The sequence below is a fragment of the Colletotrichum fioriniae genome (assembly GCF_027942845.1).
Source record: "Colletotrichum fioriniae strain IMI 355084 chromosome Unknown scaffold_1, whole genome shotgun sequence".
NCBI lineage: Eukaryota > Fungi > Ascomycota > Sordariomycetes > Glomerellales > Glomerellaceae > Colletotrichum > Colletotrichum fioriniae.
This window is the reverse complement of record NW_027076837.1, coordinates 3,824,980-3,946,875: the sequence shown is the minus strand read 5'-3', so window position 1 is coordinate 3,946,875 and position 121,896 is coordinate 3,824,980. Positions and strand designations below refer to the sequence as shown.

The window sequence follows — 121,896 nt, the reverse complement described above, 5'->3', positions numbered from 1 at the left end:
AGCTACGTAGTCTACGTCTACGGACGAGCGGCAACTGCCGTCCGTCTGCCTTTGTTACGGATCAAAGTGCCGAGCAGACAACATGGCGACCCACGTGCGGATACCTGACCGTTTGCAATCAAGCCTCGCGAACGTTTGACGTAGTTATCACTTGAGAACGAACTTTCCTCTGCAGCCCACGACGCTCTGTGAAGTTCTAAAATAAAAAAAAGTAAGGCTTACTGGCTATTATCACTGAAAGATAAGGAGCTACGGATATGTCCATCTTGGCACCTTCAGTAAGCCTCGAGGCTTCTGGGCTTCACACTGACGTGGATAGCTGACTGAGGCAGTACCTGCACAGTGATCGAAACATGTCTACTTAGTCAAGCCAGCCGCTTCGGTTGTTCGCCGTTGTAGAGCCAAGCCGGCAGTCGATTTCGGGCGGCGTGGTGTCAGCGTGATGTGCCGTATCCGTACCGATTTGGGGGCCAGGAATAGACTTTGACAAGCATAATCACCAGTCCCGAGGCTTAGTATCCCGAACCGGAAGCACTGACGAGTTCTCAAATAAAGTTTACCGCGTTTCCGGGTCAGGGAACGAGGACCGATGGAGCGGCCGTCTTGGGAACGGGCGAAACGGGGATCATCATGGATCAGGAGGCCGGAGGAGCTTGCGCGGTCGCCGTAAGAGGCGCGGAAGGCCGGTAGAGCGGGGCGGAACTGGATGCTTTCGTCGCGGGGGCGGTGCCGCCGACGAGTCCCGAGACTCAGCCCTGCCCACATTACGGCGCACACGTCAACGGCAACACCGGGTAATTAATATCGATCATGGCGATGTGCAAGCTTGCATCGGGTTGTGGCGTGAACCCTCTTGTTGAGTGGATGCTTGGCGTCAGCTTTTCGCCATTGCTGCCCGGGTTGTGTGTCGTGTGAGCGACCACCCGTTTGAGGACAATGAATTTTTAGTCTTCTTGCCAGTTGATGATAATCCAGGTTGTTCCTTGGATCATGGACCCTGGCCGAGAGCCTCGAACTGACCCTCACCCTCTGACTATGATGCTTATCTGCATTAAAGGCGAACCTTGCATGACCGGTGGGGCAGATGCGATGAGTGAGTGTACTTGTATGTAAAGACGCAGACGCATTCGCATGCCTACCCAAAGGCTCTCCACTTCCAACAATGTCCAGGCCTCCAGGATCTATTCGTAGCTCAACGCGCCTGTGGCCTGAGGCTAAGTCCAAAGTCCTGGTGAGTGGAACAAACGGTTGATGAAGAGCATTCTCTAGTGGCGGCGGGAATAGAAACAATTTGGGCGACAGCGTCTCGAAGGATTCCGTCAGTTTGATTCAGGCATTCCTTCTCTTCGCCCGACGGTTGGAAGACTGAGACAATTCGAGGGCGTGTGTTCAGTCGGGAGCACCGGCAGCCGGCCAAGACAATGCCAATTCTCCCACCACCAACCATAACGCTTTGCGAGATCCCCAGCCTTTTCTTGTCTGGATTCTGGAGAGTGACAGGGTCATCTTGCTGACGGTGTGGAGAGAGAGAGAGAGAGAGAGAGAGACCGTATCAAGGTATCACTGCATCGCTATGTGTAATCTGTATTTAGATAAGGATGAGCATGGCAATCCGTACCAAGGCTGTGGTAGTTTGTAGTGGTTTGTTGTTGATCTTGTTTGGCCGGTTCGGCGCCGAGGCATGCAGCGACAATGGAGTGCAGACACGAGTGCGGACATCGGATTGCTTCCTCATTTCACTATGATTGCCGCCTCCCTCTTCTGCTAGTAAGTTCTGAGCGATGCTTCTCCAGGCTGAAAGCCACAGCTGTCTCCCGACCGCAAGTTGTTGTCCCCCTCGGCAAAGGATGCCGGTTGTCGACGCCAACCACGCGGCCAGTGACGAGTTGCCATAGTTGACAGGAGAAACCTGAAACCGGGGGGCCACGAAAGCTTCTGTTGCTAGCCGCCAAACTTGTGTTGACTAGCGACGACTCCATGGACGTGCCGTGAGCCGTCAAGAGAGAAACGGTCAGTCACAGTTGGTAACACAGCTCTGGGTCCAACCAACAAACGATATCGGACCGGCGAGGACGGGGAGGGGAGACGGACGATGGGCGGAGCGGAAGTGATTGAGCCACAAAGAGCGGAGGCATGCGCCACGGCTTTCAGCATCATGCCAGTGTAACGGAGTATGGCATCTGTAGATTCGTAGTCCTGGTGCTGTATTATGCATCTAAAAAGAATCATCAATGGGCAGAAAAAAAAAGAGGGGACAGCGGCGTCTGGTTCGACTGGGAACAAGAGTTGCAGACAGCCGTTGTCGCCAAAAGGGATAAGTGGCAGGGGTGTCTTGCAGGGCCACGCGTCGCTGTGGGGCCACCGGCGCCAAGTGCCAATTGGAGCGCACTGAGGATGGTTGACCAGCCGAGACTGAGAGGCGTGAGTCTGTGAGAGCGGAACGGTGGAAATGGAATGGTGAGGTTGTTGGTGCCGGGACGTTTGTCTTCTGGAAGGGGAAAGGAGTCTTTTAATGGGCCCTGAATATTTTCAGCTTTTAGCCATTCCACTGAACTCTGGGCACAATCTGGTTGGGTATCGTTTGATCTACCTAGTGGGTTCGGACGGACGACTTGAGTCGTTCATCGTGTCTTTCTGTGTCAGTCGTGTCAGTTTGGGACGTTTATTCTCCATATCAGACGTCGCGCTGAGGCAGAGCCGCTGATCGCCATACGCGGAGCGGATTGATCCTGGACATGCTCCTGACAGCCGGGGCGAGGGGTGTAGAATTAGATATCTGCGGATAGCAAGTCGTTGAGCACTGAATGAGGCTGTAGTAGGCTTTTTGGCTCTTCGGTCGCAGTTCTGAGCCCATAATCATGATTGGACATTCGCGCGATACAGAGTACGGATATGGTCTGGCCGGATCCTGTGTGCCAAGTAGCGGAACGGGATTCATTGTGTTGCCCGGCGCGCATATCGCCAAAAGGCCCAAAGACGGCCAAGGTGAAGCCCCGACGGAGCGGCTTCACGTCATTGGACGGGAGGAGGAAAAGCTGAATGGCGCCAAGGGGGCGGGCGCGTTGAGACTTGAGAAGTTGAGAGTGAGACTCCTAGGGAGCCAAAGCCGCGCCAATCTGCCCATGCAAGCCATGGTGCGCGGGTAGGAAATGGGGTCGTGCCGTGTGTGCCTGTGTAGTGTAGGTCCTCAGCTGTATGCCAAGTTGTTTGATCCGATGCCAATTAAGGTAAGGTAAGCCATGTGTGTCCGTGTCCGTCGGGCGCAGCAGCGGATGATGACCTTGGCTGCTTCAGTTGTTTGAAGCCTTGAAGGCAAATATGCAGATTTCGGGGGGGATCAACAACGGATGAAGGATGACTACCTTACCTTGCCTAGGACATTGTACATACCTTAGTAAGAGAATGATGGGAATCTCTGGATCGTCAATGGGCACGCGACACTCGACCTCAGTGACTTGGCCCGGGACTCGCCTCATTCGCTGTGCACCAAATCGCCCCGTCATCGATATCTCGGTCCCGCGACCGTGAAATTGGTGATTTGGGGTATCATGGAAGGAACCGCCCAGAATCTGGATGTGTGCCCCCCGGGTAGGTACTAAGAAGTGGGAAGTACCTAGCAGACAGGGGCACCTTCCACCTGGATGGGTCCATGGTACCGGGGGAGGGGGGCATTTGGGGAGCACTGGTAGGTTCCATTGTGACGTTGGTAGCTCCGATAAGGAAGGATCACAGTTCCCATCGTCAGGTGCTCTCTTGCCGTTTCGGCCAAACGGCGATGGCCTATTGTCCCCTCCACCTCGGCATTCGCTTAAACGAATTCGCTTAGATGCATCCCCTTTTCTTACATTTTCGTACGAGGCCCTCCTGAGTCCTCGTGAGATGATGACTTGAGATGACTGCAATTGACTTTGCGGCTGACTGGACTGACTGGACTGACTGCCACTTCGGACTATGCTGCTGATATCAGATTGTCAAGACAACCTATGCCAGAGTGGGTTGCTAGTTACTACGAGTTACCCGGCCCGCCGGCACACTCGGCACTAAGCCCAGCACCGAGCAAACGGCGGTGCATCACTGCATACACAATGTGATAGTCAAGGGCAATAAGGTATCGAAAGACTACCTCCATGGAGACAGGACTCAAGAGATCAAGGCAGATATCGGCTAGTCGACTATGCCCCCTTAGCTCCGCGCAAGTGGCGCCGGCGCTGACCTTGACGCTGGAGCCACCCCTAAATTGTGCCAAGCCCGTTAGCGGCTTATGCGGCGACTGGCAAGTCTGGGAAGTCTGGGACCACCTGCACCTCACTCGCGTTGCAAAGACGGCAAGAACCTTCACCAAGGAAGGAGAAGGAGCACGAGAGCAAGCAGAAAGCGAGCAACAGCAGGAAGGAGCACACGACACACGACACTCGACACTCGACCCCCTCCATAACGCTCTTGTCCTCCCGTCCCAATGGGAAGAAGTACTCCATAAGGTATCTTAAGGCTTACTCCGTACCTACGGATACCCAAAAACCCAATGGCAGGAACCCCGTCTCCACCCCTACCGTTCCGAGCTTGGAGCGAGAGTCAGAGGGCAAGTGCCAAGTGCAACTGCAACTGCGCAACCGCAACGCAACGCAACTGCCAACTGCAGATTCTGATATTCCGCCCACGCTCCAACGTCTCCTTTCTCTCTCTCTCACCCCTGCTACCTTGACCCCCCGTCTTTCCCGGACCACACCCACCGGGTCCCATTTTGCTCAAGCTTCTTTTTTGAGATTGTTCCCTACGGAGGAATGCCCCTCTCCTCGAACCCTCGCCAGTCTGTGTTGATTTTTGTTTTTTTAATTAGCCTTTAATGGATCCTAATGGGCCCTTGTCGACGGAGTACGGTCTGGCTACGAATACCTACACACTCACGGCATGAGCAGGCGCAGCAGCGTTTAGTACCACCGTAGGACGCGGCTTGTCACCCGCTCCCGGCCACCGGCGACAGCCCGGGCCCTGGCCGCCCTGCCTCCATCAACTCCTTTTGACGCGGGATTACGTATGCCGCTCAAACATGGCGCATACGCGCAAACCCGCCAGTCTCAGTCCCTTTCCGCCTCTCTCGCAAAGGAATGTGGGTGTCTGTCTGCTTCTACCACCGTCGTACGTACGCCCTCTACGTAGTACCTAGTAGAGCTATTTTATCCATAACCCATACTCCGTACCCTACTGCTACTACGTACCGTTACGTGCGACCCAGGCGGCTTAGACAGCGGAACGGTTGAAGGCGAGACGTAGTAAGTGGTACCCGGGGAGGGAGGACTCGGGAGGAGTCCCTGAGGTGTTCTTCTTCGTTGTTATTCTTGTCTTCTTGGCTCTGTGGGATTATTCAAGAAAGGAACAGTTAAATGCGAGAAAGGAGACCCCTCGGAAAGACTGGAGCCTGTAGCAGCATTATCATCTTGGCAAAGAAACCGAAAGCTGCAAAGAAAAAAAAAACACCTCCAAAAAAATCCAGTTCCATAGGTGCTCCATGGTCTGCGTGGGGATTCTTTGCCATGGCGGGACTCGGGATGCTGCACTAATACCATGACCGGGATCACCACACACCCTCCACAAGCCCACTCCCACACCCTCACACCTCTATCCCTCACCCGTCTCCCGTCACCACACGCCTCTCTCTCTCTCCTCTGGCCCAGTCTCTCAATCACACTCCCATGTATGAATACACGAATCCCACTCCATCCACCTCCCACACATCCATTCTATGTACTTACATATTAGCTCCTCCTGCCCTGCCGCGCATCCCTAATGTCCGCTCCGGTCTTCTTCTCTTACCTCTTACTTCTTGGCATCTGCGTGTTTTGACATCCTTCGGTAACATAGACATAGACCTGACCTCGACATCACGGTCTGAACACCTGCAGCAACAAATTTCATCATCACTTCCTCTGCTTCAGAGTTGTCCACCTCGCCTCGCCCTTGGTCCCGTCCTCTGGAACTCGTCTTATATACCGCCATCGACTGACCAGCTCTAACGATACCCATAAACCCGCTCCCTCTCTGTTTTTGATCGACTCTCTAGAAATCGAAAGGATTATTCTACGCTTTCTCTCGCTTATTCTAGTCGCTGCTATTCCCCATCGAACTTGATTCGAGGCAGTCAACAAACAAACAACTTTCATCGGCTCCTCTGGCTCCTGTCACATCCACCTTCACCTCCCTCCTGCCTCGCATCGGCCACCTCCCGAAGACAACCTCTTGGCATTACGAGGCCTCCAGAAGACTTGACAAACGACTGCATCCCGCCATTTTTTTGGAACTTGGGGATTCTTTTTGCCGTCATTGCTACCGACTACTCATACATCATTCTGGACCTCGATATTCAGAATACCGCCCAAGTGACACCAATAACGCATCTAGCCAAGATGCGCTTGAACCTTATTTTCCCCTTCGCCGTTCTGGGCCTCACATCAACTGTTCTTGCGGCACCTCAAGCAGCTAGAGACGTCAGCCAATCCTCACCGCCAGTCATCCAAAAGCGCGAGGACACCAAGTACTTCCACGAGCCCTGCTGCGGCGAAGAGCTTGGCCACTACGATATCCGTTACTTCAAGCAAGCAGTGGGCTACGACGACCACCGCGTTGTTCTCCGCAATCTCGTCCGCTCGTACCTGACCATCACCAAGAAGCTCAAGGTTGAGACATGGCTCGCCCACGGCACGCTGCTCGGATGGTGGTGGAACGGCAAGATCATGCCCTGGGATTACGACCTGGATGTTCAGGTCTCGACGGCGACTCTGTACTGGATGGGCCAGAACCTGAACCGCACCGAGCATGACTTCGACTGGACCGACAAGGATGGCAACGCCAGAAAGGAACGCTACCTGCTCGACGTCAACCCCCACGGCACTGACAAGGACCGCGGCGACGGCCAGAACATCATTGACGCCCGCTGGATCAATATGGCCAACGGTGCCTTTATCGATATTACTGGCCTTGCCGAGCGCGACCCCTCCGGAATGCCTGGTGTCTGGAGTTGTAAGAACTACCACCGCTACCGCACCACCGACCTTTTCCCCATGCGCGAGACCGAGTTCGAGGGCGTTCCCGCCACCATTCCCTACAGCTTTGAGCGCATTCTTTCTGAAGAGTACGGCACCAAGAGCTTGGTGACTACCGAATGGCAAGGGTAAGTTTAGCGATCTGCGTTGGGATCCATGCTTTTTTACCCCCCCAAATAAGCTTTGATCCTGGCGGTGGAATTCCGACTCTTATTTTCACGACTAACACGATATGCAGACACAAGTGGGAGCCGGAGCAAAAGGAGTGGCTCAAGACGCAGCAATAGCTTGAAGTGGTTTCCTTCCACTGATTGCGAAATCGGCATGATTGGAATTTGGATTGGTTCAAGCGATGGCTTTTCCAAACAGCAACACAACTTTTTTCTTTTATTCCGATTGGAAGCAAGAAAACATGGGCATTTGGGCGACAGCAATTGGCGTCGCCGTACGCCGACATGCATTGGCGGCGTTTCCGGACATGGCATAGGCATGGCATCAAGGCGTTCTAGGAAAGGGATATCATACCGGGAGGACACTCGGACGAGGTCACTCTCTTTTTTTTTTTTTTCTTTCACAGCATTCATGAGAAAGGCGGCATTTTGTACGAGTAACAGCATGGCTCACCCGTTGGGTAGAAAGATGTCATCAACTTAGATGAACCATCGCATTGAGGGCTAGATGGTCATACAAATGAGTATGACGCGAATCACAATGCTAGCACCTACTTGGGCACCCATTGTTTTTAAGAGCGGACATTCATCGTGATAGAGTTGACTAACGACTCCATGACCATCGACGTCAATTCATGTCCCATGTTCAGACCTCCGCAACGCCTGCGCAATGCTTAATCCAGAAAAGCAAAGGGAAAAAAAAAGAGAAACATCGGACCGACGCTTCAGTGTTGCTCCGAATACCATGCAATCCTTTACGAAGAGGGGCCAGAGTCAGGCTTTCCTCCGTCCCTCCTCTCCATGTTCATCTTTTTTGCTCTTTCCTCTGCGGCCTTGGCAAGGATCTCTCGTCGGCTCAAACCAGCGTTGCCACCACCGCTTCCTCCCACGACGAAATCGCCGCCTTCCCAACCGCCGTGGTCCTCGACGTCCTCCTCCTCGTCTTGTCCCGGCGCATAATACGAAGACCCTTCTCCGACCGTGTGCCCGCCATGCTTCCAGTCCGCCGCGTCGACTTCGCGCTCAATCTGATGGCACAAGTCCCAAAAGTTGCGATCGTGATCGCTATGCACGTTGTGCGCCAGCTCGTGACACAACGTCTTGCGAATGGTCTTGTAATCTCTGTAGCCGTCGTGTGCATCCGTTCTCAGCCTCAGCTCGATTGCTTCGCCGTTATTGCGGTTCAGACCGAGGAGTCGAGTCGTCCCCTCGTGGTTGGACTGCGTGTTGGACAGAGGCTCCATTTCCGTCAAGAGGCCGACGCTGAACTTGTGCTTGCGCATGGAGGCGCGGATGCCCGGGTCCTCCTTCAGCTTCTCGAGGAGCGCCAGAGACCTCTCTGGACGCGGAAGGCCTGCTAGTGGCCGGACGGAGAGGAAGGTGTACGTGCTATCCGCCTGCGCGCGCCCCTGGTCTCTCCTCCTCGAGGACCGGTTCTGTCTGCGCGCGGCGCTGCGGGCAGCGTTTCGCTTCGCGGCGAACTCGGATGCGGCCTGGAGGGAGGCGACCTCTTTTGCCTCGACGCCCATGAGCATGATCTTTTTGTTCTGTAGGTCGACGAGGGACATGTCGGGATCTTTGAAGGGGGGTTTCAGGAGGCCGAGTTTCGGGACAATGAACTTTTGATTTGAGGCGGGGATCGAGAGGGTGTCTTCGACATCTTCGGACAAGTGAGTGAGTGTTCCATCCGATGGAAATTTGAAGGTGTGTGATGTGTTGCGGTGGGTGAGTGTGATGGTGATGGCTTCATCGGCGGAGTCGTCATAGTCGGACTCGCAAGAGTGTGGTTCGGCCATGGTTGGTGGGGGTTCGAATTGGTGATCGTAGTCGGGTTTAGTGTATCCGTATCCGTAGAGCTTGGTTTTTTGCTAGTAGGGAAGTACTACGTAAGGTTAGAGATGTGCAGGGTTGCAAGGAGTGCGCCAAGTTGTGCGTCTATATACAGAGGTGTGTGGCACTCATGGAAATGTTGGGAAGCACAACGAGTGCGGGTTGAGGCGCAGATGGCCACCCCGTGATGGGACTCTCGGAGGTTTGTCATTCAGGCAGCTTTGTAATACGTCACATCTTGGCGCACCTGGGAACTCCCCGACCTCCGTCGCGTTCGGGGCAGCGGCCTGGACTTAAAAGTGGAGTCCGCGATTCCCGTAGCGCAGATTCGGGGATTCCGCTCCGATTACCTACCTTACCTAAGACGCCTCTCTACTTCGACGATTACCTCAGCATCTGTCCATGAGTCTGAGGTGCTGCACCTTGCTGAAGGACCCCCCCCCACAGCGGGTAGGTGCCTTAGTCTCCAGGAACGAAAGAGCGCAAGCCTGGAAGTGTCTCATCTTTTCGTTGCGTGCCTTACCTAATCTAAGCCCCTGCCAATCTGTTTCGCATTAGGTAAGGCGGACAACAGCTCCCGTGGCCGCTGGCCAGTCACTGTACCTTATGTTACTGCGTAGTGTTTAGTTGTGTGGCTCGAGTGTTCGGTTCCAGCTTCCAGTGAGCTTGCAATCGCGTTCGTGTCCTTTCGACCTCCTGGAAACCCAAAAAAAGCTGCCAGCTGTGCCAAACGCAGTCTTGAAGCTCCCTCCCCAGCAACCCAAGAATTCCAACGTCACGACGCCAAAACATCGCGAACCCAAACGAAACGACACGTCACGAAGACGCTTGACGACGACGAAGAAAACCGCTGGCGTGCAACACGATCTACGCCCGCTTGATTACAACCATCCGATAAGCCGCGCGCGCGCTGTCACTGGCAGCTCCAAGCTCCCTCCGAGTTGAAGCTCCCTCCCGCCCCAAATCGTCAATCGCGATCCATCGCCTCGCCGCAACCAATCTATCACGATGCTCAATCTCTTCCGCATTGCCGGTACGTGTTGCCAAGATCCTCGATACTACGACTGCTTGCTCCGGGGACTAACATGACGGGTTTGCAGGGGACTTGTCCCACCTTGCCAGTATCGGCATTCTCCTCCACAAGATGGTGCAGCTGAACGTGAGCTTTGCGGATTCCCGCCATGTCGTCACACCCATGACCCTTATCTAATTCTTTCTCAGAGCTGTTCTGGTATCTCGTTCAAGTCGCAAGCCCTTTACTTCCTGGTGTACATCACCAGGTACCTTGGTAAGCCCCCTTGTGCCTTCTCTTCCATCTCTGATTGACCTGAGCTAACCGGCGCTTGTTTGTCTCCCAGACTTGTTTACGACCTCTAGTCTATGGAATCTCGTTTTCAAGATCCTCTTCATCTCCTCCCAAGGGTACATCGTTTACCTGATGACGACCGCATACAAGCCAACCAACGACCCCAACCAGGATACCTTCCGCGTCCAGTATCTGCTCGGCGGAGCTGCCGCCCTGGCCATCATCTTCCCCTACTCTTACACCTTCTGGGAGATCTCTTGGACCTTCTCCATCTGGCTCGAGGCCGTTGCCATCTTGCCTCAGCTTTTCATGCTTCAGCGCACTGGCGAGGCAGAGACCATCACCACGCACTACCTCTTCGCCCTAGGTATCTACCGTGCCCTGTACATCCCCAACTGGATCTACCGTTACTTCACAGAGGTGAACCACAAGGTTGACTGGATCGCCATCACCGCCGGTATCATCCAGACCATCCTTTACAGCGACTTCTTCTGGATCTACTACACCAAGGTGATGAAGGGCAAGAAGTTTAAGCTGCCCGTCTAAACGACGTCTTCAACCCCTACCCACGACGTCTCCTACGGCTTTCGACCGAGTAACAACCGCTTGGTTGCGGGCGCCGCGGAGAGCAGAGTCCTGGGTTGTAACAAAAGCTACGAATAAGCGCTGGAGCCAAATGGCGGACCATGACCTTGTTCTTTTTTCGTCCAGTCTCTCAACAAATATTGGGATTTCCTCAGGCACACAACGCAAAATCAGAAGGAAAAAAAAAGAAAGGGGTGGCCTCAGGCTGGAGGATAGGGAATATTCTCCGCGATGGATGGATGCATGGCTGGCGTTGGGAGATATGGTTAGTTTTTTTGCATGGACGGCCAGACAGCCAGGAATCCAATCCACGCACAGATGGATGTGTTGGTTGAGCTGCTCACAAAGTGCCCACAGATCGACGTGATCGAGAACGAAGAGGAAAAAGACCAGGACACCCACTGGTATATAGATGGTCAATGTGAAGAACGTTTCCAAATTTCCACGACCCTCACGCTCGCGGTCGCGCAACATGTTTCCCCCCACCCATCCACACTCACCTTACTCAACGATCTTCACAAACACAAACACAACAACTTGCGCACACACACATTTCAGCGGCTATGGCACGCGTTGGGCGACTCGTTCTTTTCGGTTAGTTCGCCGGCTTCCGAAATCTTGTTGCAGTTCTTGGGACGTCGAGTGAAGGTCTGTCCCTGCTGGCTTATAAGTTTTCGTTGCCTTTGCCTAACTTGGAGGGGGAACCAGACCCTGAACAAGGGCAATCTGGTGTGGTGGCAGTCGGCGGACGATTCAAGGTAATGAATGTCGCCATCGGTTCCTTTTGGTTCCCCCGGCCACCCCGACCTTTTCACCTGGACCGGGTCCGAGTCAAGTGACCCTGGACAAGGATATGCGACACCAAGGAGCTTGAGGATCGACACTGTTGGAAGACGATCCCGCAATTGTAATTCTTCTCCGCTTGGGAGCCTCAACGGACCAGGGATCCAGTCCAACTTTGGCTTTTGAGACAGCACCAAGCTCGGAACGCAGCCGAAGGTTGATGCCGCTGGCGCAACAAACACCTCCCAACTGCAGGCATAAACTTTTCTGTCGTTTCTGTCAGCGTGCTGTTTCCAAATTCACTTGTGAAACCATGCATGCATTACAGCCAACTGGGCTCTGGGCGTCTGACCGAATAAGAAGATGGGACGGTGGCGCGCTAATCTGATCTCCCCCAGTCGGCGGCTGCTACTATCGTGACGAAAGAAGCCGCCGTGTGGCCCCGTCCCTCAACCATCCTCCCCAGGTCCTACTCCAATGAAGCCGACTGGATTATCTGGGATGTGATATCGGTGAGGAGACGGGGTCAACGAGTCTCGACCCGCGCCGGCGTTGCCCAGGTAGGCTGAAAGCCGTGGGGCTATCGTTGTTCGACGGTTAGGATGAAGCGGGCTCATGGGCCATAACATGGGCGAGGGCCGCTGACCGGGCCGCCTGGAGCCTGTCCTTTCCTGGTTTGGTCTTTTTCTTGTGTTATTCTTTTTCAGTTCGTTTCGAAGTACTCTTGCTGATTATTAGTCTTCTTGTTAATGGTGATTTGAGAATTGCTTCTTTCGTTCGGGCTACCTACTACGGATAATATGAATACTGTGAAGAGGAGGAACACATAATTCGACGACAATGAAATCATGGTGAAGGCTTGCCTCCCACGAATAGTACTGCTCTGTGTTCTGGCCTCCCTTGTGTTGGCGGCAGTCGCGGCGGCGGATGAAGGAAGTGGGCGAAGAGCAAGATGGGTGAACAACGGGGGAGACCACAGGTCACCGGCGGAACCTCAAAGGAGGAGGAGGGCAGGCCATGATCTGGTCGAGGACTTATTGGGCAAGAGGGTGTTGCCGCCGACGGCATCAACAGACGACAACAAGCCAGTCCGTCTCGAGGACCGCGTCGTACTAGCGGTGCCGACACCAGCGGCTCTCTTCGGGCGACAAGTAATCGGCAACCCCATTGACGCCATCAACTCGGCATCTCGATCAGCACAGCAAGCCATTGCCTCGGCGTCTCAGTCTGCTCGGGAAGCTATTCAACAAGCAAATGATCAAGTGAGACAGGCTGGAGACCGACAGAGACAGGCGGAGGAACAGGCGAGGCAGGCCAACGATGCGGCCACCCGGGCCTCGATATCGGCCAATAATGCCGTCGTCCAGGCGCAGGCGAGCGCTAAGGAGGGGATTCTCAACGCCCAAAACGCGGCCAAGGAGAGTGCGAGTAAGCAGGTTGCGGACAACTTTGCTATGGTCACGGCGAGTGCGCAGACGCAGCTGGCTTCTCAGATTGCGAGCATCCAAGCCAGTGCTAGCGCAAGTGCTGCACAAGCCATTGCTGTTGCGACGCAATCTGCCAGTGCGGCTATATCGAATGCACAGCAGCAGGCACAGCAACAGATTCAAGCTGCGAGGGTACGTGGTTCTTTCATGGTCACGCCGTGGTCGTGTGTCATTCAAGATCTCTAATCTTCAGCACAGGATGATGCAAACTTACGTGTATCACAAGCACAAGGCGCCGCGGTTTCGGTCACACAAGCGGCTCTCGCCGTCGTGGGAGCCATCATCGGCTCATCGCTGCTCACCATACTGGGCTTCTACATCTTTACTCGATACCGGCGTAACAAGCGCAAGGACCAGACGGCACGGGAGCTTCGTCGTGAAATCAGCTATCCGAAGCAGAATACTCTCATGACGACCAACGCACTGGCTATGAACAACGGTTACCCGCAAGACGTGAAGCGTCCAATATCACCGACTCGTCCAGAAACAGCACGTACGACGGGATCATCTGGAGGCATGGGCTATGCGGTCAGTGACTTTGGTGATGGGCAACCAAACTTTTCTCGACAGACGACTTTTGTGAGCAGTACCGCGCCGCAGATGGGCATGGGTACGATACAGAGGGAGCAGTCGGTGTCGAGGAGGCCGGTGCCACCTTCGCCCAAGAAGCCGCCCTATTCTCTATTCCCGCCAAGGTCTAGGGATGGTCCACCGGCGACGTCCTTGCCTGCCACCCCGGCCCCTGCTCGAGATCGAGAGAAGGAGGCTCCCCCTCCTCTCACGATAAATCCAGGTACAGGCCCACCACCTGCGTCAGTACAAGCGCAGGCACAGGCTCCGGCAAACAATGAAAAGCTGGGTAGGGTGGACGAGGAAAGCGATGAGTTTGGGGAGGGCACGAAGAACTGGCTAAGACGGACGCAGACCGTGAGTCCGTTTGGGGACCTGGCAGACACCCCGACAGGGGAGAAGGATCCAAATTGGCCGTTTGCGAGGTCTAATTCGCCGCCTCCGCCAGCGAGGTGAGAGCGATGGGCCTAGAGGCTCGCGGGGTTGGAAATGGTCCAGGGAGGGAGAGCCACAGACGTTGCATCTGAAAGTATCCAATGACAGGTATCAGAAAAGAAACGGAAACTTTTTAATGCGCTCAGAAATCTCTGAGTAACGTTCATTATTACATTGTTCTATTATCTATTCCTCAGGGTCATGATACCCGAACTTTCATATTGTTACTTGAATTATAACACACAAATGTATTATTATAGTCTGACATTCATGCGAGACGAGAGATGGAGGTCGTCAGTAAACGCCCATCTTCTTCCGCCTTACGATAAGTGAGAGAGAGAGAATGGTGTGTGTGATGTCTGTGTGTCGTCCTGGTGTGTTGGATCGAAGCTTGGCAACAGAGAGTTTGGTCTCAAGTTCGAGGCCGCCTCCACAATAGACTATCGTTGCCGACACCTTTTCTGCCTCGACTACTTTTACCGCAGTTGTTGACGAGGGTGTGTTGTCGAATAGTCGGGCTCGTATCTCCGTCACTTGTTTCGTTGGCTTTATCCGATGCCCAGAGCCGGCAGCACGTGGGAGAGGAGGATGATGATGAAGAGGAGGAGGAGGAGGAGGTTGCGGCATCCGCGCCCGCGGGCGAACCGGTTTCTATGCAACTCTGTTAGAGAACTGGTTCCCCCTCTCTGCTGTGTTTGATCGACGGTTGACAGGTGGACATGACTCTGTATTTCTCCCCTCTCTTACATCCTCTCACCCGCGCCACCTGCAGTCTCTCAGATTTTCCCTGGTCTTGTATGTGTGTGTGTGTGTGTGTGTGTGTGTGTTTCTGTGTGTTGTCGCCATCCTTTGGGTTTCGCTCAAACGCCTGATCGCTTACCTCGATGCCCAGAGGTGGTATCTGACGAACGACCAGAGGAACTGAGGCAAAGCTTTTGGTCAAAGTCTATCGCGATGCCCAGGATGGACGGGAGGGAAGCGTCGATCTGCACGGCCTCTAGTTCACGTCGTAGATGATCAACGTCCCTTTCATTGTGGACATTGTCGTCACCATCGCCATCATCTTCACAGCAATCCTCCTTTTGTGCTTGACGCTGGCTCTCCGCTGCTTTTAGTCGGAGGACGGCGATCTGCTGCTGGAGTTGCCGCGCGAGATGTCGATCCATCTCGCTGGGCGACGAGGACGTCACTGAGATGGCGCCCCGGCGACGGGGCCGTCTTGATGTGGATTCCGGGGGTAAAGAAAAGGAACGGGGCGCGTCATGACGGGTGAGGAATAGGCCGTCTGGTACGGAGTGGCTCCATAGACCCGATGAGGAGGTTTTCCGTGATGGCGGCCGAGGCGGTGTCCAGAGCCATTGGAAATAGGAGATATCCTCCGCGCGACTTCTTTTGAAAGGCGAATCTTGATATTCCTCTTCATCCTCCTCTGCATGGCGCTTCCGTCGCTGGCTTGTTTGTGCCATGTTGGTGGTTCATGCAAGGACCGGGGTCCTCGCTTTCGATGCTCTCTGTTGACTAGGGAGGCGATGACTATGAGAATCAGGTACCTCTAAGGTGGAAAAGCCAATCTTTCAAACTGCGATTTCAATGAGACTAAGTAACGATCTGGTGTAACGATGCTAGAGCTTCAAATGAACAATGCCCGATTGTGGAGTTGAAGAGGTGAGATGAAGTGAAATGAGGTGACGAGACCGTAAGTGAAGCTGTGTCTCGCTGCCGGTTCGTGCGCTGGCGGGGTAAAATCGACGGTCCGCCGCCTGGCGCGAGCTTCACGTTCCGGATCGAGCTAAATGGGTTCTCCCAGGGAAACAAAGATATCCATTCCATAAGTCCGTCTAACCTTCTCAAGGCCCATAGTGACCGCTTTGCATGATTTCTCGGATCTTTGGGACGTAGTATGAAGTTGGGTCCGGAAAAAAGATGAGACCTGTCATCTCGGTCTCTTCGGAAGCGTTCTGGTATAGTTCCCTCTTTTTCCATATCATTACATATCCACACCATTATGAGGAGGGACTGGTGTCGTCGGTGCTTCGTCCCATCTTTTCTGTTGCGGATGAAAGTTTCAGTCGGTTCGCCAAGATTTCGCAGTGCAGATGAGACTGTAACTGCCGGGGGGCTTTTGTCCCGTCTTCACCCCAGCCAGAGCTTGCACCATATGCGGCCTAAACTTGAAGACGGGATGCCCCGGTGAGGTGGACCACGATGCGGCGGGTGATTTTATGAGCTCGGGTCACAACCCGACAATAGTAGCCCTACGTAAGTCCACTCGGTATTAATCATGCGGGATACAACATCGCCCCCTGTCGCTAGGAACCCGAGAATGTCGGTTCCAGAATGATCTGTGCTTCGAGGCTCGTTTGCCAAGTGCGCTTTAACCACTGAGAGAGTGACTCTGTCTTACTCTTGCTTACCTAGACCGCATCTATCCCAAAAGGGCGTTCGTCGCTCATAAGCAGACTCATAAGCAGACACAGGATCATTTGAGCAATGCAGATGTTGGTAGACCACACCCTATACCGTCTCATCTGGGTATGATCACCGGATGGCAGGCCCGATCTGTCGAAACGCTAGGTCTGAACTCTCGGCCATTGATGCAATGTTTGTGATGCTATTGCCCGCGCAGAACTCTTCACATATAATACTAAGCTGGCTATAGATTATGCACTAGTTCTCCGTCATTAATCTGTGAACCCCGTCAACCGATTGTGACCAAAATCTTCACCTAATAGTCTATGAGGTGACCTCTGCCATCTCGCCTCTGTTGTCGCCCCCAATACCCAGGCGGTCACCCGAATGCGCAAGCCTTAGCAAAAACACTGAGCATGAGATCTTACTGAACACCTGCCGCACCGGATCTCGCGTCTGAGCTGACGAGCCTCATTCGGCAACCTCTACCCTCTATGGCCCAGTTGGCTAAGGCGTCCGACTGTGAATCGGGAGACCCCTGGTTTGAGCTCAGGTGGAGGAGTTCAAACGCTGTTGCGGGTGCTTGCTTTTGCTTTTGCGCTTCCCTGGGGCATTGCAGCAGCCTGGACCAGCGACGATATAAGGTGGTGAGGTGGGGAGCCAAGGGACGGCGGAAGTTTTGCGGGGAATGAATGTTTTTCGAACGGTGATAGACAATGTGAGATGCTATGCTGGGTGGGTATCGAGCGAACTAATCATACAACAAAGAACATAAGGAGGGCTGGCAGGGAAGCTCCCATACACTCCTTCGAAGAGCCAACCTGTCCTATTAACGACGACTCGCTGAACTCCATTGCCTATCCCATTGCTCCATCTGTCCAGCTACACGATTGGGCCTGGTCGACGACTGGCCTGTGACCCAGAATCTGTCCATCGGGTCGGATGAGCGTGAGTAGCTTGTGGTAGTATATGACGCTTGATTGGCAGGTGTATCGCGTCTCTGCCCGCCGGTGTTTGCAGACATGGAGTATTGAGAGTAGCTGGCAGGCGTTAGGATTGGTCTTACAAGGTGCAAGGGAAGAGGAGAGATTAGCCGTCGTACCTCGGAACGGGACGCTGGTAGTAGCTGGATCCTGACATATTGCGTTGTGGAGGGGCGGGTATGATGAGGTTGGTGACAAATGTGCAAGATAAGTGAGTGGATGTTGGTTGTTAGGATCGTGAAGATGATGTTGGTTTGGTCTGGCCTTGAAAACTACACGACAACCCAACAGATCAGGCCTTTTTATAAAGTATGAAAGGATGTAAGTGAGAGGTGGTCTAGCTTGAACTTGGGAATAGGCAGCTGTATCGCCTACTGCAAATACAAAACGCGAGGAAGTGGACAAACACATCATAGTAAATCCTTTTCGAAACGATACGAGTTGGTATTGTGATAAAAACAGACCTAAGGGCACTGGATATCATGGTGGAATTAGGATTGAAAGGGAATAGTTAGGAATTACAATCGGAAATAATGGAGTGGCCATACACTAGAGCATGGCTGTGATGCTACGGAGAAAATCGAAGATGGGCTGACAGGGAAGTAGCTTAGCTCCGCAGTCACTTGACAGTAGAGACTGACATGGGAACATTGGATTAGGAACGTAAACCTTGAAGCATTGGCTGGTAATGAGCGATGGCCTCCCTTCCCGACCTAAAGAACGATAGACTGCCGGCAATAATGCTTGATAGCAATGTTGAAGAGTAGAAGTCGGAATAGAGAAAATGCATCTGGAAAAAAGACGGAGGATTGGGGACAAGGGGAGGGTTGATCCCGGTTGGGACTGGCCAGAACAGTCGCGTATGGAGGGAGCTTGGGTAACTTTTTTTCGAAGCTTCCATGCATCGCCAAGTAGGTAGTTTTGCCACCTCGCGTGGATCTGGGATGGCTTCCGGGAGATAGACGTGCAGGGATGAGACATCAGACAGACGCCCGCTTCTTTCAGAGGTAGGAAGTAATTACTTAGTGTGATAGGTATGCTGGCGGGCTGGCCGGAGAGGGCAGAGGTTGGCGGGCGGGACTAGTTTGCGAACGAAGTGTACTCCGTACGAATGGAATAACTACTGGCGACCGGGACTGGGTGCGCGGAAGATCTAGACTATGACACTGGCCAGAGGCCTAGCGCGGGATGGATGCGAGTAAGAGGGTCTGCGCTATATTCTCGTGTCCGTGGAACATTCGGGGAAGACTTACACTAGGAGGCATGGGGGCACGCAGGCTAGTCTGGGCTGGAAGAGCGTTGCGTAGGTATCGGAAGAGCCTGGCACACTTGGTCAAGCGCCAGAGTTGAACAGAGGGGCGCGGTGAACGGGATCTAAGCTTCACTTGACCTTGACGAATAGCTTGGCAAGCGTGGATGGTGATTTGCAGGAGGACCGCCAGGCGATCGCCACCATCAAAACCCTCTTCGCCTCGCCGTTTAGGGGCGGGGCATATTGACGTTGTGGGAACTGGGAACCAGGCACGCGGGGAAGGATATGCGTCGTGGAGATGAAATTCGGTGACGTGAAGAGAGAATAGACAAAGCATACGAGACAGAGACAGAGAGGGGGAGAGGTGATGGGGAGGCATCCGGAGCTATCAACGGCGCAGACTTACAATGTTCAACTTGACGCTGTGGCTCAATTGCAATTCATGTCAAGTTCAAGATCACTCGAAACATGTCATACCGCAAAGAAGAGTTTTGGGTTCCTCGAGGCCGCCGATGAGTTGTCCATCTGCAGCGACTGTTGGTGTTGAGTTACATTACAATACCTAGGCGTTCAATCTGATGCATCACACCCACACACCTCTCTCATCGACACTAGGCAAGGTATGGGTGTGGCTTGGGTTTGTGGGCGGTGCTTCGCGGCGCGATGGAGCACAACCGAGAGGCGTAGCATATCGTGAAGCATTTGAGCCGAGAATTGGCTACATGCTATGGAGTAGCCAAGCGGTGAATGAAGCATTGCTGTGTTGTCACGGCTCATGGCAAATTGCTCTGTGTTTTGCGAAGAAGGGAATTACAACTACTTTCATCATCGTCTTTTCATTGCTTCAAGGGCCATAGATTCAAGCGAGGTGCTCAGTGTTCGCTAAACCCCAACTTAATTTCAGCCAGGTGTAATAAGGGATACACAACCACTATTGCCGACTTATCACGGCAGGATAGAAAAAGTTTGCGACAAATTGTCGATTCAATTACGTTAAAGCTCAAGTAGGGGATCTCCCCCTCTCCCTCACAACTCACCCCGGACTGACAAAATATTCGATCAAACTACTTTCCGTAGCCATAGGAGCCCAGAGAAGTGCCTAGGTAATAGTAGCCGCATCTCAATCTTCGCACGTCATTTTCCCGTGCTGTTAGCCTGCGGCAGCGCGAGGGCTACACCAACTTGGCTCAGCCACACAACCAGTCCCTCCCTCTCAACTCTGCCTGACAGGGCATTTTCTCATCCCCCCACTCACTCACTCACTCATTCGCTCACACACTTGGTTGCTCACAATGTTTGCTGCTGCGGTTCACGGTAGCAACTCGAATCCACTGCGGCCCGTCCGAGTCCCTCTTCCCTACCGATACGCCATCCGTCATTGTGCGACCCGGTCACTTTGTTTGGGGTGAAGCCATCTCCATCTCATTGCGCTCGATTCTTCTTCCCTCGTGGAAAGAGAGAAGACAGTCGCGGATAGCGGCTTCTGGCGCCATTGTAACCGCTGACGCCGAGAATGGATGACGGGGGATCGTTGCCAATGGGCGCTTACTGTTACTGGGATTCGCTCCCAAAGTGCTTCTAGCCGAGCAACTCAAAGTGCCAGTAATTCCGTTGCCTAAATCCAACACTTTATTGAGGGAACTTTCTATGAGCTGACTGAAGCTGTCTCACAAACACCCCTTTGCCCGTCAAGAACTGGCACGAAACATCAAATTCCCTACTATTCGGAAAGCACATGGATATTGAGAATCCTCCTCATCCGTCACAACAAACTTGGCCAAATACTGCCCAGTCTGATGAAGCCCGGATGCCCCCCCTAGGCTCACAGCTGAGCCTCTGTCCCCTGCAACCCAGCCGAATGGCGCACCACCATCATTCTTCTACTTCATAGCCATTGGCTCCGCCAGACCACCTTCGAGACCTCCTCCAGGCTGCCAGTTTGCTGTGCTACCAAACCCCGGCTGCTGCTGAGGGCCCAGTCTTATCACGTTCCCACGCTTAGATCGTTGGCGTTAGCTGCTTGTTGACCCTTGCTCTGTGCCGGCTCCCGTCTATTCTCTGGGGCCGCCCATTCCCTCCCTCCCACCCTCTCTCTCTCGCAGCAGCAGCACGGCGGCGGCGCCACGGCGAAAGGCACCATCTTTCAGCCCATTGATAGCCTGGTCGTCCCCCTCACTTCATTGCCAAAAGTACTGGTCTATCCTCCCCGTTGTCCATCATGTCTCTCGCTTCAACCTGAGTCTTTTGCCTCAATTTCTCGTCAGACACTTGGCATTTAACAGAACTCACCATCGATAGGGCCAAGTTCCCTTACCCACCTCACTTACACGCTCTACGACGCTCTACTTGACGAGGCTGTCGCAGCCAGCCTCCAACTCGAGCTTCATGTCAGCTTCACCTTCAAGTTCGCATGCGACCCAGACCGGTCGCCCTTCACTTTGGAATGACTCGGCCGAGCGCAGATTAGCTAGGCTCTATGTCTACACGACCTTACCCCTCACCAAAATTGTCGAAGTCGTTCATAAGGTGACTCCGGGAAAACGAGACTGCCCAGGGTAAGCTTAGAGATTGGTTTGCGCTGGCGCAAATGCGATTGCTGACACCAGCGCTTGCTTACTAGAAAGGATTCAGCCAACAAGAAACTGAACTCAATTCTCGACAAAGAGCCGCGATGGCTTCACCCACGAACCCGGACGGACATGGACCGGCGCATAAGCGCCCTCGATAACTCCCCAACTCGCCAGAACACGCCCGAGAACGCATTTTCGCCGAACTACTCTCGCTCAATTTCTTCCGGCGCCCGATCGCATCTGAGCGTACACCCCGATTTCAAATACGAAGGCGGCAACAGCCCAACAGTCAACGACTTTCAACCCTTTCACCATTCGCGATCATCTTCCGCTGGATGGGGCCCGCCGGCACCGGGGCCGCTTCCGACATTGGTGACCACCGATATTGCGTCCGTGCCGCCGCCCGAAGCCGGAATTCACCGGCAGACCACGACACAAACCCTGCAGGATGTGCTTTCACAGTATTCAACTGGATTCCGTCACCAAGTCAGTAGACTGTTGAAGCGCTACACGATGCCGAGCAACACGATGATGAACCAATCACCGACGGACGATGACCGGCCTGGCACCGCCAACTCTAACCCAGCATCGTGGATATTCGAATACAATGCGCCACAGAGAAACTCGGAATCACAGGCTGCACCCCTGCCCGGCGACTACCTCAACCTACCGTATCACCTCCTCAAACAAGGCTTTTGCTCCGAAGGGCTTGCGGAGCATGATTCGCGATCATGCTTCTGCCACGTACGAGACGAGCTCCCGAATGATTCTTGGGTCACCGAATCAGGCCCAACTCCGTTTGCCCAACACGTCCTGCATTGTGGAGAGCCTCCGAATCAGGATTGGAACACTCGCGATCCCTTCGGCCACAGTATCTTGCACCTTCTTGCAGCTGGGAACGCTCACCACGCCCTCTTATTTAAGGCAATCGAGTCGTCCCCCAACCCCTCGGTGACGAATAGCGCCGGCCAGACATTCCTACATCTGCTCAACGACAGCTGGTTTACACAACACGCTGATTCTCTCTTCCAACTCATTGCTCGTCTGAAGCGATCCGATTTCGACCTGTATGCTCGCGATGTCTACGGGCGCAACTTTTGTCACATCATCCACTCAAAGAAGCCGAGCGTTTTGAGCCAGGAGATCAAAAATGCCCTTCTTAACCAGTTTAACCCCATGGCCTATTGCTGCCGCGACGCATTCGGCAACATTCCCGAATCTGCCCCTATCGCACTGCCAATCCGGAGAGCCCATACTGCTGCTGTCGGGCAAGAGATGTCCTCAACCTGGGATTCACATACGTTGCGCAGGGGTCCATCCCCCATTGAGGAACAAGCACAACTTCTGAAGCTTGTCAACGAAGCACACACCAACACCCGAGTGCAAGACACACAAGGACGCAATGGTCTGCATTGTCTCGCCGATGCCATTCTCAGTCAGGAGTCATTGTTCGCCAGATTCCCTCAGCATCTTGCGCAGGCAGCTCCCGCAGGGCATGCTGGCGGCAGCAGCCGCAAGCGCAAACACAACAAACCCAGCAAAACGCTCACAGACTCCTCAAAGGAGAGACTCACTGCCAGGGAAAAGGTTGTGAGAGACCTCATTGACCTCGGTGTTGATGCAAACCACTACGACAAATACGGCAACACCGTACTGATGGCTTTCGTGGCCCAGCTACCCGAAGACGACGACTACAAGAAGCCCGTCAATATCTTGGAGGCTCTCATAGATGCGGGTGCCGACGTCAATGCCCGCAACAAGAACGGCGAGACCGCGCTCCATGTCGCAGTTCGCAGAGGCAAAAAACTTGCCATGCGTACACTTCAACAACACAACGCAAACGTACAAGCCCGAGACGTGGAAGGCCGAAGTGTGCTTGATGTCGCCGACCGAATGGTGACGTCGTATAAGCAGAACCCTCACTTCTCGCACTACGAGGCTTGCCATGCTTGGCTTTCGGGGCAAGCCAAGGCAGTTCAATACCCAACAATACACCAAGAATGGGAATTGCGAGACTCTTAAGAATCTTGGCGAGAGGACGAATGGTTGGTGAGTGGAAAGATAGGGGTACACAAAAATTTGACGGGCGCTGCCCCGAATTTCTTTCTTGTTCGCGTAGAAGTCTGTGGTGTTTGGCGTTGCTGTTGCCTTGAATGATGGAGAAACGAATAAGGGGTGGTAGATGGGAGTGTAAGATGGTAACGACAGAACATCATTAGATACCCGAGTCCAGAGTTGCATTGGTCGTCAAGGCTCACTCGAATTCATCACATTTGACAACCAAAGAACGTTTTATCCATGTGAAATTATCAAAGTGTTTGCCAACGTTTTCTTCATTGGTGAGAAGTAAAGATATGTTCAAGGCCGAAGCCAAGGAATACATATGTACGGGAAAAATAGGTACAAGAAATCGCCTGCAGATATAGGCGCAATTCCAATAGACTCTGCGTGGTAAAGCTCATGTGAGCAATCTCTCGCCAGTCTCGAGAGAAGCTATGCTCATGTAAGCGTCTAGGCGTTGGTGCTCGTGGTCTTGCCAACACCAGCGTTGGCCTTGACCTTGGCGGGAACATCGGCAACGCCAATGTGGCCGATGAGCGAGGACTTGAAGCCACCCAGCTTAGTGAGGGCAGTCGTGCTGGTAAGGCTGCTGACAACACCAGAGTCACGAGCACGATTCCACTCGCAGATGTAACCCAAGTAAGAGGTGCAGCGAGAGGCTTCGTCGACGGTGTTCACGATGTAGATGTTGCCTCCGTTGGTCAAGCTGGCAGGAGTGACAGGAGTGGTGACGGCATCAAAGTAGTTGCCCTCAAGAAGGACCCAGGTATTGCCGTCAATGTCAAAGGCATGGCCGCCAACGTTTTGGAAGTAGTTGTTGACGCCGTGGAACAGGTTCTCGCTGCCGGCGGTGTTCGTCGTTCCCATGTGAGGGGAGCGACCAGAGACGTCATGTAGCCAGTTACCGGAGAAGGTGTAGTAGTCTTTGGCGCCGATGAGGAGGGCGGTCCAGTAGTGCTTGCCGTTGCAACCGGCAGACCATTCCGTGTTGCCGTCAAACTCGGTGTTGGAGATAGTTACCTTGCCGGCAGCTCCCCAACCAGAGACGATGAACTGGCGGCCGATGAGGGAGATCTTGACGTGGTCGATCCAGATCTTGTCGGCACCGTCAAGAGTGATCGCATCGCCTCCCCAGACGTACTGAGGGTTGAGATTCTACATACAGTCAGCTACACCGGAAATCACCTTCGCGGCAAAAGCTTAGAAACGTACTGTAATGTGGACGTTTTGGATGATCTGAAGGGTCCTCGATTAGTATCTTCACTCTCAAAACTAGGTGATGCTGGTAACACAACTAGGAAGACTCACAACATTGCTCTTTCCACCACGGACACGGAATCCTTTGCCAATAATGACGCCCTTGGTGCCAACGCCAACAAGACTCTTGTTGCTGTTGATATCAATGGAGGTTTTCGCAGCGTTGTCGTAAGTGCAGTCAACCCAGGTGCCACTGGCAGCATCGCAGGTATCCTGGATCCAGGCCTGGCCCTTGGAAGTACCACCGGGACACTTGGTCGTGCGATTATCACTGCAGCACTTGCCGCTGGTCGTGCCCTCAGTGTTGCGAAAGTCCCAAGTGCGATCGATCATGATGGTTCGGGCCGTGCTGTCGGTAAGCCACTCCTTAAGTCTGCCGAAATTTAGTCTCTGGACCCTGTGTTTTTTCGTCTATGGTGAAGGCCAACTTACTGAGCAATGCTAGAAGGGATCTGGGGAGCAGCTGAGCCACCACCAGTGGTGCCAGCTGCGAAGCCAAAGGCTTTGCCCTGCACCTGTGCAGTGGCCGTGCTCGCAAGAGCGGCGACGAGAGAGAGAAGACAGGCCTTCATGGTGCAAGGCTAAGAAAGGAAACGAGCGTAGTAGAAGTAAGAACTATAATACGAAAGATGTGAAGATCGAGGAGGAGCTTGGTTCGAACCAACGCTATGGTATCGGGGATCGTACAAGGTTAAAAACAAGTCTAAACTCCTATCCGTATGATCCTATAGTCACGCCAAGACGCAGTGACAGCGGAGCGACACGAGGAGGCCTCGACTTATTCTCATACTGACAACATCCCCATATTGCAACGGTTTGTGCCAAGCGGCGCTATAGGGCTGGGCCGGCACCTTAGAGGCGGCGAAGTTCCCATAGATCCATTTCCACCTAACAGCAATGGGGATAGAGCACATGAACCCTCTCCATACGTAACTGTACTTCGTACACATCCGCCGCTGTCATTTTGACCGATGCACCAGTCCCTGAATCTTAAAATTCTCCGTGTGATGGGAAAACCCTTGTCCTGACCATACCGACGCGGAGGTGGCTGCTGCTCCGCGCCGACAAAGTCACCATTTGGCAAGTCCGTGGTCATTCGGGCCCGGCTGACATTTCCTGATACGGGAGCTCATAGCTGGGGAGCATGCTGGAAGGGGAATTGTCGAGTGGGACAGGTCCGTCAATGTCATCAAGATGCCACATTGACGGGGGTCCTCCCTTCCGCTTCTCGACCAAATCTCGGCAGTGACAGGGGTCTAGGCAGATGAAAGGGCCACGACCAGAAGGTTAGTGGAAGTCGCCAATGCAAGTGGGTGGACGAACAAGTCTAAAACTCGGACTCTTCCTCCCGTCCCATACCGTGTTGGGCAAACATATCGCCACAAGCCACGTTCTGCGAATGGAACTTAAGGTTGGTGGTCCTTTCCACCGACGTGTCGGGATTTCGTATGAGGGTCTCGTAAACTGGATATCTGGTGGACCGCATTGGCTCGCTCTCGGATTACCTTCAGCATAGCATCCCGCGATGTAAGGTCGTATTATGGATTCCCACTTTGCGAAAAACCTGGTGTGAGTTGTCTGCATCATTCACTTGAAGGAATCATTGACTGCGGAAAACAAGGATTATTATTCGTATTCACCGTCAAGGGTGACTTGACTCAGTCTAGTACTGAATGAGACAGGCCAATCCGTCGAACGAAACCGGTAACATGAAGCAATTTTCGCTCAGACGCGGCTTCGCGCGGTATTTCCACCGCTTTTTGTGAAGGATAGTCTATCACGAGAACATGGCAGGCAGATTCAACTTTTTTCTAAAGGCGTCATTGGATGATGAAAGCACATCATTCAAGTGGTGGTTAGTCCATTCTCCATCCCAGCTTCTTTCTCGAAGGGGCACTCAGTTCGTAGTGACATGGCACAGGCCGCGGCCTTCAGAGATAATAGCTCTTACCTTCGTAACCTTCCTACTCTATTCGGAATATACTCATTTACGACAAGGACTTTCTAGGCTCCGTGATGCTTCATGTTGGATCTAACTCTGCGTTGCTCGGCCGCAAACGGAAGGCGCAACGATACTGCCGTACCAATAACAAGAGGAAGAGAGCACTGAAAACTGTCAAATTGAGAGCTGTGTTCAACTTTACGACTGGTAATCTAAGCCGAGCCTGATGAGATATACACGTAGTTCACCCCGAGAGTACCACCCAAAGGCCCTTAGGATGGTAGGGTGCAAGGCCTACAGAATATTTGTTCTCATGCCAACAATGGACGTTAGTAAGCATAGAGCTTCACGTTCTCATCCTCGCTCTCCCTGAGCTTTTTGTTGATGCTCATCAACCAGAACCTCATCGCCCACGCACATATAATGCTTGCAACGGCAAAGCCAATCATGCATGAGAAGCCGATCATGTACCTAGGTCCATCCGAGGTGGGCCAAAGGTAGGCACAGTAGATATAAGCCAAGTTGGCCGTGACGTTAACCAAGGAGTATGCAACGGCTTTCTTCTCTGGCGTCTGTGACAAGGTATCGCTCACCCATCCCAAGATAGGAGACCCTACGGAGTAAGCCCCAGTTGCATACAAGAAAGTTGCTGCATATCTGACGGCGTTATTGGTGGTTCCAATCGTCATGGCGAATCCGACCACTGCAAGAGACAGTCCAGCTGTAATGTGCCAGGTTCTTTCGTTGAATCGTCCGCTCGACCAGGCAAATGGGATGCCGAGAAAGCCGGAAACGAAGTAGGGGGGAGCGGTTAGTAGAAGAGCTGTAGTCGACTTGAAGCCCCTAACCGAACGTTAGCGTTTCGTCACTTTCAAGTACTCATTTTTGGGTAGGAGTCTGTGATTTGGTAACTTACATGGTACGAACAAGGGTTGGAAAGTACGCGTTGAAACTGACCGCAGAAATATGGAAGTTCTGGCAGGCGCAGAATAGCCAAGTTTTGGGGTCTTTCAGAGCCTGTTTGAGGCCATCCATGGTAGAGCCACGCTCTTGCCTGCCAACTGTATCCCGACGAATACGTTCAACAGCAAGTTGTCTCTCATCCTCGGTTAGCCATCGGGCTACGGAGGGATCGTCAGGAAGAAGAAAGAACCCGAAGACGGCAATTAATGCGGTGACCGAGCCTTCAATGATGAAGAGCCTAACCATGTTAGATCATAGTCCATGACAGATTCGTGGGAGTAGCTCTTACCATTTCCAACCGGCAATCCCCTTGACCTGATCTAGAGTAGTGAAAGTCGCAGCAGCAATCAGACCTGAGCAGCCAGTACTGACTACTTGACCAGTATAAAGTATGGAGATTCTGGTAGCGAGCTCTTTTCGGGTGTAGAAAATCGATAGCAGATACAGGGCACCTGGATAGAAGGGCTAGGAAGGCGACCCAGATTAGCCTGCGCTCCACCTTTGGCTTGCTTTGTGCGACTCACTGCTTCCACAAATCCAAGAAAGAACCGGCAGGCCACCAATCCACTATAGTTCTTGACTCCCGCTGTGGCAGCAGAGATGGCAGCCCAGCCAATCATACAAGTTGACATATAGATTGATGGACTCGTGCGTGTGAGGAACATATTTGAGGGGACTAGACGTCGTCAGACTCAGCGCATCCCGACATTTCTTCAGAACATTGACTGACCTTGCATCAGAAGGTATCCAACGAAAAGAATAGAGATGGCAGTGTTGTATTCGACTCCTTTGAGTCCCAAATCTTCCTCCAGCGTGTTCAGTCGAGCTTGCGGGAGAGCATTACGGTCGAGCTAAGTTCGAGGTTAGGTTCGACTTTCGAGTGAGGACATGTGATTGGGGCAGGCATCGACGCACGTAGTTCATGAAATACATTGCCCAAAGAATCGGCTATGAGAAGACACCAAATTAGCATCATGCTCACAAAAGGGGCCAGACGTGATCCCAGGGGCTTACCATGATCCTGCGGTCTAGCTTCCAAACGAGGGCAATTTCAGCCGGATCCGTCTTCTCATGGGCGCCGGAGTAATCGCCAGAGACAACGGCCTCGCCCTTGACCGACTTTTCATCATGTTCAATCTCGAGCGTACCGCCTTTCTTGGAGTCGGGATCGTGTGTAGCCGCCATTTTTAGCAGAGAGGAGAGACGAAGTCAGACGGCAGTCTTAGAGAGAGAGAACGAAGTCGCAGACAAGAGAACCGATGCTCATTCGGTCTTTGTGTCAATGCGAAAACATACAAGATACCATCTGATTTATACATAACAGCTATCTATCATCTGGCCATCCCCGGCTTTGCGGGGCTGGCTCGACTCAACCCCAGAAAATACATGTTCCCCGCAAGCGCCAATCCCATGTTTAATTCATGACCCGAAGTTCAGGATACGGGGAAAGGGGCCAATACCCGGCGAACCGGCGCTTGGTCTGTGCTATTCCGATACGCCGTTACGCCGTTACGCCGCTCAACACGGCCTTACTCCGTCCTTATCCCGCGATTTGGTCCCCCGCTACTGCATTATCCCGTGCCCCACCGCGGGGTCCTCGGTGTAAGACCGGACGTTGGCCGGAAGGATGTCCAGCCAAGTCAAGGAATAAAACAGACCGAGGAGAACGCGACGACGCATTTGGAAATCTTATCTTGGGACGAAGGTTGCTTTCTACTCTTTCTCGTTTGAAGTGTTATTCCTACGCGCATTTCATCCGCCATGTCTGCCGCCACAGTCTTCGATTCGACGCTCTTTGGCAACATTTTCGGCACAGAGGAGGCTCGCCAAGCCTTCTCTGAACGATCTTATGTTGCCAATCTCATCAAGGCCGAGTGCGCTCTGGCCGAGGCGGAAGAAGCTGAAGGCATTATACCTGATGGCACTGCTGCCATACTGAGGGAGCATTGCGATGTCTCCAAAATCGATTGGCAGCTTCTTGCAGCCCGCACAGAGATCGTGGGATACCCAGTACTGCCTTTGGTAGAACAGATGTCGAAATGGGTTCCCGAAGAGACTTGTAAGTCTTGACTGCCACTTCGACACTAAGTATATCAACTTGCTAAAGCTCAACTTCACCTTTAAGCTGGTTACATTCACTGGGGCGCCACAACACAAGACATCATGGACCTAGCGTCGGTACTCCAGATGAAAACCGGTCTCGAAATCGTCGAGCGTCTTCTGCGCAAGGTCACCTCCACCTTAGAGACAATGTCCGCCGCTTACAGAGACGTACCCATGGCCGGCAGGACGCATCTTCAACATGCCCTCCCAATTACATTTGGATACAAATGCGCAGTTTGGCTGGCTGGCTTCCGTAGACATGTGAAGCGTCTCGAACAGATCAAGGAGAGCTGCTTGCTGGTTCAGTTTGGCGGTGCTGCAGGTACCCTCGCTTCTCTAGGCACAAGCGACAGTGGCATTCGCGTGCGCAAGCGACTCGCAACTATTCTTGGGCTGCAAGACCCCGTCATCACCTGGCACGTGGCGCGCGATACTATTGCTGAGATCATAAACTACCTTGCCCTGGTGGGCGGTAGTTTGGGCAAGATTGCCCTTGACTTGATCATCATGTCATCGAATGAGCTGAATGAGGTGAGCTTACACCAACTAGCTCTTGAAACAGATTCACAATACTGACGCGCACTTCACAGGTTGCCGAGCCTTACGTTCCTCACCGTGGCGCCTCTTCGACCATGCCTCAGAAGCGCAACCCCATTTCCAGCGAAGTGATACTTGCGCAATCGAAGATTCTGCGCGCACAAGCCGGCCTTGTCCTCGACGGCATGGTATCTGATTTCGAACGAGCCTCCGGGCCGTGGCATCTGGAGTGGGCTGCTATCCCTACAGCCTTTATTTCGATCGTTGGGTCCCTCTACCAAGCCGAATTTGCGCTGTCAGGGCTTCAGGTCAACAAAGATGCCATGATGATGAACCTCAAGTCAACAAGGGGTCTGATCGTAGCGGAGGCTGTCATGATGGACCTGGCAAAGTACACCGGCCGCCAGGAGGCGCACGAAATTGTTTACAAGGCGTGCGTCATGGCACATGAGAACAGCATGTCACTGCAAGAAGCTTTGGAAGAGTCATCACAGGTGACGTCTCACATTGCTTCGCCAGACCTCGCAAAATTGTGCGATCCTACAAGATACCTCGGGTGCTGTCAATTGATGCTGGATGAGCTTTTGGGGCAAGGAAGGGGGCATGTCAATGGAAACGGGAGGGGCTTGAATGGCAACAACGGGATTACGGATACTAACGGAACCACCAACGGCAGCCATTAGGCTGATTAAGACGACAGATCAAATACGTGATTTAGGTCTCTTGTTGAGGCCTCGAGAGTCAAGTCCAACTGTCCATTACTTTGCATTACATTCCCAAAAAGCCTTCAGCTTCTCTTCTTGCCTCAATAGAGACCAACCCATATGCGCTTCAGACTTTGCGAGAATATCAAGCAGTTTCTCCTGCTCCGCAGGCTCGTGAAACAAGTGACCGCCTATGTAGATAGCAAGTTGTTAGCAGCCAGGTGTTGCACTGAATTAATGTCAAAGCCGAGCTTACACATGGCAACCGTCATGCCCGCGGCTATGGTTGCTGGCTGCCACTCGCCTGCCGAGTGTGCAATACCACAAATTTGGCGCGTCAAGCGCCGAATCTCTTCTTCAACAGCTTTGGAAGCCATAGCCTTGTCGAGACCGAGGACAGGCATACGGGGATCGTGAGTAAGTAACATTATCTGGCAGATAATGGCATGCTGCTGACCAGCAACTAGATGAGGAAAGGTTACTACACTATCTTAAGGGCACATACTTATGCTAGCCACAGGAGCATTGAGATGTATTGGGACTCACTATGAAAATCGTTGGCAAAAATGATCTCAGGAAATGCCTCGCGATCAGAGCCCGCTTGCCACAGAGGATTGAAAGATGCCGGCCTCTTCTCCATCCATTGATGTAGATAGGCACGCAGATTCTCCCAAGACCCAACGGACCGCGCGTCTGGGCCGTATGCAAATATCAACACGTCCTCAGTGAAAGTGATGATGCGCCACGCCCAATCGAAGTCGGACGCGGGCTCAAGGGTTCTGGTGATGCCGCATCTCTCTGCAAGACGAGGAGGTGGGGTACGTGCCACAAAAGAAATAAAGATTTCCTGACGGATAGCAACTAGCAGACACGCGCGACATAAGCTATAGTTTGGGTCATCGGGAGACTTCGGTAGAGTGAAAATGTTTGTGTCTAAGATGTGCCCATACGGCCGGTCATCGACAGACGGAACTGACTCGACTCGGTCAATACTCGGGATCATATGAAGGCGAACAAGTAAAGCACACCTGTCATCTCCTCGTAGAGTCGCAGGATCATAGTGATGGCGCAAAGAACTCCAGTCGTAAAGCCTCGTGCCGACCCTGGGTGTGCCAGAGCCGGGATGTATGATTGTAGACATCTTGCTTGATAGTCGTCGGCTTCTCCAGGAACCCATTTCTCGGACTGTGTCTGACTCAAATGCTTGCATGAGATTGCCAAAAGGGCGTTGAGAAGGACAAAGTGGGTCGAAGCCGTTTGCACGATGACCGTTCTAAAGTGGCGGTCTTTATCGCAATAGTCAAACTAGTCGAGAATCAGTCCATCAGAGCAAAAGCGTTGCGCTGTTGCCAAAGGTCAATTGGCAGTATGTACCCAAAGAGAAAGATGATTGATGAAATGCTGAAGCAGGAAGACTTCTCGTTTGTCTCTCAAAGGCCATAGAGGATTGCATGGAGACTCCTCAACATCGCAAGGGTAAAGTGACTCAGAAGTATCTTGTTCAGGTGGTTCTGGTATTTGGATTGCTTCTCGAACCTGGAGTGGTTCGGCGGATGTAGCGATAAGCAGATTGGCAATACTTGGGAGGTTTGGGGGTCTTTCAATAGCACCTGTTTCTTGCGGCGATTCTTCTCGTTCTAGAGCGGTGCCCTCCGCTGAGAAAATAACTGCACGAGTTTTAGTCACCTGAATAGACTGTACGTGGTCCGGAAGACAGTATCGTGATAGGTGATAATCTCACGGGTAGACGGCGTTGATAGCCAGACTTGATGAGCTGGGAAAGGAATAGCTCGGTTATCCTCTGATGACTCCTGAAAGCCATCTATAGACGGATTGTGATGATGACGAAATGTTATCCGGGAAGTTGCTTTGTAGGTGCACGATTTCGCAGCCTTTGCGCAAGGGGAGCATGTCGGATTTGGTGTGTCACCTAGTCAGATGACCTTAGTATGTATGACTCTATAATATTAGGCCTGCTAGTTATACTTGGTACCCGACTTACATTTCAAGTGAAGTCGAACACATCGTAAACTTGCGAGGGCATTAGCACCGTCTTGGAACGCGAAACGAGTTGACGATTGAATTAAACATACCATGACTGCCGTTTGGAACGGCTGGATCCTCTTGGCGGCGTCTGGTCACGCTGCTCTGTTTCATGTGCCCCTGTTCGAACCTCAGATGGACTCATGGGCATTTTCACTATTAACACCGGAAAGAAATGGCACAAAGCGCTCTTGACATGGTTGAAATTGCTCCTTGATAGAGACATGGGCGTGGTGCCGGAGAGAGCGTGTTGATTTTGGGTCCATCAACGATAGCCAGAAAGGGAGGTGGGGCCGACGACACAACAGGCAATTTGGCTCCGATCCCCCACTTGGGATCGGAGCGATTTTACTTTTCTGAGCGCTCACACCACAGGCACCGTCACAACCAGCTTTAAGTCTGAGTCGCCACCAACTCACCCAACGCCGTGACGCCGAAGCCATCAGCAGTGACACGAGGTGGTAGCCCGTGTCTACCAAAACTGAGACTACGTTTCACGAGACTTTTACTTAAAAAAAAACAGCTGGTTGTAGGCTTGCTTGACTCTCCGCGTTCAAATATCGCTACATCGATCCCTGTTCGTGTATGTAGCGAGGGTTCCTCACGAAGGTTGAGAGCCAAATGTCATGCACCATGAAAATTCAATGTCTCTCTAAACGCTGGTAAGTCAATAAACCTTGGCGGTTTGGTTGCATGGCTGTTGTTGGTCGCCAACTTCAACGTCGCGTTGGAATAAAAAGACCAGTCCGCGTCGCGGGGAACCATTGTGCCTCAATAGCATCCTTGATTTGGAAGGGACATAGGAACAAAACTTCACAATCCGCTGATCGGAATAGCGGAATACTGTTGTATGGAGATAACTAGCACCAACTAGGGGTTAAAGGAGGAACAAGATGGTTTAAGATGATGAGCCCTGGCGAAATCTTGACGAGTTATGCAATTAACAGATATATACGACTAACGCACAATAGGTCCGGCTTTCGGTAGTAACGCAAACCCGCGTTCATCACTTTCTCCACAACATCACCACACACACATCATTGACGAGCGCGTAAGCCTTTTTCGGGGTTTCGAGTCCACTACACTCTTATTAAATGCGAGTTCAACGCTCTCGATGATGCCGAACGAAACGGGAGGATGAACGGACAGGAAAATTTTTCCGGAGGGCAATCTGGACAAGTTTGGTATGCTAATCCAGGCTGAAGAGGATCCAGGAGAATTCTACCGGGTGATCATGCTGCTAATAAGCTCAATAGTGACCGCTGCCGGCGGTAAGTAATCTTCAAATACAGCTCTCTCATAGTTTCATGGCAACTCCGGTCTCTTTGAGTTCGATGCTCGAGGCTGACTTGGGTCCTTTCGCTTTTAGGAGGAAAATCCGATGTCATGGCGATGGCGAAAAGGTAAGTTGGCTGCCTCTCCTACGCAACCTGCTCAAATTCAGACTTTTGAAACTAAACAATTCTCAATCGGCAGTGCACACCTTGTATCACTGGAGGCGTGGCCTGCACTGTGTCAACGAAGCTAAAGCGTAATAGAAAGAGGAAGAGGTAAGTTACTAATATGTAGTATATCAAGAAGTCTAAGAATCCGCGACTGAATAGATTGAGCTGTGCAATGATTCCTTTGCTGACCTCAACTTCTAGTTATTACGAAAATGAAGGAGTTGAGGAAAGACATGACGATTTCGCAGCTTCAAAGACTCCTGAAGCTCATAGCAGCGATGTTGTCTCGGCTTCCCTTTCGCTCACTCAAGACATAAGGAACCCGCAACCAACCGTTTCAGAGCACTCACATCTGAGTACACTCACAAGCAACGCTAGCTCAAGGACTTTGTTGTCCTGGCAGCGAGGTAAAGAGGTTGCCTCAAACGCGAAGTCGAGGTCAGTGCCGGAACCGGTGATTGGCCATATGGGCCGGCTAGTATCCAATGACGACCAGACAGCTATGTTTGCAGGCTCATCAACGGGTGTGCATTTTATCAGCCAAGCTGAGCAGCAGCTGCAAATGCTACGGATCCACACCGAGACTTTCCCAAGCAGCATCTATAGTCTTTATCTTCACAACATATGGGGTCCATCGCCTAAGGGCTTAGAGTCGCAGGTCGTCGCTGCTATGATCTCCCAACTCCCGCTTGATGCTGCTGGTATCCTCGAGGCGACCATCGACCACTGGACACCGTTATATCCGATTGTACATAAACACTCCACCGTTGAGGCTCTACGTCGGTTGAATGATGACCCTGAACACGGCGATATCAGTTTCTTGTATCAGGTTCTAGGTCTACTTGCTCTAGGAACATTGGGACATCCAGGCTCCTGCGTTCAGAGCCATCAGCATTTTCTTTGCCTTTCTGAAAAATACTATGTCATGTCCGCTGCGTTGACGAATCAGCTTCAGGAGCGACCGTCTTTACCGACACTCCAAGGGTTAGAGATTGCCCAGATCTATCTTCAGCTATCATCTCGCTACTCAGCTGCATCGCAACTAGGAGGCATGGCTACAAGAATGGCACAGAATCTTGGACTCCATCGCCACTCCCAGAGATTCAAATTCGATCCTTTGGAGACAGAACTCCGGCGGCGCGTGTGGTGGTGTCAGTATTCTCTTGATACGTAGGTATTCGGAAGGTCGGCCTGCTTGTCGTGTGTCTCGACTGATTTTTTACCATCAGATTCTCCAGCGCTTACCACGGAATGCCAAGGTTGATCCGCGACCAGGACGTGGACACAGATTTACCCTCCCGTGTTGACCACGACCAAGTATCGCGTGAGAGCGTGCTGTTCCCCTTACCCGGCGAAAGATCCCAAGTCGACACGGCTCTCTGCATGTTCAAACTCGCAGTCATTGTGGGAGAGGCTCTAGAGAAGTTGTACTCGACGACTAGACGGCGCGGTGGGATAGCGAAAATTGCACAACTGCAAGCTGAACTTACATTGTGGGAGCGGATGTTGCCAACGGACAAGGTCGCAGGTTTGGAGGACGATGGCGCAGACACACCTCCCACGGGTACGATCGACACCTTCGAGGTGGCTTTCCTGCGCGCTGCATTCTACAACGCCACGGTGCATGTTCATCGGCCTGCACTCGCTTTCACAACAGCTGATCCTCAATTTCAAGTTTCTCTGCAGGCCTGCGGTCGGGCTTCGGCTGAGCTGATAAGACTGACTGCTGCGATTGTGTCGGACTCGATCATGGAGATGGATACCCCGAGGATAGATTCCATCGTCATCGCACATCTCTATCCAAACGGGTTGCACATGTTGTGGCAGGCGGGTCTGACGATATTGTTTACGAGGTGGAAAGGCCACCCACTTGCTGGAGACGAGGAGGCAGAAGACTTGGTGAAGACATGCGCTACAGCTTTACGTCATCTAAGAGCTGACGACTCCAACGGGTACATCACTCAATGTGCTGACGTGCTTGACATGCTCCGGACGAAGACCTTCTCAGCTAGAGAAGCCCAACAGCCGGTACTTGACCAGCTCCAATGGAATGTCTGGGACTGGCCCATGGCATCGGCGCTGGAGCTCGCAAATACCTTGGATTCCATGCCATTGGATCTTCAATTCGAACCAAGCATGGGCTTATGAGATTTTGCTGTCCACTTTGGCTGGCTGGGTGTGGGCAAAGCGGCTTGAGCTATCGCGGCTTGGATGGCCTACATCGGTGGGCCTCAAACTTCAATAACATTACTGAACGCCAAATGTGTAGAAGAAAGTATTATCAAATCGGCTTCGTGACCGTACTGAGGGCGCTACAATTGCTGAGTTGTCGGGATGTACCATAAATCTGATACTTTTGTTTGTCCTCTTCCCAACGAACATGACATCGAATGTAAACTCGGTATCCCGAACCAGCATTTTCTCCCCAGCCCCTCTTTTTCTCCAAATCCACGCGGGAAAATTGTATGCGTCCGTCCCAAAGATCTGGCACCTGCATCGTGAACCCACGGTGCCCACACACCAGGGTCTTGAGGTTGATCCGATTAGAGTCTGGGAGGGGCCCATCATCTTATCGATCAACCTATCGCCGCCGGGACAACATCTTTCTGTGTGTTAGAGGCCAGTCATCACTGCCCACAAACCCGAGCTGTGTCGATCAAATTCTTTGTTTGGCCAAGTCGGCTCAAGATGTCACGAAAAGGAACCATTGGAAGCAACGTTGAGAAATGGGGCGTAAGATTCGTACCAGGCTAAGCCCAGCTTGCAGTCTAGCTCGCTCGTCTAGATGAAATGTCTATGTCTCTATGTCCTCCCAAAGATAAAATAAAAAATAAACCCAAACTCCTGTCCGAATACTTCGACTGGGGAATAGAACGCCAAGTGGCGTCGATGGCAATCAACTCCTTCTAATGTCCTGGATGGACGACGTGCGGATTTCGTCACGCCGGCAATGCAAATGGCTGTTCCAATGCTCTCAGGATGGAGGAAAGCTCGATTGTTTGCTGGAAGATCCAGCTGTAGGGGTTGCCGAACTGGAGTGCCCTCAGGCCAAATGTCTTGATGAGACATCATTTACTCCTTGTGCAGGGAACCGGTGACATAGTTCTCAGCACCGAGGGCGTCGATGACAGCCATGTCCTCCTGGGAGAGCTCGAAGTCGAAGGACTCGAAGTTGGACTGGATGCGGTGGGCAGTCAGAGACTTGGGGAGGACAATGTTGCCGCGGGTAGCGTTCCAGTTGAGGAGGATCTGAGCTGGGCTCTTGCCGTACTTCTCAGCGATCTTGCCAATGGTAGGGTCCTCGAGCTTGTTGCCGCGGGCGAGGGGAGAGTAGGCCTCAATGGCGATGCCGTGCTTGCGGCAGGTGTCGACGAGGTCCTGGCGCTGGCAGAAGGGGTGTACCTCGATTTGGTTCACGGCGGGGACAACGGTGGTCTCTTGGAGAAGCTCCTCAATGTGGTGGGAGCTGAAGTTGGAGACACCGATGGAGCGGACCTTGCCGAGGCGCTGGGCAGTCTCAAGAGCTCTCCAAGAAGCAAGGCGCTTCTCCTTGTCGTCTGAGGGGGAGTGGATGAGGTAGAGGTCGAAGTACTCGAGCTGGAACTTCTCGAGGGAGTCGCAGAGAGCCTTGAAGGTAGCCTCGTAGCCGTGGTCAGCGTCCCAAAGCTTGGTGGTGACGAAAACCTCGGATCTGGGGGTGTTGGTCTTCTGGAACCACTGCTTCAGGGCACGGCCGCAAGCCTCCTCGTTGGCATATCTGGCGGCGGAGTCAATGTGACGGTAGCCGGCGTCGAGAGCGGCGATGACGGCGTCCTCAGTCTCCTGGCCGTTGGGAGCCTTGTAGACACCAAGAGCAATCTGGGGGATTTCGTTGCCGTCGTTGAGGCGGACGGTGAGGCGAGGAGAGTCGCAGGGGGAGGCGTATCCAGAGTCCTGGCGAGTAGGCATCACCTTCTCCATGCCGAGCTCAGGCTGACGGGTAGCGAATTGGGCGGCCATTGTGAATGAAGTGGACGTTATGGTTGATGTTGAGGAGTGAAGAGTTGTATGGGTATCAAGAGAGGAGATTGTTGAATTGGTTGAGGCCGTTGATTGTGATTGATGTAAGAGTGATGCTTCCAAAAGAAACAGCAGATGTTGCCGAGTTATCTATTGCTTTTTATCCTTTTCGACGTCTCGCTCTCTGTACCTAATTACCACAGTTGATTCTGATTACCATTTTCGGACCGATGGCGTCCTCTGTTGTCGCCAGCCGCGGACCCGCTGTGAATGTCCCGTCTGTGCTGGGTTGATGCCCCCCGTCTTGGATGGGACCCGTTCTCCAACATGTTGCCCCGTACTCCGTACAGATTATTGAGGGTCGGTGCCTCCTTGCGAGTGCTTGGTGTTACTTGGTGTTGAGTCGGTATCTCGATGTCGATTTCGAGTCGGTGCCGGCGGTTCCCAGTCGGTATTCGTCCGTTGTCTCGACGGTACCAGGTTGATGCCCCGTTATCTCTGGGCCTTTGACCCGCTGCCACTGGAGCCAATGACGTAGAACTTCTCCGCCGATGCTGGGCCGTGTCTCCGCCGGTGAATGGGCCGATGACGTGCCGTGTCTCCGCCGATGCTGCGCCGATGGACGACGTCCGAGTCAGGGTATCCTCGGTCTCTCTGACGGTAATACGGTGTCTATTGTTGGAGGTGGAGGCAGGCCTCAGTTCGCTATTCCCACCGCCAAAGCTCCGACCACTGGCTGCTACACTCGATTCATGTGGTACGTGTCTAGCGTAATAAGCGAGGTATCAGATGAATTGAGAATTCTGAACCTTCTGTTCTGAGGCTCAACTATAGGACTAGATCGAATTGTTGAGCCTCAAGATTTTCGGCGGCTGTGGCGAATATCGACCTTGACATTAGCGCAAATCTTACACTCAAAGTGAGAAATTTTACGACGCGAGAAAGATAAAAACTGGAGCCTGCTGCAGGAATCGCTGCAGTGATCCCAAATTCCTACGAGCCAAGCCTCGAGGCACCAAGGTACTATGTTCGGTCAATTATTCCCGAGGACAAACTATCCATATGCTAGGCGCCGTTTCAGCCGCAGCCGGATAGACACGCGAGGCATCGACGAGGCACAGCAATCGGCATCGATATCGAGCTGAACGGTAGGGGGTTTGGTAGGCAACGTTTCCACATACACACTGGGTCGGTTTGCAAGACTCATTAGGGAAGTACGTACAATATCCTGGGTAAGGTGTATTGTGTAAAATAGAAAAGCCGCACTAAGCGACAGACGCAACTTGGCCCGTTATGACGTCAAGCTGCCGACGGCATCACGGTGGAAGTGGACCATTGTAAAACGTGGTGCTGCTAATGCCCCATCAGAGGATGGATCTCTGAAGCCCGAGAAGTTCCCGCAAATGCTCATGTCGAGTGTGAGATGCGTGGTGCAGGTACGAGTTCAGGACACCGGAGTCCACCCCGTTAAACGAGCGTTGAAGGCGTGGAACGGGACTACGGATACGCTACACAGGACGGGATGACATGGCATGGATGTTGAGATGGGGTGTGCGAGGCAAGATGGATGCGAGTCGCGACTTTTGCCATTTCACATGTACATGGGCAATGTATCTCGCATTATTGAAGGGCAAAGACCGGAAAAGTTGTTCTAGCGTCCTGTTGCTTGGGCCTTTCGGGACAAACTCATTCATCCCTGCCACACATCGATGATTGGCCCTGCCTCCCAGCAAGACTCAGGAACGTGGTTTCAGACTTTTCGCTGATGTCATTGGAGCCTTTGGAGGGTCCTGATGTACGGATACATGGTGTATTGTGGCCACTGGTAGGGCGAAATTGAGGGATTCCGGGAGGTAGATGGAGACAAGAGATGAAAGCACTGAAGCAGATGGAGGCATGTTGCCTGCAGGACCCCTATCGGGAGTGTTCGGAAGGGCCCGCTCTTTCTTCAGCCTGGGCAGCCAATGTCAAGGTCTGTATCGATGGGTTGCCTCTTCAGAAGTTCTGTGCGTTTGCAACAGCTTGATAGCCATTGGATTCTGCGCCTTGTCTTATCGGCGGAAGCCCATCTGTCCTGTCCGATTTTGACCGGGATAGCTCTATGTAACAAACTTGAGTGCGCTGCTCGGTGTCGGTCATGTCGGTGTCGCCAACGGTGCAGAGTGTTCTTTGCCAGCAGTAGAATTGGTCAAGGATTGGCGGACAGAGTTTTCTCAATGTCTCTGCTCTGAGCAACAATCATCTGCAAGGTAGAGATAGCTAACGGAGGTACACCGACTAACCAAGACAACCAAATGGCAAAATCGGCTCCGAAGGCTAAGGCGGTAGGGCCCAGCGATCAACGGCTTGTGCAAAGAAGATTTTCACATGTATGCCAAGTTGACAGCCAAACAGCCCAGTAAGTTGGAAGCGCCTACTACACACCGGGTAGTAGATCGGCAGGAGACGCCCGGATTGTCCTTTGGTCCGACACAAACACACAGGGAGAGAGAGAACAAGTATCCATAGCGTAGCCGCGCCCAAAAAAAAAAAAAAAAAAAGCCTTCTACAATCCCTGTTCAGAACTTCGGGAATGTCGATGAACATCGATGCATGCCGGACGACGCGACCCCCCTATCTATTTCGCGCCCTGAGACAAGGCCCTATCAGTGACCCACGCAAGGCTCCAGTTTATCTTTTATCTCAACCAAGGCGACGAGCATTTTTTCCCAGCCTGGCGTGATTGTGGACTACATTACAGACTTTCTCACTGGACAAAATGCCTCGTAAAGTGGACATGGGCTGCACTAACAACAAGAGCAACCGCCCCATCTCACCGTGAGAAGATATGATAGGGGTATCAACTCGCAGAACACCAGCAGGCAAGCCGCAAGCCAGGCAGACAGAGAGACGATCTTTGGTGGAGAAGGGCTGCAAGGTGGAAAATATCGCCCTCAGCTCTCGGCACGGTGCATGAAGCACTCAAGCAGGAAGACCAAAAATCTCAATAGAAACCCTTGTTATTGGCGGTGAAGTTGACCTTCACACCGATGAATGGGGCCAAAGCTCCACCACACCGGCATGACATTGATAATGGATTTCGCTTTCGAGTCTTGGTTGCTATGACGGCCATCTTCATTGGATGATGATTTAAATTTCAAACCTTTGCTGGACGCTGAACCCTGGCGAGGCTGCACAGTCAAACTTGGTTTCATGAGGGATTTCACGCCCAATGCCGTAGGTAGTAGCCTACGGTCGTGGTAAGATTACGTCTTAATGCATCGGGATCAGGCAATGAGGCCGGTTTGCGTCCGGACGGCGGACTGAAGATGCTGGAAGGGAAAAAGAGATACCCGCAAAGGTAGCCGAGAATAATAGCGAGACAGCGCCATAGGAGAACTTTCCCAATCACCGTAATCTACCTCTATGCGAGTTGATACCGTCTGCGCCCGTCGTTGCGAACAAGCATGCAGAACTACGCCTCATCCAGCCATCTTGCAAACGTGGCAGTGACTCGGCGTCATAGCTCTCACTCGTATGCAGAAAACAAAGATAACACAGAATTGCATCAATCAATGCTCGACGTCGCACGAGTCAGTAATGGCGTCAGCGAGGGAAACTCAACTCATAGACTGCAGGGAAAGAGATGTAAATCACTTCGACTAATGTTACAGCACAGATCTACATCATTGTCGGTCAGAATCGGGCAGATGAATCACGGCAGATCACATTTGTGAAGAAACAGAAAATGCCTCAAATTTCCAAGATTTTGTTGCTCGATCCTGGCCAAGTTGGCAACTTAAAAGGATTTTGGTATTCTAGCGTAATCATTGGCGTGCACACTCAAGTCCGAGTCAAGAGCTGAGGTCAAAAGGCGTCAACCGCTGCAAGCTCCCACAATCATCATATTGCATCAACCCCACATAGAGATGTCAAGTGTCACGATAGCTTCAACCCCAGATGAGGGCCACCATAAAACCTCATCGTCTCCGCCGACCCCGCGAATCATGTCGATCCGTATCGGAGGCCATGATATCGCCATGCACGCGAAATCTGGTAACTGCATCGCCTCCTGCTTACCCTCAGCACCGAACCTGGACTGAGACCGCGAATATCAAGATCTTAAGCATCAGACTGGAAACTTGGGCTAGCAACGGTAGCTTCAAATAAGCTACCTCGCTCGAGAAGACTTCCAGTTTTCAGACTGCAGAACTTACAGTAATGACCAGTACACCTAGCGACAGCCCAGCGGTAAGCTACTACATGGGCTAGTCGCAGACATCCGAAAAACTAGACAAGGTTCCAAGGACCATTGGCATGTCCCTCTAGGCGGATGAGTTCGAACTGCTGCTGACCATCAGACTTGAAATCTCTTGTGTTTTGACTGCTGACATGCACCGACGAACTCGATCAGCCTGTGTTCCCATTTGCAATCATGTCAACAGCAGACGTTGAAGTAGAACTTAAGTCCCATTTTTGAACCCACCGCAAAGGTGTCGCCAACGGTCGGTCCATTTTTTGGCCCACGATGTTCAGACGGCGGGTTTTATGGAGAAACCTGATCGTCGGAATGAGGCTGAACAGCGGACGACATGCCAATAAAAGGTACTCACGATGAGGTCGACAGTACGAGAATGCGTGCGCAGATATCATAGCAAATGCCTTCAATAACAACACTTGTGTCAAGTCCAGAGAATTCAGCCTAATTCTTTATCTGGCAACTTGGGGATTCTTTGTCGTTTCTCAATGGCCTTATTGGCGAGTTTCTCCTATTACACATTTCTGAAGTAGAGAGCATCAAACAAACAGTAGCCAGAACCGATGAGTTGCCAGAATTTCACAGAGAATTAGTAGATAGATTTGTGATGAGTTTTGCAGCTCGGGCGACGATCCTCCCTGCAGGCTACACGAACGTTGCGTGCGACGTCCCGCCGCGCCAACGCTGTCGACTACCTTACGTGCACCTACTTTGTGGTGCCGTACGAAGCTCAACAGTCATGGCCTCTCGGACATGCAGAGTAGCCACGGGCAAAAGATTGAGTGGCCCTCGTTGCATAAAACGGAATACGGCAGCATCTCGGTCGCGATGTGGGACGCGATGAGGCTGGAATGGAAAGGATCATCGGCTTGTTGAAACCGTCATCGGCGAGGGTGGGGAGGTTGTCGTCGGCCACGGCCTGGTTGGAGTGTTCGGGACCGATGTGGGGTCCAAAAATGCCGGAGCCGCGTGGTGCGATAGCCAAAGACCATTTGAGAAAGGCCGGCGTTGTTATTGTGCCGAGGTGGTCTTTGCTACCTTATAGGTCCTTACTTTTGTCACTTCTCTCAACAACTCAATTTGTTAAATGATCAAATAGTCACATCTACTGCAATGCGTTCCATTTATGGAAGGTAGCATCGATAGTACAGCCATGACCAATCTGAGCAGATTGTGAATAGATATGGCTGTGAACTGGAACAGACCTAGAATGACTATTACGCAATCAAGAGAGAAGGCCCGGATCACTCATCTCTGATCCTGAACCTAGGCATAGGGACGTATTTACTCTTTCTAGTTGCGCAGAAATTGTGTCATACATCCATTGATCCGTCGCTTTGCAATCATAAATAAGTATTTAGGCGACTCGCCGCCCAACATGGCTTGTAGACCGTCTTGAACATAATGCTCGGCTAGCAAGACAACCATCTAACATCTGATGTCATGTATTTTGTCCGAGTCTTCTGAGCTCCATGTCTGAGATCCCTGCAGTGCACGAGGTTTAGAATGGTGTTTAACATTCTATGTCCGCCTCCGGGTTAGCTCGTCAACCAAAATGGGCACGTGGACCTATGTTCCGTAGCTGCGCCTCGACCCAGGGTAATTCCAGATAGAATTGATAGTCGTAGTGGCCATGGTACCAGGAATCTTCAAAGCGTGCTAATTACAAGTTGTTATTAATTTTTGCTAAGAAAGAATTCTTTTTGGAGAAAAGAAGCACCCGTTCTAAAACCTTCAAAGAACGCTGCCCTAGACCGATGAGTGAAATGAAAATGTTACTTTAGCGGTTATGACTTGACCTTTCTGTACACCGACGTACTTGCTGCAAGGAATAGCAGAAAACCACATATCATGTTCAGATATACCGTACTGTTCTCGTATGAGTTCTATCCGATATACTTACTTTAGTTAGTTCAAAAGTTTGATGTTGGAGGAACTGTAGGCGTATGGATCGACATCATGCTCGTCGCCGGAACCACAAGGATTGCACCCGGATTAAATTAGCCGGTACAGCTTCCGCCATAGGTTTACGTGATGTGATATAAGAATTGAACAAATATGCCATGTCCCGAGTTCACCATACAACTTCTTCATTGCTATTCTGAGCTCGTATTGGAGGCTGGGGAGTACTATGAAATGTTCAGCCCTCATCAGAGGAGGCATTTTCATTGCGTTATTGACCACAAATGCCGATTCACATGAGCTAGTAGGTGTCTAATACGCCCATGTGTTCCCCAGCTTGCCTCTCTGTGACTGAACCTTCCTGTCTTTCAATTGTAAGCTCCATGAACCAACTACCGTCCCATTCAAGTCATACCTCAGAGTGAGGTATTTACAGATCAACAACTTGTTACGGAGACCAATTCTGGTCTCAATATTTGATTTGGCCGTCATTAGCCCTCGTAGCTTACTTCTCAACTTGTTCGAAAGATCACATGCATCACACTCATTGTCCATGTGTGGAGAGAAAGACTAAACTTTCAACCGGACCGGGAACAACGTTGAATACAATTCACCATTCCATTGCGGGCATAACTTGAGCTACACAACTCAATTGGAACAAAGATGCTTGGCGACGTGATGAATATATGAATTCTCTAAAGGTGCAATGTATCCCTTGTACAAGCTCTGCCTGCCGAGAAACTGCATGGTATCTCATAAAAGTACGAATATGCATTTTCCAATTTTCGAGATGGATTCATGCATGTGCCTGACGCAATTCTTTTTTGCAGCAGCTCACGCCACAGTGGGAATGGCGTTCTTGCCGTGCTTGTCTTCGACCGACTCGATGCCTCCCTTTTCCCCCTCAACATCCACAGGCCTAATGCCAACCTCAGTTTCACTGAAAGCATCAGCGATATTCCGGTATCTCGGGACAAAATTAACGGCCAGTGCATATGACCATGCCAAGACAAAGAAGATGAGAGGGATGACCATAGCAATGCCCATGCCCTTATGATCGGCAACGACGCCAAGCAATGGAGGTACGACTGCACCACCAGATACGCCTGAGTTGCATGCATTAGATACCGAGCCAACAGTCTCGATTATGAGGCGGAAAACTTACCTGCAACAATAAAGCCACTGCCACGCTTAGAATGTCTGCCTAGGCCTCTCATGCCGAGAGCCACAATTGTCGGAAAGCAAATAGACTCGAAGAAAAGGACAATGTAGAGCATTGCCATGCCAGTATCACCCTTCTGCGTGATGGAAGGAGCAATGAAGATAATACAGGATGACAGGAACGCCAAGAATACCCAACGGGGCTTGATGTAATGCATAATACCAACTCCGGCGAAACGGCCTATTGCGAAGGCGGCTTGTGCGCCAGCGAGAAGTTTGGAGCCAAGCGCATTGTCGGTGTTTTCACGACGTTCTGTCACATAGTTGATGAAAAATCTGGAAGTACCGTTAACTTTTGACACCTACAGACTCCAGAAGAAGATCAACAAACCCCGCGATAGCTACCTGGGCACCAGTGTAGCAGAACTGGGCGAAAGAAGCGTGGAAGAGACGGTATTGCTTCCTGAAAGGCTTATCGTCGACGTTGGCGTGCGTCTCGGAAGCCTGGAAAGCCATATCGGCATCGGTGATTTCGGGTATTCGAGCCAGCCAAAAGACGATCGCCAGCCCCCAGACGAAGACGGCGATGGCGAGATAAACCCATTGGACATTCTCCAGAGCACGTTTATCGTCAAAAGCGAAGAAGACATATGATCCCATGACGGGAGCTACGACGGTGCCGATACCATTGAAGGCTTGAGAAATATTGATTCGAATCTCGCTGTACTTAGGAGGACCGCAGACGGTGATGTACGGATTGGCGGCTGTCTCAAGGGAGCCAAGACCATTACCGATGATGAAGATAGCGGCACAGAACCCACCAAAGCTCTTGGCGATAATGCATGGGATCGCAATGAGGGCTCCCAGGCCGTATAGGAAGAGTCCAAATACAAAGGTCGCTTTATAGCCCCAGTGTCTTAAGATCCACGCCGCGTGCCCAAGACTGGCAATGAGATAGGCTCTGTCAGGCAAAAGTCAGCATCTGTTTTTATGATTGCCATGTCGCAGCCATCAGGAGTCATGTGGTATCTGGAGGCTGGCGATAACAGCAGTGCAATATGTATCGCTTCGCTAAATGCTGTACGAACACACAGCAGTAGACGTCAGTGTAGACGCCAACCCGGACGCCGACACGAAGCATGTCGGCGATTGTCGCCTTCGCCGCTTGTGCGCGCGTGAGAGGGGGTTGTGACGATGGACATACCCAAAGTAAGCAGCTTGCAAGCCAGACGACCTAGCCCGGGTGATGTGAAGTGTATCCTGGAAGTGCTTGTTCAGAGTGTCGAGGAGACCTGATGATGAGGCGTTAGCATTTCTGTAACCGGTCAACAATTCATTGTGTTGCTGCGACATACCGTAAGAAAACCCCCAGAGAAAAAATAGGATAGTGACGAGAACAATGGGAAACAGAGATTCCTTTAGGGTCAACTCGGCAGCGTTCGTGCGGACATTATCCTTCTGGCGCAAAGACCGTTTATGGAAGAACTCCTTGATACCCATCTTGCAAGTTTGACGAGGATGATCAAGCGCTATGTTGCGTTGGTTCTGGTGGTGGCACTGAGGAGATGTTGGAGTGATTGCCACCGTTGCGGTCTGGTGGCAAGGTCAAAGCCTCAGTGACGAGGCGGACGTGGCAGTAGCCGTTGAACCGATGGACTGCAATTGTCAGTGTGGTTGGTGAGACGCGTCCGAGAACAAATAGAATTCTTCTGGAACGAGGAGACCCGGGTCAGACGAAAGCTTATAAGAACTCAAGCCGGCCGCATTTTCGGTCGTTTCGAGCCTGATCTTCCCCCTGCACGAAAGCGAGATGGACGTGACCATCCTTGGCTGCTTCTTGGCTTCTCCATGGTTACATGGCTGGCAGTCCCCGATCAAGAGACCAGTCATACAGCACCGCAGGTACTCAATTCCTTGCTGTGAACAAAGAGTTCGGGTGGAGCAACGGTCTTTTTGACTGATCTGGGGTAATGGGCATTTGGAGAGGATTGCGGGGATGGCCACCTTGTGCTATAAGTCGCCGGGGAAGCAAATATTGCCCCATCCATGCCCGGTCGAGGTGCGGGGTGAAGGTTGAAGCAGCCAGTTGAATAAGACGTTGTGGATCTCCGGAGAGAATAGAGAGGACGTACGGACTCACGGAGAGTTCGCGACCCAGCCTTGGCATGCCCATCATTTGCTCGATATAGCTTCAGTTCCCCCGAATGAACAGCTTGGAGGATGGCTGTCAGACGAGGGTAAGTGAGGTGGGGATTCTCTTGAGTCACTGTGATGGTAATTGGACATGGAGGGGGACGGCAGTTCATCGAGTCTGGGGTAAACGGTCCGGGGCTCGATATAAAGATGGACCGAAGGGGGGCGCTCAGATTGCGGAGTGAGCTAATGATCATTGGCTCGGTGGACTGGCTTAAGAAGGCCGGTTGGTTCTCTGGCAGGGCCAGGGGGGCGGGGGGGTTATGTGACATCACCTCCGCAATTTAGGTCTCGACATCTGTTACACTGTGTGCTCTCGTGATCATCACGCCCTGCACTGGCTCAACAGGTTTCACGCGGAGCTGAGTGAATAGACATGATTTTCCAATAAAGCTCAGTGTTGGCTATGATTGCGTACTTCAGCTGTGGGGACCAGTCAGGATACGCTGTCAGTCCCAGAAGCTTGGGAACAGTGGTCCAGTCACATCTACGACACAATCTCAGGTTCGAAAATCCGGTTCCAAGGAACTGCAACTCCTTCTGCAAAGATTCTACGCGTCAAAGAGATGTTTGGCACTTCCAAAGCGGCTCAGCGGCGGTTGAAATTAGCCACATCGACCTCCCTTACCTAAGGTAGGATAAGTTAAACCTTCCAGCCTCCCAACCACGATCGCGGGATGGCGTCTTTGGCGCCGCTAGCCAAATGCCTCTAACCAGGCTTTGGAGTCGTCTGTGCTCCGAGAAAATCTTCAGGGGTCAGGCGAAGACTGAAACTTCGCAAATGCCTTTATAAAGTCCTACGACACACCGGCTTGCCAAGCTCATGGACCTGTAGTAAGCCAAAGGCCGACTTCAATTGCCGAAAGTCGTGCTGCGGGCAATCAAGTTTACATGACTCGTAACAACATCGAACTCTTGAGAATTTTCCATCATTTGGTCACGTGCAGGAGGAAAAGCTCACAGCTGAGAACGACTGGGACCAGTCGGCGGCCCCTACTCACAGTCGACAAACTTGGGCTATTGATACCGCAAGGTATCAAATAGTTTATCAGATATCAACGCCAAGGTAGGAATCATTTGCTTTAATGTCTCAAGACACAGGTTCAAGAATGGTACCAAAACACTGTTCTTCTGGCTCATTAGTCCCGGGAAATCAACCGGAAGTTCTCCGTGAAAACCATCGGCCCTTCATCTGCTACGTCCATTACCTTAGTCGAAATTTGTCCGAGTGAATATGGGTGAGCTTCCAGAACCGTCAACCTAGACAACTTAGTGCCGCTATGGCGGGAAGAAGATACAGCGACCTAAGAAACAATCTCTCGAAGTTGTAGATTGACTGCGCTTGGGCGAATAGTATCGTTGGCCGCATGACTTTTTGCACATTTGTCCCATGATGCCATCATGAAGTGACTAGAGAAAGGTTTCCTTGGCCTCGAGTGCCTCGTAGACGCTTATATCGGAAACCTTGTCTACTAACTTGATTACCTCTGGAATTCTACTAAGTTTAAAGCACAGCTATGACACCCAAAAAGCGGATGTGACATATTTTGCCGAAACGTCTACTTAATTTACATTCTGTTCCGTAAAGAGGGGGCCGTTTAAACCGTCTTCACTAAAGCTTTCTCAGAGCAAGTGCATCGGTTACTCCTTGGTAAGGGTCTCAAACTCGCAGAGTCTTCTACTTCAAAAACCTCACTGATGCGCTTGAACAAAAGTAGCTCTGCTAGCTGGACGACATCGATGATCGGCATCATCAATCTCTCCCCTTCACAAGGTATTCAGGCCAACACTACGGGCCGTTATATTGTTTAAATCCTAAAATGCTTGCTCTAGCTCCTTCTTTATAAGCTCTCTAATCTCGTGTGTACTTAGCCAACTTACTACATCTATCACTGTATGATAGCACGGGGAATCAGCTTAGTGCGCCTCAGTTATATTGGTATCTATGTAGAAAATTGACTACATCAGAGGTTCCACGCCCGCTCTAGGAGAGTCAAACGTCCTGATCGTGTATTGAGGTAGCTCATTGCCCCATCGATCAACGCTACTACAGCAACTTTACACCGTCTGATCCACCGACCTACTATAGGTAGTTGAACCAGCCATTGTACCCTGTAATTAGTAGATCCCAGTTCGGACTCGTCAGAAATATACCTAGTATTACCACGCACATCAAGCTACCACAATCCAATTCATTCCTTAGTTTCTATATCGGACTCCGCTTTGATTTCATTCCAATTATAGGTTGTGGATGGCTGAGGACCCTCGAACCGTAATTACCTGCCAAACTGCCATCACCAAACATAACTAGTATCAAACGCAGCTTGAGATTCAAGATTCTTCGGTTCAAAACTTATCTATAGATTGCTCTAGCTTAATTTGGGTAGATGGCGAAGAAATAATAATAATACATAGTGTGTATGGTCCTCTCGCTGAAAATTTCCCGAAATAAGATCTCTTGAAACATAGAATGCTGTCATTAGCCAAGGCCCGGCAAGATGCAGTCAAGTTTGTTTTCGCTGAAAATTCTACACGATATATTTCATACGCCGCTTGATGCAATTAGCTTCTGGCCACTGTAGGGATTTATCAACGCAGATTAATGCAGCAAGGCCTACTAGAACTGGAAAGAGGCCGGGCATTTGCTACTCCGTCTCCCGGTGCCTGCTACGCGGTCAAACTCCGGCCATGGCCCACTCGGGCCGGCAGACCCCTGATTCCGGCCGAAACGAGATACCGGTTCATGCACAGCGGGAAGACATGCTAGCTCGATGCAACATTATGCTGGGTGCCATCAGAGTTTACCATAGCCTAGTATCCCATGCCATCCCTTGCATCAACCCCTAGCTTTCTTCAGGATTGGGTTCGACGCAGTGATATCTAGCTAGAGCCATATTCATGACCCATTAAGAACGGGAATGGGCTAGAGGGAAGTCAAAGGCCACCCCTTCCGCCATGTATGAACAAAAGCGTCGCTTTCTACCAACATTGATCATAAAACCGAGTCTACTACGTTCGGATTGGACTGGCGGTAATGGAATGGGGTAACTAGAGGGGCAGATTGTTGTTTGTAGCAAACCTCGATTCTCTTGAAAGCCATCAATAGAGGTGGAACTTTATGATTGAAATCTCTTCTTGCACATTGTAGCATTACGAGGTGCCACATTGGCATCACCAATAGAAGGAAAATGCTGGACAGCTTCGCTGAGGCCGCCGATGCGAAGAACCTATGTTGACGGCCACCCCGACCGTATATGCAGATGTTCTAAAGACCTTCTAGATTGAAGCACAAGCGACATTGATTACAGAATCCGATCCAATAGCGCACAGAGTCAGGGGTCATGCGCACATGTACTCATGCAACAATGGCAATGGCGTGTCATTGAGGCAGATACTTGATTGAAGGATTCAGAGGCATCAGGTCGCCTCCCCCTGAAATACCATCGCTCAGCATCGGCCGACCGATGACGGCCGGCTTGGCCTATTATGTGGTGTTGTGTGTAATCGGTCAGTCCTGACCTACGGATCAAGCACGTGGGCTCGGGGACGGCGAAGTGGTGGGCGGCTCAGCCGAAGTGGGGGCCAGTACAAGCGGCGCGGGAACGGCTGGACCTTGAAGAGCCGGATCACAAGTTTTAAACTGCAGGGTTGAGAACTATTGAATCCGTAGTTTCGGGTCACGAAAGGTCGAGCGTGACTTCGGACTGTCACAAGAGCTGAAGACCCCGTCAGGCTCGCAGACGCTTTGCCAATGTTGTGACGTGCATCACTTGCGGCGCATCAGGCGCTGGACTGGAGGGCCGAGATTCTTGTCATCAGGGAGGCGGAAGGCTTGGTTCTCTAGCAAGCTTTGCCAACCTTTCACCACTACCATGTAAGATGTTCCTTCAATACCGATCGACAGGTCGAGTAAGTCTTGGACGCGTCCTGGCATCGGATACCCGACTTGGCGTTGAACACGTTGTGAACCTCTAGAACTTCAACCCAAATTTCAGTGGTGAATATAGCTTCATCGCTGTCTATGGGGTGGGATTCCTCTAGAAATTAACCGAAAACGTGTCTTGAGCACGAGCTGGGCTTGTTGGAGTCGTGCACCAAGGGCTGACACGTGCGACATCGCCAAGCACCGCAAGAGCCTAAGAGGATAATAAGTCGGCCCCAAAAGAACGGCTTAACCAAGGCTCTCCGGCTCACCACGGTGGGCTAGAGTTTCCTCGATCTCATTCGGCCCAAAGCAAAGCGGGCGAACAACCTCGATCGGGAGACCGAGTGGACTGGAGGAATTTGTGAATCAGCTCACAGTCAGGAGCATTTGTCAAACCCGCGAAGCATCCGAGTCTTCTGGCCACGATTAGCACCTGGTAGTCTTTAGCTAGATTGCATGGACATGTGCGGCGACAGCAAGAATTGGCTCGTAATTCGCCGGCTGGCCTGTCTCTCATCGAAAAGTTGGTGGTGACATTACGGGACTATACCGCAATGGGGACCGAGCGCCAAGAGCTGCTGGGAAAAGGTTTCGCAACAGACTTTTCGCAACGTGCTGGCGACGCGCATTCCTGGTGGTCGAGACATCGGACCAGCGTTGATCTGGTGGGGTTGGCCTTGCCAGTGGCTGAGAGAGTTCGAGCGGAAGACTGGAAGCGAAGACCCCTCGTTCGCGGGGTTTCCAGAGACGTCTGACTCTTTCTGGTGCCTGTGGAGAAGGGCGTCGTCGGTGTCCATGTTGGCAGACCGGAGAGGCAAACCCTTATCGGTAGGTTGGGCGACGGTCGAAGGAGGCGTGCGTGGGGTTATCGTCCATTAGCAACATCGCCTCAGACCAAAAGGCCTGTCAAGAACGCAAGACAGACGAGAAGTTGTGCGCAGAAAGACGGCGTAGTAACTGACGAGACGAACAAGAAGGGTCTAAAGGGCTTGGCATGGTCTTAATATGTTGTTCGCCAAGTTCTACGCGCAGGGGGGTCAACAACCAAGTCAAACAACTGTAGCAAACAGATGCCACACGTGGACGGTTGAAGCCGCATGATTCGTCAACTCCAGATCCTCCCCAGATGAGATTCCACGCCCAAATAAAGCTTGCTGGGTGGACCCAGAGTCTCGCAGACTAAGCTGCTAGCATGCTAGGGATACCGACATCTTGGCACGCTAGCCGTAAACACCATCCTTGATGCATCCCGTTCGGCCTGCCATCGAGGTCCCATCGTCAATCCTGGAGTGATAGAGTCGATGAAGTGGGTGAGAGGGGGGTGTCCATGTAAGAAGAGAAACTCAGTCGGCCATTGACTACACATTGAGCCACGCTCAATTGAGGAGGAGCAGAAAGACATCGGAGCATGGGGGGGTGTATCAACAACAATCTGAGTGCTCATTCGCAACCGAAGCTGGTGTCTGCTCCAGAGGAGACAGCGGTTACTTTCTGTCAGTCAGAGTTGCCAAGAGAGCACATAAAAGGTTTATCGTGCGCACCTTTTCCATCTCCCGATGTCTTGTGTGTCCGGTCTTCTCTAGCAAGCACCTCTTCCCCTCCTTCATCGAGACCACAGAATCTGCTTGCCAAGTCACAGCCAAGCGACAGTCAGTCACAATGGCGCTCGACCAATACACCTATGTCTTTGCCATTGGCACGTTTTTTGCTATGCTCGATGCATACAACAACGGTGCTAGTAAGTACAGTCTTCCATTGGGCGAACAGGCGCAGACAGGATGCGCGGTTTGCGGCTGCCGATAAACTTTGGCGCTTCTAGACATCAGACACTGACTCGGCTTAACTTTCAGACGATGTCGCAAACGCCTGGGCGACCAGTGTGTCTTCGAGATCAATCACCTACAGACAAGCCATGATCTTTGGTACCATCTTCGAGATGTTGGGCGCCATCACCGTTGGTGCGCGTACGGCCGACACTATCAAGAACGGCATTATCCCCAACAGCGTCTTCAACGGCAACCCCGGTGTTCAGATGCTCGCCTTCACCTGCGCCCTAGCCGCTGCTTCTTCCTGGGTCATGTGGTGCACGCGGCACTCTGCCCACGTCTCCTCCACATACTCTCTGGTCTCTGCCGTCGCTGGTGTCGGTGTTGCTGTTGCTGGCGCCGACAAGGTTCAATGGGGCTGGAACGGCGGCAAGGGTCTCGGTGCCATTTTCGCTGGTCTTGGTATGGCGCCTGCCATCTCGGGCTGCTTCGGTGCCATCATCTTCAGTCTCATCAAGTTCGTGGTTCACATTCGCAAGAACCCCGTGCCCTGGGCAGTTTGGACGTCGCCTTTCTTCTTCCTCATTGCCGGCACTATCTGCACGCTCTCCATTGTCTATAAGGGCTCTCCTAACCTTGGTCTGAGCAAGAAGCCTGCGTGGTACATTGCCGCCGTCACCATGGGAACTGGTGGTGGCCTTTGCCTGCTCGCCGCTCTCTTCTTCGTCCCCTTCGTCCACGCCAAGGTCATCAAGAAGGACTACACCATCAAGTGGTACCACTTCGTCTACGGCCCTCTTCTCTTCAAGCGCCCCGCTCCTGCCGATGCTGAGAAGGCCAAGGTTCCCAACTACGCCGTCGTCCAGGAGGATGAGCATGAACAGACTCTTCCTTCGCACGAGTCTGTGAAGTCTTCCGAGTCTGGCGATGAGCCCCTCAAGGAGACCTACGAGAAGGAGACCCATGTTCCCCAGGAGAGGTCCCTGGCTGCTGCTGAGATTGGCCAGGGCCCTACTTACAAGCAACTCCAGGCTGAGGGCGAGGCCAAGTTGCACGCAAAGATGATGAAGAAGCGTGGTCCTCTCGGCTGGGCCATGCGTACCCTTCGCGATAACCCAATGGGTGCTGGTCAGATCTACGAGTTCCACAACATGAAGATCGCCCTCAAGCGTATTCCCGCCATGATCACTGTTGGTGCTCTCTACGGTCTTCACTACGATATCCACGCTGCGCAGACTGGCGTCGCCGGTACCCCCGAGGGTGAGCGCATGAAGCGTGTGTATGCCAGCGCCAAGAAGTACCCCAACGAGGTCGAACACACCTACTCTTTCGTCCAGATCATCACTGCTTGCACTGCTTCTTTCGCCCATGGCGCTAACGATATCGGAAACTCTGTTGGTCCCTGGGCTGTCATTTACTCTGCCTGGAGTACCGGTGACGCTGCCGCCGCTAAGGCCCCTGTCCCTGTCTGGCAGCTTGCCGTTCTGTCCGCCACTATTTCTCTTGGTCTCATTACATACGGCTACAACATCATGAAGGGTGAGTCTTATTTAAATCAACCTCTAGATATTCACGGCACTAACAGACAACAGTCATGGGTAACAAGATCACCTACCATTCCCCCAGTCGTGGTTCTTCCATGGAAATGGGCGCTGCCATTACTGTCCTTGTCTTCTCCCAGTACTCTCTACCCGTTTCCACCTCCATGTGCATCACTGGTGCCACGGTCGGTGTCGGTCTGTGCAATGGTACTCTGAAGGCCGTCAACTTCCAGCGTGTTGGTCTCTTGGTCTTCTCTTGGATCATGACAATCCCCGTCGCCGGCACTCTTGGCGGTGTCCTCATGGGCCTTTTCCTTAACGCTCCTCACTTCTAAGCGCAATCAATCTTCCTCCGGTGGGGGCTTTCATTTGATACCATCTTTACTAGACACATAATGTACATGAACAAAAAGGGGGCTCGGCACGGCATACATATAAAGGCGGGTGGTTTGTCAGTAGCATCAATACCACAATTTTGACAACTATAATCTTTGCAGCCTGGCCAAGGACTTGGCGTAGTCTGGACGTAACTGAGTGAAATATTTGAAAGCGCAATCTTGGCGAAGAGCGTTTGAGAAAGAATCCCACCGGGGCCGGAGCGGGTGCCCTTCCGCGGCCCGTCCCACTCTCAAAGCCAAGCCAAGCCGGACATGTGACATGTTCATACAACAGGAAAATAGTGATGTAGCCTTCATCTTCGGAGCTTTCTTGGCAGAAACAGGCTATCACCCTGTGGTAGATCATGATGTCTACGTAGACGATACATGGGATTAGCAGAGATGTGGCACACGGTACGGAGCACAGTTGGTACACTTAATCGGACTGAACACGTTCCCAATCTATCCCCAACAAACTTGGCGAAACCTAAAGTCAGCTGGTTGAAACAGAAGACCAGATATGGATAGCTTCTCATTTCGTGATTGGTTGCTGAAATTGAAGTTGTCAAGACGCCGTGGGGTAGCGCCAAGCTTTTGTTGTGGCTATGCGAGCGTGGCATCGCCCATTACCTTGACTGTCCATGAGGATTCCAAGATTACACATTGGCACAGTGAGGGCGAGCCTTGAAGAGGGAGGTAGCATGGCAGCTGAAGTCGGCAATTGATCGCGTGATCAACAGTAATGCTTCAGCTTGGCGCTCTCAAAGAGCTGTACACTAGGAACCACCTACTCACTCGTCACAGTCTGAGTGGTTCTATTCTGAAACTCTGATTGACAGGACGAACGAGATACGAAGCTCAAGTGATTAACTCACTCATGCCTAGACCGTCTACTTGCACTGTTGTAATTGGCAGATTAGAAATGTGGCGTGCTGAGAATCCAGAAGACTGTTTCCGATTCGCTGTCCAAAGTACCTCAAGGTAGCCAAACAAGCCAAGTCACCGCGGAGGGGAACATCCAAGGGGAATTTAGCCATCTCATGAAGACTAAAGATCGAGGCTATTTTGGGGGAAAAGCTGCATTATTCTTGTCTGACCCTGGGGTTTATCACCAAAACCTAATGATGTAATGAAGATCCTCGTTACAAGCAGAGTCTACTGCATCGCATCTGCGCCAATGGTTTCTATGCAACTCTTACTTCACGGTTTATCAATTATTATGAGCGCAGGCCTTATCATATGAATCTTGAGTTCTAGTGTCGTTGGGTATTGGAATATGAAGCAGTGAAAGATTCTCTTGGTGAATGCAGTTGAATGCAGTCGACTGGGATTATCTCCAGTCTTCAGCATGGAATGAGATTAAAAGATCAAGTTCTAAAGCCATCTCAATAGATGCTGACTATCTCATAATCTCTTATCCCCAATAACCCATCAGTCACAAAACGTGCAAAGACCTCGTCCTTCCAACGTTTTTACGACGTTTGGAAAGACAAAACAGAACTTTCCCGATATTACTATGTATTTTCTTCCTTATATATTTGCGTATAGCTTGTGATAAGGCTGGATGATGCCTTGTCTGTGTAGAGTTTAATAATTCAAGCATAGAGTGTGGGCCGCGGCCAAGGCGGCCCGTAACACAAATTATTGAAACCGTTGACTGCTCGACTTTGCAACCTTGAACAGCTTCGAGAGAAAGATCTTCTTTGGAGTGTCAATTCAAGTAAGGTATTCTATATTGTGAAGTATTCTATATTATGAAGTATTCTATATTACTGCTCCTTTGATGGCGTGCATGCCCTCACCCCGATGTCTATTATCGTGTGGCAGCGTAGCCCACTGGCTTGAGTTTACCTGCGTGAAACTCAATCTGACATATCTCATTTATAGGTATTTCATACTCTGTAGGGGAATACCATAGATTATCTACTTGGTACTATCAACTCACAAAAGTCACCGCGGAGAGCGGGTGTTGGTACGTGTTGAAATAGGAGAGAGAACCTTTCAGTTGGCCGACTCTGTGCATTTGCCGAGGAAGCAAAGACCATGTTGCCCAAGGGGGCTTTCATTAAGTAGCTACGAAGGTCAGACTTGGTACACCACAATGAAGTCAAAGAGTTCGATCAAGTCCAACTATGGCCTAGCCTTCTCGAACCATTGGTCACTTTTAAGGCTAAAGAGTCACAAGCAAAACTTCATGCAAACAGGAACGAAGTCATCGAGCGTTCATGCGGAAGTCCAACGGTCTGGCCCCGGTTTATGCCCCAGAGCAGAAACGCGGAAACATGGGCCCCCATGCTCGAAACAGCAATTTTCGTATTTTATACGAGAAAAAGACGAAATCCGATTGGCAGCACTGTCGGCCCCTCGCCAGTCCGCTAGACCGCTCGCAGCAGGGGACCAGTTGAATTCGGCGGGGAGCTTCGCCGAGGCATGCAAGCTGTGAAACAGCTGCAGCTGACGAGTGACGAAGTGACGAATCCGACTTTTGTCCCGACAGAACTACTGCATGCAACAAAGTTACAACTATTAATTAATCTTCCACTCGATCTCGTGCGGGATCCTTGCAGGATATAGGATTCTCAAGGAATAGATTCACAATCGATTGTGTAAACGCCTTTGGATCTCGACTCGAATAACTTCTAACAATGCCAGCCGGAATCGCCCAACTATTATCCCTTGCTCCCGGAGGACCCGGACCCCAGGCCCCTCTCGGAGCTTTACACCCAAGGGTGGGGGCTTCCAGCACAAGCATCGATCCTAACCCATGCGCCGCCGCGACATTTTCGGCGCCATCGCTGCTAGGAGCAAATTTTATTTCCTTGGAAGCCTCTCTGGTCACAAACTTCAGCGGGCCAGTACCTGCAGAGTGGAGATTCTCTCAACCTGCCGTCGAAATACACAATGCCTCCTTCTGCAATATCACCGTGTCTTACACTCACCCTGGCCATAGTGACGTTGTCGATGTCGAGACCTGGCTGCCATCCAAGGATTGGAACGGGAGACTCCAAGCTGTCGGAGGTGGGGGGTGGCGTGCTGGCAGAATGCTTCTCAGTTATACGACTATGGCCGGTGCTATCGCAGATGGCTATGCTACGGTAACCACTGATTCTGGACTTGGAGACGCCATGGGGCCTAACTCGTGGGCTCTGGTAAGTCCAGGTAACTCAAATCTGTACGCATTGCAGGATCTTGGGTCGCAGACTTTGTATGACGAGGTAAGTGGACATCTTTAGCCGTGTTGAGGCACAGGCTTCGCTAATACGTTGGAACCTAAGGCAATCATCGCCAAGCACCTCATTGAAAATTACTACGGCAGGGAGCCTTCATATTCGTACTGGAATGGTTGTTCCCAAGGAGGTCGTCAGGGTGCGGCACTTGCCCAGCGGTATCCGTCGGTCTACGACGGAATCATCGCAGCAGCCCCAGCGATTAATTGGGCCGGGGTCCTCATCAACACCATGTGGCCGAGGGTCTATATGGACGTCACTGAGCAGTATCCTCACCCTTGCGAGCTGCAACAGCTCACTGCGCTTGCTGTTTCTGCTTGCGATGGGCTTGATGGAGTTAAGGATGGACTTATCGCCGACACAAATGCCTGCAAGAGCATATTTGATCCTCACGCCTACGTCGGATCAGAGTTCCCATGCCCATTGACGGGAAAGTCGGCCAAAATCAGCGCCACGGCAGCCGCTGTAGCGAATGCGATGTGGACGGGCCCTTTCACGGCTGAAGGCGAACCAACATACCTGTATGGTTTGGAAATGGGCACCGATCTAGTGTTTGGTGCTCAAACTAGCTGTACAGAAGATGGGAAGTGTACGGGAGTTCCCAACGCCGCTGTCACAGTGTTGTTGGCCTACTTTATTGGCAAAGATCCCGCGATAACTACCACTAAAATATCTTTCAAGGAGTTGGAGAGAGCATACCACTCTTTCAGACAACAGTATGATGCTTACCTAGGGACTGATGACCCAGACCTCTCATCTTTCCGCAATGCTGGAGGCAAGATGATCACTTTTCATGGCTTGGTAAGTCTCCAGAGATCATAACTATTACATGTACAGCCCCCATGTACCTGTCAGTACGGACTAACACAGCCTAAGGCCGATCCGACTATTCCGCCGAACAACACACTGAACTATTATAAGGACGTTCTGAATCATCAAGATGATGCACAAGACTTCTATAGATATTTTCCCGTCCCTGGACTGGGGCACTGCTGGGGAGGCCCCGGTGGCGGCCAGCCCATCGCGTTATTTGATCAGTTAAGGTCTTGGGTCGAGAACGGGACGGCCCCTGAAAGCTCTCCAGTGACCATCACAAAGCCGGACAATACTCATGAGAGGCAGATTATTTGCCCGTTCCCAAAGAAGGCAGTATACAACAAGACGACGGCTGGAGACCCGGCAGGCTGGTCATGCGCTGTATGAAGAAGTCGGTGGGCTCGTCGGGATAAAGAAGAGTTATGAGAGTCCTTTATCGGATGGACTTCACATATTGACCTTAGGCTTCAGCTTCAGAATTTAAATTGTCCTGCTGTATGTACACTCCATGTTGCACTCATACAGGCGCGTATGTATAGATCCTAGCGTAAAATACGAAGACGAGATAATATAATTTAGTAATCAGCCTCCTGCATCAATAGCGAGTCATCACGAACGCATCCTGAAGTGCTGAATACCCCAAGAGGTCAAGCCAGGTATGGCCAGAAGGGGGCGCTACGGTCCACTGAGGCAGTGCTAGGCAGGAGAGTTCATAGTGCCCCGTAGGGCCTTAATCAGTGGCACCCCATGTGGCCCCCCTTGAATCAATCCACCATCCTAACTTCAACGCCCCCTCCCCCTTCCTCACTCATAAGAGAAAAGTCTTCAAGAAGCCTCGAGACCCGCCAGTCATTCACATGTAGCTTGCTCACCTTAGATGGCAGCTAAGCTTAGGATACGTCAACAGTAATGAGCGAAGCGGACGCGAAGAGTGCAAAACACGGAGATCCTGGCTGTACATGTACGACATGCCACGTTACAAAGAGGCGATCACATAAGAAGTCCCGTAATGGGTGCAAAACCTGCAAGAGAAGAAGAATAAAGGTATGAAATGTGAGCCTGACCTTCAACTTTGATACTAAATCATACACCAGTGTGATGAAGCCAAGCCCCAATGTGGGCAATGCTCGAAAGCTATCATAATCTGCGACTTTGCCGCTTCAGCATCATTCACAGACCTCGTTCCAACTCATGATATTAACGTCGAGAACGTTTCTCATGAAAACTCGCGGAGAAGGGGGAGACCGCGGAAAGCTTGGGATACGGCATCCAAAGGGCTTAGTCCCCAAGAACTCTTCGAATCACCCGATAGCCTGATATCCAGGTCAACCGACACAGCTCTCGTAGTCACCCAGAGCGGGGAGCAGCAGGGACAAGTAGCCTCGGATCCTCCTTGGATATGGACCGTAGATGATCTCGAGTTGCAGCACCACTTCTTGACATCTGACGATCTTACGCATTCAAATTCGCGGCTCTGGCGTGAGAAAGTCCCCCGTCTTGCCTTCACCCACCATTACGTCCTACATCTGCTTCTCGCAGTCTCTGCACTACACTTATCCAAAGAGAAACAGGACTCTACGGAGTTATCTAGATACGAGCAACTCGCCGACACCCACTACGCCATAGGCCTACGCCAAGTGATGGCCATTATGCCCACATCGAATAAAGACTATGCTGGAGCGCTTTACATATCCACTACGCTTGTTTGTGCATATGCATTCGCAAAGAAGCCAAGCCCAGAGCACCTCTTGATAGTCTCAGAGGGAGAAGAAGTGGCATGGTTCGAATTGCTTAGGGGCGTTCGAATCGTTGTTACAACAATGGGATGGGACGCCATTTACGCCGGAGTCCTAGGTCCTCTTCCGGCTGCTGATGACGAAACGTCACTCCCAAAACGAGGTCCCACAACCCGACCAGTCCAATGGGAGCCTGCCTTGAGCAGTCTTGCAGACTTGATTAGAAGCTCTGGCGATGCAGAAACGTCTGTTTACTTGGAACTGGTTCAACGCGTTTCGTCTTGCTTTGAGACAACTTTTGGTACAACTGCGAGGCCAAGACTTGATTGTAACGGCAAGATGGAGGTCATTATCGGTTGCATTTATCGTATCGATGATGATTTCGTGCTTTGTCTAAAACACAAGAGGCCCTTTGCACTTCTCGTCCTGGCACACTTTGTTGTCTTGCTCAAGTCACTCGAATGGATGTGGTACATAAAGGGGTGGGCAAGCCACATACTTCACGGCATTGCACTCATTTTGGGGCCTCAATTTCGACAACATTTGCGATGGCCAAGAGAAGAAATTGAGAGGCTTGGCAAGGATCGAGATCATCTCACTAAGGGAGAAACAGTATAAAGCCAGTTTAGGTCTTCACTGTCAGTCTTATTTGTTTCTCAGAAGCATCATAATGGTGGATGTCTGGTACGCGCCACCGGGATGATTTATTCTGTTACAAAAGAACCTTGTGACCAGGCACACCTCCTGTTATGAGATAGCGCGCAGTTGGTCCATAGTCGAGTCTACCCAGTTGCAGGAGACTTTTGAACGCCCCGCTTCGTGACTTGACGAAAGCCCCTGCTTTGCTGCTCAAATCAATAGTTGGAGCGTAAGCGCCGGACTTCGCAAGACAACTTGGATTTCCCTTGCATGAAATCGGCTGCCCGGATCGATCCGACCCAGGTATCATATCATTTGGCTTCAGTGATTCAGCCTTATCAACATGTTGCTCCCACACTTGCGCTGTCACAACCATCCAGTCATCTCATATTTCTGATTCGCCCAAAACTCCAACATTCTTCGGGGTTCGGCTGAGCCACATTGGCACTTCGCCCCCGATTCAGCTCCGGCCCAACATCACCTTCGATTGGGCAACTGCCTCGAGATGGTGTGAGCGTCAGCGTGATTTTTGAGGATAAACGGGATCTTTTGAATCCTGAAAGGGTAAAGGCCCCAGTGGCAGACAAGCGTGATGTCTTGACTGTCAGCATGCAACTTTCAGGTGAGATCACTAGTTAGAAACCGCAGAGCGACCTTGCGTTGCTGGCAGTCAGTCATCTGGGCTCTTGCTGTCATGAGGTTTGAACTAAAATCTTATGTTTCCTATAACCTCGTGCTTGAAATACGATTTGCAGGTTCGCTTGTGTTTGGCTATGAGAACCTGACCTAGTCGCCCGACCTTAAGTTCATGGCTTGCCGTCTTCCAGTCAATCTCGTTGAGACTTTCCCGTAAACATACACCCAACACTCAATCAAAGTCCAAATTCTCCGGAAACCGGCCCTCACCAGTCACTTGTGGCTTTCACACCCCCCTTTGCCTCTGCGGCAAGGCTAAGAGAGACTCCAGTCATTGGCGGTTGGCTTTAAACTGGCCGAAATAGCAAAGACTGAATCAGAGGCTCAATAGACCCGAGTGATCTGTCTGTCTCATTACATCAAACTAAAATCTTATTCCAAAAATTCCTAGATCTCGAGGTCGTCAATTCTTTTGGTAGGTCGACTTCGAAAGGCCAAACTTCATTTCAACGACAAACTTTCGACGGCTTGGACACCACTCAAAGCCCGGAATTGTTGTAACACTCAGTTCACCGACGACTAGAGATAGCGATCTGCAATATGAGCAAAACTTCCAGCATTGAGAGGGCGGCGGAACCGATTATGAAGCCTATTCGAGTTGCCGTCATCGGCGCTGGTGCTTCTGGTTTGGTCACAGCCAAGTACCTTCGTCAGGCTAGACAGTACTTCGGCGTACCCGATATCGAGGTCCGGATCTTTGAGAGGGAAGAAGGAGTGGGTGGTGTCTACAAGTACAAGGTCTACGAAGAAGCCGAGGTATGGCAGCCCATCAATCCTCCTTATCCTCGTACATCGTTTCATGTTGATATGGAAGGCTGACCTTGCATAATTATCTTAATCCGTGAATATGCTTGATAGCTAACAAAAGATCAAAAACCCCCTAGATGGTTTCGTCCAAGTACCTCACAGCGTTTTCGGACTTTCGTGTCCCAAAAGACCTCCCTGATTTTCTGCCGGTAGAGGATTATGTTCGCTACCTCGAGGGCTTCTGCGCCCAGTTTGATCTTTGGGACATTATCGAGACGAATACGGAGATTCTTCGAGTTTCTCACACGGCCAATGGCCACCGCGTCTTTTTTCGACGCTCTCAATGTTTGGAAGTTGCAGAGAGCCAAGATGAGGGCCAAGAAGAGGAGTCATGGGACTGTGATGCCATCGCCGTCTGCTCCGGTCTTAACAATGTGCCGTCCATCTCATACATCGAAGGCCTTGAGAACGTGAGACATCTCCACTCTTCCGAAGTGAAGGAGAGAACCCAGTTTGGGTCGAATACGTCTGTGATGATCCTAGGCGTAGGAGAAACGGCAATGGACCTAGCCCACCTGGCCGTGACTTCAAAAGCCAGGGAAGTAGTGATGTGCCACAAAGGTGGTTTCTTTTGCGCAAAAAAGGTACAAAGCTTATTCCTTACGCTTTGTACTTGCGATATGCTCGGTCTAGCATAGAACAATGCTGATGACTACAGGTTGTTCCTTTACCAGTTGTCATGCAGCTTTGGATGCCGGATCCTCACCAAAAGCCGGTCGACACAGCAATTGCGAGTTTCCTCGACACTGCATATCTTCCAGAGCGTCTCCAACACTCCAGTCTACTCTGGAGCGTGTACGACAAGACGTTCAAGGGTCTTCACCTTCTCTCAGGCGGGACCGCGGCTGGCCCGGATCAGTGGGTTGGAGAGATTGAGGGCGAACGCAATAACGTTGACTCCTGTGAGTATTTGCCCAACTAACAGAGGAGATGGTGTTCTCCCTTATGGACGAGTACGAATAGTCTATTTGAGTCAATGGCTGACTTGACTTGCAAAGTGTTTCTGGTCAAGTCCGATCGCGCTCTACCATATCTCAACGAAGGAAATCGGCCCAAAGACATTTTCTCTCGCATCAGAGCTTTTGTGATGAATATTGAGTTGAAGCCCACAGGTGGTAGAAAGATACTGACAGCGCCTTGGCCATCCGCTTTCCGGGAGGATGGGACTGTCGTGTTTCCAGACAGCAAGAAGCGTGAGCACGCTGAGGCGCTGTCTCAAGTCATCAAGCCCGACTTGGTGGTCGCTGCAACTGGATATGTGCGCCGATTCGATTTTTTGGACGACGATTACCCGAAACCCAATGAGCTGGATGTACGCGGGATCTGGAGGCGCGGAGAGATAACCGCGGGATTTATTGGCTTCGTACGGCCTGGCATTGGTAGGGCCCCGTTGGTTTTGGTTGTTATGGGTGTAAGTCTGCCGTGCTAACACAACTTATTCAGGAGCTATTCCGCCTCTTGCCGAACTACAAGCCCAACTATGGGTTCTCAACCTCCTCCGGCACAAATACCCTCAACGAATGGCGCTGCATGCTTCAGGTGCCAGCCAAGGAGAGTCTAACGACGATGCTATTCCTCACTATGAGATCGACTACGCTCTCAAGGCTCGAGGCGGACATGACTTGTTCAAGAGCAAGCACGGGGTTGAACAGGAGTCTTACGCATATCAGCTTGCTCTCGACATGGGCAGCGCGCCGACATTTTCTTTCATGTGGCGTCAGGGGTTTAAGGCGTTTTTCACATGGGCAATGGGATCAAATTTCAACACCAAATTTCGTCTCATTGGTCCATGGAGATGGACAAAGGGCGCGCTGCCTATCATGCGTGGCGAGCTGTTTGATGTTGTCAAGCAAACAGGGGGCGGTGTCTGTAAGTTGGTATCTCAGGCCTCGTGTGGTGGTAATTTCAAGCCCCTTGCTAATCAATCCTCGTTCTCAGTCTTTACGACCTACACCCTTCTCCCTCTCTATCTATTCGGTTCCCTGACTCTCCTTCTCCATGCCACAGCAGGTATTTTAAGACTGGTCGGGATGAAAGAACGGGCCAACAGAATGCTTGGTACAGGGAATATTCCACGCCGAGAGGGTGATAAAGTTAGTCTCTAACACGTACCAAATAAGTTGGTAAGACCGACCAGCATTGAAACCTTTCTTAATTTGAATAAAATACGCAAGTCGTTCGTGCGAGGTGGGCTCGTTTGGTTTCAAGGTGATATGTCGGGATTGATCTGGAAGTTAGGACATCTCTGCTCGCAGTGAGGAATTACACTGGATGTACAGGGGCTTCGTTCCAATGTTCCAGCGGCTGGTTGATCAAGTGCCCCGCGCGGGGTACCTGGACGGTCCGTTATTCTTGGTTCCTTGGGGGCTGATATCAAGCCGTTGATTGGCGGCGACCGAGTTTTCCGATAACGATAAGGCCGCCAATTGACGCTTCGGCCATAAACATTTTTTTTTTCTCGCGACAGCTTCGCCTGGACCAAATCTTTAGCCCGGTAAAGCCTACCCAGCCGCGACCATGCACCACCTCGTCCAACCGCACCAATGGGTGTCCCTGAAGCTGCTTTCAGAAGATACGAAGGTGCTACAGATTATACCTAATACGTGGGTTCCTAAAGCAGAGATCTTATGTGACGACAGCTGACTCTTTGTCTTTGCTTCCAGCACGATTTCACTGGGCAAACTCGGCTCGTTCCCTAGCAACCTTATCATTGAGCGGCCATTTCACATCACCTACGAGATCCAAGATAGAAGGGATGGCGAGAACTTTAACAGACTGCGAGTCGTTCCTACGAGCGAGATTCACGCCGACGCCCTGGCCGACTTGAACGCCCAGAACGCAGAGGAGGAGGGCACCACTCTCGAGAATGTCATTGCCGCCCCCGATGGCGCAGAGTTCGAACTAGTCGACCAGGAAAGCGGCAATGTCGTTGCACACTCACGACGCGAGATTATCGACGACGCCGCCCGCCAGACCTTGACCGCCGAGGAGATTGAGCAGCTAAAGCAGGGCAACACAGACGCCGGCAAGGAGATCATCGCGAAGCTACTGTTGTCGCATACCGCCATTGATCAGAAGACGGCCTTCTCCCTCGCCAAGTACAAGTTGCTCAAGACCAAAAAGTACATTCGACGCTTCATGATACAACCACTTGACCCTCTGACGTTGGGCAAGTGGCTCTTGGAAGAGAAGGATGCGGGAAAGGTGCTGGAGATGAGGGAGGAGATGATGGGGCTCTTGAACTCCTGGGCCAACGTCCATTTCGGCGGCGTATCCCCCACGGACAAGCCCGAGACTGTGACGATTGATGGGTCTGGCATGTTGGACAAGTCCGAGATTGGAGGTCGCTGGCTTGTGGTGGAGGACACTGGAGGTCTCGTTACCGCCGCCATGGCCGAGAGGATGGGCATACTATACCCCAAGGACCCCGAAGACGTCCAAGAAGTGGAGGATGCTGCAGATGTTGGCAAGGAAGAAGTGAATGGAGTCAAGCCAGCAGAGAACACCACCACCACCATTGACGCCGCGACACAACAGACACAGGAGACAAGCGCAGAGACTGCAGTAAAAGATTCGACAACAAAGCCCGAGGAGGCCACAGCTGATGCCACAATGACAAATGACGGCGAGACGACAAAGCCGCAACAACCTCGACGAAGACACCCGCCCCGTCGCGACGACTTTGAGGCCATGTTTGCCCCTACCAACACCTTGACGCTCATCCACCCCAATAGCCAACCGAATCTCGCCCTCCTCAAATACTACAACTTTGACAGCACAAATCCAAACCCGCCTTACCCGCTTCACCCACTCGCCACCAATCTATTGCCCATTTCATGGCTGCAGCTTTTGGAGCCCGAGGAGGACGTCACATACTCAACACCGCCCCCCGAGGTTTCGGACGAGGAGCTGCACTCGTGGAAGGCTAATCGGCGCGGCAACTACCACCGGAAGCGAAGACGTTGGGCGAGAACCCGCTACATTGTGGACTCGACGCGCGCTGGTGGGTTTTCCGGTCTCGTTATCGCCAGCACGATGGACACGGTGTCCATCCTTCGTCACACCTTGCCGCTCCTGGCCGGTGGAGCGCCGATTGCCGTCTACTCGCAAAGCATCGAGCCGTTGACGGAACTGGCCGATTGCTTCAGTATTGCCCGCCGCGCAGGCTGGTCGTCAAATCCCCCGGCCGAGGCAGCTGGCAAGTCTGTCCAGGAGTTGGAGCGATGGGAGGGTTCAGATGATTTCCCCATCAACCCCACTCTGCTTTTGGGCGCCAATGTCCAGACAAGTCGCGCGAAGCGCTGGCAAGTTCTGCCCGGTCGCACGCACCCCATGATGATGGGGCGGGGCGGGGCGGATGGCTACGTTTTTACGGGTTGGAAGGCAGTGCCGGCGGAGGGTAAGGTCGAGGCCAGAGGCAAGTTCAAGAGGAGAAAGGTTGAAGCATGAACAAAGTGAGCAAGTACGGATACTGAATAGACGTGGACGCACAATCGGGTGGGGGTCATGAGGGAAGACGAAAGAGAAAGGAGACCCTCGGGGCATCAGAAGGCTTGCATATAGATACCCTAGCATCCTCTTATCGAAGCTTGGGTCTCAAGCTGTGATTGGAGTAATTGGCATCATCATATTGTCCTGGCCTATGCGCTCAAACATTTTTCCCCAACCAAGGTATTCCCTTGTCTCTGGCGATTCTTCTTCGACGACCCGCATCACAACGCCTTGCCCATGAACTTTCTCTTGGTGAAGCTCAGCCACCATTTGCTCGGCTTTCCATCGCCGCCTTCTTCGTACACACGTGCCAGTAACCGGACTGCTAGCTCTTGGCGGACCTGGGACATGTACTGGCGGAGTTGCTCCGCGTCTTGTCTATCGCGCGGGGGCTCGTACATCTACATCGATTGTCAATCTTGAGAAATAATACTGGACCTCGGGAGGCCGTCGTACCTGATTCAGGGGCCACGCCGGGTCGCCGGGGATGGCGAAGTTGGTATCGAGAGCCACGTTCATGACATCCTTGGAAGCATCACGCGCGCCGGCGCTAGGCTTGATCTTGGTCAGACAGTCACTGACGAACCAGATGCCGTACACCAGAAGGCGGTCAGCGGGGCCCTGAAGCTCAAAGTTGCGGAAGAAGGTGTTGGCGCGGAATAGGGCGAGGACTTCGTCGAGGATGTCGTAGCTTTCGCTGTCTGGGTCGGGAGACTCATTGGCGGGCAGAGGCGGGTTGGGGAAAGGAAGAGTATAGGCCGGGCCGCGGGTCTTTGTGCGCAGGGGCAGCAGCGGGAAGTTGCCTATTGTGCGAGGAACGTTCGGGTCGGCATTGAACATGGAGTTGTAGGCCTGGGTAGAGGTCATCGTCAGCTCGGTTCGGGCGGGTTGGGGAGTAGGTTGAATTAGGCGGGCTATGCTAGAGCCTCAGAGACAGAGAGAGCTCAAGCAAGTTATGGGGTGAGTGTTACATAGACGTACCGGCATCTTGAAGAATATCCCTGACCAAGCGATCGGTTTCGTATAATGTGAAGCTGGTCTTGATGAGGATTGGTCGCAAATGCAGTTGGGAGACGTTAACTGCACTGAAGATGGAGAGCAAGCAGCCGATGGTGGGGCTCGACACTGAGCTGACGGTAGCGACTGACGTCCACCTCACACTGCCACTCTCTGAATGGACCTTGTGGCTCCTGAGGCTTGACGGGACCTACCGCCTTATCTTCAGCCACAATTCTGATGGTGGGGTTGAAAAATGTGGCGCAGCACTCGACTGCCATCATTCCGTGCACGTGCCATTAAGCTAACTCATGTAGGCACACAAGGGATAGGAGTCACGGGAATGCAAGTCACGAGTTTGGGTGAATGATTTGATGACTCAGGCATCTTCAAAGCCATGCGCAGCCACAAAATCAATGACATGGTTCATGCCCGGTACGTATCGCTGGAGGGGGCTGGTGCCTAAGATCACATGACTTCGCACTCTCCGCGTGTCGCAGTTTCCCGGTTGCAAGCGGGCCAAGAGCACCAGGCAGTGGCAAGTCGCGCCCTTCGTGCCTTCCAAAGAGGTGTGAAGCCGAAATGGGTGCGCGTGTTCTGGCCCTTTTGGTGGCCGAGGCTTGCAGATTGGCGGTGGAAGAGGAAGGAGAAGTTGGAGTCGCGGGTGGACATTGAGCAGGCAGGTTGCAGACACAGGCAGGCACCATCGCGATGGGGGACGGGAATTGGGAAGGCACTGACAAAACGAACAGTCGTGACGGGTCAATAAGTCTGCACCTGCCCAGTTTTTGCCGCCACACCACGGTGACCACCACACTGGATTCTATCGGGTCTTCGGAGTACCGTTTGGCTGTTCTGCACACACACAACACACACATACACACACACAAAAGTGACAGCGCAACAACCAGGAAAATCGACGAAGAAAAGTTGGAATATTTGACTCGCGCACCCGCGTTTCACTGCCCCTCTCTTCTCCCCCCTTGTTCCTGCTGCTCTCTGTCTCTCTCTTCCTCTTCGGTTCTTCTCTCCAAGTCTCGTTTCTCTCCCCCCCACCGCCCACCGGGCGCGCCATATCCTGGACCAACAAGTCCCGTTTTCTCTGCGTAGGACCGTCCCATCTGTCTTGGACGGTAATACACCAAACATCCCGACATCCCTCCCGTATCCTTTCTTTTTCCTCTGCCTCGTGAGCCGACAGCGACGCTTAAGCCTCAAACCCTTGAAAGCGCCGTCGATCTCAACAGATTGCAGACAAATCGGTACCCAGTCACAAAGCACCACTTCTCTGACCGTACATCAAACTGCATACGGATATTCTCCGATCTCTCTGCGGATCCGGATCCTCTTTTCTCTCACTTAACAACGCGTCGCGCACCCAGTTGCGCCGACTGCTGTCCGCCTCACCGAGTCCGTCACAAAATCCACTGGCCATCCTCCTCCACCATTCCACACACCCCAAAGCAAACCAAGGGGCCATACTCCGTACTACCATCTTCTCCCCGTCGCGTCGGTGCCGCAAGGCTCCAAGCTCAAGGTTCAACTGGACACCGGGCCCAAGGCGCAACGCAAAGGCCCCCCTAAAATACCCATACTACCTTCGCAGAAAGAACCAAAGGAAGAGCGCCACAACCCGATGCTCATTTTAGAGTGAGACCCCCCAATCACTATTCCTTTATTGCCATGACCTCGTTGTTTTCCTTCCATCCACCTCGTGCCCTCCCACCCAATAATAGATACTACCTTCATTCCTCTTCACCTAGACCCGAATCATGTTGACAAAACCACAGATCGGTATTCAATAGCACCAGTTTCGCACGACAACTGCGCAACTTCTTCGACTCCTCCACCGCCAAGATGCATCTCCCCAGCAGCGCCCCGACGGCTTCGTCAATGTCCTCGCCCGAGCCCATTCACGCGACGCCCCCGACTTCGAGTCCTATTCCTGTCATGCCCTCCCCCGCCAAACGCAAAAGAAGACTTCGTGTCTTCAGGCCAGACGAAGGCTCTCTCTACGACCAGCTGTGGGATCATGCTGGACTCTCCCTCTTCGTTCGTCCCATCTGCTGGACCGAGCTACATGTCCAACTTCTCGACGCCAAGTTCGTTGAGCTCCCTCCATGCGACACGCCAGTCCCTCCTCCTTCACCACGCGGCGCTCCCGTCTCCCCGTCGAAATGTCACATGAAGCCGTCAGTTGCGGCCTCGACACTCAGCAGAGAACTTACGGCCATGCTCGCGCCCGGCTCCACGAGAACCTTCTATACAAATTCCGTCCGCACAATCATGTCCACCCTCTACCCCGGGAAGCTGTCGCGCACCCGAACACAGCTTGATTTGCACCTCTATTTTGGCGGTCTAGTGTATCGCGATGCCTGTCGCGTACAGGTTGCTTGGGATGCGATGCCCTCGCGCAGCGGCTCGATCGCCTCGTTTGAATCCGCGTCAACGCGCCCAGCCGAATCCTTCACTGTTGTGCCGACGGGTTCCACTGGTAGCGCAAGCAATATGAGCGGCGAACCAACGGGTTACGCTCAGTCGCAGCCCATCCTCGCTTACGTTGGCAAGATGCAGATCGCGGCGACGCGAAAGAACATGTACCGCGTGATTCAAGGACCTAACAGATCGTACAACGGACCGGTCGAACGTCTACAACAGTTGCGCTCCAAAATGTTTGTTCCCAACAACCCGACACATGACCCGTTGCTCGTGGGCATCATGTTGGCTATGGCGCAAAGAAGGTTTCACGGCGAGCCACGGCCGTCAGCGAATAAGTGGGTTCCCTCACGGCCCATGCCTACCGGACTAGGAGAGCCTGAATTTTACGATGTGGCGGTACAGCTACTCACAAACGACAACGAAACATCCGAGTTCATCGTGTATAAGGCCACGGTTACGGCAGCTCTACTTCGCAAGTTCCACGAGCCAACTAAGAACCCCCGTAAGGGGGCGAAAGGACACTTGCCGAGAGACTCGGAGAGGTTACATCCGAGGGTGGCATGCGCATCGAGTACACGAGAGTTCCTGTCTGGCCGATCCTCGGACTCAAGGAGAGATTGGGCAAGGCGCTCGGCCGGGACGTTGTGGGAGAGTTCGACGAGGACAACATCGAGACATGGGAGGAGGAAGCGGAGCGAAATCCCGACAAGCTCAAGCGGCGAAGAGATCGCGAGGCCCTCGTCGAAGTGTTTAACGGCAGCTTCGAGGAAGAGGCTCCAGCCGACGGTATGCCTCTCAGTGGGAAACGAAGATGTTTAGTTGACGAGGAAAGCGGGCAGGTGGGCATGGTCGTCTGAAGGAAGTTCACTGCCCTTGATCATTGCATAACGAAGCCACGAGGCGTTTTTGAGAGAAGCATTCATCGCATTTCTCCGAGGCCGCTACGGGATGCGGCCACGGCATGGGAACCATGGATTTAGCTCTGTTCATCGAGTAAATGGAGTTGTGGGATCAGCGGAGAGAATCAGGACTGATTCTTGACACGGATAGACGAGACGCATTTTGAACCCGGCATCGGTCAGAAGCACAAGAGTGTTTGACTTTTTTTCTCCTCCGGGAGATCCAAGTAAGAAGGGATATGTTTGCGATTTTTTCGAACGGCTGCATGGGTTGTTTAGGCAATAAGATGGAAAACTTACGTTAGATTCCCCGACACAAGCGAATAGTCCAGCCGACTCAGCCAGTGTCTGCGATCAGTGCTTTGCAATAAAATTAGTTTGCGAAGATGCCAAGTTCCATTGTCTGGCGATCATGATATTATCTAAAACATTTACGATGAGAGCGCCGCGGCTTTCCAGAGTAAGGTACGTTATCAAAATAACACACTACAAAAGATCCCTCGTGATGAGTTTAGGTAATCCGACCAAGACCGCGCCTCCAAAGGCGTATCATCGCGCCGACTCTTTTGTTCTCGCGCAGGACTGGAGGTAGCAACGCCCACTCGATCCACCTGAGTAGCGGCATTACTGTCTCACCCGGTACCACAGTCGGACAGTCTCTACCTGCTCGCAACCTCGGAATGTGTGTCATCACCGACCTCCTCCAGGCCGCCGACACGCAGCGGATGCTGCCGGGTGCCGAGCCAAACATTTTCTTTTTTTCCTGTCACTGCAAGTTGAATCCCACACCGTTTACATTCGCCCAGGTTCATTGGATCCTTGACACCTTCACGTGCTAGTAGACCAGAGACGCTCGCAACAAGATGAGTCTTCGCTCACACTCGACTTGGGGCGATGTGGTAAGGCCGAATCAAGAAGCGGGAAGCACCGCCTGATGCGAGCGGTCTCCGAGACCATGTCCTGCGTGTACAAGACGAGGGGAAAATTGAAGAAAAGACAATTGAAGGAAAGAGATTAACTTCTTTTTCTTCTTCGGCCGAGATGATTTCTCCCGAGTTTGCCTCGACCTATAAGTAACGCTCACCTTGTTACACATGGCTTCATTCCCTTTCAATCACCTTTCTTTGCTAGACTACCGCTCTATTCCTTCCTCTCCGTCCCTCCCTCTCCCTCCTTCTCTCTGCCTCGCTTTCTCACAGACACCTAGAACATGATGAAGATTTCTCTGAAACCAGCTCTGGCTGTCATTCTCTTCCTAGCTGGTCAGTCAGCAGGCAAGTCTGAGCAACATCAGCATGAACCTCGTGCTGCTCCGGCGGAAGTAGACGCGCCGGCCGGTACGTTCAAGGGACGATCATTCGGCTCCGTCGATACTTTCTCTGGCATCCCCTATGCAAAACCGCCCACCGGACCGCTCCGGTTAAGACCGCCTCAGAGACTCAACTCCTCTTTGGGCAGTTTTGACGCGACAGGAACCGCGGCCGCATGCCCTCAGTTTCTCTTATCCACCGACAGCCGGAACATTCTTATTGATGTTGTTGGCTCATTTCTTACGCTCCCATTCTTCCAGCCTATTACCGGCCAAGAAGACTGCTTGACGGTGACTGTCCAGCGTCCTTCTGGCACACCGTCCGATGCGATGCTTCCAGTCTTGTTTTGGATATTTGGGGGTGGTTTCGAGTTCGGGTCGACATCTACATACAGCGGGGCAAGCTTTGTCCGTGATGGTGCCGACATGGACCGTCCCTTCATCTTTGTTGCTGTCAATTATCGACTAGGAGGTTTCGGGTTCTTGCCTGGGCGTGAAATCCTGCAGGATGGCTCAGCCAACTTGGGACTATTGGATCAACGTCAGGCTCTAGAATGGGTTGCCGATAATATCGCTGCCTTTGGAGGTGATCCTGATAAGGTGACAATTTGGGGGGAATCAGCCGGTGCGATATCTGTTTTCGATCAGATGGCGCTGTATGACGGTAACAACTCCTATCAGGGTCGACGACTGTTTCGAGGGGCCATCATGAACTCTGGTAGCGTTATCCCAGCTGATCCAGTTGACTGCCCCAAAGGTCAGAAAGTCTACGATGCTGTCGTAAAGGCAGCTGGTTGTCAAGGAACAGCAAGTACCTTGGATTGCCTACGCAGTGTTGGTTATGAGACATACATGCGCGCCGCAACGGCGGTGCCCGGCATCCTTTCATACGAAGCTCTTGCTCTGTCGTATGTTCCTAGACCAGATGGCACGGCACTGGTAGACAGCCCTGACATGATCGCAAAAGCAGGACGATACGCTGCGGTGCCCATGATCATCGGCAACCAAGAAGACGAGGGTACACTGTTCGCACTATTCCAGCCTCTGGTGTTGACAGCGTCACAACTCGTCAACTACCTCTCAGAGCTCTACTTCCACAACGCCTCGACAGCGCAGTTGACTACCCTCGTCAATACATATGACCACCGTATCTCTGCAGGGAGTCCCTTTCGGACAGGGATCTTCAATGAAATCGTTCCTGGCTTCAAGCGCAGAGCTGCCATCCTTGGGGATCTCGTCTTCACTCTAGCACGCCGCTCATTTTTATCTGTTGCTAAAGCAAAGCACCCGGAAGTCCCAGCTTGGTCGTATTTGAGTAGCTACAACCACGGAACTCCCGTGCTTGGTACGTTTCACGCTTCGGACATACTGCAAGTGTTTCTTGGTGTCTTTCCTAGCTTTGCACGACAAAGCACCCGGACTTACTATCTCAACTTCCTTTACAACCTGGATCCTAATTTCGGATTGGGCGGTTATGCGCAATGGCCGGAATGGAGTCAGGATCAGCAACTACTTTGGTTTCTGAACGATCGAACAGATTACCTCAAAGATGACTTCCGAAACGAAAGTTACAGATTCATATATAACAACATGCAGTCCCTGAATTTCAGGGACGATTCAGATTCACTACCGCGGTGGTCTCTTTGATACGTCGTGTATTCACGAGCAGTATGCATGGTGTCAAGGACAAGAGGAGTGGCCTGCCTGTTTGTTCTTCTTTGACGGAATTCTTCTATCGAGAGCGAAAGGGGTATTGCCAACGCTAAACTATGTACGTAAATGAAGATATGTGTCCGGACAATAACTGTTGACTGGGTCTGGCTCTGGCGACCCCAACATGATTTGCTACAAAACTGTGTCAGTGGTTGTGTTGAGAGTTTGAGTGGACAGCATACCTTTGAAAAGACATCGGCCTGACGGATGCCCATCTCCTCCGCAATTTTTGCAAGACGGGCTTTGACATATATCCGCTGCTTTCTGGTCGCAAAACGACTCGATCCAGTAGCTAGCAAGGGCCACATACAAGACACACCAGCTAAGCCTTTTGGCATCTCGGATGTCCCGCATGGAAAGTAGGGAGTACTCAGAGCATCGCCCGTCCACCCAAAAAAGTACGGAGTACTCGAGATAATGTCTGCCACTTGCTCAGTTCCGATCCGATTCGCATCAATATACTCTTTCGTAAGAGTGTGGTCACTCGGTGCGCAGACCCATGCGATGCAACGAACAATGACCTGGTTGAGAAGAAGTCGAGATACGTGGGTGTTGATGTGCTTTCCGGCTGCCCATACGTTCGGGTAATCGTAAATAGGTCCAGGAAACGCCGAAACGTAGCCGATCTTGTCCTCCGGAACTTCCGCAGCCGATCCTGAAATAACTTTTCTCCATGCTGGTGGGCACTTGTCAAACCACACACCGAGATCGTCGTCCATTTTCCGTGCCCTCTGTAAAAGCTTCAAAGCTTTGTCGATCTTATCGGTGGTTCGTGCTCCCTTCAGAAGACTGTCGGCCTCGCCACGGATGAGTGTCGTCTGGAGGTTCAATACCAAAGCTTGGTGGCCAACAGTGTCGCAGACGGCTTGCCGTGCCCACCAAGTCAAATCCTCCAAGGAAATATTTGCAAAGAAGGTGTACTGTCGGACCTGTCTTGCGCGTTAGACCACCGGTTTTTGACACGACGTTTTGCTTGTAAGAGTAAGACGTACCGATGTTGCCCGAACAAATTCAAACATGCTCAAGCCAACGCCAGACGTAGTCTGTTGGGGTCCACGTAACTTGACTATTGCAGTCGCCCCAGAGATGTGCTTCTTGAAACCAGACATTTCAACGTCGTCTGAGACCAGTCCTTCGTAAAAGGCCAGAAGAATTGCAGAGGCAAGCGTGGTGTCCTGCCTCACAGCGATCTTGTCTTGCATAGCTCGAGTCAAGTCTTCTAATGCCTTGCTATAGTGTAGGTGAGCCATCGAAGACAACCGTCGTGAGTTTGGCCTACCAGCCAGAGCAGCCATTGATACAGCTGAAAAAGCGGACTGCAAAGGAGATGCTTGATAGCTAGGCATATTCAATAGGGGTAGTACAAATGTGAGAATCCCCCTGCCAACTCCCGTTGGTGGAGCAAGCACGTAGTTTGCCAGAAAGTAACATGTCGCTTGTTGGTCGAGAGGTGTCTGCAATGTGTGTGGCATGCCATAAGTCCCTCCTTCAATGTCTTTGAATGACACAAAGGTATCGGGCGCTTGATTGCTGATGTACGACAAAGAAGAGGCGTATGACATTGAAGGCGACGCTTCAGAAGAAGACGAATTTGAATATCTATCAAACCAGTCATCTTCTGTGATTGGAATGATTTGTTGTTTTCGTGGAGGTGGCGCTGCTGGTGGTGTCCATTCCATTACTTGTGGTTGGGTTTGGCATTCGTTTTCCACATCCTGTTCCGTCGCGCGACCCTCTCGAATAGCCTTGCGCAACGCAGCCGACTTGGCCTTACGAATAGTCGATTGAGTCTCATCGCGAAGGTTGATCTCGAATGCATCCCGATAGCCTGGGCAGGTTCTTTTCGACTTGGCGCATTTGAGGCAGAAGGGCTTCGTCTCGTCACACTTGATCCTCCTCGCGCGGCAGAGCTTGCATGCCCTGCTCGGGTGACCCGTGTTGACCATCTTTGAAATAGAGAGAAGCTGATGGTACGGTAGTACTGCTTTTCTTTCCTCGAATAGGTAGTGTATGCTATGCGCGAGATCCACGGCCAGTTGACGGTTCAGGTTTCGACGCGGTTTGTGTCATGTGAGCGAAACCCCCTATCAAAGTAGGAAATTCGAGGAGGAATGAGAGGGGCGGACGTGCTTCCCTAAGACATAAAAGGAAAATGGGCAGACAGAACCGGGCTCGTGTCAGACGCGGCCGAGGGCGGCTGTTGATGAACCTCGAGAACAGACTGCTAGCCGTTGACGCAAGATGGAAGAAGCCGCACAAGGAAGTTGATATGTTTCAACTCTAAAACTCGCCCCGCTTGCTTTGGTGACATTCAGCAGCGCCGCCAGTTACAAGGCATCTAGCTCAGAAGATGACGTTACGAGTCAGGGTTGGAGAGGATGGATGATAGTATATTGGGAGACGGGGAGCGATGCTTCTTCAATCGATGTCAGCCGCTTTTGGGGAAGGGTGGCCTATTGCACAAGTCTGTTCGGCCAACCGTCAAACCCGACAGCTGAACCTTGGATAGAACCTGTCAGCACATGTCGGCATGCCTCCCCGTCGGCGGCTTGAGCGAGTGCGAATTGTTGTTGTAAAGATGCGCAGCAGTAACATCAGACGAAACGGTTAGCCCAAGCGTCGCTGCAACTGAAGGAGTGAAACCGGAACTCCATGCGAAGACGACTGGAGTTTCTGAAACCTAGTCACCTATCATTCGACGCATGAAAGTACCCAAACAGGTCTGGCGCCGTTCTTGTCCCCGTCTTCTAGAAGCCTGCCGGTTTAGATGAAGGCCATCTCGGCAGCTCACAGCACCTGCTCTCACGTGAGAAGTCTTCAAATGAAGCTCATTGTGGGAGACTTTGACCGGAAATCATTGATTTAGAAGATCCCGTTCTAAATGTGTTTCTGAAAGTTTCTTGCTTGCCAAACCTGCCAGTCGCTGTCATCTTACGGACCTGTGCAACTTGTATGGGTCTTGGTCACCTAAGACTTGGTTGGCGAAATGACACCATGAAGATATTGGGTTAGTCTGAAGTGTTGAGTGTTAGAGCAAAAATTAGAGCTCTATCTAGTCCCAAAACGGGAAAATCCACCCATCTGACGAAAAAAATAACCCCGAAGAAGAAGACCGTCGAATAATTCGGGGACAGATGCTCTGTGTACACGCTGCCCCGAATACGGCTCACATGTCATGGTCTTCTCTCGGCATTCTCGTACAAGACCCGGCAGATACACGAGCGATCCCTTCGCTCACCCAGGAACACCTTCCTAGTCACTGCAATATTTGCAGGCTGGAGCCGTCGTCTGATGAACCAAACTGACGCGTTCACCCGCGAGTCTGGTTTCTTTGCTCAACTGACATGACGTGACAGCCTGCACAGAATCCTCGGTCTCGGTATCTCTCTCTGTGATTGCCGAACCGAGTCTGTGATGAGAATCCGAGTTGGTGGAACACCTCCAAGAGTGGTGCTCTGCCAGGCCGCCGGATTCTCGTCCCAACGCACTCCCGACAAATTCTTAGAACCTCTTTCTTTACGAGGACAATAGCAGATGGGCCCTCCTGAGCGAATCAGTCATGCAAGAAAGAAGTGGTTGATGCTGTGATTAACGAGAACGTCTGCATAAAATGTCATCTGACCGAATCTTCGAAACTCTCAGCAAGCGATGCGCGATGCATTGGGCTTGCGTATCTTCAACATCTAGTCCCAACAGTCACCGTTGCATTCCACCCCCGATCTCCTCAGAGACGCGGCACCATTGCCATGAGATACATTTAGGTGGCTGTGTGCCGGCTGTACTAAGGTAGCCAGTCTGTGGAGTGCTCCAAAACAACATGCCAAAATCTAAAGTCCTGCTGCGCATTTGAAAGCAGGCATTTCTCTGCATGGATCAAGCGGCAATGTTAGTTCCCCCATACGCGTAACTAGCCATCACCGGCTCACTAGGCAAATGGCGGGGATGAGATAATAGAATGAGCATCGTTAAGTGAGACACCGGCACAGAAATCGCGCTGACTCGAAGGCTTTATGGCATAGTAAATGACTGATTAGTTGCCGCAAAAACGGCGGAACCCAGTACAACACACTGGCCGGCCCGTCGGAGTCTGTCACCAACGTCATCCGTAGTGGGATTCTCCGTTTGTCTAATTTGGCAAAGCCCGCTCACTCGAGTATCAGATTCCTGTTCTCAAAACCCGAATCGTACGGAGTGGAGGACGGAGTTAGCCGTCCCAGCCGTAGCTGTTGTGGGCGGAATTCGGGTCAGAGGAACGGACCTGCGATCGGCCGACAGCCCACGCAACTAGCAGACGTCGAGCACTGACATCAAGTATAGTTTTCCCCAGGAATGACCAAGTGAAGACGTGATACAACCGCGGGGACTCTTACGTCGAAAGGCCCGGGATGTGGGTGAGGGACTAGGATATGCCTTTAAATCCAGCAGCGCCGGATAAAGTCTTCTTTTCATGAGTTTTGCAGGTAGCTTTCCGCCGGCAGCACAGGCGCATCAAGTCCAGAATTTAACTCACGTCGCTGAGTCCGACGTGCGTTGTCTTGAACGCTGGGGTCCTTGCCTGCGGGCACACTGAGGACGTGAAAACGCGTTTAAGCACGTATGCACTGCTCTGTACCAAGTCCGAATCCCAACCCCGTTATCCGCGGCCCTGGAAACATTTTAAAGTATCGCAGTACGAAACTAATGGGGGCTGCCGTGCGGCATATGTCAGGGTCAGGGGGGCTTAATGGACGATCATATAGCTGAGCAGACTCCGCCTAGTACACGTGTACAGTCAAGCGTATCCCTTACCGGCAGTTGGTGCAAAGGCCACATCGCGGTCTGCAGCAGGCACGATTTAAGCTTGATGCTGGCTCAAGGTAGATCGACGCAGGCATGATGTCGCGATCCTGTTGTCAGCGGGCAGGGCCATCGATTCCAGCCCTGGTGGAAAGTTGCTGGGTTACCGAGACCGATGCCGTCTATTTTTTCAACTCCCCAGCTGTAAGACCGACCATGCGGCTGAGCTACATTTCAGACATCTCCGGAGCCTCCACGAATCTTGATGACCACCCTCCCACGCTGAGGCTTTGCGGGGGAGGGGGGGGCAGGGAAGATCATGGAGGCCGATGCGCCTGTCAACCATCGCAGCAGTAGCAGACGCTGTCAAGCAGAAAAGTTTCTCTTGCAAGCTCAGACATCTTGACACGGCACACCTACAGGATAGACACCTGTCTGGATAAACTCTTCTCACATCCACACACTGATCAGTGCTTCAACTCTCTGGCTCTATTAGTGTGTGCGTCAAGCTCGCCTCGACTTGACACATGGAGAGTGCTCGCTGGAAGATCGGTCCGTGGAGTAAGAAGAAAGAGCAATAGAGTAAACATGAGAAATGCGCCCGAAAGTCATGCACAGAAACCATCGAAGTTACTACAATAGTGCGCAAGGAGAAGATCCAGGCAAGGGTTCACAGTCCGAAAGCTCGGGATGGAAAATCAGCCGCAGCATCAGGTCGGACTCGCATTGCTCGCATCTTCCAACGGCGGAGAGCAGGAAGATGACGGGATGATTAGCAGCAGAGACATTCTTGACAGCCAGTTGCCTTATTGGGCTGATAGAACCGCCAGGATGGGTCACAGTTGGTTATATGACTTGGGGTACGAACAGACAGCCCAGGCGGGCTGGACACGTACAAGGGACAGGCGACGACAGCAAAGAACAGGCAAGACAGTTGTAAAAGACGGGATGAAAAGGTCATCTTCTCTGCTGAGTTGCCTAGCCGGGGGCAACCTTTTGCGATGAGAGCACCGCCTTCTCGTCCCAAAAGGGAAATGGTTCGCTGTTCCCCAACGGCGTCTGAAACGAATTTCCTCCTACCACTTGCCCTCTCGGGCAAGTGGATGGAAAGTCTACAAACACACCTCACCACTATTCTAATACCGGCCCGCTGCTGAAGACTTGTCCAACGTCGCAGCAAGCCAGTTGAGAGTGCTCGGGAGAGGAGTCTGTAGAAGGGAAGAAGAGGAGAAAGTGGTGAGGAGGATGGAGCGTGAAGACAGTATGGTTGGGATGAGATGTGGCGACGTTGATTCTAATAAGGGTCTCACTTGCACCAAGTATGCTTTCTGTGTTCTACTTCTCCTTTTTCGAAAAAGAAAACGAGAAAAAGTGCCACATCGTTGAACGAAGAGACACTACACTTAATCGAGATACCCAAGCAATTTGTTTCTGCTTCTGAAGAGTCGAATACCCCGTGTACGAATCACAAGTAATGCACATATCGAGTACGATCATTCAACATAGTCTTTCGTCGTAGCCAATACGTCTCAGAGAATTGAAAGGCCGGACTTTCTTCCATTGACGACCCCGATCTGCATACGCCTCGCCTCGCCTTTGGCCGTCATCAGCCTTACTGCCCTATCTGGGCATGCCCGTCGCGGTACTCTTCAAGTCCGGAATTCCGCAACACGTCGTCGGCTAGTCATAAGACAGACTGTTCACTGTCTTGGTCAGTTTACTACTACTAGGAGGCCCGCTTGCCTATTCCATACATGCAGTTCGTCACTACATGAGCCGCAATGCAACCTTGGAGTCTGTCCTCCTCAACCATTGACTCAAGTCCGTATACGGCTTCTTACACATAGGGAATCACCTGAGACTGTCTACCCGCATTGAGTTGTTTTCTGTCCGGTCTGTCTTCCGCTTACAACATCTCTCTACGCTGGTTGTATCCACAAGCCGACGTCCCGTCCGTACCCCTGACCCGGCAGGTCGCAGGGTCTAGACGAAAAGAGGCAGCGTGCCTCACTTCTAAAAGCAGTCATGGCCGGTCTTGCTGGATTCCTCTCTGCGGCCGCTTCCCTCATATCTCTCAACTTCGTTGCTGCAGAGGGAGTTGTCAAGGCGGCACAGGCTTCTACATCACCGGCACTCCAACTAGCACAGGTGGCGGCATCCGTACCAAAGCCAGCAGCAACGCCGTTGTCATCAACACCACTCTCAAATCCACAGAGACCTGCCGCGCCGGCCGTAGCACTAGCAACTTTGGCTTCTCAAAACCACTCCATAGCGAAAGCGGGTATACCGTCGGTTGCTGGCCAGCTACAACCTCCACAAGTCATTGTTGAGACGAATTACATCGTTTACACTCAAATCAGGACTGCTGCGCCGTCATATATCACTGTCACGCAAACAATACGACCGCCGCCGCCTCCTCCTCCTCCTCCTCCTCCCGTTAGACCACCACCTCCTCCAAAGCAAGAACTTCCACCTTCACCTCCTAAGCAGATACAGCCGATATCTCCGCCGAAGCAGGTTCAGCCTTCATCACCACCAAAGCAAGCTCAACCTCCTTCACCGCCAAAACAAGTTCAACCGTCTTCGGCGCCCAACCAGATTCAGCCCCCTGCACCCCCGAGGCAGGCCCAACCTCCTTTGCCACCAAAGCAAGGGGAACCACCGAGAATTCCATCTCTACCTCCTCCTGCGGCCAATAGTCAGGCATCTAATGCAGTGCCTCTTGTGATTCCAGTCCCATTAGTTGTACCAGCACCGTTGGTGTTACCTTCAACACCGACTCCAAAGACGACACCACAGCTGGCTGCTACTTCACCTTCTCCACCACCGCCACCGCCGCCTCTAGCAGCAGCACCTCCAGCAACAACACGCCTCAGCATTCCGGAATCACCGCCACAACCGCCAGTTCTCAATCCCATCATGAGTGCCGAGGGGCCAGAGAGGGGTGGCATGCCCAATGTAAACCCGAACCCGCAGGCTCAGACTGGTCCTCCCGGTGGGCCTTCTATGGGACCTCCTGACCCGGCCAATGGAGCGTTCCCGGGTGGTATACCAAACAAGAATATCGACCTGCCGGTCACCATCATGTTCATGGTGTTGTTCATGCTTGGTGCGTACGTACACTTGAGCATTTATCGGAGAAATGCCAAACGTGGTCACAAGTTCCTGATTTCGGATATCGTCTTCGACTTCTGTATGATCCGAACAGTTACTTGCATCTTTCGGATCACGTGGTCGATTGTGTCGACCCGAGGGGTTGTGTTACTGGCGTTGATCACTGAGAACGGAGGGTAAGTCAAGCGGTCTGAGCTGCAAAAGGAATGAGTATCCTGCTAACGATGTTCAGTGCTGCTCTTTTGTTTGCTGTTAACATCTTCTTCGCCCAACGCCTGGTCCGCTCGATCCATCCGAAAGCCGGATGGTGTACCGCGTTTAGTCAGTTCAGTTTGATCCTGCTCTTTTCGGTTCCGGCATTTATCATTCTGAACATGACGTCGACAATCATCGCGTTTTTCAGTGTTGGCAATGTAGATCGTCTTGAGACTACAGACGATTTACTCAAATTCGGAAGTTCATGGAACACTTTCCTCTCCATCTTCCCTGTACTTGTCGTAAGCGGATGCCTCTCTGTGCCAGGACCGAGGCCAGAGAAGTTCGGTTCTGGCTCACAGAGAGTCAAGGTAGCCCTGCTTTACCTGGGCTCATTCCTTTTGATTACTGGCCAGTCCATTCGACTGTTCGCCGTCTTCAATAAGGAACTACCAGGAGCAACGCCGAGCGTGATTTACGGAAAGGCAGTATTCTACACGACGGGGTTCTTCTTTGAGCTCATTGTCGTCGCACTCTACGCAATCATGAGAGTTGACCTTCGTTTCCACGTTCCGAACGGAGCAAGTGGGCCCGGGGACTACTCCGGCGACAGGGACAAGGGCAGCTACTCTGTCGAAGAGATTGAGCGGCTCATTGACGATTTGGAGGTGCCGCATCAGATTATGCGTGAAAGAAAGGGACCAGAAGACATGGAAATGGTATTCACCATTTTCTTCGCCACCAAGGACGCCGGAAAGGATAAAGAAAAGAAGGAAGCCGGAGAAGGGTCAGACGAAACGTCATCTGGTACAAACACCGAAGACGCAGCGCTGCCGGAGAGGCCAAAGAGAATTACCAGGAGGCAAACGCTCATCGATGCCATCAACCGGCCTCCGCGGCCGCCAAGGACTCCGTCGGCGTATCCTGACATTCCGGACATGTATGCTCAGATGGGTGAGCCAGAGATGCCGCCGAGACGTCCCACGAGGCCGTCCATGTATTCTCAGTTCGACAACGGGCAAGCGTATGACGCCAGGGCCGACGCGCGGTATCAGCAGCAGTATTGGGGTGCATCGCCGCCTTATGGAAACGAGAAGGAGGGCATGAAAAGCGTAGACTTGAGACGATGAGGAATGAAGGAAGCAGAGCATTGAAGCGAAGCGAGCGAGTTGCGAACGGAAGCCGCTTGGGCATCCGTCTGATGTATTCTATTCACATATCATGATTACTTTCCACTGATGGCGGGCTTGCACGCCGGAAGTGATGACACATGAGAAAGAAGGACGAGTCAAAAGTCGGCAGTAGTGCCATTTCACTTTACTTCATTAACCCCCGGGCTGGCCTCATCATGGGAATCATCTGTGACGATTGACCGACTTCAGTCTTGGTCAAGAAGCCTGCTGATGAGTAAAGGTCCACAATATACTCCTCGGCATCGAGGTACATTGGGTAGCCCAGCTTGTCGGCAATTTCCGTTCCTCGTTGGAGGAGGGCTTTCGCATAGCCTCGTCGAAGGTAGGCCGGGTCGGTGAAAATCAGCTCGAAGTCTGGCACATGATCAGCGTTTTGCAGGTGGGCGGCCGGCCAGATTGTCAACGGGAAGCTTATTCGTGGTGAACGAACCGGCCGGCCAAGGAGTCTAGAGTTGACGTACAAACGTGAGGGTTCTTGCCCATGACACGGTCGTGCTGAGACGCCATGTCGGAGAAGAACTCATCAAGCAGCTCGTCTTTTTGCCCTGCATTGGCGGGAGGCCATCGCCTTCGCCAGGACCAGGTTCCCTTGTCCTCGGGACGGATAATCCAGATGAGGGTGGTGGCTACTGGCTCGCCTTGAACGGGACAGCTGTCAGTCAGAGAAGGTACGAGTAGATATGGCGCCGTCAATTCAGCGGATTCCGAAGTCCGGTAGGGATAAGACAAGGTCGGAGTTCGGACAGCCGGCGGAGATGATCATGTCGAGGAGTTTGGGCTACCTTTCTCGTTCCTAACAACGGCAACTTGACCTTCTTGAGAACCGTGCTCCTTCGAGAGCATGAACTGCTTGTAGGCGTCGGTAATGTAGGCCCGGCCGTATTCATTTTGCGGGAACAAGGTCTGAAAGAAGTCACTATTGAAGGACTTGAAGAAAATTTCGGCGATGGCGGGGGCGTCTTCGAGCCTGGCCGGCTCAACAGCGACGGGTACTGCCGCCATTGGATTGAAAGATCGGCGGTGACGTGGGTGACGAAGAAAATGAGCGTCAGAGCGGATGGCAGATCAGATGCCAAGCCAGAGGATGAGGAACTGCGGATGTAAAGGCGCTGGCGAGGCTCAACGGCTGGTGAGACGGTTCGGGTGGGAGAAATGAGACGAAGGTGACCTCGAAGATGAAGGAAAGTCAGGAATTAGCCCAGTATTTCAAGGCCGGCAGCTATGGCCAAGACATGGCATGACTCTGAGGCCGAGGCCGACTACGACTAATACGATGTGAACAGCGGGGTGCCAAACGCACCCCAACTTCAAAATCCCCAGATGGGGTGCCACCGGGAATCCTTGACTCGACTGCGGACGGGTTTTCCGTAAGGTAATGCTTCAAGACCAGCTCGTGTGCGCGGAGAGTGGAGACGTCTCCCCGAAACGTATCCATAAAGTAGGTGAGATAGGTTACTTTGACAGCCCAAACATGATCCAGGGTGATTCTCTGGGATGGAAGGGGAAGGTCGAGAGACAAACAGCAATTCTTATTCTTGTCCAATGGCAAGAGCGAGGCTAATGTCTGACAGTCATACAGACTTAACATGTTGGTGGCATATTTGTACGATTCCACAGCACTTGCTAAATTGATTTGAGGCAGAAAGGAGCAGGATCACAGGCCGGCGTTGGGCGAGGCCCGAAACAAGACTTGGCCAGCCTTGGGGACAATGTTGGATCGTGGATGGAACTGTGGTTATTGTGTGAGATGGGACGCGAGTCTAAGACTCCAACTTTTGATAGAGGGGTAGTTTCGCTTATGTAATGGAATATCCATAGCGGGGCCGACCACGTTGACCGCCTTCTCGCCCCGTCGAACCTGGGGCTCCCTCCGGCAAAGTTTAAGTGGTCACGTGAAGCACCATCATTTGACGCGTTTGCGACGCGTCTCCCAAGCAGATGCATCACGTCAAGATTTCTAATTTCCACTTGTACGGATACCTTATCTGTACGTTCGAACTCATATCCCACCACCTCATCATCGTCCCCTCCGCAGATCATCAGTCGAGCTCCTCCGCACCGCAGCCAATATGTCCGACTTCGAAGACGAGATGGACGTCGACGTCCCCGTGTCCAAAGACATCACCTTCTCCTCAGACGCCAAGCAGGGCAAGCGCAGCGCCGCCAACCTCCCCGTCGAAGCCGAAGATAGTCTGCCATGGGTTGAAAAGTACCGCCCGGTAAGCCTCAACGATGTGTCCGGACACCAGGATATTCTCGCCACCATCAACAAGTTTGTCGACTCGAATCGTCTCCCTCACCTCCTCCTCTATGGGCCCCCGGGAACTGGCAAGACCTCGACGATCCTCGCCCTCGCGCGCCGCATCTATGGCGCCGAGAACATGCGGCAGATGGTTCTCGAGCTCAACGCTTCAGATGATCGCGGCATCGATGTCGTTCGCGAGCAGATCAAGACCTTTGCCTCGACAAAACAAATATTTACCCTCGGTCCCTCGTCCAAATCGGGCAGCGGTGGCAGCATGGCGGCGTACAAGCTCATCATCCTCGACGAGGCCGATGCTATGACGAACACGGCGCAGATGGCGTTGCGTCGCATCATGGAAAAGTACACTGTCAACACGCGCTTCTGCATCATTGCAAACTACTCGCACAAGCTTTCACCGGCACTGCTGTCAAGATGCACGAGGTTTCGATTCAGTCCGTTGAAGGAGCGCGATATTAGGGTCTTGGTGGATAAGGTGATTGAGGAGGAGCACGTCAAAATCATCCCCGACGCCACAGAAGCATTGGTGAAGCTTAGCAAGGGCGACATGAGAAGAGCACTCAATGTGCTTCAGGCCTGTCACGCATCAAGTGAGTACTCGCCCGGTTCTGCACAACGGCCCCAGGGGGGAGCATGCTAACAACGCAGGTACCCCGTTGCAACCCAAAGACGCACCCAAGGTGGCCGAGGCAGACATTGTGAGGGAAACTATCTCCACCGAGACGATATACAACTGCATCGCCGCCCCTCAACCCGACGCCGTGCAGGAGATTCTGGATGTCTTGTTGAGCACAACAGACGTGACATCTTGCCTGACTACTATCAACACCCTAAAGGTGTCACGGGGTCTCGCCCTGGCAGATATTATCACGGCTCTAGCGGAGCAACTGGCGACACTCGAGGTCAAGCCGGAAATCATGATCAAGTGGCTCGACGGGCTGGCGGATATCGAACACCGTGTGGCCGGCGGTGGCAGCGAGACAGTGCAGACGGGAGCTGTAGTGGGCGTCATCAGAAGCGGAGCCGAATTGATGAGCAAATGAATAAGTCGTGGTGCGTACGAGGGTAACCTACGGTCCCTAGATGGATAATTTACGACGTTATGATCATCTAAAGTGGTTGTCCCGATATGTCTTTGCATGATATGCCGAACTGCCATCTTTCAACCGACTTGGGTCAAGCGGCAACACCCAACCCCCACTAGAGCTGTTGTGCTAATTTTGGAATGTGTACAATGGAACAGTGACAATACCGGTACCTCATGCAAAATGCCGGGATGAACCGCGATTTGTCGGTGTGGCTCCTAGGAAGCTCATCAAGGCATGCGATGTCTGGCCATCTCCAGCCACCCGCTGCCGATTCTCTGCCCTTACCTAGGTACCCGTCTTTATATGGCTGTGGCGTACCAGTGGAATGCGCGAGCCAAACTCTGAGTCTGGGTCGTTTGAAAGCAACAGGACTGACTCCTCGTCGACTTCTGGGCCCCGTTTGTTGACTATCATCCCTTCAGTTTTCAAGCTGAGTTCATCTCGGCAAGGTCGGGACAGCGCTAACTAGGCACAAAGGGGTGGTAACTGAGAATCTCTGAGTCGGAATCTGGATATGTACTGTAATATGAACAACGAAAGGCTTTCTATTGCGAGCGCTCGCTCTGACCGTTGGACTCCATCGGCCTCCCAAACCAGGGCCATTGAAGAAGTAGACGTATTTTCCAAATAAACGCCAAAGTCGTCTCGAAACCCAAGTCTTGCCTCGCCTGTCACGTCATGATGGTGATATACACACACTACAAGAAAAGAAATGCACACATGCCTGTGGTTCTATACAGATGCCAGACCGATGAACGCCTGGCTGATTTGGCTTCCATGGGAGGCGTTTTGTTTCCTCCCTGGCAAGAAAATCCGAGTCAAGGGGATTCCAGAGGAGGGGGTGTTTTCCCCACCATGTCCAAGAATCCCGTATCCAAGTCCTTGGCGTACTGAGACATGGGATAAGGCCCCACGTGAAACATACGTCACGTCTCAAAGCCTTGGATGGCAGCCGTGCTTGCATTGAAGCAGGCCCTCGGCGCGCTGGTCTTTCGTGGCGACGTGAATGTCTCGTGCCGACTCTAAGTCAGTGGTGACTGGTGCGTTTTCACCTCAGACATCGGGCCACTTCACTGGGCCGCACTCGCCCTGCTGCTCAATCCAGGCGTTGATCTTCTCTACAGCCCAGCCGGACATGGTGCGCTTCTCGTCCGTGGACTCGCGCTTGACCGGGTGGCCAAGCTTCCATGCCCAACTGAAGCCGCAGACGCCGTCCTTGTACTGGAATGAGAAGCAGGACCTGTCGGCCTCGCAGGCCTTGCGGCAATTGCCAAAGGACAAGTGTGCAACCTTCTCCTCTTCTGTCAAGTCTTCTTTCTTGGCTCGATTGAGTTGCCAGTCTTGATGCTTGTTGGCGGATTCGTCGAGGAAAAATCGGTCATCGGCTAGATTGTCCCAATCGGCGCGCTCAGGCTGCATACGAGGCGCAAAGAATTCGTGATAGATATCCTTGATGCGCATGACTGGAGGCGGCTGGGGAAGGCTAGGGTCAGAGTAGCGCTTGTGCTCGTATTCCCAGAAAGTGGAGATCTCCTCGGCATTCATGTGATGCATCGTCACGATGGGGTGGCACCAGTGAGTAGGCCCATATGGCAGAGTAAAAGGCTTTTCGCCGTTGATCGTAGGCCACTGGGAAATGGTCAGTTCAAGCTGTGTATAAAAACAGAGATGGCATGATGATTACTCACCACATTATGGACGTTCACGTCGGCATTGTCCTTCATAGCTAGCGCAAAGATGTAGTCTCCGCAGCATTCTTTGCTCGCGCGAACATCCCACTTGTTGCCAACATCTTCATGGTCAGCAATCATGTCGTGCATAGCCGCCTGAGAGACGATGTAGCCGCTGCCACCATGGCCAAAGACGAAGTTGCGAATCATGGTGACACTACCGAGATAGTGCTTATTCTTGGGGTTGAGGTTCTTGAGCCACTGGACAAGCGTGGGCCAGAGCACGTAGGTATCGGCGTCGATGTAAATATACCAGTCGTAGTTGGGACGCATGCGGTACGTCTTCTCGGCGATGTGGACGTTTTTGTACTTGTCGAGATTCCAGCCCTCATCCTTGCTTACAGCCAGCTTGTTGCAGCTCTGCTGATCGGCCTGGCAAGCCTTTTGGCGGCGGTAGAGATCAAAGTCCTGGTTACCTTCCATGGCCTCGGGAAGAACCTTGTCAAGACTGTCCCGAATGTGGTAGTTTGCAACGGTCTGGTCGAGGTCGGAGAAGATGAAGTACTCGGGCAAGCACTTGAGCATGGTCATGAGTTGCGTAGGGACCTTGTCGAAGGACTCGGTGGCGCCCGTCTTCATGATGACGAGGATATTGCTCGTGTCGGGGAAGGTGTCGCAGATGGGGTCGTGAGGACGGTAGGGAATGTCTTGATTCGACACATTGTGCTGGGCGAGGCGGTCGTCTTGGTAGCTCGGGGGCGGCGGAGGAGGCGGAGGACGGCCATCGGGACCTGCACTGGGGGAGCTGCCGGCAGGCGGAGGTGGGCTGTGGCCTTTGAAGGGGTGGTAGTTGGGGCCTTCTATCGCCCAATCGCCGCCGAGTCTCCTCGACGAAATGAGAAAGATGACTGCGGTGACAGAGACGAGGGCGAGAACGGTGAGGGCGCGACGGGATAACATGTTGATGGCAGCAATAGGGTTTATACAAACGTCATTCCGTCTTTGGCTCAATCCCATGATAGCACACGTCGTTTATTGAGGTGAAAGAGTTGCCGACGGCGGCGACGGCAACGAAGTATGTTGCCGGACTCCAAAAAGATGGAAGAAAGTTGTAGCCAGCGGCGTTTGGGGTTTGAAAAGTAGTATACAGAATTCGGTAGAGATGGAATAAGGTAGACTGGCGGTTTGCGCGCGGTCGCGTCGGCAGAGGACCTTGGTAAGAAGTAGCAGAGAAGAAGATTCCAAAAAGGTCGTGGGTGGTGAGAATGGAATTAGGCAAGGTAGCCAAAAGAGTGAGAGCGAATGGTGGAAGAGAGGGAAGGAGCGGCGAGGAAGGATATCCTGGGTCGGAATATCTCAGCCACTGTGCGCCGATGGCAGAGGGTTATGAGGTGTGAAGCAGCGAAAGCCTGTTGTCTGGTTGGAACTTGGAAGCGAAGGCGAAAGGAGAAGAGGCTGGAGCTAAGTGCACCTCAGTTTGCTGGTGGAGGGCGGGCCGTCGCAGAAAAGAAGAGTTGGACCCCTGCCTAGTTTGATGGAAAAGTACAGGTACCGACAAGGTAAACCATGGAGATACACCATAAATACCTACCCAAGGCAGTACGTAGCGACTCAAGTAAAGCAAAACCTGACTGAGCTGGGTACGGATACTCTAGAGAAAAACAGGTACGGAGTACAGTGCCCAGTGTGTAAGGAGGCAGTTGAGGCGGGAAAGCGAGAAAAGCGAAGGACATGAGGCTAGGCGGATGCCTTGGGCAGGCAGTGTCCTGGCAAGATGAGGTGAAGCAGCATGCGTCCAAGTTTAAAAGTGCGCAAAAGATGATGGCAAATGGACCCGAGGGGCAGGACGCGCTGGACCAGAATGGGGTTGAGATGAATGGATGGCGTGGAGAGCCAAGCGCCAAGCACCAGTCTCGCTGCATCAAAAGATTGTCGTGTCCAAAGGGTGAAGGGACGTTGCAGCGCGGATATTGTTCGCAGGACTCAGGACTCAGGACTCAGGAGTAAGGTCCGTACCGACCAAAGGCACCTACCTCCGTACCTTGGACTCTAAGGTACATTAGTGCCAGAAGGCCAAAACGGTCCGTCCGTCCTTGCAACCATTTTAGCTTTGCCTTGAATCCGGGTATCTTTGTACGGATACTTGATGTATCCGTAGGGTGTAGGTACGGCACTAAACATGTTGCAATTAATAATCGCTACGATTTAGGGCCGACGTTTGACATGCAACTCATGACGGTGGCGTGCAAGCTAAAATATGGTGCCGCCAGAGCGACCAAGCAGCTGTCAGACGTCCTCGTCGTCTGGAAATTATGGTAGATTCACAAAATCTTAGGGAGTTAGGAGACGGGGAGTCGGAGTTTGGGGTGAAAGAGTATCGTCGCAGTCGAGTTCGAGATGCAGGACTTGCCCCCACTGTCTTGTTCGAGGTTGAGGAGGTGGACGAACTTTGTTCTTAACATTTTGTGGGTTTCTTTTGGCTTGGCTTTCAGGATGAAATGAACCTTGATCGTGTTGGGCAATGGAGACCGACCAGGATGGTACCTTCCAGTCCCTTTTCCATGAGTACGTACCTACCTGACTGCGTAAGGTAGAATATCGCCCCGGAGCGGGTACGTATCTTGTGCCGTGGGCCCGTAAGGTAAGGTACCTCCAGGCTCCGACCGGCGACTTTTTCAGATTCCTTCCTGTCTTCCATTTCTCTTCCGTCGAGAGAGACATTCCCACGTCATTTTTATTTTTATTTTACTTTGTTCCTTGTCAAAACGGTACCGTATGTACCTAACTAAGCAGCAACAACTTGTCGTTTGCTAGACCTGCGTGCGCTGTCCTCGCTGCCACGCCGGGCTCGTTCCCTTCCCTCATCATTATGTACAGTACATAGAATCTCAAAGGACGGCAGGATCCCACGCAGGGGTGGCGATGCTTGTGCTTGGAAAACACATTTTGGTTGGCTCATGACGGCCTAGGCGGCTGTCGCTTACGGTCGGGGAGGGGGACAGGCACCTCCTAAAAGATGACGAGATGGATGGAAGCACAGCAAGCAAGGGGAAGAGAAGAAGAAGGCACGCCGCACTGCGGTGGATCGAAAAGAGAGACAATCCAAAAAGGGAATAACGGCAGGCATAACCGAGATGCACACCAGCGGATCATGAGCATAAAAGGGATGTGCAATCTGCCAATACGAACTATTCCGAATGCCTAACGGTACCACTTCGAGTCTGCATAACACCACCATCTCAAATGAGCATCCAGTCAAATGTTACCTTCAGGCACCTTACTGTGTATTACAGACCAGCCAGGAATCGAAGGATGCTGAGATGCTCACCTCCACCAACTGTCACTACTGTACAAGAGACCTTGGACAGTAATATTCGTGTGGTCTGTGGCCTGCCATCATGGCACGTCGCACGAACAGCACCACAGCCGGTTATAGCGCTCTCTGTCTGCTTGCTTGGTGCTCTTCAACGTCTGCCATCCTTCCAAACAAAACCCGCCGGAACATTAAACGGCTTCTCTTTGTCTGCTGTCCTGTTTCCACGTTCTCCTAGTCACGGCCGTCACCCGGCCGTCCGAGGCTTTGGCGGCAACTAACTTCCTGCATTTTCCGGCCTAAATCCAAGCCACTGTGCCACTCCATCTGTCAACACGAGCTTCACTGTCCACCCGTCCAAGGGAATCACGGATCTGCGGACGGGCGCTTGGGTATCTTGGGTGCTTAGGTAGACTCTTACTCCTAAGTCGTGCCCTAAAGTGTACAGTAGCGCAAACCCGCGTGTATCCGCACGGCCTTGGCTCATGTATCCGGACAAAGATTTCGACACCACCAGGGCGGGCCGGACAAAGGACCTCGATACTCAAGTCTCGCGACATGCTCAGATATGCCGTCACTGATTCTCGAGTCAAGTCAAGCTTCCTGGGCAGCGGCCCACCTGAGCACTTCCTTCAAGCTCTCGCATCTCCATACCACCCCACCGGTCTATCGCAACTTCTTTTAGGTTCAAGTAATAAACGACTCACTCAGCAAGGGGGATAAGGTAGCCCGTAACGAACAGGTAGTGAGCTATTATGCTGCCCTACGTACCAAGCGCTCATGTCACTAAATCACCTCAGACGGGGCACCATCCGTCCCTATTTCTGGACATATCCCAATCATGTGTGAGCCGCGACGCCGCCATCTCATCAGCCAGGCCAGCTGTCAAGCTCACTGACACTTTCGTTGACACTGACACACTCGGCAAGGAAACCTGCTGCTGAACACCCTGAAGAGTTTGCCTTGAACCGTCTTCGTTAGCCCTCGGAAGAATAACGCGCCTCATCACTCCGTCCACACTGGCCTACAGTAGCTATGGATACCTCCTCACACCATTCCCATACGTGGTGAATAGAGCTAAATCGGATCCCGCGGCCGCTCCGTCAACATCCCCTGGATCCTCGCCGTTGCTCCACTTTCGTTTGCCCCGCCGCTGTGCTTCACGCCAATTCATTCTACCACACATGAGAGCCGAAATACCAACCGGCCCTTCACTCTATTTGACTTCCTCTTCCTTGACGTACTCACTCACGCAATGTGCACTACTATCAAGATTATAGGAGATTAGCGAAAATTCCAATTACCTTTTGGAAAGATGAGAAGAAAAAGGTTGACAAAAGATGGGCTCGACCTGTCGCCCCTCAGATCAGGTTGGGGCTCGGCGGCTCGGCATCAGGATCCTAGCCTCGTAGGAGCTGCATCACCCAGTCACCAGGACTATTATTATCAGCAAAATTGGGTGAAAGGGAGCCTTGCATTCACTTGCCACTCAAGGCGGCCTTACTCACACCATAATTCATGCATTTGACTGTGTTGATAAGGGGCACTACTCCTTTCGAGCAATTGTCACACTTCTGGGCGTTGGAAGGATTCCGACTCTTCACCGTCGCGTCCTTTGGCACTTCATTGACCCTCACTTGTTTCAAAATAGCTCACGCTGAGCCCAGCAGCGCACATTATGACTATCATTTACTGGCGACTCCATGTACTCGTCACTGGGACTGATCATCCATGAGGTTGGAACATATTAGCTTAGCCTTCGCAAAACATCGCAACGTATGGCAGAGGCTGGCACTTGGGTATTTACACGTTGGCCAAGAAGCCTTCATCACGGCCTCATTCTGCGAAGTCTCAAAGAATTATGCGTTCTATTTCATAAGCGCAGAATTTGCCCGATCCTTTTTACCGTAGGCCTAAAGTAAACTCAAAGCAAAGCCGAGAAGGCTATCCTATACAGAAAACATCACCTATGGCCGGACAGAAAGAGCAAATGAAAGCTGAAAATGGGTTCTTGTATGCAAAGTTATCCCCGGAGGCTTTCAAAGACCGGACTGTTGAACCTCTTGTCAGGCGAAGCCACCATGCAACCAAAATACTGGGCAAAGACAATCTCTGATTGCGGCACGATTGACATCCCTTTGCTACTTAAGACTGGCTCGACTTGCCCGCTGGGTAAGCTGTAAGTTTATTCAGATGACTCCATTGCTGGGACAGTTGAGAAACACGCGGCGTGCTCACTTCTCCCTTGTGTCAAGTCATCAACTTGTCTGGTGGCTGGGAACATGCAGCTATCGCCGAGGTCCTACCTGCGGGAAGAGATTGAGAAAAGGCCTTTCCTCGGCTTTTCTGAGAATCACAATGTGTTGAGGCAGGATATCGAGTCGATTCTAGTTCCGGTTCATCATGTGCAGGTAAGCAAGCTGATAGTCAACGTGCAGCTTGCGACTGGATCATTCAGGCATCGTTCGACCTTGGAAACTAAGAATCACCCGATTCTTTGCGGCTTGCAAGGGCGTATCAATTACCAGATCATCACAGCGGGATCTGGATAAAGCTCGTTCCTCTGTCTTACGTATCCCAAGTCTTGTTACATGTTCATACACGCAGGCTGAAAAGTAGTTTATTGTGAATGCCGTCCAGTTATGAGAGTCGAAGTCAATGGCATCCATCTCCAAAGACGGTCAGATAGGCCGCTCCATGCTATGGCCGGCTTTCTCACCCAATACATCATACGCATGTGGCGCTTGATCCTCGATACTGCTACGCGTAAAATCCAGGGTTGGGGCCTATTCAGAATACATCGTATTTTGGTGAGTGTGGTTCTATTTGAAATCAGCTAGGCTCAATATTCCTCCAACTCGCCGTAGATATTCTCGGAAATGACAACAGAGATCTACCAGGTCCCTAGTTGGTTACTGAGAGAGGCTTAAAATACGTTAAACGAGTATAGGAAGTCTCTCCTCATCTTGGCCTGGTATAGTGCTGTGCATATATGCTGGCATCTCGCCAGCATTCATAAGCTGCCGCGTAGACTATTTCTAAAGGCAATTGATAATACTTTTCAGATGAAGAAGCTAGACAGTCCCCCTGAGTAAGGTGGCCATTCCTCAACCCATATCGAGCCACAAGCCACCATAAACCTGACCTTAGGTTTATGGACATATATTTCTCATCTGAATGAGCGATTTTGTATTCTTCCATTGGGCTGAAGTGAGCACCATGGTAAGCTTTATCTCGGAGAAGAGACGAAAAAGTGTGTTATAGTTCATGGGTGTCTAGCCCTTATGCTCGTCCTTACAAGCCCCCATTACCCTCTATAAACCAACCTTGAGTGCTTCAAGAGTCCTACTAATCTCCCCGAATTTCCTTGCTCAGCGGTGCTTGTCTTGTCCAGATATTCATCCCAACCTTTTGTCCACCTGTGACCGGCAACCCAGCATGCAAATTACGTTGATCTCCAGAACCATCGGCGTGAAGGTTTTCCCAGTACACGAAGTTTCCCTCCAACGGCCGAAATGTCACGCCTCTCTCCCAAGGCTCGTCGCAATCAACGAAGGAGCACCATCGTTCGTCAGAAGGGGCATCTAAGAGCGGGAAGTTGGTTCCGCCTCCGGTGACGTTAATGGCCGACACGTAACCGAAGAAAGAAGAAAGCCGATTGCCGCCTAGATGAGCTCTGGTGTGTGCGGGATCTGTGAACCAGTCTGTGTGAAAGTGGTATTGCTGACCCTTTCCATACTTGACCAGCTGCAACGGTTCTACGTGACTCTTAGGCATACCATACCCCTGGAATGCTATTGCGCGCTCTTCGATGCAGCGAACGACATCATCCCGCCACAGGCTGGTACTCTGAGATGTGCGTACGTTGTGCGTGGTTTTGCCTCCAGAAGCATCAATGACTCCAGAGTGAGTAAATGTACCGCTCCTGATACAGGTTAGTGACATTGTTACACAAACACTGCAAACTAAACTGACGCCATTTCCAGCAGATGTGATCGCTCGGCCGGCGTGATAAAGTCGACGATATAAACCACAAGAGGGGATTTAGAGATCATGTGGACCTTGTATGGCGGGTGTGTGCACACGTATTCCGGTATGGGTTTCTGATCTTGAGATAACACGGGAGCGACCAAAGTCGCCACGAGGGCAAAGGTCGCGGTCGAGAAAAAACTAATCATGTTGTTTGAATGTTAAATCTATGGGTATTATGTTTTGCTACAATCTTTCAATATGGGGAGCAACCTCATTTATGAAACCATCGCAGCTGAATTTGAAGTCGGATGTTCGATCTGGTTGACAGCGGCTGAAACCCAGGGCGTTTGAAGCGCAAACTGGCAATCCTCGTTGGCACGTTGGGTCGTTCGTTTGGGTTCCCGTTCCCCCATGGCAGTTTGGGGTTCAGTTCAGGGGTTTCCTCGTCTGATCAGCGTACCTTACCTTAGCTCCAGACGTCGAAACGCCACAGTGATGGGGCGCCAGCCCCCAATCTGACTAGGGGTTCACCCTGATCGTCAGCCAATATTTTGTTTAGCTTCACAGAGAAAGAGCTCACTTTTGTCGTCTACATTATCAACCCAACAATCTAGCCAGCATCGAGAAGCCTACCAGATTGACATGGAAAGTGGCGGGTGCGGACTTGGCAGCTCTACAAGTTATTAAGGCATTTCTCAAGTGCGAAATTCGCACAACTCTATCCCTGTTGCTAATGCTGGCCCAACGAAAAAGGTGGCTGAAAATTGACCAACACGAGTAGCCTATATCACCTACCAATAAATCTTTGTGTAAGCATCTGAGATATTCATTCTCACGACGTTAATATGATCCAATGTCTGGCGTCGACCCAGTCGCTCTAGTGGAAGGTGGCACGATCTTGGTGCAATGACTAGGTGCCATTGGAGATGCTGGCTGAATACTCAAGAGCTATGGATAATGTAATTGCAATCAAGGGGTGGTCTGAGAAAAGTGGCTAGTCTCTAAGAGACTTACTTCCTGTATTCACCAGCGCGGTACTATGCTGGCCGACACATAGTAGGTAGTAGGTCCAAAAATCAATGTACTTTATGGATCGTATGGCCCAGTCGCCCTCCGGCCAGTGAGCAACTCTGCCTCACCTGATGCTTTGACCAAATAGATGTCTTCGTGTCTGACGCCAAATCTGTTTTCTAAATATATTCCAGGCTCGTTCGTGAATGTCATACCGGGCTGAAGCAAGATATCTTTGTTCCACTTGTTCAAGTACGGCGACTCGTGCGCTATGCGGTACGGATCAATGACTGCTTTCGACCCCGAATCATGAGGAATATAGGGAACATACCTTTAATACCGATACCGTGACCCAAACGATGGGTGAAACCGTATCCATAGCCGGCATCTTCAATTACTTGTCGAGCTGCAATATCCACACTTGCTGCTGTGTTATTCGGCTTAAAAGCGGCGGCGGCAGCTGATTGTGCCTCCAACACAATGTCCCAGACCCTGAGCTTCTCAGCATGTAGTTCAGAGTCCGCGATGTAATGATGTCGTTCCTCCGGGGTTCGCATCAATGTTTTCAGCAGGGAGCCTATCATAGTAGGAACCTTTGGCTTTGGTGGATCAATGAAGAAGCTGCGACAGATATCCGAACTGTAGCCCAAATAATGGGCACCAACATCGATGACAACCATGCTCTCAGGGGTTAACTTTTTGAAACCAGTGACAAAACCACCGTGAGGAAGCGCTCCGTGCTCCTCGAATAACACAATATTGAAGAATAGCCCAAAGTTGATGGAGAGGAGAGCAGAGTTGAGAATCTCGGTGACTTCATCTTCGGTAAGCCCCGACGTTAAACAGGGTCGCATCGCTCGAACAGCGACAACAGTCCCAGTATTGACAACGCGAAGCAATTCGACTTCCGCAGGGCTTTTCTGCTGCTTCACAAGTTCAACTTCCTGAGAGAGGCCGACAGTCTGGAAACCCGCAGCATCCAGTCCTCTGACGATGAAGTCACGAATTTCCTCGTCAACCATGAGCTTTCCATGTCGGCCGTCGAAGAGACGTGATTTGAGCAGCGTGTCGTATGGATTCCAATGCTCTTCCCAGATGACAATGTCCAGTTCGTCTTCCCTTGTTGGTATACCGAGCATCCGTACCCTGCCCTCTTCAAAGTGAGGCGATAAAAACGCAGTCTTGGCGCTCACCTGACCAGAAGAAGACACGTGAGGGAGGATCAGCATGAGAAATGGCCGCTCTTCAGGCTCCCAAGGTTCCCAGTCAACCTGAGAGATGTTGCCATAATACCTGCCGCCATGTCAGGACTGGACTCAGTTGTCCGGAGACTCAGAGGTCTTCAGGCCGTCGAAGAAAAACTTACTGAAAAGTGTAGCCAGGTTCCAAGACGAATGCATCTACATTTGATGCAACCAGAGCGTGGGCCAGTCGATCTCTGCGCTCGAGAAACTCCTCTGCAGAGATAGGTACGGCGGGGTCAAGAAAGGATAAGTCGGCGTGTAGGTTAGCAATAGTGCACTGCTGGGCTTTCTGGTATGGAGTTGATGTAAGTTCCCGCGACTGGAACGACAGGTAATAGTAGCATGAGATGGATGCATATAAGAGCAATGAAGTTGCAATAAGCTGTAGCACGTTGGAGGGCCGTCTGGCATGCTTTTGCACCCGTGCGTGGTGCAGAGGTATGCCCTCTGGGCATTTTGTTGAAACAGGCATTGCAATTGTTCCGAAATGCGTCGAACAAGTTTTGAAGGAGTAAAGATAGACAAGTAAAGACTTGAAGAGCTTCATTCTCTCTGCGCTGAATAGACGGAACGCAAGCGAGCACACTAGGGGATGATGCAGTGCCGAGAAATCAGACATCGGAGTGTCTCCGACCTCGCGTTCTACCCCTCTCCGGGGTGCAGGAATTGGAGATCTTTTCCCGGATTAGGGAAGCCTCTCCACATGAGTCATGCCAGGATCACAGCAGCAACAGCAGGTACGAGCGTCCATCCTATCGTCTACGACATGGGTGTCGATAGCGGTAGACAGTTTCCCGTCGGCTTACAAGGCCGATCCGGAGCAGAAAAGATAAGAAAAGTTGCCGCGGCGTACGCCGTCGCTTTTCTCTTCGGCATAGATGCGCCGACACGAAGTGCCATCCTTCGGGTTAAGTATAGGGACTGACCCATATGAACAAATCTGGAGCGTGAGTCCTTGTGTGCTAGATTTTGCCACACCTTTGTTGTGTCTCTTGGGAGCCATTGACTCGGATGATACCACACGATGGTCACAATGCCAGAAGTCAACAGGGCGTCCCCCGGTACTGAGGAGCGCACAGCTACTAGAGACGACGAAATTGCTATTGATGAAAAGAAAATCGCAAGCAACGCCCCGGATAATACTGATGTAGGGGTAGTAGAGGAAGAACCACAGAAGACCTATTACAGCAGTCTGTCTGTTTGGTTGATGGTTTTGTTCTCTGGACTGGCAATAGGCTCAGATGGCTAGTATGTTTGACATCTACTCTCGCTGTCTTCCTCTAAATATGTATCGCTCACAATGCTGCAGCAACGCCGCCGTCATTGGGAACGTCGAACTCCTGCTTGCAATCCTTTACCCCGACGATCTAACTACCACGATATACCAGAGGCTGTCCAATGCTTTTCTGATCGGCATGATTGTGGGAATGATACTCTTCGGCGTCATCAGTGACCAACTTGGCCGCAAGACTGGTGCTGTGGCCACAACAATCTTGCTGGTACTAGGCATCACCTTGTCGACTGCAGCCAGTGGTACCACGACTACAGGCATGTTTTGGATGCTTATCATTGCTCGTGGTATTGCCGGTGTAGGCGCAGGAGGAGAATACCCAGTCTCTGGCGCTGGTGCCGCTGAAGCGACCGACGAAGACGCCAAGTTCCGCAAGAGAAGGGGCTTCATGTTTGCGATGCTCGCAGACTTATCCGCCAGTCTAGGATATGTTTGGGGAGGGTTGGTGCCGCTGCTGCTGCTGTTGTGCGTTGGCCAACAAGTTTCAAAATACCATATTGTTTGGCGAACCTCGTTTGCGTTGGGCATGGCGCCCCCCCTTCTCATCTTCTGGTTCCGGATGCGAATGGCAGTTTCGACAGCGTACCGAAAGTCAGCATTGCGGAAGCAGAGAATGCCATACTGGCTTGCACTGAAACGGTATTGGCGACCGCTCCTTGGTGCAGCATCAACTTGGTTCTTGTATAACTGGATCTCTATTCCCTTTGGAATTTTTAGCTCAACAATCATATCAAGAGCCAACGTCGAGGAAAGTCTTGTCAAGACGCTCGGGTGGGGCGTGGTAATCAACTGTTTCTACATCCCTGGCCCTTTCATCGGGGGGTACCTATCGGACAAAATTGGGAGACGCCAGACTATGGCCTTGGGTTTTACGTTGCAAGCAATCCTCGGTTTTGTCCTCGGGGGCGCGATGAATCCTATCCAGGGTGTATTTCCCCTTTTTGTTGTTCTCTACGGCATATTTCTGACGCTTGGCGAAGTTGGCCCAGGAAGGTAAGGGTATTCTTTGTAACCGTCAAGACCATTTAACTTACCGCCACTACAGTACTGTTGTTCTGATTGCCTCCGAATGCTTTCCCACGTCCATACGTGGCCAAATGATGGGGCTTATCTCGGCCTTTTCCAAAGCGGGAGCTGCGATTGGCACACAGGTAAGCTAACTCTTACCGTCAATTACTACATAATTGATGTGCACTGACACGATATCAAAGGTGTTTACTGCGATTTTGAACAAGTACACCGCCGATCCATCTAAGGGAAACCAAGTCGCATTTCTAATTGGCTCTGGTTTCGCTGTTCTTGGTGCTATCATCGCCCTTTTCGTTATTCCAGACATATCAAGGCACCTGAATGACGACGATGAAGCTTGGAAGAAGTATCTAGCTGAGAATGGCTGGGACGCTCAATGGGGCGATGAGGTGACACGCGATCCGTCCGGTGTTATTATGGATAAAGCTGCGTCTTAGCTTAATCATCACAACGGAATTAGTGCACGATACATTGGATCAATTCCTATCACAACCAAAAAAAGCCCGATTCCTGAGTACGATGCTCCATTAGAGATAGGCCGGAACTCACAGGGAAAGGTTTTATGAGTGCCTTGACAGGATGAAGAAAGAAGTGACCTCACTCAGACATCGGCGATTAACTCAAAGCAGAGATATGTGTGGTTTATCGGTTATACTAATTGAGGGATTGAAATATATTCATAGTACTTCAGCAAGTTGTACACGTTTTCAATGGGGCACTGACGCTTGGTCTTGCTTGCATGTCTACCTGGTTATGTACACCCTAGGAATTCGTCCTTATGTAGTCTAGCTCACTGCTCAGGCTCATAGAGCAATGCGTAGCTGACGCTTCAGGCCGCACTTCTATCATAATATTAATAGAAGATACCGTTGGAAGATTTTCATGGGAGGTAAACATCCGTTGGCATACAATCTTTCGATTCCCATTTGAAGATCTCCTAGCCTGCATGCGTATGAAGTGAAACATAATGCCTACAAATGACTTAGACGATATAAGAGAGATCATGCAACCACAGAAGTTACGCTGAAGATCCCCATGTAAAACAGCTTGCCGAGGTGACATTCAGTCAAGGTATGGAGATTTATACCTTCGTGACCTGCCTGAAATGGCATAGTTAGAGCAGATACGAGGAAGCCAAGCACAAACGTCATTACACATCACGGATGGTAGAAAACGGCGGAATGAGTTTTGCATAGCCTATAATTACCCAGGAGCCCCGCAACTCCTTGATCTTTTTGCAAAAGTGGACAAAACCCAGTGCAAAATGAAGCTACCAGTCAACTACTCTTTCGCTCTGCTTTGGGGAGGATTGTCGGTCGTCTCGACACAACCATTTGACGCCGAATACAATGCCCTTAAGAGCCGATACATTGTCAGTTTGAAAGCTGGAGTCGGCGGAGACGCCCTCCATGGACATATCCAGTGGGTACAGGACGTGCATCGTAAACGGGGCTTGTTGCAGGATGACATCTCGGGTGTTGAGAAAACGTTTGACGTCGGCACGTTCCACGCCTATTCTGGCTCATTTGACGAAGAAACTTTGTTGGAAATAAGGGGCAGTGATATTGTGAGTACAATTCGTGACTATCGTCCTGCAAATACCTAACTTTGACTTAGGTTGAGCTTGTCGAGCCTGACACGCCGGTATACCCGTTTGGAATAGTCACGCAGAATCAAGCCACTTGGGGGCTAGGGGCCATATCGCAAGCTGAGCCTGTCAGTATTAATGCAAGTCTGCGCAATGGGTTTGAGTACACGTATGATGAGAACGGAGGGAAAGGAACTTTTGCGTATGTGGTTGATAGCGGAGTCTGGGTGGATAACCCGGACTTTGAAGGTCGCGCAGAGCTTGGCTACACTGTCTACCCGGAGATTCCCTTCGAAGACAGCAGTGGACATGGTACTCATGTTGCTGGAACAATCGCCTCCAAGACGTGGGGTGTTGCTAAAAAGGCGCAAGTCATTGCGGTAAAGGTAATTGCGCCAAACCAGGTACGTCAAACGATATGAAGTGACCTTACCTAGAGGAGATTCCGTTGTAACACTTCTAGAGTAGGGAGTTATGTCCGACTTCATGGAGGGCTTTTCTTGGTCTGTGAAAAATATTACCGAAACGCCAGGCCGCGCAGCCGTGTCTGTCATCAACATGAGTCTAGGTAGGTCGACACTCAGAAAGCAGCCCACTCTCGCAATTTCTGAGGCTAATATTAGAACGAAAGGCGGCCCGACGAACTATGCATTCAATAGTTTGGTTCACGCAGCATCCGAGCAAGGCGTTCTCTCCGTCATCGCAGCAGGTAACGCAGCTGTTGACGTCAGCCGAGTATCGCCGGCTGGAACTGCCAGAGCAATCACCGTTGCAGCGAGTGCTGTCAACAACACTGCATGGAATTTTAGTAATTTTGGATCTGGTGTCGACTTGTATGCACCGGGAGTAGACATTTACTCCTTGTCTCTTGAGGCTGGCAAAGATGTTGCGCTGAGTGGGACTTCCATGGCATCACCACATGTCGCTGGGCTAGCTTTGTATTTAAAAAGTCTTGAGACAGGCCTGGAAACAGTGGATGCCATCACGGCCAGGATTTTAGAGTTGTGTAAGCGCGGTACCGTTCAAGGAGTTCCGGGAAGCACCCCAAACTTCTTGGCGTTCAATGGTGTCGGTGTTTAGCTGTCGGATCCTACGACCAACTGATGTGGAACAAGTTGTTAACGATAGTGCAAAGGCCGAATACCGCCGAGCGCAACTACGGGTCCAAAATCTAGGCAGATAATGGGAACTTGTGTGATGGAAACCGTCGATCCGAGCGGATAAGACTCGGACTTTAGAAATAGACGTTGCCCGAGCCGAGGGGTTTTCAGTATAAGAATTGCCGATAAGACCGGTGATTCTATTATGTGCAATCTTTCTCATTGATATTCCTCGGTCTTCTCATAGTAATCAATCCCCTGAACTCGAAAGATGCGCACCCAATCCTTGCTTGGAAAAAGTGACTCTGCAGAGTCTTGGGCTCTGAGAAGTGTCTCCGGAGAACAGTACATCGTCCAGATTGGTTTCCCAAGAGACTGGCAGAGTCGCTCTAGACAACAGCACGAGGCTCCGATTCCGGTTTTGTATGTCAGGCCGATTACTATGTTTGTGTCCATCAACCTGACGGGCGGCTAGTTACCTTACGGATGGAAACTCTGTGTTTCTAAGTGCTTTGGAATCAATGCATCGCCATTTATGTATGCGCTCTTCAGATACCCAGGGTATCGTAGTCGCTATTGGCTACCCTATACCGGCGGACTCAAAATTCCTCATGAGCGCCCGTAGAACTAGAGATTTCACTCCACCTGCCAATGGAGCAGCTGGCCATGAAGGGGGTGCGGATGTCTTCCTTAGCTTTCTGCAGAACAAAGTCAAACCTTTAGTTGCTCGGCGGCTTTACGAGAGCCGGGGGGCGACTGTAGGCCGTGAAGCGCTCTTTGGACATTCGTATGGGGGGCTACTCTCTCTACACGCCCTATTCACAAGAACAGATATGTTTCACTGTGTTTTGGCCAGTAGCCCAAGCATTTGGTGGAATGAAAGTTACATCCTTACCGAAGAAAGGCTTTTTCAGGAGGAAATAGAATGCCAGAAGAATATTCCATCGCTCATGCTTTTTGTTGGAGATGAGGAACAAAACCCAACGAGGAAGAGAGGAGAAGGCGATGACGAGTATAACAGGAGGCTGAGACGGCACCGTGGACTGCAAATGGTTGATAATGTCATCACTATGCATTCACGATTAAAAGGAAGCGCTCGGCTAGAACGTCTCTCGATAAGGGTTTACGATGGAGAAGACCACGAATCTGTCGTAGCCTGCTCCCTTAATTGGGGGCTGACGACGTTCCTTGACGATTGGCCTTTAGTTGGATAAAAAAAACCGCAAATACTTGTTACGCATAGCTCAGTTTCTAATTCGTCCCATTGAAAAAATTCTTAGGGTATATCAAGCCTCGTGATTCTATTAAAAACGAGTATCTAAAGCTGTCCTTTTCTCGAGCAAGTGAATCATGCCAACTTCGGACATCTCGTTGGCCACTGCTCCTTGCCGAACTTTGCTACTAACAGAGTGCCCAGTGCATCCCGAGTATTGCCTCGGAATCATTTGACACTCAAAATCGAAGCCTATCGTTCTTGAAGTGGCCCAAGAAGCGAACGCAGTCTCACGGAGACTGTTTACTCAGCTGCCGGGCAATGATCGTAGTAACCATCGGCATTGTTACCCCACCATGTCGGGAAGGGGATAGAGGGGCCACCGGCGCCGAACACCGCAAACGACAGGATGAAGAGGACAGTAAGACTAGCTCCGTCGAATGCACCAGTGACAAGGTACGAGTAATCTTTGAAGATGCGAGGACGGTAGTTGCGGAGGTAGAATTGGACGAAGAAACCACTAATCAGCGAGCTGAAGAGTACGCAAGTCTGAGACGCATTGTACGGAATATAGCCCGCATATTGGATGAGCTGGGGCAAGTTAATCTCGTACAGGGAGTAACCGCGGATCTTGGGGATAAACTGATGTAAGATGCGTTAGCAAGTGTGGCATATCGGAGCAACGCCCTCAGAGACTTACGTATGCGATAATACGGTGGACAATGACAACGCCAAAGCCGATACCCAGACCAATCGGCACAAGAGCGTACTTGCCACCAGTCTTGTACAGGTACTTAGCAAGTGCCCAGGATGTGGCGTTGGTATTGTACGATTGCATCGTTGCACCGCTCCAAGAACTGTTTCCATCGCTATCTACGAGAAGCTCTCGATTTCCGTTCACAATAGAGATCATGACTGCGTAGTTGATGAAACCGCCAATGATGGTACCATAGATCTGGGTGAGGAACATAACACGAGGAGGTATTTTAACTGGTGGACCAGGTTAGCAAAGTTCGGTAAGTCGTAGAGACTGGCACGCACGGTATTCTCCCATCTTCAGGTCGTTGGAAAGGTTAACAGCATTCGAGATGACGTTGTGCGACCAAGCGGCAAAATACATGTTGCCAATGGGACGCTCAGGAAGGATGAGACCTGCCAGCATCTTCGATAAGTTGTTCGTAGCAATTCCATTACCGAAACGAGAGTAAAGAATCGTGCTCTGGACGCGAGTTAGCTGGAAAGTGGAAGAAAAGCCATGGATACCGTGCTTACCAGCGGCGCGATGAAGATTCCGAGAAGCAGGGACACGACATATGCCCAAGCCGGAAGCGTGACGTTCTGTGTGGTGACAACGACGAGGCCAAGGACGAAGCTGACGACGAGTACAATGACGTACCACCACCAAGGGGTCTCCTTGTAGTGTTTGGTCATATGATCGTGATGGCGATCATCATATCTACCACTCTTTGCGCTCTGATAGGCCCTCTTAACGTCTCCGCCCCAGAAAAAGAAGCAGTGGGCAACCAGGGCACCAATCTAATGTTCTATCAGCCTGTGTTCCGGCGACATAGTAGCGTATGGCCTGTATAACTCACCGCAGCATTGGCCATGAACATCGCGTACGCGAAACTGCCTGTCAGCCTTGGGATTCCATACTTGGCGAGGGCGTCCTGGTTGAGCACACCGCCAGTGAAAACCTTGGCAATGGGATACGCAGTACCATCCTCGGACCGCAGTCGCGTCGACATGAAAGGCTGCGACTTGGCATCCCAGGCGTTTGTATAGTAGATTCCAATCATTGCAAGAAAGCAAATGAAGAATCCAATGGCAGAGTGAGCCTGCAGAGTCAGAGGAAGTGATGTGTTGAATGAAGTAATCTGGTGATGCGTTAGTCTTCAAGCAACTGCACTGAACTGATGATTGGTTTCCTCACATATTGCCAGTCGAAAGACAGGGAGAATAGGCCTAAACCTTCATTGTTGATGGAGCCGCCAAAAAGATTCGTGAGAACAGCAGCCTTTGAACCTGTGGCGTTCATGGCAGCGAGGCAGGGGATGGAAACGGAGTTCAGCCATGGAAAGATGTATGCAGGAAAGAACTCGTAAACAAACATTCCTGCGAAACTATACCAGAACCAACGCAGGGGCTTGGAGTTCTTCAAATCCTGCCAATGAAGACCTTGAAGGGTCTTGACTGTAGGAAGAGTGCTCCAATACACAGCATCGACATGCCAAACGGCGATGGGGCGCATAACACCGCAAATGCCGTAGCCAAAGAGGCCAATGGAGATGACGGTCAGTACAACGGTTGTCGGACTTAGAGGCAAGTCGTAAAAGAGATCCTGTGCCGCGAATACCTGAATACTGGCGGCGGCATTGGACGCAGATGTGGCAGTGATGGAGCAGATCGCATGTTCTTTCAGCCCCCAGGGACCCGGGTTGAAAAATTTGAAGATCTTGACATACGCCGGAAGTTCGCCTTCGGGATGGTCCTGCCTCCAACGAGCCTCAAGCTTATCACCACGAGGGAAGACCTTGGCCCACGCCTTGCCCACGAAGTAGCCGATAAGAACGATGAAAGTTCCAGAAATGGTGATGGCGGTCGGTTTGAACTAGTAGATGAAGTAGAGCGTTTTGTTAGCTAGAGCTCGTCCTACCTCCGGGTGACTACCCAAGGAAAAAGCTCACAGTGTAGATTTGACTCATAACAGCCTGGAAAGCCGAAAGGCAAGTTGCCAGAAACATACTCCGAAAGGTCAACGCAGGGTCGAAGTCATCCCGGAGCGGCAGCAAGTATCGGGCGGCGTCGGCACCGGTGATGATGATGGCATTGTCGCTGTTATCGTCCTTCTCATGGTTTCCATCATCGGACGGCGTAGTGGCCGGAATAGCTTGAATCTCGGAAGCCAGTTCTTTTCCGACCCCTGACTCGTCGATGCTGACTTTCTCGTTGATGGCTTGGTGAGAGGGGACCGAAACAATTTTGCCCTCAACGGGATTCAGCCCCCCCACCACGATGGCATCTGTCAATGGCACCGGCATACTCGCAACGAGAAAGCACAGACCAGGGCAGGAAAGGCAAGAATCAGAGAGACTAGTAACTCTGACAAAAAGATCGGGTCGCCAACCTGAAGTGCTAGCAGTTCGGGATTTCCGCACACTTAGGGGAAGGCAAAGGTGGTCATTTTGTACTCCATGCCTCAGCTTGTTGCTGAGTGGCGACCCATATTGTACGACTGATCCGATATTGATTGTCTTAGTGATAAGGGGTTCGATGTCGTGATAAGGACCGGCATTGGTGCAATTGAGGACCTTGAAGCTGTTGTAGGACAGACCATCTGTTAGATGCCGCTCGACAGGGATTGCTGCATGTAGGCTGGACTTGAGCTGGGGTCTTCGAGCGAGCCCGGCTAATTGGAACGCCACTCCACAAAGAGAACTATGAGCTTTTAGGAAGGTCCCTATCAAAAGGTTACTGTCGTGATAGGGATTCCCCGGAAACTCCCAAGATTTCGTGATGGCTTCCTTCTACTGGTAGTGTGCAAACGTAGATATGTTCTCCGGCTGCTCGGCCCATTAACGGAAAGAGGGTGTCCCAAGCAATGCCCAGGCGGGAAGGTCATGTCTTAAGCCCTGCCAAGATGTGGCCGAGACCTTGGGGTGACTGCTGGCGGATTCGGCCACCCACAACATCCCAACTCATGCCATCTATCGGAGTTGCGATACCCTGGCTTGTCTTGATGAAGAGCTCGGCAGGGGTTCTAAGGTGAAGCACCTGACGCTCATTTGCTGGCCCCAGGTGGGGGTGGATCCCGGTCCTTGCACTTTTGTCCTTGACGTGCTCAGTCGCCCGAACTTTTGCTCCAAACGTGCTTGATTGAACTTTTGTTCTCGACAACGATGTGGCAGGAAACTCGTTTTTCTGTGTCCGTGTAAAAGGCCATGCCTGTGAGCCCGACATATGGACTAAGAGCAGATAATGAACCGCTCAGTCGGTATCTCTATGTCATGGTTATTGAGTATGCCTCCTTATCTCATCGGAACACGCGGCCACTTCGACCAAAAAGACGCAAGGTTACTTTGTATCTCGGATTGGTATTCGCCCCCATAATAGTCAGTCTACACGTGGGTGTGGGGCAATACAACCGGGGCCGTTGCGATGCAAGTGGATCACATTAAGTAGACCAGTAAGCCATGAAGAATGTGAGATGGCAAGCCGGACGGAGAACTGAGCGATTCTTCGTCTTCCACGCGACGATGGCAAAATGAATTGCAGTGGTCCCAATAGGAAGGGGGGGGAGATGGTACAGACACTAGGAACTACAACGGTCTTATAATGAGAGACAGTTGCTAGGCAATCCTAACTATAAAGGCAAAAGACAATTAGGCGCCCCCATGAACGTTAGTTTAGCATTTGCTTATTACGCTCACCTTCTTACAGAGGATAAGGTAGCAACGGACATACCGGAATAGCGCGCTCCCAGCCTATATAACTAAGAAGGGCTCTAATATCACTTACAGTAGGTCGGGTTAGGAATTAGAAAAATAGGCATTTTTGGATATAAAAAATAGCGCTCGGGCGCACTTTCCTAGGCCATCTAAGGCGCTTTCCTAAGCTATCTAGGGCACTTTTAAGCCGTTATAAAAAGGGATCTAAGTTTTTTAAAATAACTTTTTTTTCTTTTTTAGTTAATAAATTTAACTTATTTTATTAAAATAAGTATATACTTATTATATTAAACTAAGTATTATTATATTAAACTAAAACTAAGTTTTTTTATTATTTTAAAATTATTTATTATGGCTAGCTAGTTGTAGTAAGTATATTAGTAAAAGTTAAGGCTACGATAACTAAATAAATAATATCGTAAACATAAATAGCTTCCTTAGAACTATATTTATAAGTCATAAAGTAAATAAGGCTTTAGTAATTAATTATAATCTTATTAAGAGGAGTTCTTAATAAAAATAATTAAAAGCGATTATAAAATTTAATACTAAGTTAATTACTAAAGAGTTATAAAAAGTCTATCCTCGAGCCTAGCTCGAGTCTATACTATATATAAATCTCGTTCTTAAATATATTTTTTTATCTTTTAGGTTACCCCTCAATTAATCTAATTTAAAATAATTATTTAAACCCCTAAGTTGTGTTAGATTAATTTCTAATCTAAAATAATTCTTATTTTATTAATATATAATTTATTTTATAATTTTTTTTATTTTATGAGGAGTAGCTGTATCCTTATTTTATTTATATATATAGTATACTATAGCCGCTATAGTTAATAAGCTAGCCTCTAGGTTAATTATATATATTAGGTTATAATATTAGCTTTTCTTTTTAAAAAGTCTAGTCCCGTAAACCTATAAATAAGTAATCGTGATCTTAAGTTAAGGGTTCGTTAAGTTTTATTTTTTATAATATCTTAATACTATATTAAGTCGTATTTAAAAATCTAATTCTTATAAAACTTATTATAATAAGATTAAGTATAATCGTTAGGCTCTTAGTATTTTTTATAAAATATAAAGGCTATAATATAATACTATATTCTCTTTATTTTTAGTATAATCGTATATATAAAATAAATTTATTTAATTCGAAGTATTATAGTAAGTATATTACTCGTAGTTTAACAAATTATAATAATAGTAACGTAATAAATACTTATAAGCTTTCTTTCTTATTTTCGTTACTATCGTAGTACTAACTTATTAAAATAAATTGTTATTTTAAAAAAATAAAAAAAAGTAGAGCGTAAAGGAATAAAGAAGTTAAAAAAAAGCCTTAGAAAAGTATTATAAACTTAGTTAGTAATTACTTTAGGTTACTTATTTTATTTAAAAGAAATAAAAGTAGTTTTTTAAAAAGAATATAGTTTAGATCTTATTTATTATAGAATATAGTTTATTAAGGAGTAAGAGGCTAAAGAAAATTTTTTTTTAGAAACGTAGGAAATATATATTATAGAAGACCTAGCTACTTAGGGTATTTTAAATAAGACTAATTAGTCCTCGCTTAGAACTAGCTTTATAAACCTAAGGTTTTTTATTACGAAACGAGCTTTTTAGAGCTTAGTTATTTTTTTAATAATTACTAAGAAATTATTATACGTTTTAGAGATTATTATATAGTTCCTATATATTTTCCTCGTATTTATAGTTTTTCTATTTAATTAGGAATTCTTATATTTTGTTTTTTAACTTTATAATTAATAATTTATTTAACTTTATATTTTAATTCGTTTAGTTTTATAATAATATAATTTTTTGTATATAAACCCTTTAAGTACTAGTTTAAAAAGTGAAATATAAAAAAACTAGATAATACTTTTATTATATTTAAAAGTCTTAGTTTATAGTTAACGTTTAAGATTTTTTAAATAATTTTAAAAAGTCTAAGTATTTTATAATCTAATTTATTACTTAGTTATTTTATTTTAATATTATAGTAAAAGAGGTAGGTATTATTTCCCTTTTTTAAAATTAGTCCTCTAATCCTTAATCTATTTACGTTCTTTTTTTTTATATTAGTATACGAACTCGAAATCTAAGGATATTTTTTTTTAGATTTTCTTTAGAGTTTTATTACGTTTATTATTATTTTAATAGCTTATAGTCCTTATTATACTTTTCTATATATTATTAGTTAATATCCGTAGTTTAAATAGAACAGGGGACTCTTTTTATACTTTTACTAATTATATTATTATATACGAATTAGGCCATTAATAACAATATTACTTAATTATTTTAATCATAATTTACATAATAATAGAGGTATATTTTAAGAATCTAGTTAATTTTTTTTATTTAACTATTGGTTTGTAGATAGAAAGGTAGTTAATAGTTTATAATTTATACTAAGTTATAAAATTAGGGATCTTTAAAATTTTAAAATAAATAGAGTGCCTCTATTAAAAATAATTTTTTTTAGTATACCGTAAGTAATAATAATATTTTTAAAGAATATATATACTAATTTTTTTTTACGTTACTAGCTTTTTTATAAAGTATAAAGTAGGCGAACTTAGTAAGTCGATCGATTATAACTAGGATACTATTGTATTATATATTCGTAAGTAGTTCTTTAGATTTTAATAGTTTAATAATAAAGTCTTATAAAATCGATTACTATACTTTCTATAAGTAGTTATAATAGTTATAGCTTATTATAGGGTTTATATAGGCTGTTTTTTATTTTTTTTATAAATTGCGCAGTCCTTAATTATATTAGTAATTTTTAGTACGTATAGCGGATTTATTATAATATTAGTAAATCCTTTTTTATGTTTTAGTAACCCCTTAGTAACCGTATGTAGGTATATTATAAATTTTTATAATAAGCTTAGGGGTTATTTTTTTTTAGTCGGGCTAGTATTAATCCTTTTTAATTATTATAAAAAGCTTCGTAGTTAGTACAAAGCTACCGTCCTTTTTTTTTAAAAATAACTTATGTTTCCTTAGGGACCGTAATTTTATAATTAGGTCTTTTACTAAAAGCGTCTACTTTACTATTTTCTAAACCTTTCTAATAAATAATTCGGAAATTATATTTAAATAGAAACTCGCTCTATTTAACTTATCGTTTATTTAGATTTTTATTTATTATAAAGTTTATAAAGTTCTTATAGTCTATATAAACTATAACTTTATATTTAGTTTTAAATAGCTATAGTTTTTATTCTTAAAATGCTTTAATAATAGCTATTAGTTCCTTATTATGAATTTACTAATTTAATTCTACTTTATAAAATACTTTAAAATAGAAATAATATAAATAAAGTTTTTTTTACTTATCTTATTATTTTAAAACTGCTCTATAGTAAAGTCCGAGGCATCGGTCTCGACTTTAAAGGGTTTTTCGGGGTTTAGAATTATAATAACTAGTTCGGAAATAACTATATTTTTTAACTTTAGTAAATACTTCTTTATATTTAAAGTCCTAAATAAATAGGTTATCCTTTCGTATTAAGTTATTAAGAGGTTTAATAATATTAGTATAGTCTTTAAAGAATCGTTAATAAAAATTAATAAATCCTAAAAATCCTTATACGTCCTTAACGTTTTACGGTATAAGCTAGTCCCTAACTACTTTTATTTTAAATACTTATATATAGATTTATCTTAGTATAATAGTATATCTAAAAAAGTCTATTTTTTAAATATAGAATTCGTACTTAAAGAGTTCGGTATATAGTTTAACGTCTTAGAGTTTTTAAAATATTATATAAATATACTTCTTATATATCTTAAGGTTAAGAGAGAAGATAAGAATATTGTTAATATAGATAATAATAAAGATATTAACGAACTCCTAGAGTATATAGTTAACTATTGTTTAAAAAGTTACTAGAGTATTAATAAGTCTGAAAAGTATAACGAAATACTTAAAAAGTCCTTTACGAGTCTAGAATACCGTTTTTTATTTGTTTTTTTTTAATTCTAATTTAGTTAAAAGCTTTTTTTAAGATTTATTGTAATAAATTAGTTAGTTTTATATAATAAATCTCTAAGTTTAGTAATAAGTAGTAAAAAGATAGTAATTCTTTTTTATAATTTTGTTAAGTTTTTTTATAGTTAATAATAAGTCTTAGTTTTTTTTCTTTTTTTTTAATATAAAAAAATAGGGGTAATCTTACGGGAGATTTTAAGGGTTAAATATATCTTTTCTTAAGTTTTTTTATTAATATATTTGTTAAAATAATCTTATTCTTCTTAGTTCATAGGGTATATAGAGAAGAACCTAGGTTATGTTTTTTCTTTAAGTTTAATCTCTATATCCTAACTATTATATTTTAATAATCCTATTTCTTTAAGTTCTATAAATAGTTTTATATATTTTTAGTACTCTTTAAATATAATTTAAAATCGTTCTAATTTCTAATCGTTTATATTAGATACGAACTTCTTAAGGCTTTTTTACTATTCTAATAAAAGCTATATATTATATTTCTTTTCTTTTTTTAGGAATTATAATAAATTTGTTTAAACCTTTTTTTTTAAGTCGTTTAGTAACTAAATTTGCTTATTAGACCTAGTTAATAATCTAATTTATTTATAAGTTATATTTTTCGTAACTACGAGATTCTTAAAATAACGTTAATATTTCTAATCTCTATAATATTATACTATAATTAGTCTTTATAATTATTAATATATATCGAAAGGTATACGATCTCTTAATTAATATATCTATTATTATAATTAACTCTTTCTCTTTTTACCGTTTATAATTAGTATAAGTTATCTTTTTATATTTATAATAAGTTAAGTTTATTTACTATTTTTAGTAATATAAAACTTCTTTATATACTACTATTAATTATAGTGCGCAATTGTTATTCGTATATAACGAGTTTAATTAATAAGTATACGTTATATCGTTATTTAGTTATATATAAAAAACTTATTTTTAATATTCGTTTTTTATTATTCCTTTACAATTAGTTTTTTTTAGTTTTTTAATATTTTATTCCTTAATTATTCTTCTTATTCTGTTTATTTTTTATTATTCTCTCTAAGCTCGTACCTTAGGGATATAATAAATCTAATACTAATCATATTTATAATTAGTTTATATTATATTATTATTATTCTAATACCGTATAGGGAAGTTTAAACTTAGTCCGAATATTACTTTATAAATCCTATTAAAATATATAATCGTCTAGTTTAATAACTAATTATCAATATAAATATCCTTAATAAGTTAGTTATTATATTTTCGTAAATAGAAGTGGCTATTCTTTTTTAAGTAAGAGGTGCTAAAAGTATTTATTATCTAAGTACTCTACTTAAAACAATTCCTTATAAAATATATCCTTAATATTAAGTAAAGAGCTATCTCTTTTTACTTAGGGTATTATAAGAACCTTTTTAGGTTTTATTATTCCGTAAAACTATAGTATTTATTTATTATTAAATAGGTTAATATTTTTACGTTAATTCTCGTTAAAATCCTTTTTTAAAAACTAGTATTATTAATATTAAAATAGGATCCGTAATTAATTTCTATTTAAGCACGTTATTAAGTAATATTATAAAGTTCGTTCGAGTTATATAATAATTCTTTATTAAAAAATAAAATCACTAGAGCCCGCGTAGGGTTCTTTATTAAATTAAAAATCGATTTTTTCTTTTAATTTCTTTAAAATTGAGGTCTAGTTTCTTAATTATTTTAATTTTATCTTTGCACAATAGGTTCTTAAGTTATTCTTTAACTTTATAAATAAATTTTTTATTACTATCTTTTTTATTTTATTATATAAATAGACTTAGTTAGGATTTCTTTTAAATTAGGTTTTTTTTAGTTTAAGGAGCTATTTTTTATTTATTATTTTATCGTGTTATATAAACAGGGGCTACTTATAATTTCTTTTATATTAGGTCCTCTTTCTTTGAACTTAAGAGTTGCTCCTTTATACTTATTTAAAGTCTTTATATAATTCTTTTTTTTAAGGAGATAAAGGGTATTTTTTTATAATAGGGTCTATTTTAGCTTTCTCTTTTATATTTTTTATAAATTTAAAAGAGTATAATAATATATTTAAAGTTATTATTTTTGAGGGTATTTAGTTAATATATTAAAATAACTTCTTTTTTAGTCATAATAGTTAGTATTTTAATAAGTAGCGGAGTAGTGCTATATTTTAATTATCTGTTATTTTTAGGTTTTTTTTAGATATTATCCGGTTTATTCCTTACTATTTTAATAAGTAAGATAGTTATTATTATAGTAGGCTATTTATGAGAGTTATCCGTAAGGGACTTCTTTATTTGTAATATTAACTTATTTTTTTAGGATAGGTTAGTATTAAATATGCTTAGGTTATTAGTAATCTTTAGCTATATATCCTAGCTTATTGTAATTATAATACTTAAAGTCTTTTTTTGGGTAATTATCCTCTTTTTTAGCAACGCTAAGGTCTATAGGACCGTCGTATTATTTATAAGTAGTGCTTTATTAATTATTATTCTAATTATTATAAGTTTTTTAGTTTATTTAGAAGCTACGCTGGGGTTATTATTAGTACTTACGTCCTATATTAAGTCGTATATTTATAAAGTCGGTTATTAATTCTAATAGCGAGCTCGCTATATTAAAAGAAGTTATTTAGTTTATTAAGCTTAACTAATTTATTTTTTAACTTCGTCCTTTAATCCTTAGTAAAATATAAATATTTTAGTATCGTTAATAAGATCTAATTAAGTACTAAGATATTAGAATTTAGTAAAATATTCTTTTACTAATTTAGTTTATTATAATTACGCTAGGTCGCGCTTAGCTTATTATTTTTTATTAAGATCTTAAAATAAAAACTTAAGAGCTTTTTTAAATTTACTAAAGCTATAATAAATATTATATATTTTAATAAAGTACTTGTTAAGAATCTCCTTATTAAAGTATTCTTTTTAAATAAGTTTAAATTATCTAAGGGCTCGTCCTCTAAAAAAAACTAGCGGTATATATAACCTTTTTAATTTTACTAATAAAGTCTTTATAATAAAAGTTCTAATAATTCTTAATTTAAATTAGAAATCCTTTAAAAAATACTTAGGGTATTATTATAAATAATAAGTATACTAAGCTTAAGTTTTTATTGTTCTCCTTAAAGGGGGGTATTAATAATATTAATAGCGGCTCGGAAAGTACTAATTTCTTTTTAGAGAGCTTAGACGTTATTACCCGCTTTTTTATTTTCTAAGTTAAATAACTTCGTTCTCTAGAGCCTAAATATATTAAAGTTTATTTCCGAACTATTAAAATATAATTTTAAAGTTCTAAAGCTTATTTATAGTTTCGTTATATATAGTTTATATTTTAGCGATATTTATATTTCTTTTCTTAATTTTTTTTAAAGTCGTTTATAAGTTTCTTTTTTAAGAATAACCTCGTTATTAAAATTAACGTTTATTAGAGCTATCTCTATTTCTTTAGCTAAGCTTTAAATAAGTTATTTAGAAAATATAAAAAAGCCCGGAATAAATAATTTAGCTAAGGTATAAGAAAAATATTGTTCGTACTATTTAATTAGTTTTTCGTAAAATAAACTTATTAAATAAAAAGTAATTAAAGTATTACGGCTAGCTAGTTATAATAAGTATATTAATAAAAGTTAAAGCTATAATAACTAAATAAATAGTATTATAGTTATAAATAGCTTCCTTAAAACTATATTTATAAGTCGTAAAGTAAGTAAGGCTTTAATAATTAATTATAGTCTTATTAAGAAGAGTTCTTAGTAAAAATAGCTAAAAGTAATCGTAAAATCTAATACTAAGTTAATTATTAAAAAAGCTATAAGAAGTCTATTTTTAAGCCCGGCTCGAGTTTATACTATATATAGGTCTCGTTCTTAAATATATCTTTTATTCCTTAGGTTATCCTTAATTAATTTAATTTAAAATAATTGTTTAGCCCCTAAGTCGTATTAGATTAATCTAATTTAAAATAATCCTTATTTTATTAATATATAACTTATTTTATAGTTCTTTCGTTTTATAAGGAGTAGCCGTGTCCTTATTTTATTTATATATATAATATACCGTAGCTGCCGCGGCTAGTGGGTTAGCCTCTAGGTTAGTTATATATATTGGGTCGTAATAAGTATATAACTAAATAGTCCTTTTTATAAATAACTAATATATAAGTAATAGGATATAAAAAAACGTAGTATTCCTAAGTTTAAATAGGTATTAGGGGGGTAGGGATAATAATAGCTTAGAAGTACGTAATAATCTTATATTAATAAGGGGTAGTACTTTATTTATTTTTAAAAAAGTACTATACTATAGCTAATTAATATTAGTATTAGAGACGTCTTATACTAAATTAGTAATATATTTCTATTTTACTTATTACGTAATATATTAGTCTTTTATATTATAAACTAAATTAAAAAAAAACTTATACTTATTAAAGAGATATTTATTAAAATTATTATAGTTATAAGGTGCTTAAGGTATTTTAAATAAAACTTTAATTATATTATTATTAGAATACCCGTTACTAAGGAGTATATTAAATACGTACGGCTTTTTTATTATAAGTATTAAAGGGTTCTTTCTTAATTATATAGCTTTAAAAATAGTATAGCCCTAGGCTATTTAGCTCCTTAATAAGCTCGCTTATAATACTAATAATACCTTAAAAAAAAGTTAATATTATAATAATTATAAGCGCTACTTAAGATTTTAAACTTTTTTAAATTTATCTTTTTAAGCTTAAGGTAATAAAGTAGTACTATATTAACGTCGCTATATAAGAATTATAAGGTATTATATTAATAATAATTTTAAGTAAAAAAAACTATTAGTTAAGCTATACAGGGAGCCTAGTAATATCTTTATTATAATATTAACAAGCTAAGAGAAGTTAGAAAAAGGGTCCTTTTTTAAATTAATAATTTTTATTTATTTATTTTAAAAAATTCTTTAAAGCCCAAGAAAAGCTAAGTTTATTTTTAAATTAAACCTTTATATTCTTAATATTAAATAAAAAAAAAGCTTTAAAAAAAACAAAAAAAAATATTTATTATAAAAAAGTTTATTTAAAGGGGGCTGAGCTAGCCTTCGATCTATTTAAGCTTTAACCTAATTTTTTAATAATAATCTTATTACTAGGGAAAAAAAAGAAATTATTAATAAGTATAAAAGGGTTTTTATAATAATTTATTATTATTAAAATAGCTTTATATAACTAAAAAATATAGCTAAGTATAATAAAATCGAGGACGTAAAAAAGACTAAAAAATATAATTATATTATAAAAAATAGCGTACTCTTTCTTAATAAGCTAAGTAAGCCTAGCTTAGGTACTTTTATATTATAAAATTTATTTATATAAGTAAAAAAAAAGATAAAAAATAAACTAGCTAAGTATTATATTAAAGAGGGTATATAAAATTTTATAAAGGGTAACGTTCTTATATTTATATTAATAAAATAAGAAAATATAGTATTTAATATAAAAAGAGGTTTAGAGCTTAAGTAAGGGTACTAGAGGGGTAATATTAAATTAATAATTTAAAATTAGTAATATTATTTATAAAATAAAAAAAGTTATTAATATTAAATTTAGTATAGCGGAGGTATATATTTTCTTAATAAGAGAGGAAAAGAGAAACTACTTACTATTTTTTATATAACTAGGTCTTAGCTAATAATAATATTTTTTAAAAAAAAAGCGTTTAGTAATATAGTACGGTTTAGGTATTTTTTCTTAAGAATATTTATAAAACTACTCTTTTTTAACTTAATATCCTTTACTAAACCCTTTTTTTTATTTATATTTATTACGTATTTCGAGGGAGATATTATTAAAACTTATAGGCTTATACTAACTTAAAATAAAAAAAACGTATTAATAGCGTTTTTTAAGACGTAACTAAGTATAATAGAAGTAAGGGATTAGTTTTAAATAAGAGATAGTTATAATACGTCAGGCTAATTATTTAAATAATAATATAGGCTCTTAAACTTATTTAATAATAGTATTATAATAAATAAAAATAAGCTAGACTAAGTCCTTATTTACTCTCGGCCTTATCTAAGCTAATTTTAGAGAGCATAGCTTTATTATAAATATTATTAAAAAAACTTTTTATAAAAAAGATTTTTTTATAATAAGAAAATACGAGTTATTATTATAGGATAGTTATTAAAAAGAGGAGGAAATAGGGTATAAATATAATTAAGATTAATATAGTTTTTTTTATTACTCTTATTATTATTATTATTATAGGATTCGACATTAAACGGGGTATTTCGTTTTAAATTTAATTTAGTTAAGAAATAATTATTAAAACTATTAGAACTCTTATTATTATTACTATTTATTATAATAGGGGTCCCTTTATAAATAAGAAAATAAATTAACGTTTTTTTTATAAAAAACTTTTTATTTTAGTTTATAAAAAAAATAATTATTTATATAGTTATTAGTAATAGCGTACTTAGGGTCATTTTATTTATTTTTTATATACGTAATATTTATATTTTTTATTATTATTAGAGCCTACTTTTTTTATCCTCGTCCTTTTTAAATTCTTTATTAAAGTCCTAGGTAGTATTACTAATAAGATATATATTCTATAATAATAAGGAGATATTAGTATAAAGGATTAGTTTATTATCGAAAAAAATACTCGTTAATTATATATATATTAATATTAAAGTTTATATTTTAAAAAAATAAATTACTCGTCCGTAAAGTTTATAATTATATTATAATATAATAATAATAAAAATAACTACTCTTTTTTATAATTAATTATTATCTCTAATTATATCGCTTTTTTTATTATTAAGTAAAGCTACTATATAATAATTCCTAGCTATAACTACGGCTTTAAAAAATAAAATATTATTAAAAAGAGTAGGATAAGGGAATAGAGGGAATAAATAAAAAATATATAATAATAAGGGGTTTAGTTATTATAAAAGCGTAAACATAGTATTTTTATAAAAAGGGGGTTTACTTTTATATTTATTTTTTATAATTATAAGTAGTAATTACGTTATACTTAGCTATTATTAAGTTTAGAGACAGGGCTTATTATATTATTATTTTTTTAAATTACCTTAATACTAAACTAACTATAACTTACGATAGGCTTATTAAGGCCGTAAATAAAAAAAGAAAGTTTAAATTTCGTAAATTAAGAAATAAATTATAATTAAGTAATAATAAGTTAAGTTTATTTTTAAGTAGTATTATAGTAAGTTAGCTCTTTAGATTATTATAAGGGGTAAAACGAGGCTAAAGTAATATATTAGGGTCTACGTTTTATATTATTTATAATAGTATAAAGTATACTTTATTTATATAATATATTTAATACTATTGTTTAGGATTTATTTTTATTTAGGTATAAGAGCGTTTTTTATATAAGAATTTATAAATATAATAAATAAAATAAGAGACGATAAGTTCGTTATATAAAAAAATTAAAATACGAATTAATATATATTAAATATAATAAAGGTATTAGTTTTAATAATATACTATTTTAATAATATAAAACGCGATTTTATAAATTATATAACGCAACTAGATTAAGATATAATAATTAGTTAATATTATTTAAGAGTATATTTAGAGTAGTATAGGTTTATAATAAGTTTAAATAACGAGGTTAAGATTGAGCTATTAATAAAGTTTAAAAGCCCCTGCCCCCTTCTTTAAATATTAATACCGTTTCTTATCCCTAAGGACTATTTACTTTTTATATTAATTACTTATACTAAAGCTATAATAGCCCCTGAAGCTATTTTTTAAGAGTATAGCGCTATAGTTTATAAAATATAACTATTATTTTAAGAATAATATTATTAAATTTAATATTACTTATAACTTAGCGCTTTAATATAGTTCGAATATACTATATATTAAAATAAAATAAAACGATTTAAAAGTTCGATATTAGGGCGTTATTTAATAAATTTAAAAAGTTAATAAATTTAATTACTAAGTTAGTTAGAAATTTACT

General features: G+C 48.6%; 21 protein-coding genes and 1 non-coding gene across 22 annotated transcripts; 12 read left to right on the top strand and 10 right to left on the bottom strand.

Moving 5' to 3' along the window:
- Positions 1–6,401: 6,401 nt before the first annotated feature.
- On the top strand, positions 6,402–7,324 carry MNN4_2 (mannosyltransferase; the record flags this gene model as incomplete). Its single annotated transcript, XM_053195350.1, has 2 exons — positions 6,402–7,165; positions 7,276–7,324. The coding sequence occupies 2 exons, from the start codon at positions 6,402–6,404 to the stop codon at positions 7,322–7,324; spliced, it is 813 nt and encodes a 270-aa protein (XP_053047320.1).
- Positions 7,325–7,962: 638 nt separating this feature from the next.
- On the bottom strand, positions 7,963–9,003 carry N0V96_000988 (uncharacterized protein; the record flags this gene model as incomplete). Its single annotated transcript, XM_053195351.1, has 1 exon — positions 7,963–9,003. One exon carries the CDS (start codon positions 9,001–9,003, stop codon positions 7,963–7,965), a length of 1,041 nt encoding a protein of 346 aa, XP_053047321.1.
- Positions 9,004–10,045: 1,042 nt separating this feature from the next.
- Positions 10,046–10,889, top strand: ERD2 (endoplasmic reticulum retention protein; the record flags this gene model as incomplete). Its single annotated transcript, XM_065756094.1, has 4 exons — positions 10,046–10,070; positions 10,138–10,196; positions 10,259–10,325; positions 10,396–10,889. 4 exons carry the CDS (start codon positions 10,046–10,048, stop codon positions 10,887–10,889), a joined length of 645 nt encoding a protein of 214 aa, XP_065615334.1.
- A 1,662-nt stretch (positions 10,890–12,551) lies between these two features.
- Positions 12,552–13,899, top strand: N0V96_000986 (uncharacterized protein; the record flags this gene model as incomplete). Its single annotated transcript, XM_065756093.1, has 4 exons — positions 12,552–12,562; positions 12,691–13,330; positions 13,397–13,726; positions 13,786–13,899. The coding sequence occupies 4 exons, from the start codon at positions 12,552–12,554 to the stop codon at positions 13,897–13,899; spliced, it is 1,095 nt and encodes a 364-aa protein (XP_065615333.1).
- Positions 13,900–17,100: 3,201 nt separating this feature from the next.
- N0V96_000985 lies at positions 17,101–17,174 on the top strand. The gene has a single exon. It is a non-coding gene; the product is annotated as a tRNA-His (tRNA).
- A 4,372-nt stretch (positions 17,175–21,546) lies between these two features.
- N0V96_000984 (uncharacterized protein) lies at positions 21,547–23,439 on the top strand (the record flags this gene model as incomplete). The annotated part of the gene is made up of 1 exon (XM_053195354.2): positions 21,547–23,439. The coding sequence occupies one exon, from the start codon at positions 21,547–21,549 to the stop codon at positions 23,437–23,439; it is 1,893 nt and encodes a 630-aa protein (XP_053047324.1).
- Positions 23,440–23,928: 489 nt separating this feature from the next.
- PELF1 (putative pectin lyase F-1) lies at positions 23,929–25,307 on the bottom strand (the record flags this gene model as incomplete). The annotated part of the gene is made up of 4 exons (XM_065756092.1): positions 23,929–24,633; positions 24,691–24,714; positions 24,787–25,108; positions 25,168–25,307. The coding sequence occupies 4 exons, from the start codon at positions 25,305–25,307 to the stop codon at positions 23,929–23,931; spliced, it is 1,191 nt and encodes a 396-aa protein (XP_065615332.1).
- Positions 25,308–28,353: 3,046 nt separating this feature from the next.
- N0V96_000982 (uncharacterized protein) lies at positions 28,354–28,825 on the bottom strand (the record flags this gene model as incomplete). The annotated part of the gene is made up of 2 exons (XM_053195356.1): positions 28,354–28,491; positions 28,655–28,825. 2 exons carry the CDS (start codon positions 28,823–28,825, stop codon positions 28,354–28,356), a joined length of 309 nt encoding a protein of 102 aa, XP_053047326.1.
- Positions 28,826–29,401: 576 nt separating this feature from the next.
- N0V96_000981 (uncharacterized protein) lies at positions 29,402–30,963 on the top strand (the record flags this gene model as incomplete). The annotated part of the gene is made up of 3 exons (XM_053195357.1): positions 29,402–29,699; positions 29,766–30,274; positions 30,334–30,963. 3 exons carry the CDS (start codon positions 29,402–29,404, stop codon positions 30,961–30,963), a joined length of 1,437 nt encoding a protein of 478 aa, XP_053047327.1.
- Positions 30,964–37,544: 6,581 nt separating this feature from the next.
- N0V96_000980 (uncharacterized protein) lies at positions 37,545–38,471 on the bottom strand (the record flags this gene model as incomplete). The annotated part of the gene is made up of 1 exon (XM_053195358.1): positions 37,545–38,471. One exon carries the CDS (start codon positions 38,469–38,471, stop codon positions 37,545–37,547), a length of 927 nt encoding a protein of 308 aa, XP_053047328.1.
- A 6,973-nt stretch (positions 38,472–45,444) lies between these two features.
- On the bottom strand, positions 45,445–47,271 carry N0V96_000979 (uncharacterized protein; the record flags this gene model as incomplete). The annotated part of the gene is made up of 6 exons (XM_065756091.1): positions 45,445–45,716; positions 45,776–45,908; positions 45,999–46,107; positions 46,163–46,732; positions 46,976–47,063; positions 47,127–47,271. 6 exons carry the CDS (start codon positions 47,269–47,271, stop codon positions 45,445–45,447), a joined length of 1,317 nt encoding a protein of 438 aa, XP_065615331.1.
- A 6,277-nt stretch (positions 47,272–53,548) lies between these two features.
- N0V96_000978 (uncharacterized protein) lies at positions 53,549–55,531 on the top strand (the record flags this gene model as incomplete). The annotated part of the gene is made up of 3 exons (XM_053195360.1): positions 53,549–53,627; positions 53,740–55,194; positions 55,248–55,531. The coding sequence occupies 3 exons, from the start codon at positions 53,549–53,551 to the stop codon at positions 55,529–55,531; spliced, it is 1,818 nt and encodes a 605-aa protein (XP_053047330.1).
- Positions 55,532–63,227: 7,696 nt separating this feature from the next.
- On the top strand, positions 63,228–67,943 carry TRM6 (tRNA (adenine(58)-N(1))-methyltransferase non-catalytic subunit trm6; the record flags this gene model as incomplete). The annotated part of the gene is made up of 8 exons (XM_065756090.1): positions 63,228–63,443; positions 63,572–63,904; positions 64,153–64,396; positions 64,676–64,873; positions 64,938–65,363; positions 65,433–65,518; positions 65,985–66,097; positions 66,158–67,943. The coding sequence occupies 8 exons, from the start codon at positions 63,228–63,230 to the stop codon at positions 67,941–67,943; spliced, it is 3,402 nt and encodes a 1,133-aa protein (XP_065615330.1).
- A 263-nt stretch (positions 67,944–68,206) lies between these two features.
- ARC18 (subunit of the Arp2/3 complex) lies at positions 68,207–68,972 on the bottom strand (the record flags this gene model as incomplete). Its single annotated transcript, XM_053195364.1, has 3 exons — positions 68,207–68,386; positions 68,442–68,837; positions 68,967–68,972. 3 exons carry the CDS (start codon positions 68,970–68,972, stop codon positions 68,207–68,209), a joined length of 582 nt encoding a protein of 193 aa, XP_053047334.1.
- A 1,692-nt stretch (positions 68,973–70,664) lies between these two features.
- On the top strand, positions 70,665–72,239 carry N0V96_000975 (uncharacterized protein; the record flags this gene model as incomplete). Its single annotated transcript, XM_065756089.1, has 2 exons — positions 70,665–70,672; positions 70,772–72,239. 2 exons carry the CDS (start codon positions 70,665–70,667, stop codon positions 72,237–72,239), a joined length of 1,476 nt encoding a protein of 491 aa, XP_065615329.1.
- A 10,797-nt stretch (positions 72,240–83,036) lies between these two features.
- Positions 83,037–84,556, top strand: KMT2D (Lysine Methyltransferase 2D; the record flags this gene model as incomplete). Its single annotated transcript, XM_065756088.1, has 3 exons — positions 83,037–83,310; positions 83,371–83,407; positions 83,464–84,556. The coding sequence occupies 3 exons, from the start codon at positions 83,037–83,039 to the stop codon at positions 84,554–84,556; spliced, it is 1,404 nt and encodes a 467-aa protein (XP_065615328.1).
- A 187-nt stretch (positions 84,557–84,743) lies between these two features.
- Positions 84,744–85,621, bottom strand: N0V96_000973 (uncharacterized protein; the record flags this gene model as incomplete). Its single annotated transcript, XM_053195368.2, has 3 exons — positions 84,744–84,973; positions 85,081–85,257; positions 85,402–85,621. 3 exons carry the CDS (start codon positions 85,619–85,621, stop codon positions 84,744–84,746), a joined length of 627 nt encoding a protein of 208 aa, XP_053047338.2.
- A 1,067-nt stretch (positions 85,622–86,688) lies between these two features.
- On the top strand, positions 86,689–87,925 carry RFC3 (Subunit of heteropentameric Replication factor C (RF-C); the record flags this gene model as incomplete). Its single annotated transcript, XM_053195370.1, has 2 exons — positions 86,689–87,472; positions 87,531–87,925. The coding sequence occupies 2 exons, from the start codon at positions 86,689–86,691 to the stop codon at positions 87,923–87,925; spliced, it is 1,179 nt and encodes a 392-aa protein (XP_053047340.1).
- Positions 87,926–89,023: 1,098 nt separating this feature from the next.
- On the bottom strand, positions 89,024–90,600 carry N0V96_000971 (uncharacterized protein; the record flags this gene model as incomplete). Its single annotated transcript, XM_053195371.1, has 2 exons — positions 89,024–89,599; positions 89,659–90,600. 2 exons carry the CDS (start codon positions 90,598–90,600, stop codon positions 89,024–89,026), a joined length of 1,518 nt encoding a protein of 505 aa, XP_053047341.1.
- A 7,411-nt stretch (positions 90,601–98,011) lies between these two features.
- On the bottom strand, positions 98,012–99,165 carry N0V96_000970 (uncharacterized protein; the record flags this gene model as incomplete). The annotated part of the gene is made up of 2 exons (XM_053195372.1): positions 98,012–98,226; positions 98,268–99,165. The coding sequence occupies 2 exons, from the start codon at positions 99,163–99,165 to the stop codon at positions 98,012–98,014; spliced, it is 1,113 nt and encodes a 370-aa protein (XP_053047342.1).
- A 1,048-nt stretch (positions 99,166–100,213) lies between these two features.
- N0V96_000969 (uncharacterized protein) lies at positions 100,214–101,937 on the top strand (the record flags this gene model as incomplete). Its single annotated transcript, XM_053195373.2, has 4 exons — positions 100,214–100,428; positions 100,490–101,464; positions 101,517–101,622; positions 101,683–101,937. 4 exons carry the CDS (start codon positions 100,214–100,216, stop codon positions 101,935–101,937), a joined length of 1,551 nt encoding a protein of 516 aa, XP_053047343.2.
- A 3,767-nt stretch (positions 101,938–105,704) lies between these two features.
- Positions 105,705–108,442, bottom strand: N0V96_000968 (uncharacterized protein; the record flags this gene model as incomplete). Its single annotated transcript, XM_065756087.1, has 10 exons — positions 105,705–106,043; positions 106,102–106,391; positions 106,443–106,563; positions 106,674–106,739; positions 106,798–106,814; positions 106,862–106,937; positions 106,997–107,278; positions 107,335–108,012; positions 108,058–108,067; positions 108,144–108,442. The coding sequence occupies 10 exons, from the start codon at positions 108,440–108,442 to the stop codon at positions 105,705–105,707; spliced, it is 2,178 nt and encodes a 725-aa protein (XP_065615327.1).
- Positions 108,443–121,896: the final 13,454 nt, after the last annotated feature.